Source organism: Zootoca vivipara, chromosome 2 (assembly GCF_965207765.1).
Source record: "Zootoca vivipara chromosome 2, rZooViv2.hap1.1, whole genome shotgun sequence".
NCBI lineage: Eukaryota > Metazoa > Chordata > Lepidosauria > Squamata > Lacertidae > Zootoca > Zootoca vivipara.
This window is the reverse complement of record NC_142584.1, coordinates 49,390,089-49,534,267: the sequence shown is the minus strand read 5'-3', so window position 1 is coordinate 49,534,267 and position 144,179 is coordinate 49,390,089. Positions and strand designations below refer to the sequence as shown.

The 144,179-nt window shown below is 43.3% G+C and overlaps 2 protein-coding genes across 3 annotated transcripts; both read right to left on the bottom strand.

Moving 5' to 3' along the window:
* Window positions 1-60,406: 60,406 nt before the first annotated feature.
* NSG2 (neuronal vesicle trafficking associated 2) lies at window positions 60,407-114,966 on the bottom strand. Its single transcript, XM_035105312.3, has 5 exons — window positions 114,743-114,966; window positions 113,803-113,953; window positions 87,670-87,789; window positions 65,610-65,720; window positions 60,407-63,577 (listed from the first exon to the last, which is right to left on the bottom strand). The coding sequence occupies exons 2-5, from the start codon at window positions 113,929-113,931 to the stop codon at window positions 63,386-63,388; spliced, it is 552 nt and encodes a 183-aa protein (XP_034961203.2). The 5' UTR covers window positions 113,932-113,953; window positions 114,743-114,966; the 3' UTR covers window positions 60,407-63,385.
* Window positions 114,967-121,313: 6,347 nt separating this feature from the next.
* Window positions 121,314-133,800, bottom strand: C2H5orf47 (chromosome 2 C5orf47 homolog). 2 transcript variants are annotated; one of them, XM_088661844.1, is made up of 5 exons: window positions 133,234-133,779; window positions 131,115-131,203; window positions 127,799-127,901; window positions 123,540-123,589; window positions 121,314-121,702 (listed from the first exon to the last, which is right to left on the bottom strand). In XM_088661844.1, the coding sequence occupies exons 1-5, from the start codon at window positions 133,649-133,651 to the stop codon at window positions 121,676-121,678; spliced, it is 687 nt and encodes a 228-aa protein (XP_088517970.1). In that variant the 5' UTR covers window positions 133,652-133,779; the 3' UTR covers window positions 121,314-121,675. The 2 variants fall into 2 exon arrangements, with proteins under 2 accessions (XP_088517970.1, XP_088517971.1); XM_088661845.1 differs by lacking the exon at window positions 131,115-131,203 and having other exon boundaries at window positions 127,799-127,894; window positions 133,234-133,800.
* Between the last annotated feature and the right edge of the window lie 10,379 nt (window positions 133,801-144,179).

Below are 144,179 nucleotides of genomic sequence, written 5' to 3'. Positions count from 1 at the left end.
TTGCATTTTAATGTGCATTTGATCTAATATACATGTTTTTGCAAGCAATTTCTGCCGATGGAGTGCAATTTTTGTATGTTTTTGTCACATGTGTAAATTTTTGTGCACACTTCCCCCTAACGTACACAATTCCTGTACACAAAATTTGGAGAAGGGCAAATTTCAAAGGACAGCTGTGCACTGTTTAGGGAAGTGCAAATCGGGCAGGTTTGGCATAAAAATGCAATCTGAGCCGAATTTCTCCCTGTTCCCTGGTGGCTCTAGCTCTACCATAGTCCTGTTGTCCAACATATAAGAAAGGAGATCTTGTTTTCCATATTCCATCCCTTCAGGCAAAACACTGTTCTCTAGCACTGTCCATCCAGTACGGATGGGTGATATATGAATATATCATCCAAAACCAGTTGGAAGTCCATATCACGATATCAGTTTCATAATTTTTGACCTGGCAATATATCACAAATCATGGTGGGTGGGTGGGTGTGGGTGTGTTATGCAAAAATCTCAGTGTAGGAAAAACTGTGAAGCTAGCCAATGCCTCTACACAGTTCCATCTTTATTTCAGACCTTGTGATATATTGGTATATCACAACATTTAGCTGGTTATACAGTGGTACCTCGGTTCAAGTACACAATTGGTTCCGGAAGTCTGTACTTAATCTGAAGCATACTTAACCTGAAGCGAACTTTCCCATTGAAAGTAATGGAAAGTGGATTAATCCATTCCAGACAGGTCTGCAGAATACTCAACCTGAAGCGTACTTAGCCCGAGGTATGAGTGTAATGGGTTCTGGAAGTCTGTACTTAACCTGAAGCGAACTTTCCCATTGAAAGTAATGGAAAATGGATTAATCCGTTCCAGACGCGGAGTACTTAAACTGAAAGTACTCAAACCGAAACATACTTAAACCGAGGTATGACTGTATATTGCAATGTTGAAAACCAGATATTGATTACTGATTACTGTGTAATCAGCAGGCCTTTTTAGAAGACTTTCTTCTCATTAGTTCTGAAACCATTCATAACTCTAATTTATTAGGCTCTTTTATGCTTATTTCCCTTGAAGAAGCTACCGAGGTAACCAAAATGGTACTCCTGCTGATTAGGGCCCTTTATACACAGTTTCTCACATCAACATGTTTCCCCGCTGAATCTGTAACAAAGTGACTGCTGTTTGGTTTAAGTGTTACCTGAATTATGTTGAACTCCATCAAAAACCAGAAGAAAGCCAAAAGGCAGAACAGTCAAATTGGAAGGCTAAAGGATGAGTCAAAGATCCTGATCCAGATACTGTTGCCCACAACAAAGGGTTGCACCCCTAGTAACACAAGGGAAATTTGTGTGCAGTACCATATTACTTGTGTTTTTTTTAATTAATGTGCCCCCCCCCTGTTTAGCCTAGCCCAATCAAGACGCATATAGTTATCTGTCTACCATATTTTTATGAGGCTCACAACATTGTTTTTTAAGGAAGAATTCATTTAATGCAATAACTCCAATGAAATCTAAATTTAAATCTTCAACCAACAGCAGATCAACAGCAGCAGCAGAATTAATCCTCAATACCTACTGGTAAAGATGGGCCTGTGTTTTGCAGTGTTGCACAACCAGTCCAACTGAACCACATCTCTGCATGTTTTGACTCACTTCCCTGTGCATAGTAGGATTTTGTAAAAGAACAGGACCATTTCCTGGACTCAGACTCTCGTCACTCTCAACCAGTGTGGCCAATAGGCAAGAATGGTGCAGGCCAACAACATTTGGAGGGCCACCACAGGTTCCCCATCTATGATTTACAGGAATTGCTGAACTGGAACGTTATACCCTCCAACATTTCTCCGGTGAATACGGGGATGTCCCATTCCATAATAATAATTTTACTATTCAAACCCATCTTACTGGGTTGCCCCAGCCACTCTGGGCAGCTTCCAACATATATAAAAACATAATAAAACATTAAAAAAAAAACATTCCCTATACAGGATTGTCTTTAGACAGCAAGGGGGTCAGATAACTCCATACCCTCCAACATTTCTCTAATGAAAATAATGATATTCTGAGGAAAATTGGGACATTCTGGGATAAAATCAGAAAGCAGTATGGCTTCTCTAAATCAGGGATGACTCTAAAAAACAGGGACATTTGGAGGGCCTGGAAATTTTGTGCCCCAAGAGGCAGAAGAAAGGTGGGGAGTCTCTTACATCAAGCTTTTGCGTTTGTGTGCATAGTATCATCCAGATATTAAGCCTTCTGGTAACATGAGTGTCCCCACTCCCAATACACAACAATTTTCCATGCCTTTCCTGAACCAATGGATGTAGCCACACTCATGGCTTTATGGCACAAGACTCTTTAGTCAGATACAAAAATTGAGATTGTAAGATACTTGTGGCAGAGGTCTATCGCATGATCCATGTTTCTCTTTTAAGTAGCTTTGTGCATAAACATGTAAGAATAGCCCTGCAGGATCAAGCCAGTGACCCACCTAGTCCAGGATCCTGTTCCCACAGTGGCCAACCAGATGCCCATGGCAGACCCACACACAGGACGTGAGCACAATAGCACTCTCCCCGCCTGTTGTTTCAAGCAACTGGTATTCAGATGTACACTGATGTGGTTTTATAATTAAATAATGTTAATGATGATTTTTAATAAACTACAGCTGACCCTGCAACATGCAGGGTCTGCGATTTACTAGCAACATCCCCTGGAGCACACTAGAGAAATGAATATGTTCTGAAACGAAACTAATAATCTCTTTTCTCTGTCTCTTATCAGAGGCCTAGATTAGCCCATCCATACAGTTCCCTCAGTCAGATAATTCTCGAGGAGTAATAAAAATTTCTCGTCCCTGCTTTGCAGAGGCAAGTTTTATCCAGGATCGGGCTAAAAAAGGCTCACACTTGATGCTAGTGAGCAGTGCTAAGGATTTCATCCACATAAGTACCCCACACATACTCACACACCACCATCTATGGGCAAAAAAATCTCGACACTCAAAATGGAGAATATGTCATCCGCCCGTCTAAAAACACTACAAAATGGGATCTGCAGTTTAATGTTAGGTTACTCTAAACTACAAGGTGGTTTGTGGAAGACAGATTGGTAGCCTAGCAACAGGGTGCAGCTATTTGAAGCCATCCCTGGTGAAAGAAAGAAAGAAAGAAAGAGAAAAGGCAAAGTATTTTTACTAAGGGATATCCATAAAATGTCACCCCTTAAACCAGGGGTCCACAAACTAAGGCCTGGAGGCCGGCTGCGGCCCAATCGCCTTCTAAATCTGGCCTGTGGACCGTCCAGGAATAAGCATGTTTTTACATGAATAGAATGTGTCTTTTTATTTAAAATGCACCTCTGGGTTATTTGTGGGGCATAGGAATTCGTTCATATTTTTTTCCAAAATATAGTCCGGCCCCCCACAAGGTCTGAGGGACAGTGGACCAGCCCCCTGCTGAAAAGGTTTGCTGACCCCTGCCTTAAACCCTCATTTAATATTACCTTCCCAACCCCTTTTGGCACACTTTTCCTTTCACATACCTCACCACCTTCCTAATAAAAGTGTTACTGAAATCAGGTTTCCCACAAGCATATATTTTGCATTGTATAGAGTGAGACCTATTCAGTCTACACTGAATAGGAGAATATTTAGGGGTCTTGCTGACACGCCCTTCCTCCCTCAAAATCAGCTCTAGTCATGGGTGATGGACAGATATTCCCCTCTGTCAAGAGAAATATCTCCTTGCGCAATGGAACATACTTCCACCTCTCCTCCCCTCATGCGCCCTCTAAACCTGTTCCAGGGGTCCCCTTAACCCTCTGAAGCAGATTTGGGGTCCAGAAGGATAGAGCGGGGAAAGTCCCAGTGCACAGGAGGGACTCCTTGCCCTGACAGGATGCAGTAGTTGACACAGGGTGTCACACTTCCGCATACATCTGCGATATTGTTTTTAAGCACTCACAAAAATTAATTGCATTTTAATGTGCATTTGATCTAATATACATGTTTTTGCAAGCAATTTCTGCCGATGGAGTGCAATTTTTGTATGTTTTTGTCACATGTGTAAATTTTTGTGCACACTTCCCCCTAACGTACACAATTCCTGTACACAAAATTTGGAGAAGGGCAAATTTCAAAGGACAGCTGTGCACTGTTTAGGGAAGTGCAAATCGGGCAGGTTTGGCATAAAAATGCAATCTGAGCCGAATTTCTCCCTGTTCCCTGGTGGCTCTAGCTCTACCATAGTCCTGTTGTCCAACATATAAGAAAGGAGATCTTGTTTTCCATATTCCATCCCTTCAGGCAAAACACTGTTCTCTAGCACTGTCCATCCAGTACGGATGGGTGATATATGAATATATCATCCAAAACCAGTTGGAAGTCCATATCACGATATCAGTTTCATAATTTTTGACCTGGCAATATATCACAAATCATGGTGGGTGGGTGGGTGTGGGTGTGTTATGCAAAAATCTCAGTGTAGGAAAAACTGTGAAGCTAGCCAATGCCTCTACACAGTTCCATCTTTATTTCAGACCTTGTGATATATTGGTATATCACAACATTTAGCTGGTTATACAGTGGTACCTCGGTTCAAGTACACAATTGGTTCCGGAAGTCTGTACTTAATCTGAAGCATACTTAACCTGAAGCGAACTTTCCCATTGAAAGTAATGGAAAGTGGATTAATCCATTCCAGACAGGTCTGCAGAATACTCAACCTGAAGCGTACTTAGCCCGAGGTATGAGTGTAATGGGTTCTGGAAGTCTGTACTTAACCTGAAGCGAACTTTCCCATTGAAAGTAATGGAAAATGGATTAATCCGTTCCAGACGCGGAGTACTTAAACTGAAAGTACTCAAACCGAAACATACTTAAACCGAGGTATGACTGTATATTGCAATGTTGAAAACCAGATATTGCCCAGCCCAGCCATCCAGACAACAACATTTGTGGTGAATGCACATATGTGACGGTGAAAGCAGGAAGGCAAGATTGTATGCCTGTTCAGTTGTATGTCACAGATATATCTAGGTGCACACAACCTGCCCACATGTTGGTTCTTATTTGTAGTTGGGGAACTTTGCAAAAAAGTACAATCCCTGCATACAAACCTACACATGTACAGTATGTATGCACACACACACATATGAATAAGATGGATGGGGGACCAGAGCCTGTCACTGCGAACCTGCTTCTCCTACCCTGTACACATTTACTGTACAGATCATCAGATCACCTGAGCAGCCTCATGATACATGGCATGGTGGAGTGCAAAGCAAAACCTTTTCCATGCTGGCAACTGTTGTATGGAATAGCCTCCCCAAGGAAGCCTGCCTAGCTACTTCATTGTCCTTCCTGTGCCACATTTATATACATGTTGTGCACACATTTTTATGTTATACTTTTTTATTGTGGATGCTGCTTTGGGCATATTTTATTAGCAAGGCAGCTTAAAGATATAAGTAATAAATTTAATACAGCAGTTTGCCAGCTAAATGGGGCAGCAGATTGACCAGCATCCTTGGAGCAGCAGAAAACAAACTGGCAGAAAGCTAAGGGCATCACAACATTGGGAGGGTTAGCAAGACAGGTAAGTTATTTATCATGTTAATTGCTAATTCAAACATCCTACCAAAAAGAAGAACAATATTGTCATGATCAATAAATTGCATTTCCCCCATTCTTGGCCTGGCATCTCCGAAACTCATCTAAATGCACCTCTTTTACAATCTCAATTTCAGGCTCTGAAGAAAAGGAGGGGAGGGAGGGCAGCGTGCGGAAAGTATTCCATCCTTGATGCCAAAATGATCAAGAGTGTTCCACCATAATCAGCAGACCTATTGAATGTAGGGCTAGTATGTCGCTGCATTTAAAATAAGCTGCAGGCTATTCACTCAGGGATACCCTTTCATTGATCTTTAGGTAATTCATTCCCATAATTTATTTTCTGCTCAGCTCTCAGAGCCCTGTAAATGTGTTTGTATTCATCCAGCACAAGCCACTGCTTCCATTGTTTTTTTGGCATGGACAGGTGAATTTAAATGGATCTTCTTAAAACTTGTCTAGAATTGTTAAACTTGGGTTGCTCTTATAGGGGGGAATGCCAATAGCTGGATTAATTTCCTCTTTTCAGCAACAGGATGAAATTGTATCCAGCTCAGATTAGTAGCAAATGGGAATACATGGCATGTGTTGGGTTTTTTTTATTTTATTTTAATCATTTCCAGTTCCTCACACCATGAATAATGAAAGCAGCTAATCTGCAAAACTCACAGTGTGTGTGTGCGCGCGTGCGCACACACGCACACACACACACACACACATTGGGAGGGTGGAATCTCTCCTATAACGGTAGAGCCACAAATCTTTTCCATGACAATACCTGCCACCTTATGGAATGGAAGCATCATTTCAACTGCCCCATAGGATGGTTTCACAGATATGTTTTCACGTCCCATAAAATGCCTAGCAGTGACTGGAACTGCCAAAAGCTGTAGGACTTTCCAAGTGCAAATTTAGTGGCTGGAATTTCATTCAGCAAAGCTGTTTTAGCACCACCACCCTCAATAGCAAACAAATAATACTTAACTTTAGGAATAGGTCATACAAATTGCATGTGTATGTTACTATGTGTACACATTGACACAAACACCTGATACTCAGCAAAACAAATATATGCATGATTATCACATGTAGCATCTTACATAGAACTGTCACATCTAATAACCTACATACAATTTGGGCACTTCCTCCCACCACACACACAGCGAGCTATGGTGTAGGGGAAATGCCACATTTAAAGTTAAACACATGCTATAAACCAAGAATTTTCTGTCCATCAAAAGCCCAGATCAATTCTATGCATGTCTTTGCAGAAGTCTTGATGAATTCAGTGAGATTTCCCCTGCAAATCTGCCACAGGATTGCAGCCTTAAATGCCTGTTTGCCCTTCAGTTATGGGAGAAATTGCACTGCCACCAAATGAAACATTGCGTATTAACTAAGTTCAGCACTTTGCTACAAAAGGACTTTGTGGAAGGTGTAATGACTGCCATGCAAATCAAGACACTGCTTAAATCATCCTGTGTTACCCTGCAGTCATTGCATTAGTTCCATCTCCTGCTGTTAACATAGTATTGAATACCTTTGTTAGGTTTTAATTTTTCCATTCATTTAGTATTACACAAAAGAAAGTTATTTTCACATATTACATGGCAATTCAGTCAAGCCAGCTTGTACTGTGCAACCATTTAGGCTACTAGAAATGAAAATTTGTAAGGGTATCACCAAGAGTGACAATATTTTGCTGTAAATCTCAGAGTAGATGCCAGTTCATTTTATTCAAATATTGACTGGTCAATCAAATGTTGGCACCTATATATATTGAAGTTTGCAATAGTATTTTCTAGGAGTGTCCATTGTCTCTGTGTGTATCCTGAATGCATAGATGAATTGTGGCTTTTTAGGACAGACTTTCATGTTCCTCCCTGAGCTGGATTGTGCTCTCAGCAGGGTGTATCAAGAGAGATCATGCTGTGCCACACCTTCCAAGTGGCTCTGTTGCTTCAATTCTTAAAAAAAACATTGAATGCACAACCTTCCCGCCACTACCACCACTTTTCTTACATAAAAGAATGAACCCAAGCTTATCGGACAAATGCACAGAGCTGGAGAAGGGAGTGGGGTGGATGTGTCATGCCGGTGTACAGCTCTAGCTTTTAGTCACAGTGAATTATTTTTGCAGTGCATTCTCATAACAGTAATTTTGGGGATGGATGCAGCCTTGAGGAACAGCTTAGGTCTTAAATGTGAAAATGTGAAAATGCTCAACATGCTGTTGTTGAGCATTGCATTGTTTCAGCCTGTCAGATGGAATGATCCAACACCAACACTCCTCTGAGCCAATTTCCAGGGAGAGGCATGTGGGTTGCCATGGGGAGGAGAGGGGGGTAAACCCTGTTGCGCAAGCAGTAGTCCTTGAGCTGGTGAAACTCATTAATTGAAGTCCACCTATAAGAAAACGTCAGCACTACAAATACATACTGATCTGTAGTTTTTACTCCCACTGCAACCCAAGATTCCCTAAGAAAGGAAACAATCAAATTTAAGTCAGTGGTATGCTCTAAGTGCTACTAACATGAGTTTGACCAAACTGTGGGAGGCAGTGGAAGGCAGGAGTGCCTGGTGTGCTCTGGTCCACGGGGTCATGAAGAGTCAAACATGGCTAAAGGGACCTCTGACCATTAGGTCCAGTCGCAGGCGACTCTGGGGTTGCGGCACTCATCTCACTTTACTGGCCGAGGGAGCCAGCATACAGCTTCCAGCATTACTAAGCCACTTCTGGCAAACCAGAGCAGCACACGAAAACACCGTTTACCTTCCCGCCAGAGTAGTGCCTATTTATCTACTTGCACTTTGATGTAATTTCAAATTGCTAGGTTGGCAAGAGCTGGGACCGAGCAACAGGAGCTCACCCTGTCGCAGGGATTTGAACTGCCGACCAATGGTAGACACCACAGGGCTGCACATTCAGTTCAACTTTTGATTCTGCATTGCCACAAAATCACATGAGAAATGGATGATGCAGGTGATTGCATGCCAAACATAACCTAGTTCAGCTACTTGTACTAGATTGCAACGGTTACAGCTGCAACAGCATGGAAAGGGCTGCATTGGACTGAGTCCAGTGGATAAAAACAGCAATTAACTTATGCATGAGCTTTGGAGCCTGTGGTAGTATAATAAGAAGTCTGCTCACAGATACAAAATCCATGCCTAGCACACGGTCAAATGGTCACATGAACAAGCCCCAGACTGGCAACATGGCGCATGCTTCCAGTTATCTACAAATATCTTCCCAGACCCAGAGAAAATATTTATGAGTTACACTGAAGCAATATTTCACTTTATGGCAGTGCCCCATCTAAATCCCTGTCTCCATCTGGAACACTTGCTGGAGGAGCTCAGAAATACAAGGATTTAACATGAGAGGTTTGAAAGGTCAAACTCTTTTGGTGCCATCTTTCAGGATTTGTTTTCTGTCCTCGTACTCCAGCTCTTGTTCAGCAGCACAGATTCCTGTTCCTTCATCTGCCCAGCAATGCCATCTCTCTCCCCATCCTCAGACATCCAGATTAGTCAATGGCTATAAATAAAAAGGTCGCCTGGCTTTGCTGTTCTGGAAGAGTCCGTCTTTCAAAGGATTTTTAGACCTATAAACTTTCTGCTGCTCAGGCACTTGCATCTCTCACACTCAAGAACAACAGGCGATTGCTTCATTGCATCAGAGTTTTTGTCCTTTTTTCCTGCCTTGGACCTGCCAATTTCTGCAGTTTGGTGCAGCACCAGTACCAAGCTGCTGCAAGTCAGACATTGATAATTATTGGGTAGTTGAGCATGCAGGAGGCATGTGGGGAAGGTGAAGGAGGAGGGAATCAAATTTACACAACTCACTACAATGGCCTTTAAAAGACTTAGCATGAAAAATACATGACCTACCATGCATTATTTATTCTGCAATGAATAGAATTTTATGAAAATCAGGCTCCTGGGTCAGGGCTGACAAATTCGGCTTATTTAAACCTCACATCTGCCTGTCTGCTGGCCGTCATTACAGGGATGAAAAGGCACCATAGCTGTGTGTCTGTATTCCTACATTAAAAGGATGCCCAGGTTCCCCCCCCCCGTCCAGCTCACATGGGTTCGGCAGCTTTGGTGTGGTGCTTTTATGAATACTCGGGCATCTTAAAGATAAAGCCAACTTGCAATTTCTGAAATGAAAAGCCTCTTTTAAATTAAATGTCCACAGAAGGATCTGGCTTGACAGCCCTCCTACACACACACACATACACACACACACACACACACACACCGAGCCCCCTCCTGCTGTCTCTTTTGTTTCAAGATTCCTCATGCTCCTCCTGAATTGCATTAAGAGCTGAGGCACTAGGCACCCTCCCTCAAGCAGCGCCACGGCTGATAAATGCTCTCAAGTTCTCTCTCATTCTCTCTGCCTTTCCCATTGTAATTCTTATTTGAAATTAATTTGGTGCAGTCTGTGGTCCAGCTGTGTTCTGAATGCTAATGAAGCCCATCTCCTGCTTCAGCTGCGGCTGCTCACTCACATGCTGGCCTAATACTGAATGAGGCAGGGTGCTCTGTCTCCAGTGTCATGTACAGCGGCTTCCTCAGTCTTTCTCTCTCTCTCTCTCTCTCTCACACACACACACCTGCACCCCCAAAAACGCATGCTTTGCAAACATGCTGTAAGATTGCTGGCAAAAATGACAATGCTTTCCAAGGTCAGACTTGGATACAAACTGCACAGACTCAATAAAGCCTGCCTTGGGTAAGAGGCGAACATTGAAAGGCTGCCCTCACACACACACACACCAGTGTTCTTCTCTGGCTTGGATAAAAATCTAAGCAAAAGAACAATACCCAGTTCCTACCATCACCCATCTCCATTAGCCCCACTTTCCAGAAAAGCCATGCCTTCCACCTGCCCAAACATTCCCTCCCTTGGGAGATCAACACCAGAGGCTAGCACCAAGGACAGAGGAAGGGAGTGCTTTCTTTTTCCTCTTCCTTTCCCTCTTCCTGCAAAAAAAATGTTTACGTGAATGGAAATAATATACCCCCCAAATGCTTTATATTAGCAGAAATTGCTTTTTAAAACTCTGCATGTTTAACCAAATTGCATAATCAAATGTGGATATCAGGAGAAAAAGCTGGTGGGTTTACGTAAGGAAGCAAGCTGATGCAGAAATGTGGCAAACTGAACTTTGGATTGGAAGAATGAGATACCAGAAAAATTACCAAAACGAGAGAAGATATTTTAAAATGCTTATTTGGAGGAGAAAATATTTCAGATATCTAGATTGAAAAGTAGATGTTCATGTAGATTTTTTTTAAAAAGAAATCCTTCTTTAATGTGGAAACAGGATGGAGCAGATATATGAGTGAACAAATGTAGACTTGGCACAGACCAGAAATTGGCTGATTTATCCATCCCTGTGGAGAAGGTTTGTTGGGGGATCTAAAAATCATAGCTGCCAAGTTATCCCTTTTTTTAAGGGATTTTTCCCTTATGCTGAATAGGCTTCCTCGTGAGAAAAGGGAAAACTTGGCAGCTATGCTAAAAATGGCTAAGCAGTTCTGAGTCAGGCATCCCCAAACTGCGACCCTCCAGATGTTTTGGCCTACAACTCCCATGATCCCTAGCTAACAGGACCAGTGGTTGGGGAAGATGGGAATTGTAGTCCAAAACCTCTGGAGGGGCGAAGTTTGAGGATGCCTGACTTAGGCTATGAAGTGGGACAGAACTGTGAAGACACATAAAGCCTGCCCTTGCATGTCCAAAAGTGATCACAAAGCAGTGCAGTGTGCTAGAGGAGTCTAGGATTCCAGGACTTCATAGCTTGGAAACCTCGTAGCCTGAAGCTTGGTTTGAGCCATGTGGGGTGCCTCTTCCTAGCTCTCAGTCTTCTCCGGGCACTAAAGGGAATAAGAGTGTGCAGCTTCAGCCCCTGTGATTAGCAAGTACAGTAATACGAAGCCATTGGATCGCCCAGGCCGGGTATAAGTAGAAGGAACTGGCCTGCAAGCCTTACCTGTTCAACAGAGCAGGGCCACCTGCTTATGACACTTCAGACTCTGACCCAGTGCTGGATTTAGATATAAGCTAAATAAGCTATAGCTTAGGGCCCCACTCTCTTGGGGCACCCCAAAAAAGTTAAAGGGAAAAAAACTGGATGTACATTTCTAAAATATAAGATAAAAAACAAATAAAATAAAACCTACATACAGCAACAGTGTTGTGTGTTGTGTAAGCTCCTATGATGTAAGTAATGGGCCCCACCTGCTAGCCTGCTCCCTAAAATATCACTGGTTTGCTCATTTCTATATATAGGGTGCCTACATTCTGCATGTTCAAATGGCTTTTCATGAATTACCATATAGCATATAGTCAACACAAAAAAGTTACAATTTGTTGTTGACAAAGGGCAGCTGGACATACGAAGGGTCCCATTACCTTCAGTAGCTTAGGGCCTCATCAGACCTAAATCTGACCCTGCTCTGACCTCTCCATCTCCAGCACAGATACCCAAACTGAACTCCCCAGCAACTGATTTCTGGAACCCTGGGCTGGAGAATACATTATAACCATTTAGATTCAATTAATTAGGCCGAGCCCTGACATTAAGTCTCTGAATAAATTAAGGTTAGGTACAAACATTCGTAACAGAAGCCTCTGTGGTTTGGAAGTGTGCTAACTGGCAAACCAATTCTGCCAGCTTTGTAGTAGGTGTGTCTTACCTAATGCCGATTGGTTAGCATTTGAACATGTGCCATGCGTATTAGCTGCCAGCAAGCCAACTGACTGACAGATGTAGTCTCGCCTGTCTTCACACACACACACACACATCCTGGAGAGGTTTAACAAACATATGGTGTGTGTTTTGAAGGAAGGTGTCAAAGGAATGAATAAACTAATTATTTCATGTAACACCTCAATATCGTAAACCACTGCAGGCAGGTGGGATCATAGCCTCCACAGCCAATCAGCACAATGCACAGCCAGGTGCCAGCCAGTTTAGCACTGTGCACAGCTGATACTGCAACAAAGCCTCCAGAACTAGCTAAGCAAGGAAGAAAACTGTTAGCCTTGATGGTAAAAAAATAATAATGTTAATGATACAGTGCCTACTGCTTTCAGGTTCATCTCTGTACAATGCCAAGTAGACATAGAAAAACTGCATAGGCAATATTCATTCTTGGCAAACTTAATATTTGCCTTTTCTTCTCCTCTCCTTGAATCAGAAAATGACACATGCAAAGCATGAATCATAAAGAAACTCGCAAATGTCTCAGTGCTAAGTGATGCTAGAGGAGCAATCTATTCATACAGGACTTGTTTAGATATTGCCTCTGCCTGCAATGCAACCCATGGAAGGTCTGCATACTAATATTTATTTAAAGTAGGCGAGTTAAAAAGTAGAATCGTGACCTTCGCCACTTAGTACTTGCAGGTAGGGTGCCGCAATAATGGCACATGCAAAATTGATTATATAAACTGGTTCATGGGAAATTGTTACATAGAAGAGCAAGTCTTGCTGAAGTGGAAGCAGTATGCCTTCTGCCAGGGTAAGTCTTGCCTCACTAAGCTTTTAGCATCATTTCAAAATGTCAACAAGCACCTGGATAGACTGTCACAGATCCTTTGATAAAGTAACTCACCAAAGACTTGTGAGTAAGCTTTGCAGTCATGGAATTAGAGGAGAGGTCCTCTTATGGATCAGTAAATGGATAAAGAACAAGAAGCAGAACGTAGCAATAAATGCCTCTGGAAATGGAGAGAGATATTGTCCAATCTGTCCCAGATGCAATGTTTTTCAAAGGAGTCAGTTCACACTTTTTAGTGAGAAATCCACTGTGTGGATTTAAAAAAAATCTATAGAATATTATTCAAATCAGTGAAATTATGTGTTCATTATAAAAGGAAATGGATTCCAGATAGCAACAGAAAATATCAGACAATTTATGGGTATTTTGATTTGGTAAGGAATCAACTTTCTTGGTGGCCAATATTTTTAGTGGGTAGTGTTGAATGCCTTGGAAGTCCACAAAGTTCAGGAAAATTGGAAATGAAAATGAAAAAAAAGTGGGTGTGTTCTGTCTTTGTTGGGAATGTTCCAAAGTGCAAGAGTTTATGAACAATGATAATTAATCCAGTTAAATTAATATTTTAAATTAGTGTCCTGCTAGATTCCTTGATGTGCCTATTGAATTGTGCGAAAGGGAAAACCAAACCAGTATTTTGAACTTGGATATTATATATTTTAACTGTAGCCAGACTTCCATAAGTCAGATCATGAAAATATGCCTACAAGCAGAGTAAGTTTGATATGATTAGGAAAAACTGGGAGCAGCTGAGAACAATAAAACTAACGGTGCCACTTAAAGATAAAGAAAGTATACAGAATTTAAAGACCAGATGGGATTTAGTAACCCAATATGTTACATGATTTTATAGGGTAGTTTTAGGATGAGGAAATCACTGGTTAAGGTAATTTAACAGCCAAGTTCTTCTTTTAGAAAGAAATCTGCTTGGGATGTATTTAATGGTTATTTTAATAATAATAATAATAATTTATTATTTATACCCCGCCCATCTGGCCGGGTTCCCCCAGCCACTCTGGGCGGCTTCCAAAAAACAGAAATTCTAAAATACAGAAATCCATCAAACATTAAAAGCTTCCCTAAACAGGGCTGCCTTGAGATGCCTTCTAAAGGTCTGGTAATTGTTCTCTTTGACCTCTAGTGGGAGGGCATTCCACAGGGTGGGTGCCACTATCGAGAAGGCCCTCTGCCTGGTTCCCTGTAACTTGGCTTCTCGTAATGAGGGAACCGCCAGAAGGCCCTCGGAGCTGGACCTCAGTGTCCGGGCAGAACGATGGGGGTGGAGACGCTCCTTCAGGTATACCGGACCGAGGCCGTTTAGGGCTTTAAAGGTCAACACCAACACTTTGAATTGTGCTCGGAAACGTACTGGGAGCCAATGTAGGTCTTTTAGGACCGGTGTTATGTGATCTCGGCGGCCGCTCCCAGTCACCAGTCTAGCTGCCGCATTCTGGATTAGTTGTAGTTTCCGGGTCACCTTCAAAGGTAGTCCCACGTAGAGCGCATTGCAGTAGTCCAAGCGAGAGATAACTAGAGCATGCACCACTCTGGAGAGACAGTCAGTGGGCAGGTAGGGACTCAGCCTGCGTACCAGATGGAGCTGATAAACAGCTGCCCTGGACACGGAGTTGACCTGTGCCTCCATGGACAGCTGTGAGTCTAAAATGACTCCCAGGCTGCGCACCTGGTCTTTCAGGGGCACAGTTACCCCATTCAGGACCAGGGAGTCCTCCACACCCGCCCGCCTCCTGTCCCCCACAAACAGTACTTCTGTCTTGTCAGGATTCAATCTCAATCTGTTAGCCGCCATCCATCCTCCAACCGCCTCCAAGCACTCACCCAGGACCTTCACCGCCTTCACTGGTTCTGATTTAAAAGAGAGGTAGAGCTGGGTATCATCAGCATACTGATGGACACCCAGCCCAAACCCCCTGATGATCTCTCCCAGTGGCTGCATATAGATGTTAAAAAGCATGGGGGAGAGGACAGAACCCTGAGGCACCCCACAAGTGAGCGCCCAGGGGTCTGAACACTCATCCCCCACCACCACTTTCTGAACACGGCCCAGGAGGAAGGAGCGGAACCACTGCATGACAGTGCCCCCAGCTCCCAAGCCCTCTAGACGGTCCAGAAGGATGTTATGGTCGATGGTGTCAAAAGCCGCTGAGAGATCCAGCAGAACAAGGAAACAGCTCTTACCTTTGTCCCTAGCCCGCCGGAGATCATCGACCAGTGCGACCAAGGCAGTTTCAGTCCCATGATGAGGCCTGAATCCTGACTGGAAGGGATCCAAATGGTCCGCTTCTTCCAGGCGTGCCTGGAGTTGTTCCGCAACCACTCGCTCAATCACCTTGCCCAAGAATGGAAGATTTGAGACTGGGCGATAGTTGGCCATATTGGCCGGATCTAAAGATGGTTTTTTAAGAAGCGGTTTAATAACCGCCTCTTTCAGCGGGTCTGGGAAGGCTCCCTCATGGAGAGAAGCATTTACCAACCCGCGAAGCCCATCGCCCAGCCCTTCCTGGCTAGCTTTTATAAGCCAGGATGGGCAAGGATCAAGGAGACAGGTGGTTGGTTTCATTCGTCTAAGCAGCCTGTCCACATCCTCGGAGGTAACAGATTGAAATTGATCCCACAAAACTTGACTAGACAGGACTCTAGCACTCCCCCGCCCCGGCCCTGCTCCCACGGTGGAGTCTACCTCTTCCCGAATCTGAGCGACTTTATCTGCAAAAAACTTTGCAAAATCATTGCAGGAGATCATGTGGCCCGTACTGGGCCCGGATGGAGCAGGTGGTTCCGCTAAATTGCGAACCACCTGGAAGAGTCTCCTGCTGCTGTTTTCTGCAGATGCGATGGAGACGGTGAAGAAAGTCCTCTTCGCCGTCGCCATTGCCACTTGGTAGGCTCGAAGTTGAGCTCTAGCCCGTGTCCGGTCTGATTCAAAATGAGTTTTCCGCCACCGGCGCTCTAGCCGTCTCAACGACTGTTTCATTGCCCTCAGCGCCGGGGAAAACCACGGGGCTGTCCGGGCTCCATGCAATCTGAGAGGGCGCTTCGGAGCCAGACAGTCAATAGCGCTGGTTAACTCCGCATTCCAGCGGGCCACCAGGGAATCAGCTGAAAGGCCATCGACATGGGATAAAACATCCCCTACCACTCTTTGGAAGCCAATTGGATCCATTAAGTAGCGGGGGCGGACCATCCGAATCGGTCCCACCTCCCTGCAGAGGGAAAGGGTTGCGGAGAAGTCCAGTTGCACCAGAAAGTGATCTGACCATGGCACTTCTTTTGTTTCGCTTTTACTTAATGTCAGATCACCAACATCCATAGAGGTAAACACCAAGTCCAAGGCATGTCCGCGGCTATGAGTTGGGCCAGACTTATTCAGGGACAGCCCCATGGTGGCCATGCTTTCCACGAAGTCCCGAGCGGCTCCTTGTAAGGTCGTGTCGGCATGGATGTTAAAATCCCCTAAGACAACCAAGCTAGGTGTCTCCAGGAGCACATCCGACACGACCTGAAGCAGCTCGGGCAGGGAATCCTTGGTGCAGCGGGGAGGTCGGTACACCAAAAGGAATCCTGTACTGCCTCTATTGCCCAACTTCCAGAACATGCACTCAGAGAACTGGGTCTTCCCAATAGGACGCCTGGTGCAAACTAATGACTTCCTAAAAATCACTGCAACCCCCCCTCCCCGCCCAAATGGCCTGGGTTGCTGTGCATAAGAGAAACCTGGTGGGCAAGCAGCGCCAAGAACGGGCCCATCGGCTTCCTCCAACCAGGTCTCTGTCACACACGCCAGGTCAAATCCTCCATCCACAATCAGGTCGTGAATGGCAGTGGTCTTATTCATCATCGACCTGGCATTGCACAGCAGCACCTTCAGGTCATGTGGGTATCCCTTGCCTATTCCAATATCCGTCCGGTCAGGACCAGACCTGGAGGCAGGGATAGTCCTCAGACAACGACTAAGTCTGCCTCCTCGGTAATGACATGGTCTGGTCTTAGCGTAACTCCTCCTCCTACCCGTGACCACTGAGATCGGTTGTTCCAGTGCACACACTCCTGTGGAATCTGCCCCAGCCATTTTGCTTGCTGGGACCCCCTCCCGGGCAGCCCTGACCCCTCCCCTTAAAAACAAAATAAAACCTCTGTAAAAAACAGCAAAGAACTCAACAAAAGAAGAACCCAAAAAAGACAATAAAACAATAAAACCAAAAACAATAAAAATTACAAATACACTAAAATTTAACAGATTCCCACACCCAACTAAAAATCCCTCCCACCTACCACCCCAAACACAATAAAACAATAAAACCAAAAACAATAAAAATTACAAATACACTAAAATTTAACAGATTCCCACACCCAACTAAAAATCCCTCCCACCTACCACCCCAAAGAAGATAAAAACATTAAAAATTCTTTAAAAAGCATTTTAAAAAGGACTCTGTGCTGTTTCAAGTTCCCCTGGGCAGCACCAGCAGCAGAGCAGCGGCAGCAGTCCTTTATGAGGCCTTCCAGGCCCCGCCCTAAACCAGGTGGAGAGAGGCAGGGACAGGGCCTGTGGGCACTCACAGCAGGAGAGAGTCCTGGGCAGCACCAGCAGCAGAGCAGCGGCAGCAGTCCTTTATGAGGCCTTCCAGGCCCCGCCCTAGACCAGGTGGAAGGAGGCAGGGACAGGGCCTGTGGGCACTCACAGCAGGAGAGAGTCCTGGGCAGCACCAGCAGCAGAGCAGCGGCAGCAGTCCTTTATGAGGCCTTCCAGGCCCCGCCCTAAACCAGGTGGAGAGAGGCAGGGACAGGGCCTGTGGGCACTCACAGCAGGAGAGAGTCCTGGGCAGCACCAGCAGCAGAGCAGCGGCAGCAGTCCTTTATGAGGCCTTCCAGGCCCCGCCCTAAACCAGGTGGAAGGAGGCAGGGACAGGGCCTGTGGGCACTCACAGCAGGAGAGAGTCCTGGGCAGCAGGACTTTAAATTTTATTATTTATTTCATTAAATTTTAGCTATTTAATGAATTATTGGATATATATTGTTTTTGCTTTTAATGCTGGTTTGCACAACTTATAAGAAATAAAATGAAAATCAGTTGATGAGGTCACTGAAAGCCAAAGCACCCATTAATTCTCTTCCCTCATTCAGCCCGACTGACATCTTGTTACAATTTGTTGTGTTTTGTATAACATAGGAATAAAGGAAGCTGCCTTGTGCAGAATGGGTCCATCTACCTCAATACTGTTAGCATTGAATGGCAGCAGTTCGCCAGGATTTCAGACAGGGAAGCTTTCTCAGCCCTACCTGCAAATGCTGCAGGATTGCATCAGAGACCTTCTGCATGCAAAGCAGATGTTCTACCAAGGAACTACAGACCCTTATAGAAATACAGTGGGAGCTCTGTTTAAGTACACAATTGGTTCCGGAAGTCTGTACTTAACCTGAAGCGTACTTAACCTGAAGCGAACTTTCCCATTGAAAGTAATGGAAAGTGGATTAATCCGTTCCAGACAGGTCCGCGGAGTACTTAAACTGAAAGTACTCAAACCGAAGCGTACTTAAACCGAGATATGACTGTAGTATACAGATAGAACAATCCAATCCCTGATCTAGAGGGGGTTTGAATAAGAAAGTATCTCCCACCAGCTGTGCCCAGCTGCACTAGGGTTCTACTGGTGGATGACTCTACTAGTGGGTTTTCTGCCATCACAGAGTTTCTGTCTGCATCTGCCTAAACTAGAGATATTGGAGGATTCTGGTGGAAACATGAGCGGAAATTGCCGGTGTCTGCTTACATGCCCTATGTCCAGAATGAAAATCAACTCATCAAAACATATACTATTAATGTAACTTTTTGGTATCTTTCTGATCCTCCCTCTTTCCATTATTATGTTATATAAGAGACTATTGCCTGCTATTGACAATATGGTAACCTAACTTGTATGGTAACCTAACTTGTATAACCTACTTGTATAAGGCCCAGTCTATACTGAAAGGCTATTATGGGTTTATGCAACTTTCTGATGAGCATATGATATACCTAAAAAGAAAACCTTCCCTACCGCTAACATATTTCTCTACTTTTCATTTCATTTCTGTACGATTATGCCCCAATGGGTCCAAGGTAATATACCATTCGGTTGTAAACAATATCTTAAGATTGCTGTATCTCTTCACACTCCTACAGCAAAGTGTAATACTTCACACTGATCAATCATCAGGCATAGTTCAGAGAATACAGCAAGAGAATTAAGATTATACTCCTTGAAATAGCTGGGGGGGGGGTTGGAATCCTAGCTATTGTTATTTCTATGAAACACTGACACATTCATTCTCAGCAAAATGGTTCCATGAAATATGCATAAATATAGCACTATTTTCCTAATTCATTTCTGATGTGCATCTTGATGGATGCATTCATAGTGAATGTTCATTTCCTGACTTTTATCATGTTGATCATGTATTTCACCTATATGCACACTCTATTTTATCCTCAGCTGTACTTTCTAGTATAATTCACATGGGGAGTTTGGTCCACCCTGTTAAATTTTCACACTACTGCAGGACAAGAGAAGAGCTGTCGAGTGTCAGTAAAACCAAGGCACAAAAGTCCACTATAAATGTAGCAGCCAAGAATCCTGTCGTGGCCGAGATATTTGACAAATGTTCTCTCTGGCACATCTGAACGACTTTTCTTATTTTCCATGGCAACCAGGTGGGTGATTGTCTGATCACATCCTTACACATGTTTACTTGGAACTAAACTTCATAGGAGTAAACCCCACTGAATTGTCTTAATTTAAAACTTAAAAATGGTAAAAGAAATCATAATTAGACTTGTCAAATCTGAGGATTTGGCTGGGAAACACCCGATATTCTTTTACAATATACACTATGCAATAGACTCCCATTGCCACATAGTAAGTATGGGTCTCTATCATTGCTACTGGAATGACTTATTGATCTGGATTTCCAAGCATGTCTCCACTGCCTGATATTGTTAATTAAGCATTCTCTTTCACTCAGGCTCTTTAATTGACCACAGCTGTAGCTAATGAAGCCCCGACTCAAAAGCACATAATAGAGCTAAGGTCAGCTCTCTTGCACCAGAGTTTTTAACACCCAAAGGTTTGAAAAGTTGTTGTTGTTGGTATAATCAACAGGTACCGTACTATCTCACATATATGCTGTAGTCCACTGGGGTAGGGGGGGGAAGGAAAATAAAAAAGTCTCCATTTTACTGACAGAGGAATGGAATCAAGACTGTCTTAAGGGTATCCAGCGCTGTGGTGTAAAAATTCCTCCAGCACCCCCCACGTTTCCTTCCCAGCGGGCAGGCTGGAAGGCGGCTCCAGCGGGGAGGAGGCTCCGGGCATTGCGCGGCATGCCGGAGGCAGGCAAGGGCTCCGTGGAGGGTGCTGCCGGCGGGACTGGAGGAGGCAGGCAGCAGCTGGAGGGCGCTCCGCCGGCGGGGAGGAGGCTCTGGGCACTGCGCAGCATGGCGGAGGGCAGTGAGCTGTTGCCGGGAGGTGCTGCGTCCATCCTCGCCTCTTCCTTGGCGCCCTCCAGAACTTGGCGCCGTGGTTCCCTGCGCCACTGCCCCCTATGGACAAGACGCCCCTCAATGGATTGGATTTCAGGGAGCTTAGCTAGCAAGCTGGAGAACCTGGTAAGGCTAGAATGCTGTTCTAGCCTCCAGGCAATTCTACTCATGTGAGTGGAAGATTGTGGCCATGCTCCCTCGCCCCAACCCTGGCATTATATCCTTGCCAGCCCTGTCCACATATTGGGGCAAAGATATGAAGTGGGGAGCCTGTTCTAGGCAACAGGAGCATAGAAAGCTGCCTTATACTGAGTGAGACCATTGGTTCATCTAGCTCATTATTGTCTACACGGACTGGCAGTGGTTCCCAGCCTCCTGCGTGAACAGTGAGCATGGTCACATTCTCCAGAAGGATTTGTATTGTGTGATTAATGAATGCCCAAAATAGGCCTTGAATTCCCTGCCTATGGGAACTTGCCTTTGAAACTCATCCTTCCTTACTTACGGGACAGGACTTACACAAAGGTCAGCCCTGACTGAACAATGTTGCTCTGGAGGGAAAGAAGAAATGTTGGAATCTGGGTGTAACAAAGATCAAACACAGACATTTATATGCATCCTCTATAATTCAACCCTCCCCCCCCACCCCCCCAAAAAAAATCTTCATTAGGAAGTAGGGATAGAATGAACTATCAATTTCACTTCTTTCCTTTCTTTCAGTCTTAAATCCAGTTCCTAACATGGCTGCGGCAATTTGAATAAATAAATAAAATCCTCATAGAAATTCTTCAGCATTTCTGTGCTATTTTATGCTATCATCACTATCATTATTATATTTATTTATACCTTGCCTTTTCCCCTGCTGGAACTCAAGGCAGCTTACTGATAAAAATAAGAAAAAATAATTTTGTATGCAGCTTTGACAAATGTACACCTTTTTGAAAGCAATTCCTCCTATTATAATGCATTTTTGTATGTTATATTCACTAACATGTTCATTTTTATGCACATTTCCCTGTAATATATGCATTTTTGTAAACACTGGTTGGAGATGCGAATCAGAAATTTCAGGAAAGTGTGAATTTTGAAGGATGGCTGTGCTTTGATTTTCATATTGTTTCAGAAAGTGCTTTAAATGAAAACTGAATCAAATTTTGCTTCAATACAAGGTAGTGCAAATCAAGTTGGTTCACTTGAAAATGCAGGCCAAGCAAATCCCCCTCCCGTACACTCTTGGCAGAATGCTGAAGGGCAGAGCTGTGTGTAAACAAACAGACCTAGAAAGAAATTGTAGCATAGAAATATAAAATCCTTTCCAGAACTCCAAATTAAAATTGTGGGTGGGAAACGATTGTGAAAGTTTGAAACAGAATGGCAGACTATTCATACATACTATTTTATTAACCATGAAAAATTCATTCCATTCTACAATGTTTAATGCAATCCAGAACAGAACATTCCAATGCTTTGGGGAGTATCAATATAATATTTAAAAGAAAAGCCACCAAGCATACTAATTTGCTTCTTAAAGAAACTAAATAAATAAAGGAATGAATAAAACATAGAATGAGTTGAAATCACATTTTATTTAGGAAAGACAATGTCTAACTTTGTGAAGAGGTGTGGTGTTGAATTATATAAGTTGAGTTGTTTGACAAATCAACAGCCTTTCCCCATCAAGGAAGGCAATAATCCTAGGCAACTTTTCAAGGGAATTAATATATATTTAAGCTGCCTAAGTCATCTCTTAAGAACTGTGAGTGAGCAAAGCCAATATTATCAACTACCTATCAATTAAAATTATATGTGGTTTTTCCATCTTCAAAAGATGTTCAAGTTGGCTAATAGCATCAAAATTAAAATACAGATAGCATCAACAAAGATAGGCATAAACATATGTGTGAAGCAGAACTTCTTATAGAAAAAAACACACAGTGATACAAAAGGCCTGATAAAATAGAAATATTTAACTTCCCACTGGAATGCCAAATGAAACTCCAGAGGCAGAATGTTCCATAGTATAGGCACTATTATAAGGAATGCCTTTACCCACATGCACCAACCATACTTCTGAAGGCAGCAGAACAGAAATCAGACTCACCTCTGCCAATCTCAATGGACAGGCAGGCTATATAAGAGAAGAGGGTCCTTTTTAGATGTCCAGATTTCAAGCATTTCAGAGCTATAAAACTGAACTGTGCAAAGAAACAGACCGGAAGCCAAAGATGGTGAAATAATAATGGTGTGGTCCTTTCCCCCCAAACTGGCTCTGGTAAAAATTCATGCTTCTTTTCATACTCTGGGAAAGTGGAAATACACTTAGAGGCCTATGGTTTTATGGGAAAAAGTTGAGGTAGGGAAGGATTAAACATAGCATGGACCAAATAATTTGAAACACAAGTTCTCTAACTGTACTGTTATATTTCAAACAAAACAACTGATTTTAATTTAAGACAATAACAACACATAACTTTGATAGGGAGGGCAGGATATAAAATTTAGTCGATAAACAAAACAATAAAATACCTGTAAGGTGCTGCCCTCACCTGCCAGGTGTCCTATTGAGATGAATGCAGAGACTCCTTTCCCCTTCAGTTGCTACTCACTGATAAGTTCTTCCCACCTCTTCATATTTGCCATACTATTTGATAGCCCAAGACTTGGAAAGCAAAATTCTGTATCCAGAGAGAGAGAGGACTGTCTGTGGGCAGTATTAGAAATCACCCATACAAGGGAGATTCTGCCGCTAAAAAAATTCATACCCAGATGCAAGAATGTGTATATTAATGTTCATTATTTATATTTGTTAGGCTTACAGCCAGCTCAACAACTTGATGCAGATCAATAGTAGAGAAGTTAGGATTATTCCGCCCTTTTGGTTGTTCTTCTAAATTTTAGTTAACATTTTCTAAGTAGTATCACCTTAATGAATTTCAAAATTTAATATTCATGAAAATGATCTGTGTATTATTTTCAATAGTTTATTCAGCTTTGCATGTGTCTGCTCTGATAGACAGAGCAATGTGTGAACAGGGGTTTTCACAGAATTATAGAGTTATCTAACCCATGGGTAGGCACACTAAGGCCCGGGGGCCGTATCCAGCCCAATCGCCTTCTAAATCCAGCCCCCAGATGGTCTGGGAAACAGCATGTTTTTACATGAGTAGAATGTGTCCTTTTATTTAAAATGCATCCCTGGGTTATTTGTGGGGCATTGGAATCGGTTGATTCCCCCCCCCCCACATGGTCTGAGGGACAGTGGACTGGCCCCCTGCTGAAAAAGTTTGCTGACCCCTGATCTAACCGAACCTCCTTTTAGCTGCAGTTACTTAGTTTCCACTGTCAGCAAAACTCCAAAACGTAACTTGGAAATAGCAGAAGTCACTACAGTATAGCAAAATCTGTGTACTCCTTGCTTTCCCTCGGCTCACTAGCTGAATTTTCATATGACATAGAAAAACAGCTGAAAGTGGTCCAAATTTCAGATTCAGGCCTTTTTACTGCCCGTGATGTAAATGTCCACCTGAGCTTGGAACACGCCAATTCAACTCTGCCAAAATACTGACATTATAACTGTGCATATCAAATCCTCGAGGGGAGGGGAGTCAGGAGAGAAAGGTACGTTGGGAGGAAGTGATAGCAACTAAACATGATCCCCATTTAAAGCGAAAAATAGCTGCAGCACAAACCAAGCCCTAGTTATGAGCTAAAAGTCTATGAATAATCCATTATCTCTACTCTGCTGAGGACTGAATAGGAGAGCCATTCTTACATTTCCTTTATGCTTACTGGCATTCAATTTCACTTTGTATTCTTCAGTGACATGAATGTATTGATGTTTACATCACTACTATACATGGATGCCAGTACTAATAACGGAAAGATACTGCGATGCTGCTAACATGAAAATTAGCAAGACAAAAGTCCTTCACCAAGAGATTTATAGTGCCCAATTACTCCCCCGATGCCATACCACATCTGTGGCAGGGAAGTATCGACTCTTGTTTTTAAGCAGATCTGAATGAATGTGGTTTAAAGGGGGCCACCAGACTCTTTGTTGATTTAAACGGCTGAGACAGAGACAGGAATAACCACCATTTTCTGTTCAGTTTTTGGTTCTGATTTCCCATAGTCATTCTTTAGCATTTAGGGCTGGCTGGAGATCAGTGCATACAGTACAGGATATGAAAAGCAGAATCCTTTCATTTCCACATGCAATATTTAAAATAAAAGTTACCGTAAAATGTTGGGGGGGGGGGGTTAGATGGTTGGGGAGGGGACATCTCCATTACAAAAGAGAGGGGTTTTTTAAAAAAGGGGGGGGGGACATCTCATTTAAGGGAGAGAGGCTTCCATTTCTGTCACAAGCTGAAATCAAGATGTCTTGTAACACCCAGGCTGCTCTCCACCCATAATGAAGTGTGATTGTTTCACAGCAGCAGCTCTGCTTCCCTGGTGACAGCGCTCAATCTGCTAGATTCATTATATTTATGACCTCAGGATGAACTACAAGCAAGATCTTGCTGGTATAAAGCCAGCATTTTTTTAATGCATAGCAATGATGAATTCAACCTGGGAATTACATCTCAAGACATACACAGTGGTACCGCGGGTTGCAAACACCTCGGGTTACAAACACTTCGGGTTGCAGACTCCACTAACCTGGAAGTAGTACCTTGGGTTAAGAACTTTACCTCAGGATGAGAACAGCGGCAGCAGGAGGCCCCATTAGCTAAAGTTAAGAATGGTTTCAGGTTAAGAACGGACCTCCGGAATGAATTAAGTTCGTAACCAGAGGTAAAGGTAAAGGTAAAGGGACCCCTGACCATTAGGTTCAGTTGTGACCAACTCTGGGGTTGCGCGCTCATCTCGCATTATTGGCCGAGGGAGCCGGCGTATAGCTTCCAGGTCATGTGGCCAGCATGACAAAGCCGCTCCTGGCAAACCAGAGCAGCACATGGAAACGCCGTTTACCTTCCCGCTGTAGCGGTTCCTATTTATCTACTTGCATTTTGACGTGCTTTCGAACTGCTAGGTTGGCAGAAGCTGGGACCAAGCAACGGGAGCTCACCCCGTCACAGGGATTCAAACCGCCGACCTTCTGATCAGCAAGCCCTAGGCTCAGTAGTTTAACCACAGCGCCACCTGGGTCCATTAACCAGACGTACCACTGTACATTTAATACGTCTCTGCCACCAAGATGACTCACATATTTGCAGGAAGGAAATGCAAAAAAAAGCTACTTAGCAGCTGCAATGCCCTAGACATTTCGGCATCCCAAGTTGTGTCAGAGCTGGCATTGTCAACCAGCTATTCTGGAACACAGTCATGTGGCAAAAGCATTGCACATGCACACAGAAGACCTGTATGTTAGTAGTAGAGCAGAGACTTTGTTTGTAGAAGGTCCCAGGTTCAATCATTTGTTTTGTATACTGTACTGCCTTGTGATCCTCAGGTGAAGGGTGGTGTCAGGGGACCTTCCTACAGGGAACCTCCCCCCATCCTGCTGACCAGCACTTCGCCCAGTGAGAGCAGCAGCAGTGGGTCAGGTGGGAGGAATGAGGAAGTTAGTGGGATGGAGGAGACAAGGCTCAGTGATGTGGGCGAAGAGGTGGAGGGGAACAGGCAGCCCCTTCCAGCGCCCGAATTAAGGCACCGCCACTAAACGTAAGGTCGGGAGGAGGTGTTTCGGGGTGCCCAATCTCTTATGCTGGTCACGCAACAGGAAACGTCCACTCCCGGATTCTGCGAGTGACTAGGAGGTTATGTTTTCTGCTATCTCTGCACTGTAAATACTATGCACAATCAAACCATTAAAGACAAGGACGGACTTGGGCGTCTTTACTCGAGAGTAGCCGCAACACCATTAAAGGTGGTCTAAAAATTGAACCATAATAAAATATGGTTAATCACTGGCATCTCTGGTTAAAAGAATCAGAGAGTAGGTGATATGGAAGATCTTTGCCTGAGACTGCCAGTCAGATGAGTCCATACTGGGCTCCATGGAGCAATGGTCTGGCCTATTGTAAGGCTTGTTAGTGGCAGGTGCTCGGTTTTCATTGCTCAGCAGCACTTTCTGGTATGTGCCGATGCAGCAGCTGCCCAGAGTTGGGCAGAACAGAAAATGATACCTTAAAATTATCCACCCTACTCCTGGAAAATGCTGAGAGGGCATTTCATTAAATATTCTCAAAAAAGGACTAAATTCTCCAGCAGCTTATTTTAGAGGAGGGAACATTGGCACAGCTTTCTCCCCCCCTCCCCCCCCCCCGCCGCCCACTCTTCACCAAAAGCAACTGCAGAGCTTTTCTGTTGTCAGCTCAGCCAATATTTTGTTCCCCAACAGTGCCCCATAGTCTCATTCTGAAGCGTTGTGTATGTGGAGGAGGAGAAAATATGGCCACCAAAGAAATAAATAAATAAATTGGTTGAGAACATTCAGAGGATACTCTTCAAAACTGCAAAATTTCAGAGGGGCTCTGAACAAGAAAATCAGGGCAGTCTTTAAGCTCAGGTTTAGTCCCAAGTGACCATCTGTGTTGCTTGGGTGATGGCTTACTTTGGCTAGATTATTGCTCATGCATCCTTGATTCAGCATAGTCTTTGTGGCTTTCACTCTTTGTTCCCTTTGCTCTTCCCTTTTTCTATATGGGAAAACATTTTACAAGGAAATTAATTATTTAGTGGCTTCTCAGCAGAAGCTCATATTCTGAGGAAGATTTTGCATAAATAATATCTCAAAAGATTTTCAGCCAGCTACCTGGGAAGGAAATTCCAAATTAATCTGGTTAACTGGAAATGAAAATAGAATAGACTGGAACTGTGCTGTCTTATGCTCTAGGTTAATGCTTAATGATTATATTCTCTGCAGCCAAAGATGGAGAAGCTCTATACAGTCAGCAAAAACAAGACCTGGAGCTGACTGTAACTCAGATCATCAGCTTCTTATAGCAAAATTCCAGCTTAAACTGAAGAAAGTAGGAAAAACCACTGGGCCAGTAAGATACAATCTGAATCAAATCCCTTATGAATACACAGTGGAAGTGAGGAACAGGTTTAAGGATTTAGATTTGGTGGACAGAGTGCCTGAAGAACTATGGATGGAGGCTCGTAACATTATACAGGAGGCAGCAACGAAAACCATCCCAAGGAAAAGGAAATGCAAGAAAGCAAAATGGCTGTCCAACGAGGCCTTACAAATAGCGGAGGAGAGGAGGCAAGCAAAATGCAAGGGAGATAGGGAAAGATACAGGAAACTGAATGCAGATTTCCAAAAAACAGCAAGGAGAGACAAGAGGGTCTTCTTAAATGAGCAATGCAAAGAAATAGAGGAAAACAATAGAATGGGGAAAACCAGAGATCTGTTCAAGAAAATTGGAGACATGAAAGGAACATTTCGTACAAAGATTACCATAATCAAGGACAAAAGTGGTAAGGACCTAACAGAAGCAGAAGACATCAAGAAGAGGTGGCAAGAATACACAGAGGAATTATACCAGAAAGATATGGAGGTCTCGTACACCCCAGATAGTGTGGTTGCTGACCTTGAGCCAGACATCTTGGAGAGTGAAGTCAAATGGGCCTTAGAAAGCACTGCTAATAACAAGGCCAGTGGAAGTGATGATATTCCAGCTGAACTATTTAAAATTTTAAAAGATGATGCTGTTAAGGTGCTACACCCAATATGCCAGCAAGTTTGGAAAACTCAGCAATGGCCAGAGGATTGGAGAAGATCAGTCTACATCCCAATTCCAAAGAAGGGCAGTGCCAAAGAATGCTCCAACTACCGCACAATTGCGCTCATTTCACACGCTAGCAAGGTTATGCTTAAAATTCTACAAGGCAGGCTTAGGCAGTATGTGGACCGAGAACTCTCAGAAGTGCAAGCTGGATTTCGAAAAGGCAGAGGAACCAGAGACCAAATAGCAAACATGCGCTGGACTATGGAGAAAGCTAGAGAGTTCCAGAAAAACGTCTACTTCTGCTTCATTGACTATGCAAAAGCCTTTGACTGTGTCGACCACAGCAAACTATGGCAAGTTCTTAAAGAAATGGGAGTGCCTGATCACCTCATCTGTCTCCTGAGAAATCTCTATGTGGGACAAGAAGCTACAGTCAGAACTGGATATGGAACAACTGAGTGGTTCAAAATTGGGAAAGGAGTACGACAAGGTTGTATATTGTCTCCCTGCTTATTTAACTTATATGCAGAATTCATCATGCGAAAGGCTGGACTAGATGAATCCCAAGCCGGAATTAAGATTGCTGGAAGAAATATCAACAACCTCAGATATGCAGATGACACAACCTTGATGGCAGAAAGCGAGGAGGAATTAAAGAACCTTTTAATGAGGGTGAAAGAGGAGAGCGCAAAATATGGTCTGAAGCTCAACATCAAAAAAACCAAGATCATGGCCACTGGTCCCATCACCTCCTGGCAAATAGAAGGGGAAGAAATGGAGGCAGTGAGAGATTTCACCTTCTTGGGCTCCTTGATCACTGCAGATGGTGACAGCAGTCACGAAATTAAAAGACGCCTGCTTCTTGGGAGAAAAGCAATGACAAACCTAGACAGCATCTTAAAAAGCAGAGACATCACCTTGCCGACAAAGGTCCGTATAGTTAAAGCTATGGTTTTCCCAGTAGTGATGTATGGAAGTGAGAGCTGGACCATAAAGAAGGCTGATCGCCGAAGAATTGATGCTTTTGAATTATGGTGCTGGAGGAGACTCTTGAGAGTCCCATGGACTGCAAGAAGATCAAACCTATCCATTCTTCAGGAAATCAGCCCTGAGTGCTCCCTGGAAGGACAGATCATGAAGCTGAGGCTCCAATACTTTGGCCACCTCATGAGAAGAGAAGAATCCTTGGAAAAGACCCTGATGTTGGGAAAGATTGAGGGCACTAGGAGAAGGGGACGACAGAGGACGAGATGGTTGGACAGTGTTCTCGAAGCTATGAACATGAGTTTGACCAAACTGCGGGAGGCAGTGCAAGACAGGAGTGCCTGGCGTGCTATGGTCCATGGGGTCACGAAGAGTCGGACACGACTAAACGACTAAACAACAACAAAGTTAAAGATTCCTTTTTCATCTGTCAAAAAATTCTTGACAGAGCTCCATCAATCTGGTGCTAAATATAGAATGCTACTATAACCCCCCATTCTTTCCAACAGAAGTTTAGGACTGCAGCAATGTACCTATTTTCCCCCCTTCTCTTAAACAACAACAAAGATCCATTTATAATTTGCATATTTTATAATATGGGGAAATTAGGAATGATCTTTTTTGAAGAAGGGATAAAGCACTCTGATAGCAAATCTGCAGTGTTATAATCTGCCTTGGGCTAATTGATTAAAATAAAACACAGGAGAAATTACTGTAAAATGCTAGGGTCCTGAGCTTTTCAGGTTTCACCTTAAGCACAGATTGTGATAATTCAAAACAGCATTTAGCTCATGCATGAAAGCAACTTTAAGAGGTGTCCTGGGAAGAGATATATCCCTTCTCTTCCAGCTAGATGAAATGAAATGAAGGAGACCACTATTTTGTGGATCTGGGCAAAGCTCAAGCTCAGCCATGTGATTGTTATGGAGGGACAAAGTTCTTGGCAAATATAGTGATTCTGAAGGAGAAAGAGTTGAAACGTTGGACACCGTTACACCTGGCCAATAAAAGGTACCTAACTTTGAAAATAGGGGTGCGGGTGGCGCTGTGGTCTAAACCACAGAGCCTAGGGCTTGCCAGTCGGAAGGTCAGTGGTTCGAATCCCCGCGATGGGGTGAGCTCCCATTGCTCGGTCCCAGCTCCTGCCAACCTCGCAGTTCAAAAGCACGTCAAAGTGCAAGTAGATAAATAGGTACCACTCTGGCAGGAAGGTAAACAGTGTTTCCATGCACTGCTCTGGTTTTCCAGAAGCATCTTAGTCACATTGGCCACATGACCCAGAAACTGTATGCCGGCTCCCTCGGCCAATAAAGCGAGATGAGCGCCCCAACCCCAGAGTCGTCCACGACTGGACCAAGCGGTTAGGGGTCCCTTTACCTTTAACTTTGAAAATAAAAGTAGTGGACACAGATGTGGAATTGCTTGGGCAGAGAGAGATTTGGGTGCCTTGGAAGCTGGAAGACAACACTGAACACAAAAGGTGTGGAGTAGAGTGAGGTTGCTGTGTGTTGGGAGTTGCCATGATTTTTGCCTTGAGGGAGGCATTGCCGCTTCCCGCTCATTCTCCTTCAGCTTATTGCTATCTATATGAAGTTCTAACATAAAAATATCCCCAGTGCTTTCTGTCTTTTGAAGTAAAGTGACCTTGGAAATAGTTTCTTAAAACTTTTTGGCATTAGGAAAAGATGGAGAAAATTCATCTATTTCAGGGAAAAGAAAAATTCTATTTTGTTTTGATTTTGCATTTCTTATTTCAGTGAAACTCAGAATCTCCTTGTGCGTCTTTTTTTGTTTGCCTCAGACACAATTCCATGACTTTGCCTGCCTTAGCTCACCAATTGCAAAAGCAAGACTGTTTCAGGCCAAATATCATGGAGTAAATACTGAGCTTTACCAGGTGACAGAAATGATACTTGAGACTTTATCCCTCTGTCTCTTGTACTTAGTTAGGAACTACAAAGCCTACCTTCATTTTCCCTGGTGAGAGCTTTACAGAACTTTCTCCATTTTGTTTTCATTAGAGGCAATGTCAGCTCATCAGACACTAGTGAATCTTGTTTCTGTTTTATCCAAGGCTAAATGTACCATGCCGTTTTGGTGTCTTATGAACAGATATCCTGTCATTTCCCATGCTTCACTGAGAAAAGCTGCAGTTCCCATGCGAAACACACTGCATGTTCCACTAAGGTCATCCAGTTAACTTAAAACCTGAGAAATACTATACTGGCATCTCCAAAACAAGACTGAATATCTATCCTACAGTTACCCATGATGGCAGGCAACAATTCCCAGGGCTCTGCTGTGCTTTTTCTAGCCACTGTTTTTGAAACTGCAGCTAGCCATATCAATGATGGCAATGATTCACACAATGTACCTGGCCATGAGAATGCATAGAAAGGAACACACAATTATACAAAACCTCTCAAGCAAACCAGCTGGTATTGATGCACCTGTTTGAAGAGTCAGATGCAAGTGAAGCTATTATTTTGCTTTATGATCTTATACCCTTCAGTATAGAACCTTTCCAGGATGACTTGCAACGAAAGGGTGAAAAGAACAAGAAGGATGTCATCCTTTGGTCCCTGGAAGAGCACTGTGCAAAGGAAACACCTAAATGCAAAGTATGTATATGGTGCTGTTTAAGAATCTTGGAGATAAATTACAGATTGCAGCTTTAGCTTTAGCACAACAGATGTACCCCAGACATGCTCAGTTTTTCATTTTGCAGACTGCACGGGAACCTTATGATTACTTGGTGGTGGATTTAAATGTCTCCACACCTTAATCTTATGGCTGACTTTTCTCTCCAGACTAGTCTGTGTTAAGCACTATGAAAAAGGCCACACATAGTTACAAAAGGTGCTAATTTGATCGCTTTGTATTCTTTGTCTCACCAAGCAGCATGCCCAGCCACATAAAGAGAAACTTGCCCCTCCTCATCAGAGAAAAGCCATTTTATGTGCGGCATCAGGTGACCTGATTTCTGCAATCTCAGAAACAGCCCTAAACACTTCAAAAGGCAATATGCTGAAGTCCTCCCAACCAGGTGTGTGTAGAAAGAAAGAAAACATAGCCTTATTAAAAGACTGAGCAATGAGAGAGTATCTCTAAGAAGTAGTCATGTCCTAAGTCCAGCAGTCAGGATGTAGTCCAGAGTCAAACCTCAAGCGCAGTCCCATTGAGATCCAGAAGCATCTATGTCAAGGTCCATCAACATGGGCAGTTGAGCAGACAGAGCACCTCAGCTCTGCTTCCCTTGTGTACTTTGCATGTTGATTGCAGCATCTGGGCTTGAAGAGGCAGGTGACCCTCACCTGCTCCCAGCCTGCTCCAGCTGAGGCATCACACACCACTTCCCAGAGCTAGCAAGTCCCACCTGGCTAGGGAGGGGAAAGCTGGGCTGTGGGCCCTTGCCTGCCTCAGCCTCCTGGAAAGCCCCTCCCCCTGATCCCAACACCTGAAAGCCCACCATTTTTTTGTGGAGACAGGGGTCCCTCTGGCTCTGGGGATGGGTCCTACTGCTCTGGCTCTTGTGCACTGACCCCCCCCCATCCCCTCGTCATCCTCAGTCACCTCATGTGTAATTCCTACACTAACCTCTCCTTCCCAATCCCCAGTCTGCCCCAGTGTGTCCCAGTCCCAACTACACCCCTTCCTGGGATCTTCTTCCTTCTCTTCCTGTTCCGCATTGTCCTGCCAGTTCATGACACTCTATAGCAGGGGTGGCCAACTCCTAAGAGACTGTGATCTACTCACAGAGTTAAAAAGTGGCAGTGATCTAACCCCTTTTTTTAGGAAGGAGGAAGGCCCATTTTGGGGGGTTGGGGTCAGAGTTGGTGAGTTTTTTCAGGAAGGAGGTAAAATGTTGAGCTTTCTTTAGGGGAGCCACAGTTGTTCAGCTTCTTGGGGGGGGGAGCCAATGATCTACCAGTGATCTACCGCAGATGTCCAGTGATCTACCGGTAGATCACGATCTACCTGTTGGACATACCTGCTTTATAGGACCAATCGTGCACCCTATTTTGAGTTAAAGAAATAGAACTTTGGCCTTTTGGTCCATTACATGCTCGTAGAGGGGTCACATGACTTCCATTTCCTGGATCCTCCCTTCTAGAGTGGGACTCCCTGGGAGGCAGAACATCCAGTGATATCATCAGAGGTAGGCTTTCCAGGCTTATGAGATGGGACTTCCTGTGATATTGATAAACTCAAAAAGGATGGTGCTTAAAGAATTTGAAAGGAAGTGTGCTACCTATACAACTAGTAAAGGAATTGGGAACTCAGCCTGCTGGATCTAGAGTATTGAACTCTTTCCAATGTGGACTTTCACACAAAGGCATTTACACATTCACTGTCAAAATTCACAGATGTGCACTGCACCCATACTTGATGCAGATTAAACCCAATCGCTAATGAAAAAGCAGCTGACATCCCTGTTTCCGAATCATCTCTATGCAATGGGGGAGGGATAAAATGTGTTCAATCTCAAGATAGGAACATGAAGTTCAGATCTTTCAGAAGTAACTTTTTCTGGAAGTAACTGAAATCATTAATTGATAATGGCTTGGAGATAAGCCAGACACAGTGTTTTTCATTAACTTTTCCTTTTCATAGTTAAATATTTAAAAATTCAAAACTGAATGCGTTGCAAAATTCTACAATTGTATGTATTGTTATTAAACTTACGCTTTATCAAATCCAGACTTTTTTAAAAAAAAATCTGTTGAAAAATGGATTGCTATGGGGGAGGGCTGGTGCTTTACAGAGTATATGAGAAAGGGAAGTAGAAATAGATTTAAATAGGAAAATAATATGGGATTGTTTCAGTTCCACATGTTTTGCAATGTTTTGTTTCGGGCTTGGCCTCAGGCTTATTTCTAATCAATAATTGTTCTCGCATTTTCTCTGTTGTATGATTGATACTAAGCATCTGAATAGTTGCTACTACCCAATTCTCTATATAAGGTATCTAGACTTTAGAGTTTTCTAATTTGGCACAACTGAGCACAGATTGGGGGGGGGGATAATTTGCATTTTGATGTGAACTTGAGAAAGCTCAACTTCCCGAACCAATATCTAAACACAGCTCTCCTTTGAAATACGCATTTCTCTGACTTTGTCCAACCAAACAATGAAAAGAAGTGTATTAGTGAAAAGTGCACACACAAAATTAGTGACAATAAGGTACAACATGCATTTAGTTAAGGGGGGATTGTTTTCAGAAATGGGTTGACTGGGCAAAGTTGCACAAAAAAATGCATAAGATAGGGATAATGCACACAAAAATGCATATGAATGATTTATATACACACACAAATGGATTAACCAAAGTTTGGAAAAATGAGAAATGGAGGGGAAATGGAACTGACATATTAGTGCATCCTTATAACCAGGGCTGTTTTTACAAGACTGTACTTTTTAAGAAACCTCCCCATCTTAAATGAAGTATGCATAGTGATAACTGGTAAAATTGTGTAGGACTTTATTGTTACAATTTCACTGGAGAATTGTCTTGTAGACTCCGTTTCCAAATCCCTAACACAGCTACATCCAAAGAGGCTGAACAAATCTCTGTTAATCCTCCACTATCATTATCATATTCAGACACAGGGCTCGCTGCAAGCTACAGATGAGAGACTGCAGAACTTCCTTCTTCCTGAATGTCTGGAGCACATACTAATATGAAATCTTGCACAGACAGAGGATGCTTTCCCAAGAGATGCTGGAAAGCTATTCCAATTTCCAGTTTCTGTACATATTACACCAACGTAACTTATGCTGCATCAAAAGTTCCATTATTAACACTCCCCATAAAACCATGCCCACCATTTTCTTTATTTAATGAAAACAAGCAGCAGGATACATCACTGTTGAATTCGACCAGCTTCCACTAAAACCTAAGGCATACATTGGTTATCCCACTTGACTACCTACAAAGCAGCAATATCAATGTTCAGCCAAATTGTCATTGAATTACCCATGCTGCACCATGCCAGGTCATTGATCCAGGTAAGACGCTGATATAGCCTTTCCATTCTGTCCTTTGGTTTCAATCTAATAGGACATTGATTATTTATAACAAACAAAGCCGGCTTGAGAATGAATCGATCGGCTCCTTGTTGCCTCTATATTTGAGAGAGACAGAAAGAAAGTGGCACAAAGCTTTTTATCATTTGGCTCCATTATGCAGTGAGAGAGTTGGTTTGTGAGACCAAGCTCCACAACATTATCTCATGATTTACTAAGGCGCCAGCAGGCAGCCAGGTCAGGTCCTGGCAGAGGGGCTCAAAAGAGCGCCCCCCCCCGGCACAATCCTGCTTCACCTGTAGTACTATGAAATCTATAGATTTTTGTCCTGTTAGGACTAGGGGTGTAATATGAGTTCATTTATTTTTAAAATTATTTATGAAACATCTTGTATTTTGCTATCCCTGAAGCAAGTACACATTGTGCAAGAGTCTGCATATGTTCACGGGCTTCTTTCCCCAAATTTTACTTTTAAAATAATAATTTGCCTTTTTTTCTTTTTCTTTTAAAATCCTGCTCTGCTAGGTTCATTATGCAAGTAATCTCCATTTCCTCAGTTCTATTTGTTATTCTTTTTTTTAAAAAAAAATCCTCATATGTTAGCTTCACTTTACATTGGAAAAGAGTGGGTGCTAGGGAAGATAGGACTTTGATTTTATCTAGCAGGGTTGTTCTTCTGTACAAAGAAAGGGGAAATTGCTCACAGCAGTGCTGAAGCCCTCAACCCATCTCTGCTGTTGAGAAGAGAGGAGCAATCAAATGGAGGAAATCACAACTGGGGTTTAATTACAGAAAGCCTGCTCCTGTTTGTAGTTCTTCAACAACTGGTATTCAGAGTCATACTTCATGCAAGTAATCCATTCCCTCAATTCTACATCTCTTCTTTATCAGTTAAAGGTAAAGGTAAAGGGACCCCTGACCGTTAGGTCCAGTCGTGAACGACTCTAGGGTTGCGGCGCTCATCTTGCTTTACTGGCCGAGGGAGCCCACATACAGCTTCCGGGTCACGTGGCCAGCATGACTAAGTCGCTTCTGGCGCAACGGAACACTGTAACCAGAGCAGTGCATGGAAATGCTGTTTACCTTCCCGCCAGAGTGGTACCTATTTATCTACTTGCACTTTGATGTGCTTTCAAACTGCTTAGGTTGGCAGGAGCAGGGATTCGAACCGCCGACCTTCTGATCGGCAAGCCCTAGGCTCTGTGGTTTAGACCACAGCGCCACCCGCGTTCTTCTTTATCAGTTACATAGGTGGAATTCTTTTTACAAAATATACTTCAAAGTCTTATGAAATTTTCACCAGGCAAAGCATGCAGGAAAGAGTGAGCTTCAAAATTATGAAAAACAACAGAACCACAAAGCAGAATGGGCTCGATAGTTCACACAAAACTAAATGGGATAACATCTCAAATCACATCCTTAATTGGGACTGTAGATCTTTACCATCTATAGATAGATATAATGTGTTTTCTAGATCTATGGTACTCTTGCAAATATACATCTATAAAATCTATCAGTATCAAAAACGGAGAACTTCACATTTTGGAATTTGGCAACAGCCATCAGTGTGATCTATTGCAAAGTTTGAGAAGTGATACTACACTTGATCCTGGCCAAAAGGCCAAGATGAACTATCACCCAACTTGCTTATTATTCATCCCCTGTGGAATGCTGGAAAAGTTTGTGCTTCTTGAAAAGAAGAAACAGTTTCTGCAACTAAGAAGACAAAATTCAGCCCCACATTCCACAACAAAGCAGCCATGCTGGTTCCTTAGAACATCACTCTCATGGTCTGGCCACAAAGATTGAACCTGACAATATTCTGCATGTAAGACCGAAAAGTTCCACTTTCATCTTATTTGTTACCTCCCCTATAAATGGGGCCAGATTAGCCAAGATCTGGGAAGCTACACTCACACCACTTTGAAATATTCCCTGCAGAACTGGCTCCTGAGTTTCCTGCTCCTATCACTTTTTATTCAGCTGCATTGTTCTCTTGGGAGGATTTTGTGCCTGTCGATGGTCAAAAAGGGCAATGTGTTTGCTCAGCAGGAGTTGATTAGCATATCCACTTTATTTTCTCTGAACAGGCCTGGGGATAAGATTGTTCTCAGAGGTGGCAGATATTAAAAAGAGCTAAACAACAACAAAACAAAAAAGAGGAGTGTATGCACAACACTGACTGAAGTGGAGTGAGGACAGGGACTTGCTGACTTAGGAGAGCAAGCTAGTTTACCTGCATAAAGGGATTTGCATTGCGTGAGCTTTGAGAGCTGTGAACAGAGTGTGCTTCAGGGAGGCTTCAGGTGAAGGTAATTTGAGGGACTTGGGCCATTGGAAAATATGGGCAGGTGCTATGAAACAGAAACTAAGGGTAGTGTTAGAATGAAGGTCAGGCAATCACAGGTGATGCAACCATGAGAGATTGCTCTCTATATTGGACAAACAGGCCAAACCCTACTCCAAAGGATAAATGGACATAAATGGACATAAATCTGACATCAGGAACCAGAAGACAGAAAAACCAGTAGGAGAACACTTCAATCTCCCAGGACATTCTATACAAGATCTCAAAGTAGCTGTCTTACTACAAAAGAATTTCAGAAATAGACTGGAAAGAGAAGTTGCTGAATTACAACTTATCACCAAGCTCAAAACCATGGAGGGACCTGGTTTGAACAGAGATATCGGATTCTTATCTCATTATACATGATAAGCGATCTTCAGCCATTTCAACCCTTGCTTTTTCATGCAAAACCATTTGCAGTCGTTTTCGGTCATCAACAGCTATCAGTCAGTCAATCACCCACTTCCACCACCCTTCTGAGTGATCCCCCCTCCCCTCCCCATCCCCACCCCTCCCCACCCCTTCTCTACATAAGTGCCTGGGGACTTCTATTTCACTGTATCTGAAGAAGTGTGCATGCACACGAAAGCTCATACCAAAATAAAAACTTAGTTGGTCTTTAAGGTCCTACTGAAGGAATTTTTTTATGAGAGATTGCTGTGATTAATTGCAGACTAGACTGCAGTGCTGCGAAGAACAGAGTATGGGGCGGACACTTGGGCTGGGAGGACATTGTGTATACGGATGGTGATGCACCTTCCTATCAAAGTTATTAGTGAAGTATAAAAACACACTGGAAAAGGAAGAGTTGCACTATCAACAAATGTCCTAATCACAAGAATTCCTATCACAAGTTTGCACATCATGGTAAACCATAAACCATGGCTTACAAAGAATGAGCTGGTTGCACCCACTTTGCTTCTTTCCACTAGTGCTGGGGTAAAACAAACCATAGATCCTGGCTTAGTGTTAAGTCTCATTCTGTCAGGGACTGGGCAGAGGAGGAGTAGTCTCCCCATTCTGACCCTTCCAGGGAGGGGGAGGGGGAAGACAGTATAGATTTACAACAGTAGTTTGTGGGAGAGGCAGATGAGGGGGAAAGTTGGGAAAAAAGTTGGGAGAGAAGGAGCAGGCAAAGCCGGAGGAGCAGCTGGCTGACACGTTGTCACTAGAAAGCATTCCAGACCCACCATCTCTCAGAACCCGGTGAGCCTTAAAAGCAGGAGAGCAAAGAGCTTGAAGACAGAGGGCATTTAGCGGCACCCATAGAGGATGATGATGATGATGAATGAGGAAGTGGGAAAGAAGGGGGGTGGAAATTCACTTGGGACAATGCCATTGTCCAAGAGGCTGGATTCTATAGCCTCTCTCTGTAAAGTTTGAAATAAAAAGGGACTGTAAGAAACTTTTCCCTGTCTTTATACTTTCCTGGGCAACCAGCCAGAGGCCGCTGACAGCATCCTGACACATTCAGGGATCACACTTGGTTCACTCCCAACAAATTCACTTAAACATAATCTGTAGCCATGGCTACAAATTTGCTGACTGTGGTTTGTAGAGTGAAACAACCCAGGAGACGGCTAGAAAGCTGCCTAACTTTGGAAAGGGAGTTGTAACCCTAAAATCCACTATTTCCCTCAAGTCTTCCTATGTTCTGATGCTCACATGCTTTACTGAAGAAAGCCAAGGTCAAGGCACCTTGAGATAGTAACCTAGAGGTAGAAGCCATTTCCTTTCACCCGCACAAGTTGCTAAGTTTCTTGGGCTCTTTCTTGACTCCTATGAAAAGGTTCCACGATCTCTCCTTGCTGCCATTGTTCTGGCTCATCAGCTGTTTAACTTGACCTTCTTTCCTCTCTCCACTTTTTCTCCCGTTACAAAGGATTACAGCTGGGAAAATCAATTAATGGGTCGGAAAGTATCTGGACTAGTTGCTATGATGAAATAGTTACAGGCAGGATGGAAATGGCTGCTGAGATCTGCCGGAAACCACCATAGTTGTTCCACGGTTCACTGCATTGGCATTTCTTGAGTGCTCACCCTTGAGACAGAAGTCTGTCGAGATAGCTATACAGCAGCTTGGCCCCTGTGGATTGACATCTCTTCCATTTGTTAACAACAGGGCATATGCTCCATTAAAAATCATGTACACACAAGCTTACTGCATTCGACTTAAAGAGTTTTATTACCAACCTAGGAATATCCTTGATACAGCACTGTCCGCTAGTCCACCTAGTTGAGTACTGTCTCTACCAGGCACCCCAAAACTTCGGCCCTCCAGATGTTTTGGACTACATTTCCCATCTTCCCCGACCTCTGGTCCTGTTAGCTAGGCATCATGGGAGTTGTAGGCCAAAACATCTGGAGGGCTGCAGTTTGGGGATGCCTGGCCTATACTGACTGACTGCCGCTCTCCAGGGTTTCACACAGGAGACATTCCCAGCCTGGAGATACCAAGAAAATTCAACCAAGGATCTTCTGCATGCAAAGCAGGTTTCCACCACTGAACTACAGCCGTTCCCTGAAGTGCGATAGACGACTCACACTGAATTGGAAACTTGCTACAGATGCTAGAGAACTAACTGGTGACAGGAACCAGACTCCCCAGGATGCTGCAGAGTCTGAAAACATCACACCAAAAAGAAACCCAAGAATTCCAAGAGTGCAGTGGGAAGAAGAAACCAAAGAGCTTGAAGCGAAAGCAGAGGAAAAAGTGGTAGCATTCAGTATTAGCTGTAATGCTCTCCTCTCTAGAAAGCTAAGCATTTGTGGTGTACTGGATATTTAAGAGCATAGAAGTAGGAGCAACAACTTCTGAACCCTTTGACTTAAAGCCTAATTATGGAGCATCACAGGTACTGCTGAAGGTCATGCCCTTTGGCCCTGGCTATGTAGGATCCTTCTTCTTCTTTGGCGATCACTCATAGCTGAGTAAGATTGTCTTCCATAAACATGGTTTTAAAAGTGAGTCTGTAAGTGACTGAGGAGGCCAATTCTGGATCCACACGTCCTTCCACAGTGGGGACATAGGTTTCCGGATGGGAGTTGATCATGGTGAGGGTTTGCCAAGCATGCCTTAGCACATTTCTCCCTTTCGTCCTGAGTTCGAGTGTCTTCAAAACCCATGACACCTTTGGTAAAGGTTGTTCTCCAATTGGAGCACTTGAAGGCCAGTGTTTCCCAGTTGTTGGTGTTGATACTACTTTTTTTAAAAAAGTTTTGCCTTGAGACAGTCTTTGAACCTCTTTTGTTGATCATCCTATGTAGGATCCATAGCAGAGGTGGCACAAAAGAGTTACTGGCCAAATCAAACTGCTTAGATTTCAATCTTTATTAACAGAAAGAATACCAATAAATCCAGTGATGACAATGTGCTATTTTATTTCTAAAGTCCCTGAACAATTAAATCTGTGAAAAGCCATTTCACTATTATGTTAAAGCTATGTTTGATTAATCATATGCTGTTTTATGTATAAACAATCAGTACTCAGTTTTTCCCCCCAAGTTAACAGAGGAACAAGACAGGATTGCCCCATATCAGCATTGTCTTATGCACTGAACAATTAAAAAAATGTGACTGGGATACATGTTGAATCTAAAGTTACAAAATCAGTTTGCATGCTGATGATGCAATGCTGTCCTTATCTACTCCTTTCTTAAATCTGTAAGAAAAGTGTTTGAAATAGTAGAGAAGTTTGGTGAAGTCTCTGGCTACAAATGAACTCATCAAAGTCTGGAAATAAATGTGTTGTGATCAAGTAAAGCAAATTTGATGAAAGTAAGGGAATTAATTGGACAGTTAAGAAAATAAAATATCTAGTAATCTTGTCTTCAAACATAGAATGGTTATTAAAATTAAATGATTAACCAATGATGGTTGCAGTGGCAAAATATGTTTTAAAAATGGCCACCAGATTGGAAGTTGTAGCATTAAAATTGAATATAATTCAAAGGCTTTCTCTGGCAGACGAAAAATGAATATAATTCCTAAGATACTTTTTCTATTTGAAAATGCAGTGATAAAGATCGACAAAATGGTATTATTGAACTGGCAAAAACTACTTACAAACTTTCTATGGAATAATAAAAAAGCTAGAGTTCCCATGGCAACCTTGGAAAAAGGCTACAATGAAGGAGGAATAACATTCCCCCAAATTGTAGGTTGTTATAAAGTTCCACGATTATAAGTAGTAGCCCAATGACTAAATGTCTCAGTGTTAACTTCATGGTATAAATTAGAGCTGTGTAAAAATCAATTATTCCATGGTATAGTAAAAAGAGAGAAAAGAACAACAATTTTTGGTCAATCCTTGTATAGTTATCCTTGTATAAACCTTGTATAGATACAGTACTAGATATTTGGAACAGAACACTAAATATAATATTAAGATATCCGTGTTCACATCTTTTCTTTTTAACGAAGGTTTTTAATTTAGGGGACAAATATCAAAATAGATAGATGATGGTGTAATTAGATATACAGAAATTGTAAATACAGGCAGTGCCCATTTTTGGTGTGTCCGATATGTGTGCAACCACACACTCACACATCGTGCTGAACCTGGAAGTGACCCAAAAACGTCCCAAAAGGGGGCAGAATGGGGCAGGGCAGAATGGGACGGGATGGGCAATTTGGGGGGGGGTGGACACTGAAATCATGATACTATACTGAACCAGTAATCTGTGATTTTACTTTTATGTTAGTAGTATTGTACATATAATTGCTGTAAGCCACTCTGATATTTATAAGATTGTGGTGTATAAGTATTTTTATACATAAATAAATGGACTTATTTTGGGGGGGGATTCTGGGGGGGGGAGCCATGGGCTTTAAATGGGTTTTAAAGGAATTGTGTGAATGTGACCTTAGTTGTCTATCACCCACAAAGTGGAGGCAACGTATGGCCCTCTTTAACAAATAATAATAATTGACAGCCAGGAGAGTATCTTTTTCTGACAGCATCTCATCACCATTTGCACCCCATTCACTGCTGCAAGGTAGTATGATTGAAGTTGATACAACTATTGGAGTGTGTAGATTTGGAGCGGCAGCCTACAATCAGATGCCCCAGAGTGAGTCACAATTCATGCCTCCATCTCATTCTTCACCGGGGTTTCAGCTTTTTGTAATCAATCCCTCTCCCTTCAGAAGCAGTAAGGTGACAAATCATATACAAATGGTTTGAGAATGTGCAAATAACACCTTCATCTGCCACAACAGCTTAGAAGTCCCTGTGTTCAATTTGTTTCCTAACCTCTACGTTATCCTTCAAATTCAGCCAGCACATGAAAAAATAATTGGATAGTTGCTTTGTAAAAAAACAGTTGTACGTAACCAACCATATTGAGTCCTTCACCAAACGTCACAGTTTATCACCATCTAATCAGCAGTGAGCAAAGGGAATTATCATATCGGAATATGCCTGTCTCCATCAATAAGCCAGTGATTATTCAGCCAACGTGAAGGCTTGGTTTCTCTTTGTTTCTTCAGATGTACGATCCTCCATGAGGATTCCCCACAGGAGGGATTATTTATACAGAGGTAGAGAAAGCTCACGGAAGGAGGCGATGGGAATGCTGAGAGAAATATTCCTGAATGTGCAGTATAAAAAGCTAGGCCCCTAATTGGCATTTGCAGAAAAGAAATGCAAAGCTATATTACCTAGCAAATTAAATATGCACCGCTGTATTGGTTTTGAAATGCTGGTATAAAGTGGTACCATGAGAAAACCATATGAGCGGAGACAGAGAAGGGGCAAACAGCATTTTGGGAACAAGTTGTCCCATATGTTAGATTTCTGACGGAAAAAGAATGGTACTATGTTTCACATTAATGCTGCCATCCTATACATATTTGTTTTTGATTTTGAGGGGGTTAACTTTCAAGGAAGCAAGCTTGCAGCCTTATTTTAATTTCACTTCATGATTCAATCATAATTTTTATGTGAAAAGTACTTTCACTTCAATATCCTATCTGGATATTCTTATCTCCTTATCCTCCCTCTGGTGTCACCTGTTCTGCTGTCCTGGCACTGGCAGAACGTAAGCACCAAGATAAACAGGCTTAGGGTGTGTGTGTGTGTGTGTGTGTGTGTGTGTGTGTGTGTGTGTGTGTGTGTGTGTGTGTGTGTGTGTGTGTGTGTGTGTGTGTGTGTTGTAACTTTCTTTTAAAAGCTGAAGCCACTCTTTTTCTCTTCTCTTTCTGCCACATCCTCTGTCTCCCTCTTCCAATTCTCTGCCCAGCTGCCAGGGAAAGAGGCCCGCTGCGGCCCGACGGCGTGCCCAACCCCGCTGGCCCCGACTCCGAGGGCTGCACATGGGCCGCTCCTGGCGGCTGCAACAATAGCCCACGGCGGCGCAGCGCCTCAGCAGCTCCCGGGTCGGCACGCCTTCGGAGCACGCAGCAGACGCTGCCACCGCTTCTGCTTGGGCTGCAGCGGCAGCAGAAGCCGCGGAAAGGGGAGGGGGCTTCGGAGCAGGAGGCGGAGAAGGCGGAGGGGCTCTAAGCCGCAGAGCCAGGCCTTGCCCCCGGGGAGGGAAGGAGGGAAAGGAGGGCGGATCTCAGCTCGCGCCCCCGCCGGGTCTGTGGGAAGCGGAGGCAACTCGAGCATGCAGCTTCTCGGTTGCTCAGCCAGCCCTCTCTCTCCCTCCCTCCTCCTCCTACTCAGGCGGGGCAGCTGTCGGTGGAGGTGGCAGGGGGCGCCGTGCTGCCCCCCACAAAGTGGAGCCCAAGGGCCCCGCCCCCGATTGCAACGCCCCTGGCCGCACACGCATACTCTCCCCCGGGGTGGCGCCCAGGATGAAACTTCTTCCCGGAGTCAGTTTCACCTGGGCTCCGTAGCCCCGCCCACATTCCCACTTTGTGGCCCCTCCCCTCCCATGCCTTGTCCCCACCCCTGAATGACCATGACTTGCCCCCCCCCCTAGTTTTGATCCTGGGTACGCCCCTGGAAAGAGCAGCTTGCTTTTGCCAGAGATCTCCGTTGCAAAGGACTTCCACTCCCTCTTCCTACCACCATTCCACCCATTTTGGCTTTCCCCCTGTGGCTTCCCCCCTCCTGCCCTTGTTTTCTCCCTACAGGATCACCCACAATCACATGGCATTAGAGCATGGGCCACATGTTGCCCTGATGGCCACTGGCTGCCCATTCCTGGGCTAAATCATGCCCTTTTGGCTTCCTCTCTCCATATGCCAGAGAGCCAGCTGCTTATCACTTACTCAGCTGCTGACCTACATCCTGCTGGGTCTGATACCATTTGCCACTGGATCATCCTTGCACCATTTTAGTGGAGCACATTAAATGAAAAAGAGCAGCAGCCTATGAAAAAATGGCCAACACCATTAGAGGGGTGGGGCCAAAGTGTTATCAGCGAGGCAAGGAGTTTGTGGTAATGTGCTTGATATCTCTTTCTATGATTGGCAGAAAGTAGATCGTGTTTGTGCTTACCCTACTGAAATCTGGACAAAAATTCATCCAAGATGACATCAGTTGGCATAGAAGTTCTACCAGCAGCAAGTCGTCTGTGCTGCTTGATTCATGTGCAAGGCATCCGTGATAAATGTGCATGTATGGACCAGCCTTGAGCTATGTACAAACCTCAATTATAATTACAATGCACACATATTTCATGAAGAACATTTATTCTTATATGAACATTTCATTGCCTCAGCAATGAAATATGTATGTCGAGGGAGAAAAATGTCACTTCCTATTGTGATGTTAGAAACATGCAGAGCATTGCAAGTTGCAAACTGTGAATTTACCAGTGCCGTGTGCCTCCTTTCATCTCCATCTCCTCCTTCTCCTGACTTTGGCCAGCCTTATGCTGACTTCCATACATGTGCTGGCTCATAGTTCCGGCACAGAATAATAGAAAAAGAAACAGGCCAGCAACAGAAATAATAGCAGAAAGCAAGAGGTGGAGAACATTGGAAAGAGTAATAACCTTGGGATAGCTGAACTAGATAAACTGCAAAATGATTATTTTAAGTGTGAAATGAAGCATACGTTTTACTCAAAGCTATTAAGAACTGAGATCTGTGAACAGCTGTCCCTCATGATGAAGCATCGTGCTGCAGGTGGCAGTTTCTCAGTGAGTACTCTCAAACCGTGGACTGACTCTGCACACTCCTGGGCAGGAAGGAGTATAAGAGGGTTTTCTGTTCCAGTTGAGCCTTGCTTCAGCAATGAGGTTTGCCTGCATCCCTTATGCAATAATAATAATAATAATAATAACAACAACAACAACAACAACAACAACAACAACAACAATTAATTTATTATTTATACCCCGCCCATCTGGCTGCGTTTCCCCAGCCACTATGGGCGGCTTCCAACAGAAATATTAAAATACAATAATTTATTAAACATTAAAAGCTTCCCTAAATTAGTTCTGAGCTACCCCGATCTTCAATCTGGCCTCCAGATTTGTCCTTAGCTCTTGGCTTCATACCCCTTCGGTGCTGAGAGACCAGGGAGGAGGGGAGCTGCCCATCGCAGGAGGGGGAGACAGCCTGGTTTCCTCACCAGTCTGCCTAATCTCTGCCTCTTGGCTCCCTTACTCTCCAGCCTTTGCTTCTGTCCTTGAGCCTGGACTGCTCTCTGCCACAGCCTCTTCCTGCTCACTGAACCCTGTTACCTCTTCAGCATCCAAGACCTTCTCCTCCCAGTCTGCTCTCTTTTCTCCTTCTCTGAGCCTACTTTCCTTGGGAGCATCTCCTTTGCATCCAGCCAGTCCATGACATGGTCTTAAAGGTAAAGGTAAAGGACAGTTAAGTCCAGTCGCGGATGACTCTGGGGTTGCGGTGCTCATCTCGCTTTACTGGCCAAAGGAGCCGACGTTTGTCTGCAGACAGCTTCCTGGTCATGTGGCCAGCATGACTGAGTTGCTTCTGGCGAAACCAGAGCAGCGCACGGAAATGCCATTTACCTTCCCGCCGGAGCAGTACCTATTTATCTACTTGCACTTTGACGTGCTTTCGAACTGCTGGGTTGCCAGGAGCTGGGACTGAGCAACAGGAGCTCACTCCGTCACGGGGATTCGAACCGCCGACCTTCCGATTGGCAAGCCCAAGGCTCAGTGGTTTACACACCACAGCGCCTTTATACCAAAACAGAGACTATTGGCACATCTAGTGCGGCATTATCCACAGCAACTGGCAATATCTTTTCACTGTTTCAGGGAAAGTCTTTCCCAGTCCTACCTGGAGAATCTAGGAATTGAACATGGAATCTTTTGTATGCAGAACAAGTGCTTTGAAGCTAGAGCCCTCTGCCAACAGTCTACTCACTACATGGCTGGACTCTACAGATCACCAGCAAGCTATGTGGTTAGAGTGGCCAGTGGGGACACATCTACATAGCCACTGTACAGCCATCTATGTCCATCTTCTCATTTAGCAAATGGAGGTTCCCAGCACCTCCCAACGAGCACAAGACAAGGATTTAAGTGCATACACCAATCAAGTACTGAAATGACTAAAGCTCAGATTCACTGACTTATTTAACACTTGGCTAAGCATCACTTAATGTGGTGCGGCCCAAATGATTCCTCTGCAAAGTGGAATGTTTTGTCCCAGAGGAGCTGCAGTCATTACAAACCACAATTATTAGGCTAAATCAGTTATCAGGGAGCCAAGCAGAAAAGAAGCCCATTTCATTAAACCAGAACCTTGTTCTTCATATTACGTTTTATTAAACATGGGGAAATTGAGGAACTATGCACCGCCAGTTGGGCCAACCACTATAGACCAGTTAAACGCCATAGTGACACGAATACATCATCACTGGAAACCAGTGCAGTGCATTAATTTCAAAGACTAGGTTTAGGTTCCTACTTAGCCATGAACTCTGTGGGGAAGAAACTCAACCAAGGCAGTCTCTTGAAAAGCCCCCTTCCATGACCATTATAATTGCAGCAGCCACTCATACTATTGGGTAAGCCACCATTACCAGCAGTGCTAGTAGAATGAGGGGTGTCCCAGGCAGAACTCTCTATGTATTCATGCCCTGGTAATACTCAGATTAGACTACTGCAAGGCACTCTGTGTGGGGCAGCCCTTGAAGATTGTTCAGAAACTAGTACTGGTTTAAAACACAGGTGCCAGACTGCAGGATATTAACTGGCATGCATAATTTGGTGCACAGTTTGTCCTAGTTCCTGTGGCTCATTGGCAGAGTGAGCTAGTGGCTGTTATTAATGGGAAAGACATGTAATGGTTCTCTCAGTCTAACACGAGTACAAAAGCAGACCTTCCCTGTTGTAGCACCTTCCCTCTGGAATACCCTCCCTACCCCCTGTTATTGTGAGGGCCAACCATTGGGTGCTTCTGCCACTGAATAAAAGCATGTTTATTTGCTTGGCTTTTCCGGACCACTAGGACTCTTACCTACAATGCTGGCATCCCTGTTTTAAATTATTTTAACCTGTACAGTATTTTATTCTTATGAAACCCTTTGAGATTTCTTTGAATGTGAGCAGCATAGTAGCATTATCAAAGAAATAAACTGCTTTGTATACTAAGAACTTTAGAAACATTTAGCTGAGAGCCAGTGTGTTGCAGTGGATAGAGTGCCAGGGTACAATCCGGGAGGAAAGGGTTCAAATCCCCACTCAGACATGAAGCTTCCAATTCTACAGTTCTATGATTCTAAGACAACTGCTGATTTTCATCACTGATTCTCACATGAGCAGTACATGTGAAAAGGATCTAGGAGTCTTGGTAGACCATAAACTTGACATGAGTCAACAGTGTGATGCAGCAGCTAAAAAAGCCAATGCAATTCTGGGCTGCATCAATAGGAGTATAGCATCTAGATCAAGGGAAGTAATAGTACCACTGTATTCCGCTCTGGTCAGACCTCACCTGGAGTACTGTGTCAGTTCTGGGCACCACAGTTCAAGAAGGATACTGACAAGCTGGAACGTGTCTAGAAGAGGGCAACCAAAATGGTCAAAGGCCTGGAAACAATGTCTTATGAGGAACGACTTAGGGAGCTGTGTATGTTTAGCCTGGAGAAGAGAAGGTTAAGGGGTGATATGATAGCCATGGTCAAATATATAAAAGGATGTCATATAGAAGAGGGTGAAAGGTTGTTTTCTGCTGCTCCAGAGAAGTGGACACGGAGCAATGGATTCAAGCTACAAGAAAGAAGATTCCACCTAAACATTAGGAAGAACTTCCTGACAGTAAGAGCTGTTCGACAGTGGAATTTGCTGCCAAGGAGTGTGGTGGAGTCTCCTTCTTTGGAGGTCTTTAAGCGGAGGCTTGACAGCCATCTGTCAGGAATGCTTTGATGGTGTTTCCTGCTTGGCAGGGGGTTGGACTGGATGGCCCTTGTGGTCTCTTCCAACTCTTTGATTCTATGATTCTGTGTCATGCCCATTATCCATTAATGAGAGCACTTGCATTACATCCTTATTTGAAACGACTAGAATACCATCAACATTACGCATGCAGGGAGAACCTCTCACCAAGTTCTCAGCTGCAGAGAATATTAAATGTCACAAGCTTGGACTTCAGTGATGAACATGAATCTGTCAAGAGCAAAAGGCTAGAGACTCTCCACATGCTTACCCTGCCCAAAGGGTGGAGCCAAGATGTTGTGGTGTACTAAGGGGAATTAAAGTACTCAAATGTCATTTTTGTCCTTGTCTACCAACCTTGTGGCCTCATTGAAACGCTTTTTTTAAAAAAGGGAATTTTGTCTGGCTCAAAGGCAGAATCAGTGGGAGAGGCTTCTTTTTGCTTTCAAAGGATCAGAATAACATAGCCTGACTGCCTCTTTTCATCCTCTCTTGAGCCAAGGAAACAGCCCCATTTTTAGTGTAATGGGCTGCTTCCATCTAAAGAGCTCATAACCTCTGCATCAGCTGGCCATGCTAGCAGTGAAATATGTACATGGCTCCCATTGACTTTAATTGAGGGAGACAGACAGCCCAAGCACATTTGGAGTCTCCTGTAGTTAGCAACAGTGCAAATGCTCTTTAATATCCTATAAATCGCTTTTGATTAGCAGCTGGGTGACATCCATCACCATGCGGCACATCAAAGAGAACAAGAATGGTTTTCTTGGTTTTCTCGTTTATTTCCATTGCTTTCTTCTTTTACCAAGTTCCCATGGGACTCGCCAGCTGCAGAGGGCAAATGGGCCTAGACTGGAGGTCCACCTTGGGTGGGTGAGGAGTAGCAGTCTTCTTTCCTTCTGTCAAGAAACTAACTACATTACCCATGACTGCCAATGCAATACCAAATACTGGTGAAATTTCAGTGCACTAGCTGCCAAGATGTCCTGGGACATCGTTGCTGGCCACCAATGTATTTGACATCTAGATCTCCAAGAGTTTCAGTAGGAGCAGGCATGGCCCTTTTCTCTCTTCCCATTTTGACAAGAAAGCTTTGCAGTCACTCCTGAATTAGAGTTCTTGGAGTTATTGGAGTATTTAAGGTAACAGTCGGCACATCCCTCATTATATGCATGTTGCTCTTGGGGGCTCTATGCCATTGAATGAATGGAGACCAATCACCTTATCAAGTAAGGTCCTAGAAAATATAGCCCTGTTGGAACCTGTTGGAGATTCAGCAACTCTTCCCCTTCCTTTCCAGGACTGGAAAATCTGCTCCCAAACCTGGACACACTTTCTACCTCCCCAGTGCCCCAAGCATGAGCCATTTGCCTTGTTATCTTTTAATTTATTCTCTGGAATGTGGGCTCAGCATTACTGACGTCTTCCACTGAAAATAAATGAGATCCGAGAATATTTAACTCTGGCTGGTTTGCAGCCTTACTGGGTTTTTTGGTTAGTCATTTTTATATTGGTGTGCAACAAAAGATTAATATTAATTTTTTGTGAAATTAGTTACAGAGTAAACAAGTGACAGCCAGCTACAACTACCATCATCCCTGACCACTGGCCATATTGACTGGGGCTGATGGGAACTGGAGTCTAACAATTTCTGGGGTCACCATGTTGACTAGCATTTGCATGAACTGTTTAATTTTACACTTTTTGATAGCCCCTGTTCACTGTGTAATACTTTCATTACCTGTCTTTTACTGCAAGGTGTTTGCAATCCCAGAACCCTTCCACTCAAGTAGGGAAGGAGGCATAGCTGCCAAGTTTTCCCTTTTCTCGCGAGGAAGCCTATTCAGCATAATGGAAAATCCCTTTAAAAAAGGGATAACTTGGCAGCTATGGAAGGAGGTGATTTCTGGTGAGAGCCTTTTCCATCTGCAGCCCCCATGCATCATATCTCACACCATTTCCAAGGGTACTCCCGCCCCATAGGAGCCCAGGGTGCAGAGCACAAGGGAGGGGCCCAGGAACTGCAGCAGGGAGGAAAGAAACCCCTGTTCTGTGTGAATATGATTAACTCTATTTTATGTAGGGAAGGAACACTAGAAGACAAGCTAATAATCATGCTCAAATTCTGAAGGTTGCCTTGTGCAAATCTGGAAAAAAGCAACTTATTCATGTGAAAAATTAAATACACATAATTAACAAATAAATGGTTGAGTGGACAGAATCTGAAATCTTCTAACTGGTCAGAAGAAGACCCAGGAGAGAATCTGGAAAGGGTATGGTCAATGATCCTTCCAAAGGTCTTTGACAATCATAGACCTTTCTTGTTAGTGGCTGAATTACTAAGCTGCTGAGCCTGGCTCACATGAGCACAAATGAGTGAAGTAAACACAATGGCCAAAAGTTGCAACGTGCATTTATTGCCAACCTGGCTTTTCTTATGAATGCAGAGTCTTTTAGAAATGAATCAAATGTTCCGAATTCTGGAGTGACTGTATGTAATGGAATTCAAAAATAAGCTTCCTGAAGCCTTGGGACATTGGAAAACTGCCTTTTGGTGTTATCTTGAATGATGCCTGCTTGTGTGTTCATTGCAGAAACACTCGTGAAGGCAGCTCTGGTGGAAATAGAATTTTACAGAGTGTGAAATGAAGACAGAACAGAAGTGCAGTGCAGGCTTTTTCTTAAGCGGCTGCCTTTGCTCATTCCACTGAAACGTTGGGCAGCTTCATGAAGCTGTTCTCTTTTAATCTTCACCTCCTGAAACTTGCCAGGCCCTAACAAAATAGCAGAAAAGTGACCCAAAAGCCCCTCATTCAGACAGGCCATTTCATGTCTCACGAACTCTTAGCTCTTTTAGAACTCCATCCTCATCTTGATATTTCACCATTCATTCCCCTTTCTCGCTGCTGATTTACTGCGGCCATGTTGGTTACTATTATGTATTCTGCATTAAGGGAATAAGACAGTCACAGCTTTTTGTATCTTAAATGGCTAAGTGTCAACAACTGTTGACAGCCAGCCATTTAGGCAGCAATCTTAAGACATGGCACAGCCCATCTCTAGATTGACCCAGTGGTGGATTTATGGTCTATGGAACCCTGTGCACAGCTCTTTTGGGGGCCCTATTAATTCACTTGAATAAACATGACTACATCAGAAAATACGACAGAGCTAAATGCATAATAATGTGTTAATTAGTAACATGCGTCACCTTTGTATTTCTATTACATTATTAAACAACACTTTTTGTTTCTAATTAATTTTCTGCTGTTCACTTCATGGCACATAATACTGTTTTGTATTATACTTTCAGTGGAACGGGGTTCATAAATATTCACTAAGACATGTTTTGGGATAACACACAAATAAAGCAAACCAGAGCCCATGTCACAAAACAAAGAAATTAAGAATGGATAGATAGAACACTATCCAACTGCAGTCCTGGCTCAACTCTCATTTCACTACTTCCTTGGTCTGACTTCTCACTTCCTTCAGTACCCTTAGTGACTTCTCTTGCATCTTCCAGACACTTTTGAGAATTACTACAAACAATGGAAAGTTCTGTCAAGTTCAAGAAAAGAACATGGCAGCACTGGGCATCCTGTTGGCTTATATGACATCACAACCGCTACATTTTAATCGCGGAGCAGGAGAAATGAAGAATGGAAACAATGCAATAAACAAGTAATGGAATTGAGCAAGGGCAATTCATTGTTTGTAGTATCATTTCAAAGGTGTGCTCTCAGTTAACAATATACAGTATTCATAACTCAGGGGTGGAGACTCAGCTGCACAGGGTATTACTGCCACTACTACATTTATATCCCATCATTTCATCCAATGAGTTCTAGATAGCATTCAAGGTAAAAATGGTGCTGGTGCTCACCATGAAGTCATTACAGTAGGTGCCACATTTTGAACCAGTGATTTTCTTATAGGAAAAAAATGTGTTTGTACTGTGTACACGTGAGTACCCCCAGAAAAAAAAAAGCACTGCCCACAACAACCAGAGACGCAGCAAGTCCTAGAGTGGCCCTGGGAAGGTCACCCCAATCTGCATCGCGTCAGTAAACACAGGGCGGCCTGGAGTTGAGAAATTTGGGACATCCCAGATTGTGTTCAGAAGCGATGACAGCTTATGCAAAATCTTTAATAAAAAATAATCTTTATTAGTTTAAAATACAGACATAAAATATCATTTACAACAAAAACAAGGGGAAAGGCAGCTTATGTAAATTCAGGACACTCAAGGGGTCTGGAAAAGTCCCCCATAACATCACATCCTGGATGTCAGGATGGTCAAGTTGGGGGGGGGCATATTGTTTCAGCACTATATAATCTACCATATACAGTGGCGCCTCGCTAGACGAATTTAATTCGTTCCACGGGTCTTTTCTTATAACGAAAAATTCGTCTAGCTAATCCCATAGGAATGCATTGAAATTTTTTTGCCCATAGGAACGCATTAATTGAATTTCAATGCATTCCTATGGGAAAATGTGATTCGCTAGACGAATTTTTCATAAAATGAATTCGTCTAGCGAGGCAACCTCCGCTCAAAAAATCCTTTCGTTAAGCGGAAATTTCGTTAAGCAGGGCATTTGTTAAGCGAGGCACCACTGTACACACTTGCAGGACTGTTGCAGTGATTTTGTCTGAAGGTAGCACATTTGTTTACCTCAGTCATCATGCAAGAAGCAGCTTAGAGAGAAGGTTTCACAATTTTCTAGGCCTAGCCATCAGCTTAGCAAACTCAACAGTTTCCATGGAGAGTCACCTGCTAGGAAAGTCTCTTACAGCAAATCATGCAAAGTGAATCTTTAGTAGTGGGGGCTTCCCTCACTGCCCCCCCCCATATCCTAAGCCTTTTGTCTCTCGTTTCTCTATACACCTCAGCATCGAAAAAGGGGGTGACGTCTGTGTGGCTGTTCCATTTGAAGTGGGAAGTGGGGGGAAAGGGTTTCCCTGAAAAGCAAGTAAAATGGCTGCTAGTGAGGAAAATGAAGACATTCCTTCTGAGGGAAAGCACAGGAGCATTTCATCTCAATTATAATGATCTCTTTTTTTAGTACACACTAAATCTAGGGCTTTTTTAAGGAAGTGCACTGAAGAGAATTCAAACTGAATTTTTAGATCATTTGCTGACTCCCAGCTGGTACCAGAGCAGGAAAAAATGCTGTTGTAAATTGAGCCCCCTCAATGGCAGGGGCAAGTTGGCAGCCCTGTGTGCATGTGTGACCCTGGCTCCCTCTTTACATGTCATTTCCACACTCCATGGTATAACACTTGAACAGGGCTACAGTCTACAAAGGAGTTTTTTCTGCTTTAAAGATTTCTAATTAGGTAGAAACTGCTAGCAAAACATATGAAGCTGCCTGTAATCAATTTGATTCTGTGCTGAATCTATATTAAACCAAGGGGTCATTTGTCAGTTGCTTTGACTGATTTCCCAACACATCAGTACAAATCAATTAAAAAACACCATCACCATAAATAAGTTGGTTTAGATTTCCCTTCTGATTTCATTTGTGAAGTAGGAGAAGTAGAGTTTGATGTTTAGGGCAGAGGACCTGCATTTTCACGCAGGTTGCATTGCATTGTCCAAACCAATTCCCTGCAACTCAGAACCAATTAGCAGTCTACTCTATCTGAGCTGCTCCCTGGTTTTTTATTTATTTTCATAAACACAGCCAAATTGTTACAGTTAATTACATTCTGCATACTCTTGACAGAGTTGAGTAATAGTGGAAAGAGGAAGCCACAAGAGTAGACCGAGTTATCTGCTTTCTTATTATCATTTGCCTCCGCTGCTTGAGGTTCCGCTCAGTTGTAACAAGTTCTCATTTTTTTAGGGCTCACATCAGGGTTTGCTCTCTGTACTTGGCAACAGTCTTGTACAGCCTCTTCTTTGCCTTTCTAAATGCAAATGTTTAAGGATTACACATCCGTTGCCTCCAAGGTTCTGCTTGCTACAGAAAAGACAGAGGATTGGGCTTTTCAGTAGAGGAAGGAAATGAATGAATGGATGGATGGATTTGATTTGATTTGATTTGATTTCTCACCCACCCTTTACCAATAAGGTCCCAGCAATTTAAAAATACAAAATCAGTTCACACAGTTCTCTCTCTCTCTACAGAAAGAGAGACGATCACCCTAAAGTCAGGCCCGGTATAGAAGGGGTTAACAGGTAATGACAGAACCCTAGGGGGCGGGGTTAGGAGGACTATATAAACCCACCCCTGGGAGGTAGAAGGGAGTTGAGTTGAGGGAGTTGTGTGGGAGGTGGAGGAGGTGTGGCTTAGAGACTGAGGGTGAGGCATTAGGTGGTAGGTAAACAGAAAGTGATAGAGTGTTTGACAGTTTAGTTATTAAAGGTTAGAGGTAATAGGCCGGTATAGGAACTGTTATATAAGAATTCAGGAACTTCACTATTGAAACCATACGCTTATGTACCATTTCTAAATAAACCTCTTTTGTTCAAACACCATCCTTGTCTGAAGTAGTGGATAGTTACCAGACTTATTACTGGTTGGTGGCAGCGGTATAATAAAGTGGTTTGTGCAGGAATCAATGGACCGTGAAACGTCTGGGGGTCCTGTACAGGTGGAGACAACCGCCACAGAGAGTTATACCAGTTTTATATATATGGAAACCAATGCAGCTGTTTAAAATCAGGTGTTATGTGGGCTCTAAACTGAACCCCATTTTGGATAAGTTGAAGTTTCTGAGTGATCTTCAAGGGCTGTATTTAAACTGTATTGCAAAAATCCAGTCTGAAAGTTACCCTAGCCTAGACTAAAGTGACCAAGTCATCTCTGTCCAAAAGGTGCCAGAGCTGGCAAACCCCCCAGAGCCTGAAATAGGCACTCCTAGTAACCTGTACACCTCCATATTGCATTTTTGCATATGCTGCTTTTTTGGATTTATGTCTCACATTGAGGGGGTGCTTGAATTTATTTTTAATGCCCCAGAAGTCAAGTAGACTGGTTTATCTGCTACACCAGTTCAAAACTGTCCACATGGTGTCTGTGATTGCAAGAGTATGTGGTGCTTTGGTGAAGACATTAACACCACATTAAAATTATATTTATATTTAGAATCATCACTACCACCCACTGGAAGTGATTCCAGGAGGATAAGGAAGAATGTTACGCCCAAAATTTACTGCCAAGGCTCCATCAGTAGCATTGCATTAAAGGGTATGAGGTTGGGTCATAAATCCGATCTCCCCTTTTTACAACATTCATACAATATGCTATATGAGAAGATAGACAGGAAACCTTCAATGGGGTTAGGGTTCACCAGCCAGTTGACCATTTCATTGCATGGCAGCTGCGTGGATAGTGGCATTCTGTAGTTTAGGCACTAGGAAGCACGAAGTCAGAAGTTTCCTGTTGCTGTTCTCTTCTAGCTTAAAAGAGACAACAAAATTCTTGTTCCTGACCAATGATACTAAACCATAGCTGCCAAGTTTTCCCTTTTCTCGCGAGGAAGCCTATTCAGCATAAGGGAAAATCCCTTTAAAAAAGGGATAACTTGGCAGCTATGTACTAAACAATTGTTTCTGGCACCTGCTAAAAACTCCTTTATTCCAGGCAGACATGTAACTTTAACATGTTATCTTGATACATGATATAATAAGCATAGGTGTTTTATAATTGATGGTTGTATTTTATATTTAAACAACTCTTTAAAACATCACTTGTTTTATTGGAATTTTTAATTATTTTGGGGGGTTGTGTATTGTAAACCATGGTTAGATCTCCTATTCTAATAAGTGTTATATAAAACTTATGAAACAAACAAATAAATATTTCCCAGAAGGAGGGAGGAAGATGCAATGTCTTTGGCACTTGGCAATGGGGTGGGTACAAGCATTCCTAATTCCATAAGCCAAATTAGAATTCTTCACATACCTTGGAGACAAAAAAGCTCTTGCTATAATGAGGCATGTAAAAAGGTAAAGGTAAAGGGACCCCTGACCATTAGGTCCAGTCGTGACCGACTCTGGGGTTGCGCGCTCATCTCGCATTATTGGCCGAGGGAGCCGGCGTATAGCTTCCAGGTCATGTGGCCAGCATGACAAAGGCATGTGCTTGGTTCTATTATTTGGGGGAAATAATGACAATGCAAGAAGGCGTGTGTGATGTGTGTGTGTGTGTGATGTGTGTTAAAGGTTCCATCATTCTGCAATATTTATCCAGGACCAACCAATGAAGAACAGGCTGTTCTGGCAGTTTGCTGTTGCAGAGAAATTAGATGCTGAGAAATTCAGCCAGTGCTGCTTTGAGTCAAGGGATCCCAATTATTCTACATTTTAAATGGGCATGACCTATCACAGAAACAGCTCCTGACAGCAATATCAGTTATTTCAAGGGTCTGGGTCCCTCCACGGTCTCAATTTCTTTTTGTCAAGTTATTATGAATACTCAATATGAAAGTCAAAAGTGTGGCACTTATAGAATCCCAAGTGTTGCTGAAAATAGAAAAATGTTCCCTTTTAATAATGTCATAGAGAGACACCACTGAGCCACAGAGACTTTCTGCTGGTGGCTGGGGAAGTGGAGTCCATAAAAATATGAAGCAGAATGAAAATTAGAAGCAGTCCTCCTCCACCTATTTATTCTGCAGTGGGGTTGGGGAGGGGAAAACCTTACAAAACTCCATTTCTAACACACGTTTACATTGTCATCCATGTATTACTTGCAAATCAGAACTATCATTTTGGAAAGTGTTCACATTATACTTTCATCGAGCAACTGGTAAGGTAACTGGGATATTGTATCAATTTTGACAAGATAATCTATTCTCTTACGGTTGGCTATTCTCTTACATTTTAAAAGGAATTTCAAACAGAGAATAACAAATAACGCTTTTAGATGTTGTTTTGTCTGGGATGTGATTTCATTGGGATATGAGAAACTTGGGTTCTTTAGACACAGACTGAACACTTGTTGGGAATCAGGTATAAGTTAGCTGACATCTGAAGCATCCTTATTTGGGAGGTACGTTCAGCTGGTGTAGCCCAGCATCCTCTGAATAGCCACAGGCTCCCCATCCCTGCTTTGCAATAAGGGAAAGGCCTTCTGCACCTCCTTGAGGGCACCTGTTCTTTGTCTTTTGAGGGGCCGGTTTCACATTGCACTTTGCCACTGAGCTGCAGTCCTTCCCCTCATAGTTCTGCCCTAAGCAGCCTTTATAAATGTTGATTCACGCAGAAATTCAGATTCAGAAAGATTACTTCCCACACTAGCTTCCATGACAACCACATTCAAACAGGCAGATTAGTTTCCACACAGGTGATTCACTGTACTTTTCAAAGCAGCTATATTTCTCCTCCATACCTTAAGCATGACACCTATTCCAATCTATTGTCCTTTGCCTGCAAAATCATTAATGGAGCTGCAGCCTCACCTTCTAACTTTCCATAATCAGAAGTGTGCTCAAATACGTTCTTCCACTCATGAAAGGCTCTTTGCTCCAGCAGGGACTTCCGAGAATGGAAGACAAATTCCACCCTTTCTCTGGTATGTCTCCCATAAAGTAGAATAGATTCAGCTGAAATGGCCTCCTTCTGCCTTCCTTTCAGAGACGCCTCCATGGGATTGAGAAGCCTTCTGTGCAGAGTGGCACAGTTGGACAAACACCCCAAACATTTGCACCTGTTGATGGGTTTTTAGAATCATAGAGTTGGAAGAGACCACTAGGGCCATCCAGTCCAAACCCCCTGCCAAGCAGGAAACACCATCAAAGCATTCTTGACATATGCCTGTCAAGCCTCTGCTAAAAGACCTCCAAAGAAGGAGACCCCACCACACTCCTTGGTAGCAAATTCCACTGCCGAACAGCTCTTACTGTCAGGAAGTTCTTCCTAATGTTTAGGTGGAATCTTCTTTCTTGTAGTTTGAATCCATTGCTCCATGTCCGCTTCTCTGGAGCAGCAGAAAACAATCTCTCTCCCTCCTCTATGACATCCTTTTATATATTTGAACATGGCTTACCACCCCTTACCCTTCTTTTCTCCAGGCTAAACATACCCAGCTCCCTAAGCTGTTCCTCATAAGGCATCGTTTCCAGGCCTTTGACCATTTTGGTTTCCCTCTTCTGGACACATCCCAGCTTGTCAGTATCCTTCTTGAACTGTGATGCCCAGAACTGGACACAGTACTCCAGGTGAGGTCTGACCAGAGCAGAATACAGAATATAGTTTCCTTCTTCCATTTTTTGAGTCCTCCATGTCACCAGAGGGCAGACTTTTTTTTAAGCCTGTAGCCACCTTAGGTCAATTCTACTGGGTCTCTAGGAAAATTAAAGCTCTATCATTCTAGAGTTCCGAGGAAGCAATCTCCTCTATGAAAGTTGAAAGAGTTTCGCCACAGACAGTGACCTTTTCACTATGCTTAATTTTGAAACCTAACTTCTTTGGTTTATATAACTCTGTTTTCATGACATGATTCTTCGATTCAAAGGGCCAATTTTATCATCTCTCAATCATTGCCGATGACTCATCAAGAAGAACTGCCTTGTATTGCAGACTTTTTGCTTGGTTCTAAATTTCTGCTAATCATCCTGGAATTAAGCAGCAACACTGATAAGATTGTGGCAAGACTGTGATATCTTTTTGCGGCTGACCTTTTGTGCTAAGGTCCATTCTGGCATTCACTTCTGACGCTATAAAGTAATTGAAGCTTATCAGTTTCACAAGGCAATGATTTCTTATGAATGCAGCCCTTCTTATTTTGCATGTCAGAGGAAAGAAATGTTTCAGGACCAGCAGGCAGCCTGATGCAGTAAATAATCCTAGCTGTCAACTGAAAAGGTCACATCATGGTGTGACAACTCCCCCCCCCTTAATTTGTATACTGCTCTACTTCCAAATATCACAGAGTGGTTCACAACAGATTACTTGACTATGGGCTGGCCTATGGATTCAGAGGAAGCAAATCTCCTGGGCACAAGTGCCAATGGGTTCAGGCTAGGTGAGCAATAATTGTGGACTCAGTTACATTTGGTTACTGCAATGTGCAGTACTACCCTATGCATGTTTGCTCATGAATTCCATAGCTCAGTGGGACAGCACATGTTTTGCATGCAGGACGTCCCAGGTCCAATCTCTGGCATCTCCAGGTAGGGCAAGAAAAGAATCCTACTGAATCTTCAATACAAGGCAGCTTCCTACATCCCTATGCCAGCCCATCATGTTGAGGTTGAGAGAGAGAGATGGCAAATGTGAGCAATCAGTGCTTTGCAGTTCCAAGCATACGAATTCACCCACATTTTATTCGCCTCCCCCATCTTTTAAATGAAGAAAATAAAAATAACCGTACCATAGTAGCTGAGACTCTCAGACACATCTAGCTTTATTTGTCCTGTCAGAAAAGGTCAAGAACTACACCAAAAATACTTCAGTCTCTTCTACCTACTGACATAGAATACACCACAAAATTATAAATTGTCCAGTAGTTGTTCTGGGCATTGTTGTCGGGGGCTTAACCCCCCCTCCCCATGGATTTGTACATTTCAGGTGAGAAATGGATTTACAGGTGAAGTATGAAGCAGGAAGGGGGTAGAGAGATATGGATAAAAAGTCAGACAATGAGATTTGGCACTACAGTTTTGGCTACATTATACAACCATTTATCATAACTCCTTTTGTACTCCAGCTCCAACTCAATGGACTTTTTTTTTTTGCAAACAAAATATACATATTTGACTTAAATAAGACTTCCGAGTTCATTTTTTAGGACTCTCCCTTGCAGTCAGTATAACACTTTGATTGGGTTTGATTCAATTTCACTTTGCTTAGTTTTCCTTTTAATTTGGTTCACTTGAAAGGTTATTCCTGCTGACCACTCCCAAACAAATCCCAGCACATCTAATTTAATGCAGCTAACCGAGAGGGGAGGTGTCAGTGAAGTCGAGTGTGGTTGTGGGTTCAGCAGCAGAGCTGATATGATGTTCCTGCCGCTACATCCACACCATGCCAACCTTCCAGCTGCCTCAACCCTTTCCCTCTCAGTTACCAGCAGCAACCTCCACACTAGGAAGCCAGCAATGCCGCCATGCCCTGCCCTGATGACCACTATCCGCTCCAAACCATGTAAAGCATATTGGGCTTATGGGTCAATTCACACGACTACTTTGTTTTCACAACGAGGTGGTTTTGTGCAGCCAGCTGGTGGCAGAGATTGGCATGGAATCCACTCTTGTTGATGCAGTCAAAATATACTTGTCTCTGTCCCTCCAATCGCAAGCCTAGCGAGACTTGTTTATGGGAAATGAGCACCCTTTCCTGAAGTCTTACCAATTAAAGGTTGGCTTTTAGGCAGGAAAATGGCGGGGCCATAGCTCAGTGGTAGCACACATTATCTGCATGCAAGAGGTCCTGGGTTCAGTCCCTGACATCTCCAAGTACAGGATCAGGTAGCAGATGATGTGAAAGAGGTCTCTTTCTGCCTGAAATATAAACCAGATTTCTAGCCAAGGACTCATGGCAAAATAAACACTTAGACTTCTAGAATTGTAGAGTTGGAAGGGATCCTGAGGGTCATCTGCTCCAACCCCCTGCGATGCAGGAATCTACAGCTGCCCCATGTGGGGATCAAACCTGCAACCTTGGCATTATCAGCACCATGCTCTAACCAACTGAGCTATCCAGGCTCTGCTTTGGTTTTTTCCTTACATAGAGACTATTTCTTTGTGAGTGGGGAATGGTATATGCAAAGTGGACCCATGTCTCTTTGCCATCTGCATGGTAATAGTTGAGTTTTTAGCTTTGGGCTTCATACTCATGGCAAAAATATGAATCTAGAGGGATCAAAACGTATCATCCTAAGAAATCTACATAGCTATGAGCAACGAAAAACATGCATATGCACAAGGGGTTTGTCTGTCTGTTCTTTCCGCAACTGCTCCAAGTAACATGCAGATTACGTGGGGGGGGTGCATGTTATATATAAAATAATCACTTTGTCTGAAAAATAAGATTGGAGGTTGAATGAGGTGAGGAACAGCTGAAGCGGAAAGAGTAAGAAAAAAACCATTTCTGTTTGCAAGACTGAGAGGCGTTCACCTCCGGATTGTGTTCATAGAATCTTTCTTGTAAGCTACTAATTATCTAAAGAATAAGCTAATTTCAGGGGCTTATCTCCCTCAAAATACTTCTCACTGCACTGGAGAATCAATCCTCCTATGGCCTCTGAAGCAGAAAGAGGTCATTTCAGATATTCCTGTTTCAGCTTTTCTGACATCTAATAGGACATGTATTTTAGAAAGCAAAAAGGTTGCCATCAGACTAGCTCAACTGTGGCCTGCCCTTTTGGGGCATTTACCTGCTGGGGGTGGGGGGGTGACTGTTATAGACTCAGTTTGTAGTCAATATAGACATCTGAATTGGCATGAACATAAGGAGTCTCTTTTTACTGAGTCAGACAACTGATCCATCTAGTTCTGGACCGTCTACACTGACTGGCAGTGGCTTTCCATGGTTTCAGGCAGGGGACATTTCCAGCCCTATCTGGAGATGCTGGGGGTTGAACCTGGGACTTTATGCATCCAGAGCAAATGCTTTGCCACTGAGCTATGGCTCTTCCTCAGTATTTCCCTATGAGAGAGAAACCAAAGAAATGGTAGCATGATCCAACAGGTCATTGCACACGCAGGGGACTCCAATGAACGCATGAGTTACCTTGCATCAAGGGCTTCCCCATCCATTTTCATTTTATAGATCAGATCTGTGAAGCACTAAGTTGGGCTAGAGGCTCATGTCCTTTTGCCCAGCCTAGTGTAACACTCTATTGTGTCCCTCCATCAACATGAGTTTCCCTTTTAATCTGACAGACAAATTGCACAGTATTGTGTGCTGTTGCTGTTCTCCCTTTGGGGGCGGGCAAGGAAGGCCTGAGAAACTATGCTTGTGATTTCTTCTACTTCCTGGCAAATGTTCTCTGGATTTGCTTTTGTTTGTGTGTTTTTTCTTCTTTTTTCATTTTTCTAACAAATCTTAAGCAATGGTTTTAAAAATATTTGTACATTGTTAAGATATAGTCAACACCTAACATGCCTTTGTACAGGATTTTGACTTAGTTACAAATCAACGAGAACAATGCACCAAAGGAGGGGGAGAGAGAGAAAGAGTGAAAGAGAGAGAGAGAGAAGAAAGAGAGAGAAATATCCATTAAGATGACACCTGCACTTCGACTTGCTTTATTCTTGCTGCTCTGATTGCCCAGTGCCCTTGCTGAACTAGAGCAATGCTTTAGAGACATGATGTTGTTCTTCCCCGTTCCCCTCCATCCCTAGGCCACCAGCTGGCTTTAATGGCCTTCTGTCTTGGCAGGCTTGGCTTCGTGATTTACCGATCCGGAAGAAAGCCAGGGAGAGACGGACCGTGAGCTGGTTTGCTTGGCCATGCTGTAGTGGCTGATGACGGTGTAGAATCTGCCCCTGGAGTTGGAATCCTGAGCGGAATAGTAAGCATCCAGGGAGGCTGGGATGCACCGCTTATGCTGAAGGGAAGGAAGAGAAGCATGACCAGTAAGTAGCAATCTCATTTACAGCAACACACACACGTTATTCATCCTGCATTGATCCATGAAATTAAGAACATTTCCCTCCCTCCCAATATATTCAGTATCAGGGCAAGGGGCAGAGGCTAGACACACTAACCCGTTTGTAGCACAAAAAGTGAAGTTTTTCATATCCTGAATTGTTCATGCTCATCTTTAACATGATGCTTTCAATTGAGATTGATTCTAGATCCTGCCATCCAAAAGGGTGGGTGGGTGGGTGGTGACCTGTTACATGTCTGAAAACCTCCCCTCAATTAGGTTATCCATGCCTTTTACTCCCTTCGCATGTCCCAAGTGAATAAAGACATGGTGATTGAAATCTTGGTAAAGCCCACCCACAACATCATTGGAAAGGTGTGAATACACCCTCCATTGCCAGAACCACCTACATCTGTTTTCAAATGGACACACTTCGTGGTAATGCAGAATCAATCTGAAATCAATAGAATCAAAGCATTCCTGACAGATGGCTGTCAAGCCTCCGCTTAAAGACCTCCAAAGAAGGAGACTCCACCACACTCCTTGGCAGCAAGTTCCACTGTCGAACAGCTCTTACTGTCAGGAAGTTCTTCCTAATGTTTAGGTGGAATCTTCTTTCTTGTAGCTTGAATCCATTGCTCAGTGTCCGCTTCTCTGGAGCAGCAGAAAACAAGCTTTCATCCTCTTCTATATGACATCCTGTTATATATTTGAACATTGCTATCATATGACCCCTTAACCTTCTCTTCTCCAGGCTAAACATACCCAGCTCCCTAAGCTGTTCCTCATAAGGCATCGTTTTCAGCCCTTTGACCATTTTGGTTGCCCTCCTCTGGACACGTTCCAGCTCGTCAGTATCCTTCTTGAAATGTGGTGCCCAGAACTGGACACAGTACTCCAGGTGAGGTCTGACCAGAGCAGAATACAGTGGTACTATAACTTCCCTTGATCTAGATGCTATACTCCTATTGATGCAGCCCAGAATTGCATTGGCTTTCTTAGCTGCTGCAGCACACTGTTGACTCATGTCAAGATCATAGAGTTGGCCGGGACTCTGAGGATCATCTAGTCCAACCCCCTGCAATGCAGGAATTTGCAGCTGTCCCATATGGGGATCGAACCTGCTACCTTGGCATTATCAACACCATGCTCTAACCAGCCTTTATTTTCACAATGAAACCAGCCTCCCACCCCAAAAAGCAACAGATCTGATTATGTGTGGACTGCATAGAAAAAGCAAGTAGTGTACAGAGTCTCCATTGATTCTAGAATAAAATATAGTGTGTGCCAGAATGTCTTGTTAGGATGTGGAACACAGGTGCAGATCTCCAATCAACCAGAAAACTCACTGGGTGGCAGGTGTTCATTTCACACCTGTCCATACTTAACCTTCCCCAACCTCACTCCCTCAACCCTCTTCCCCCCAACCCCAGTTATGATGAAACTTTGAAATTTGCTCTTTCAGCTTACCTCATCCACAAGCTGATCCAGCAAAATAAACCACCTCTTCCTACTCAACCCCTCTCATTTTAGAGGACTGGCATGGTAACCACCACCTTATGTTTTCCATATCCTATGTTGCATCAACCCTCGAGGTAAATATCCTGCTAGAATAGCATATGTTTCTCCCACTTCTCCCCAAGGGGACACATCCAGCATCTACAGAGAGTTGCCAGAAAACCTCTAAAATGCACTGCACACATCCCAAAATGTTGAGTGGCTAATCTTCATAGTGAGCAAACTCCAAAGGCCAGTTTATGTGAGCTCATTTAGAAATATGTGGGGTTGGCTTCATGCAGATTTAAAACTGTCAAGTTCAAAATAACTCTGCTACCAAACCCTATTTCCTAAATCACTAACTGCTTTTCAGCATGTTGCTGACAAATGATGTCTTTGATCCTGATCCGAAAATGCAGGACTAAATTGTAGCCGTGCGGTGAATTAGATTCTGTCATTAGCAGAGACAGTTCATCCATCTCAGACTTCTTACCTTATAAACAAATCCATCTGGGCAACTGTGGTCGTAGGTAAAAGCTTTGTATACCACAAGAAATACTATGCAGGCGAGGAACGCAAGAGCCAAACTGATGAGAATAGTGACCTGCAAAAGAGGGCTAATATTAGTCTACTGACATATGCAGCATCTCACAGTTAAATGACTTATATTAACAATCAGCCTAATAGACTGCAGTCTTTATCACACTTTGCAGTGCTTAACTAAGCATGGCAATTAAATGAATACCACATCCAATATCCCCAGGTTTTTATGTCCATTTCCCCTCTAAATTAAGGCCCTGATGATGTGCATTTTTCTCTATGCATCGTCTATAAAACCTGGGCTTGTCCCTCTCCCACCTTGCTTTCTTATTATAAACCAAAATCTCTGCTGCTGCTGCTGCTGCTGCTGCTGCTGCTGCTGCTGCTGCTGCTGCTGCTGCTGCATCTCCTTTGACTTCTGCTGGTTTCACACTGGAAAAGTATGTTGACGATTTTGCCTTGTTTGGCACTTGATGGTAAGAACCTGTGTGCTACCAAGCGTGTAACTATTAGTGGCATTGTGGGGAGGAAGAAACAATGCACTGTTCATTCAAAAGCAGCCAAGTGCATCTTGTAAGCCTTCACCACCTCCTTTTATGTCTTCTGTTGCAGACCAAGTACAATTATGATGTGTTTTTTGATTTAGCCAAAGGCGACTTTCCCTGGAATTCGGTGAGGGTGTTTTTCTTTTCTTTTCCTCCCTCTCAAAATGTTTGCACTCCACCTTCCTGTTTTATTTGTGTGTTGTGTGTTTATTTGTGGCGGCTTGCAGCATTTAAAAGAGTAAAACATTACAGCATTTAAAAAAGACATGGTCAGCCTTTTTGATTATGGAAGATCATTGGGAGTGGGAGCAAAGCACCCGTCCCTTGGAAGGGAGTTCATCTCCAATGTCAAAGATGCTGAAGGGATATGGGGGGAAACGTCTCCAGGTGATCTTAATGACTGATCACATTTGTGTGTCCTTTAAATACCCTGGTCCTAAACCATTAGGGCTTTAAATGTTATAAACACTGCTCCGAATTGTGCAGCAAGTTTGCAGCAAGTGACTGTTGATGGACAGATGGGTTTGTGGTGAGCTTGACTATCGGCAGACACAAAAAGGTAATTTGTTGTTGTTTAGTCGTTTAGTCGTGTCCGACTCTTTGTGACCCCATGGACCTTAGCACGCCAGGCACTCCTGTTTTCTACTGCCTCCCGCAGTTTGGTCATAGTTATTCAGAACTAAACACTTTGATTTTGTGCTGTATTATTTAGCACACAATCCCAGGCCACTGTTAGTAGCTACAGAACCAGATTTTTTTTAATAAAAAAATATATCTTGTTGTTATGGAGCCCTCTCACATAAGCAGGAGCATCTCATGCAGACCTTGCTTTGGCTGAATGTATTTTTGTGCTACGAACAGGGAGTTGAGATGAGTAAAGGGTCAGTATGTTCCTTCCACCTACAACAATCTAAGAATAGTGAAACCTTTCGCTCTGCACCTGTCTAGAGCTATTGCCGGGAAAGGTTGAACAAGTCTGAGGAATATAAATATCAAAGCAGCTGCCTTGGGTCTTTGCAACTCGCTGCATGCCTTTGAGACCAATTTTGGACCATGTGGTGCTTCCTGAGGGGCGCCCACTTGGTCAATGTGACCCGATTCGATCACAATCCAATGCAGTAACTGACACTAGGACTGACCAGCTGTGAAAGATGATGTAATCCAAGAATAGCCAATGAGCAACCCTCCGGATCTTGTTGGACTACAACTCCCATCACCCCCAGTCAGCGTGGCCACTGGTCAGGGATGATAGGAGTTGTAGTCCAACAACGTCTAGGCAGCAGCACTTCTGATTACCCAGGGACAGCCAAACCCTAACACAGAGAAATGTGGTCATGAGCTTGTTGGCTTGCGCGTTTGCACCATCCCTCCTTCACCATAAATCAAGGTCTCAGTTGCTCAAATGTGCATTCACAAGAGCACAAAAAGAATAGGAACTCTCAGAGAATTGGCTAAGTCTAACCCACCCAAGACCTTTCAAATTTAGGGAGTTGAATGACAGTCAATGAAAATAATACACCAAAAGCATATTCAAATGTATAAAAGCATATTTACAAGATGCTTACAGTTCACTCCGGAGGTTATTTTCTGAGAGTAATTTGTAAAAAGCCCCCCTACACAATGCTAACTAATAGCATCTCAGAAGAAGAGGCAGGCTGGCATTTTGACAGAAAGGGGGGGATATTATTCGTATTAGGGAAGACTCTTAACTCATGTGATTCCTCCATTTCCATTCCAAAGTGGTGCACCCTCAGCAGGACTGCACGACATGCTTTTTCTGAATGTATAAATCTGCCATAAAAATGCAGATTAGCAATGAAATACAGAGGAGTTGTTGCTGGGACAGAAAGCTGAATTGGAAAGGGTTACAATAACAGGCAAATATTCAAGGAGAAATGTCAGAGTTATTAACATTTTGAAGTTATGAACTCCTTGAATCTTTAGCGCATATAAAATGAGCAAGCTGACATCTAGTATGTAGGCAGATAATGTGCAATTCAGCACTTGAAATATTACTGGGTTGTGCTAAACATGACCAGGTTGTATCTGGGGCACTACAGCACCTGGAAAGAAGAAAAGTGATCCCTGAAAGAGCGTCAAAGGAATTGTTCTGGGAACTGATGAAGGAGAATGCATGACCTTGTGGGACAGTCAATGTGGCAGAAGGATGAAGTGTCATGGGATGCAGTACAATCCAAACATAAGGAATGTTAGGTTGCATTGCCTAGAGTGCGGGCAACAGATCCCATGGCCAAAGCTGCGAACAGCTGAGGACCACAGTTCCTGCCCCTATCAATCCATTCCCAAAACCTGCCCCACCAACAATATTGCTTTTCCCCCTCCCTAAGAGTCCTGAACACACCCTCCAAAACTGAGCCACGTTTTTCTTCCCTCCCAACCTGTCTGCTATTCCTCCCTCCTTCACTAGCGCATCCCCAACCTCCAGCCTCTGTTTCTGTGTCCCACCAGGCTCCATCTTCCTCCAACATTCATCTTCCTGCAAACCAGCTTTTGATCATTGATAAAAGTGCCACGGCTACCAGCATAGAACGCTTGCCATAACTATGGCATTAAACTTTCTCTTTAGGGACGCTAGCACCATTGTTTCTGTCTGTGAACCTCCAGTTTTATCTCCCAAATTCAAACCCTCCCTCTTCCCTCCTGTTCTTAGCCTCCCCTCCCTCCGGGCATCCTTGGTTACTCTCTTCTCTCTTCTACACACCCACATAAATATTCTGTGCCATTGCATTATACCTGAAAAATGCACAACACACAATTGATCTGGGTTAAAACGTCAGCAGCCATTTAAAACCAGAAAGGAAAAAAAATTGGGAGGGGGGAACTATCTATGCCACGGACTGGAAGGTGACAAGGGTGAGTTACAGCTCTCTGAGTACTCAAGAAAATACAGGACTTCATTAGCATTCATATTCTGCCCAATCAGGCAGCTGAACTACCTAATAAAACTCAGGGTTGGGGTGTGTGTTTTTAAAGAAGAGCATGAACCTTGGCAAGTCTCAAAGCAATATAAATCCCCGCAAAAGAGAAATAAAAAATTAGGGAGGGAGATAAAACTCACAGACATTATAATCAGGAATCCTTTGCAGGCAGACACTGCCCTTACCCTATCAGCAAAGATTTATCAAAGATGGTACTTAATTGCTGCGCTGGATTGCTATGGAAACTAATGCCCTCATTCCATGTCTCTTAATTTGGGGTGGGGAAGTGCTCAGCCTTAATTCTATCACTCTCTTTGCCAAAACAGTTGTCGTGGGCTTGCATCTACATATAAATCCTTGATTGCTGTGACACACGGTTCTAGCTTGCATATTGTATAATGCTGCTCTCTGGGGATATGGGCTGTATTTTACCAGATTTGTTTTTGCTATATTTCATTCCCGTCAACCATCCTGGGAGTTTAAATGAATCTCCTAAATAAACAAATATGAATACATGGTGTAGATTTATGAGACCTGTACATTTATTAAACTAAGTAGCCCTGGTAATGTTGCTAACCAAGATACTTCCCCTTCATGCCATTGTCTAATTCCTATTGTTTTACATGAGATCAAAGCATTGTTCCATACCAACTTTAGTGGAATTCTAGCTCAAAAGAAACCTCCCTTACAAGTTTCTTGATTCATACAACAAGTAGGTGCCTTTTAAAACAACCAATTACCATATTTTCCAGTTTGATAATATCCAATCTATGTTCCTTTGCAAGATGACTTTTATCTCGTTCCATGAAATCCTGCTTTAGCACTTGAATATGAAACCATCAGAAATGGATGGGCTTCCTTTCGGGCACTTGTCTTAACCAGAATACACCCATGATTTCTGTGAGATGATCCAGCCTGGCTGCTCCTGTCTTTCAGTGTTTTTAGTCAATAAATGAAATCAGGGTTGTGATTGACGGCTGAGCTATTTGGACCTCCCACCTTCAATGCTTTTCTGTCTAGTGCAGGCATAGGCAACCTTGGCTCTCCAGATGTTTTGGAACTACAACTCCCATGATCCCTGAACACTGGCCCTGTTAGCTAGGGATCATGGGAGTTGTAGTTCCAAAACATCTGGAGAGCCAAGGTTGCCTATGCCTGGTCTAGTGGCTTCTGTCTCCTTGTACAGGCAACCCCCAATATGGGGGGGGGTTGCATTCCAGGCATATCTGCCAAGTCCCGGACTGCAGAATCCGGGACCGGCAGCCATGTGACACCGGACGTTGCGTAGACGCAACTTCCGGTGCCACTTTGCCCATCTATGGGCACAAAAAATGGCTGCCGCCGACACCGGAAGTCGCATCTATGCACTTCCGGACATGCGTAGACGCGACTTTCGAAGCCGGCGCCGGCCATTTTCAGTGCCCATAGATGGGCAAATCAGGGGGGGGGAATGGCTGCCGGCAGGAGAATATAAGGGAGAATAACGGGAGACGAAGTGATACGGGGGACCGCCGGGAAAAGGTAAGAAAAAACGGGGTTTCCCAGGGAAAACGGGGTACTTGGCAGCTATGATTCCCGGTCATTGCACACAACAGCAGAGCACACATAAGCCAGCTCTGCCCATTATGCCCCGCCCCCATTCCTCCCCCTTTTCCACCCACTTCTGGGTGTGCAATGTGTGCATGTGAGTGTTGCACGTCAATTGGCCGTGCAATAATTGGTTGTTGTATGTAATCTCCATTTGAGATCAGCGGTTACCTATAAATTATTTTCCGCAGATTCTCCTAGACAGGGCACGTGTCTACTCAGAAGTAAGTTTCCTTGTGCTTCATAGGGCTTATTCCAAGGTAAGTGGGTACAGGATTGCAGCAGCCTAGGCTTTCTTGTGAGGAAGGGGCAGAAAGTGTCTCATGCATCAGCACAGTTCAATACAATTGGGACTTACACATTTAAACACACAATAATCAGGCCAGATTGGTTGAAGCCCCGGAGGTGTACTAATTTGGCAAGGTGTCAGGGAGAAAGAGAGAACAAAATATGTCCTTTTACAAAGATGCATCATTCTGGTTAAGTAAAGCAAAAATTAATGCTTGTAATACAAACACTAAGTTCCCTTTCACAGCCATTTTATACCTCCCTCTATAGATTCACAACGGCAATGTAAGCTAGGTTTTGCTGGTGGTTGTGAGCAGGAAGTGAGCAAAACAATAATGAGCTAAATCAATTTATACTGCGAAACTGTATGTATTTAGAGTTCTTTTTATATCAGGGTTGACAAACTGTCTTCTGTTTTGTTTTTTGCTGCAAGAAACATCAGAGTTGGATGGTAGCAACCAAAGCAAGGAGGATAGGGAGGGAGGCATGCCTGTTTTCATGGCTTTGGCTAGGCTAGGATAGGCTAAGAGACACTGATTGGCTCAGGGGCACCAAGTGAGCTTCTTGGCTGAGTGGGGATTTCAAATCATTTTAGCTCAAAAAAGAAAAAGAAGAAAAATGTGTTTTATGAGGTTTTAATAAATAGCCACAACAAATGACTACACAGCTTGCTTTTTGACCAATTAAATCTTGAATTTATCCAAGCATGAACAACTGAACAGAACTGCTGTAAATCTTAGATCACTTTTGAGCCCCTCTACACCTAATGTTGCACTGAGTGTAGTAATGCACTGGAAGAAACAAAGATCACCAGTGTTGAAGCAATGATTCTTCAACATCAACTTCGTTGGACTGGTCATGTTGTGCAGATGCCTGATGATCGTCCTCCAAAGCAACTACCTTATTCCGAACTTAAAAATGGAAAGCGTAATGCTGGTGGTCAACAAAAGAGGTTTAAAGACTATCTCAAGGCAAATCTTTAAAATGTAGTATAAACACTGACAACTGGGAAACACTGGCCTGCGAGCGCTCCAGTTGGAGAACAGCCTTTACCAAAGGGGTCATGGGCTTTGAAGAAACTCGATCTCAGGACGCAAGGGAGAAACGTGCTAAGAGGAAGGCACCATTGGCAAATCCACACCGTGATCAACTCCCGCCTGGAAACCAATGTCCCCACTGTGGAAAGACGTGTGGATCCAGAATTGGCCTCCACAGTCACTTATGGACTCGTTAAAATCATGTTTATGGAAGGCAAACTTACTCGGCTACGAGTGATTGCCGAAGAAGAAGAAGAAGAAATGCAGCCTAAAATCAGTAGGTAAAAGACCTACAGTAATGTAACACATCTACAGCTCATGAAGCTTGAGTTCTTTACATGGTTTAGGGTTGACATGGGTAGAGAGCAGGGCAAATACTAAACACAATGATCCTTTGTAGTATGAAACTACAATGATGGGGAATTTCCCACCTTTTGATATTCTGTCTCATTACTCTGATATTTTTGTGAGTGTTTCATCCCACCTGTGAAAGAAGGTTCGATTCTGCAAGTGACATAAAATGGATGCTAATTTTTGTCTCTTTTGGCAAGTGCAGCAGGGTGCCCAATCTAAATACAGCATACTGGGTGCAGAAAATCCCTTTGGCACTTTTGTTGACGGCTACTGGTAGGGGTTCCAATTAGGAATCGAGGAGACGTTCTATTCAGTACATATTTAAGGTCAAAACTGTTGAATTTGCACTTTTGGAAACCATGTGTGAACCAACACACAGCTTTCCTTCAAAATTCACAGTTATCTGAATTTTGTAATGCAGTTCTCCGGCCCAATAACATTTACAAAAATGCATGTATTAAGGGAAAGTGTGCATAAAAATGAAGATATTAGTGAAAACATACAGAAATGCAATTTATTGGACAAGATTGCTTGCAAAATGTATGTATTAAAACAGCATATAAGAAAATTTTTATTAGGAGAAATTTGTACTAAAATGCTGGTGAATCTTCATGAATCAGCTATTTTGGAACGGCTGTTTTTAATTCTTAGAAATTCAAAAATGGCTTCTTAAATACCTTTTTGAAATAACTCTCTATACCTAATGATCTTATTTCCCTCCATATAGCCATGTATCTGTCCCAGTCCTTTCTGTTTCCTGACTCCTGACAATACAATTATTCAGAGTGGGGAAATTATGCATAGCCTGTACTAAAAGATTTCATACTTTGAGATGATCTGGAAAGGGTGGACTGCAAAACAATATTATCTGGAACAATGTGATGAATTCATTCTGTACTGGAAGCTTAAAATAAGTATCAAAATATAATAAAAGGTGTGCTAGAAGTTATATGGCAATTTATTATTCACACCAATAAAAATGTAAAAAAAGAAAGAAAGAGAAATTTATAAAGCATAATCCATGTATAGTGGACTGGAAGAATTATGATACATTATTTATGTAATATTGGACATTTGGCAACTCTCTAGAACAGGCATCCCCAAACTTCGGCCCTCCAGATGTGCTCCATGTGTTTTAATCTGTTTTTAGCTTTCTTGTAATTATTATTTGAATGTTTTGAGTAGCTGTTATCCACCGACAATTTTATTGTTGTTTTTCTTTTTGTAAACCGCTTTTGTAAACTACTATCAAGCGGTATATACATTTATGAAATAAATAAAAATAGGCAACTCTGTAGTAGATGGAGCTGTGGTCTGACTCAGTGTAAGGGAGCTTCCTAAGTCCCTCTGTTCTTCCGATCTCACAGCAGGTGCCCATCCAGAGACAGAGCCCAATGGTTAGGCAATAATGTTGTATGTGCTCACGCTATTGATTCCCTTTAGATCAGGCATCCCCAAACTTCAGCCCTCCAGATGTTTTGAACTACAATTCCCATCTTCCCCAAGCACTGGTCCTGTTAGCTAAGGATTATGGGAGTTGTAGGCCAAAACATCTGGAGGGCCACAGTTTGGGGATGCCTGCTCTAGAACTTCTCTGGTATTTCGTTTTCTTTGTATCATATTTTTAAAAATTAAATTGAGAAATTCTGACGCTATGCTACCACGTTAAGAACGTAAGAAGGTCTCTGAAGGATCAGACCAAAGGGCTCTCTAGGGCAACATTCTGTTCTCACAGAGGATTATGGGAAGCCCAAAAGCAGGAGCTGAGTACAATAGCGCTCTTCCTACTCATGTTTCCCAGGCATACCACCTCTGCTACTGGAGGTTAGATATAGCCATTATGACTAGTAGCCATTGCTAGCCTTATCTTCCATGGTTTTTCCCAATCCCAGCAAAGATGGTAGCCTACCTCTTATGACGATTTCTAAACTGGTCATCGGTAGGATTCAAAGGCTTAACGTTAGGGACAGACTTGAAATATGTTGCAAGCCAAGAACTCAATATGTAAAATAAAACTCTTACTCTCTGAAACATTTCCCTCCCACTTTTACAAAAACTTTTCTCCCTCCCATGTAGCTATCTCCCACGACACCCTTGCCCTACTTCTTCCGCACATTTTGTAATTAAGAAAGAGCTTATCAGCTGAGGTGACATCCCCGCCACTAATTCCCCTGCCCCGCTGTCCCGTGGGCGCAGTGAGAGCACAAAACAAACAAGTACACCATGTTTCCAAGCAATTTGTCAAATCATTAAATTGCCTGGGCAATAAGTAGCTGGCTCAATTAGACTGGCCAATCTCCATCACATAATATGATTTCTAGAGGCTGTTTTAGTCCTAATGGATTTGACTAATCCATTAGGGCACTAGGAGAAGGGGACGACAGAGGACAAAATGGTTGGACAGTGTTCTCGAAGCTATGAACTTGAGTTTGACCAAACTGCGGGAGGCAGTGGAAGACAGGAGTGCCTGGTGTGCTCTGGTCCATGGGGTTACGAAGAGTCAGAAACAACAACAACAACAACAACACCTACACAGAATATTTTTGTAATGCAACCTAGCTGGCTAGATGTAAAGTATGGACCACTTGGGGGCAGGGAGAAACCAGTAGTTCGCTTAAGAAAATAATGTGCCCAGCAAAGAATATTTGCAGCCATACTGACACTGTCAACCTTCTCCTTCAAGCCCACAATACGAGAACAGATTGCAGGAAAGCAAATCCCATTCCATTTTTTTTAAAAAAATGTGCTAAAACTCAAAATATTTTAGACTGCTTCCCTGCTTGAATGATGGGGAGCAATATTCCAGGCTGTTCAGTGACAAAGGGGTGGGTGGGGAAATCAAGCTGTTAACATTAAGGACTTTAAAGCATCTACCTAGAAATCACATTTTAGGACTTCTTTGGTGCTTGCACAGTGAAATGGTAGTTTTTATTTGTGCCTAGGACTTGACAGTGCTGTACATCACATGGCTGCAGCTTGGCATTGCAAACATTTTGACGTCTCAAAATGTTTGCAATGCCAAGCTGCAGCCATGTGATGTACAGCACTGTCAAGTCCTAGGCACAAATAAAAACTACCATTTCACTGTGCAAGCACCAAAGAAGTCCTAAAATGTGATTTCTAGGTAGATGCTTTAAAGTCCTTAATGTTAACAGCTTGATTTCCCCACCCACCCCTTTGTCACTGAACAGCCTGGAATATTGCTCCCCATCATTCAAGCAGGGAAGCAGTCTAAAATATTTTGAGTTTTAGCACATTTTTTTAAAAAAAATGGAATGGGATTTGCTTTCCTGCAATCTGTTCTCGTATTGTGGGCTTGAAGGAGAAGGTTGACAGTGTCAGTATGGCTGCAAATATTCTTTGCTGGGCACATTATTTTCTTAAGCGAACTACTGGTTTCTCCCTGCCCCCAAGTGGTCCATACTTTACATCTAGCCAGCTAGGTTGCATTACAAAAATATTCTGTGTAGGTGTTGTTGTTGTTGTTGTTGTTTCTGACTCTTCGTAACCCCATGGACCAGAGCACACCAGGCACTCCTGTCTTCCACTGCCTCCCGCAGTTTGGTCAAACTCAAGTTCATAGCTTCGAGAACACTGTCCAACCATTTTGTCCTCTGTCGTCCCCTTCTCCTAGTGCCCTCAATCTTTCCCAACATCAGGGTCTTTTCCAGGGAGTCTTCTCTTCTCATGAGGTGGCCAAAGTATTGGAGCACTGTGTAGGTACAGTTTCACATTTTAAACTTACTTAGCAAATTTGATTTCTTAGTGTAGAAATGGGTTTGATTTTCCTATTCCTGAGCTATTCCTATTCCACCCATACTGTGGTAGGAGGGTGGAGAGAGAGAAGTCAACATTTATTTTGGGTGATGGTGAATTAGAAGCCCTGGAGTCTGTTCAGATCTAAGAGATCATTTGCTCCAACAATACTCCATCTTTTATGGATGTTTCAGCTGAGATTCCTGCATTGCAGGGGTTTGGACTAGATAACCCTTGGGGTCCCTTCCAACTCTACGATTCTGTAAGACTGCTATCCTATGCCTCCTGGGCAGGCAACAGGTAGACCATTAGGCCTGGTGCAGTGGCCATGCTTTTATCATCATAGTATTACAGACTAGGAAGAGGCAAGGAACATATATACAAAGCAGCAGCATCTCATAGTTGCTTCCTGCAGGGTCTCACCTCCTACTCCCACAATGCAGCTGGACACTTGGATACTGCAGTGAAAAGCAGAGAGTGGCTTGCAGGCTGGATGAAGCAGCATTGCTGGCAAAGTCAAAAAGGCAGCTATAAGAACATGCAAACCAAAGAAGAGCCTGCTGGCTAGTCCAGCATCCTGGCCTCACAGTGGCCTGTGGGAAACCAGCAAGCAGCGTCTGAGCACAAGAGTCAGGCAGCCTGATGAGGATAGGACCGGCCCTGTCATTAGGCAGAGGGAGGCAAATGGCCAAAGAGGAACTATTGGATCAGGGATGGTGGGTTCTGTTTCACCACCTGAGGCAAAACTGGAAGGTGTTACACCCCCACCCCAAACAACCTACCATCACCGCTCCCCCGAAGCCTCCCTTACCCAGATCACATGGTGGTTCCCACAAAGTAGCAGCAGCAGCGACAACAGGCTCTGGCAAGATCCCACAAGATCTTGTGGAGCTCTTGACATTTATCTCAGCAGCTGGAACAATCGGATGAAAGTGGAAAACATCTAGGTGACTGTAAGGGGAAGATTTGGAATATTATGAGCTTGGAGGACGATTTGAACTTTAGAAATAAGACGGCAGTGGACAGTTGCGAGGAATTCCCAATTTCTTGAAGCATGGGAACCCAAAAATAAATTATTTAGATGATTTGGCATAACATTCGGTTTGATTGATATATATATGTGTATAATTTGAAATATTGAATGTGATATAATTGGTTTTAATTGGAAAATTAATAAAAATATTTTTTTTAAAAAAAAAAAGATCTTGTGGAGCTCTTGCGAGCTCTGGGTGCGATTTCACTGGAAATGGCCCCCACTACTGGTGCTGCTTCTCTGCTGGTGGCAGAGGTGGGCAGGGCCTCTATGGGGGCACCCCCTCTTGGGTTTCTGTGCCTGAGGCAGCTGCCTCAGCATGGTGTGAATGTGGTGTGGTTGGTGTGACGGATACCAGAGCTGGACCCTGTCCATCTGACATGTGACTTTTGCTGTGAAATATGCAAATATGCCGGATCTCTGTGAAGCTGACTTGTCGTCATGCATCAAAGGGTTATTTCTGCCACTCACAGTAATGTCTGTGGCAGTGTTGGTAACTATTAACAGGAGAAAAATTAATAACTGTTAGGAGGAGATAATATCAGAGAGTCTTTTTGTTGTCATTATTACAAGCTGCTTTCCTCCAAGACCACTTTTGCGGCTCTGGAAAGTGTCTACAATGCATGTAGCTGACAAGAATATTACATATCCTTTAGATTTAATACAAGCGGATGAGTAGTTTGAACTCAATATGTGAACAATGCAGTTTGCTCCCTAACGTCAGGGTCTCTGGTCTTTGGGATCTGCAAAAGCATCTGTTGTTTTTCCTGCGGAGAATTTCCTGCCACTGTTCCCAATTAATGCCCAGGTGCAGAAAAGCTTTATCTTTTTTTTAAAACAAAGTGGATCATTAGGAAAAAGGGAAGGGGAAGCGTGTTGAGAAAAATTGGAGCTGACTTGCCTTTCAAATCACTAATTTGAGCAGGTGATTCAATTAATGGGATTACTGCACAGGGGCATATCATCCTGCTGCTGACCTTTCATGAGCGACATCTCATCACTTCCCATCCGCTTGTGCAATGTGGCCCTTTGCCACCCTCGCTACATCTGGGATTTTGCATTAACAGAAGCCTCAGAGCTGCAAGGAGCCTTTTGAGATGCAACAGTGACTACAGCTCAACAAAGAAACGTCTAGGGAAGTTAGAATCCTCTGTGGCCACGAGGGAAGCTCATGAGTTGCAACATCTGGCTGCTGGTGCATTGCTGTTCAATCTCCCAGAATCTCAGATTTAATTACTGAAAGGAGTCCATTTTAAGCTTTTGCTGCTGCAAAATAATAGTAATAAAATGAAGGGGAAATAATCGGCAGTCACCACAATCCAGTCAGCAAGGGTGATCTATAGCAAAGTGTCTGGTGGCACCTTTTAAAGACCAACACATTAATCATGGCATAAACTTTCAAAGGCCAGTGCCTTCTTCCTCGCGCAAATGAAATACAATTAAGTATGCTATGCAAAAATCAAACAGAGTAGCTTTCAAACATACTGTTCGCAACTCTCACAAGTAGGAGGCCTGAGCAGAGCACGCTCAACTTGAAGACTGAACTTTTGCCTCAGCACAGATCAGCTGCCACAGATGTAGTAGCAAGTATGCACCCTTCAGTGGCATCTTGAAAATAGGGGCATTGCCCATGAATGCCTCAGAAACCTTACAGCAGGGGTGGGGAACCTGTGGCCTTCTAGGTGTTGCTAGACTACAACTTCCATCAACTCTGACCATTGGCCATGAAAGGGGTTCACATTCAACAAGGTTAAATCTGCAGGTTGTGTGTGTGTGCGTGCGTGCAACTGATAACACAAGTTCCTTGTGTGCATTACAAGACAAATCAGCTGAGGTAGGGTGAGAATAAACATGACACCAATAAAACAATAAAGTGCAGCTATGAAATCAAAAGATCCATTTAGAACACAGTTGGGTGGGAGTGCATCTTCACAGCACTGAATCAGCTAAAACAGGAACACAAAAATGAATGACTGCTAATTTACAAATGTTTGACTTGATTTGTGGCATCGAGCCACACTGACCAAGTGCTAGGCTTGACCAAAGCAACTATACGAATCCAAGATGAATTTTCCGAGGTTGAGGGGTTTTTGTCCTCAGATCACATTTTAACATTTCAGTTGTTCATGTGCCTCTGACATTTAGTACAACATCCGTCAGAAGTGGGGCCTCGATATCAAGAGCCCTGGAAAAGCCTGAAACTTGTACACAGATCAAAAATGCAGAGGAATCATTCCTCCATCCCAAAGCCAGTGATCTTTTCACTTGAAATGAAATCAAAGGCAGTACTCTGAAGTATGTTTTAGATTTGTTTGTTTGTTTTAAAAAAGCTGATGTAATCAAATGCACTTTGCTCTATGTATCTCATCATGGGTCATGAAGCAGAACTTTTTAAAAAGCTGAATTCACAGACAGTACACCAATTTCCCTTCTACTGAACACATTATTATAGGCCAGTGTTTCTCAACCAGTGTGCCTCCAGATGTTTTGGGACTACAACTCCCATCATCCCTAGCTAGCAAGACCAGTGGTCAGGAATGATGGGAGTTGTAGTCCCAAAACATCTGGAGGCACACTGGTTGAGAAACACTGTTATAGGCGCATGGAGGGCATCTGAAGGCCACCCAGTCTAAGCCATGGAAACTGTGGCAACAGCCTCTGCTTTATGGATGGGGCAGAAATTCGATTCACCTCACTTTTAAATGTGAATCTACCTAATTCACACTTTCCGAAGCAATAGACAAACCAACATGCAGCCCTCCTGCAAAATTTGCACTTCTCCAAATATTGTTGTACAGTTCACCAGCCAAGCAGTGCGTACAAAAACATATTTACTATTGAAAATAACATACAATAACACATTATATTAGGAGCATTGCTTTGCAAAAAAAAAAAAAAAGTGCACGGAATGTGACCCATCAAAGCCAGCATTCCGTTTCCCACAGTGGCCACCCAGGTGCTCCTGGGAACTCCATGGGTAGGGCATGAAAGTCATAGCCCCCAGCAATGGGTATTCAGTGGATTATTGCCTCTAAACATGGAAAATTTATATTTAGTTATCGTGACTGGTAGCCATTGGCTGATCTATCCATCATATCTATTCCCCTTTTAAAGCCAGTGGCTCACACCTCGCGGCAACAAATGTCACCCACAAATGTGTTGGATGAGGAAGTAAAAAGAACAGGAAAAGTATTACTGGATCAGGTTTTGTTTTTGTTTTTTTACTGTTCAGTAGCCTCGCTGCCCTTTCTGTGCCGTTCACCACCCTTCCCTTTGCCCCTAACTTTCCTAGAATAATTTTGGAAAAACTGGAACACATTACACAACCCCTGTGCTTAAGTGACCCAACTGAGCTTGACAATTCACCTAAGTGGGAAGGGACCGTCTATGCTTGTTTGATTATGCCCTCTTCCGGAAGCAACAGGATTTTTCACCGATATGTATCTCTGTACCTCAAATACATTGGGCACGAGGCTTGGCGTCAACTTATTTTCCTACCATGAACCAGTTGTCGCCTGAGCCTGTAACTATTTGCTTAAATGAGCTGCACTGAATAGACAGAATGAAAACACACAAGCCTGCACTTCAGGGGTATTTTCCTTATATAATTGACTCATCCATTTTGTTCGCCCTTGAAGGATGCCTGAATGGGGTACTGTACCAGCATTGTTCAACATCCTAACAAATGAGATGGGAGGGCAGAAACATACACCAGAATGAAAGAGATGCCTGCTTATTATCATGCTGCTCAGGACACCCCCTGAAACCTGGTTTGAAGCAAAAGACTCTGGAAAATTCACTCATACCGGGCTATTTCTATTTCTGCTTCTCTCCAGTCAGAACAGCAAACACTAAAGAGGGAAGGGCTTTTTAACCCTTCAGTGATGGAGCATCTGCTTTGCTTGCAATCTCAGTCTCTGGCATCTCCAGCTAGAGTTGGGAGAGAACCCTGTCTGAAATCCTGACAAATCTGAGATAGATGCACCAGTGGTCTGATTCAAGGCAAGGGAGTTTTCTTTGTCCCCAAATTCTGTCTCAGTCCATTGCTCCCATCTGTCCCAACTCTGTGGCTTTTGTTTACATCAAGTTCAGAGGACTGACTGACTATTTGGCTTCTATGAAAGAAAGATCCAGAACAGGAAAAGGCCAGAATAGGTACTTTTGAAGGCTGGAATCTGCAGGCTGTCACCTCAAATGATTCAAGAAACCATGGAGCTGGGCAGACCAAGGCTGACAGAACAGCTCTGACAGGGTGTAGTGATTAGTAAAGGTGATGCTTAACAGCACAGTTAAATTGCCTGTGTGTTCAGCTCATAGAATCATCGAATTTTAGAGTTGGAAGGGACCCTGAGGGTCATCTTGTCCAACCCCTTGCAATGCAAAGGGTCAAGGGAATCAAAGGCTTCTGTTGGCTTCTGTTTAAACCCTGGAGTGTTGGTCAGGGAACCATAGGAAACTGCTTTCAAAAGACTCAAAACACCTTCAAGCACCCCAAACCAAACCAAGTAACTCCAAAGTGATTCAAGTAAGATGAACAACTGCAGAGTATCCAATGTATGTTCACTGCATGTTCAGCCTGGCTTGTTCAATGGGTTCCTTGTAAAGTAGACCATTTTTGAGGGGAAAAACCTTGTTCAGCACAGATGGGGAAGCTATGGCCTTCTAGATGGTGCTGGACTACAATTCTGAGCACCCTGACCATTGGCCATGTGGCTAAGGCAGGTGGGATTTAGAGACCAACATACTAAGAGCCCTGAAAGGCTCATTCATCCAGAATCACACTAGTCAACCAGATGCCTGTGGGAAATATAGAAGCAGAATCTGACACAACAGCACTCTACCTACTTGTGATTCCCAGCAATTGGTTTTCAGAAGCATTATCGCTCTGACAGTGGAGGTAGAACATAGCCACCATAGGTCTTTGTCTTCCATGAATTTTCTAAGCCTCTTTTAAAGCCATCCAAGTTGACAGCCATCTCTACATCTTACGGGAGTGAATTCATTTAACTATGCTCTGCGTGAAGAAGGGAGATTCAGGACAGTCAAAATGATACTTGTCCAACGTTCAGATTCATCAGATGGCCCTGGATTTAAGTATTATGAGAGAGGGAGAAAAACTTCTCTTTATTCACTTCCCCATCTCTGTTCTAGACGGCCTTTTCAAGTGCATTCTTGCAGCGCGCAGGAGTAAAGAATTCTAAATTAAGAACATTTTGACATGCCTTTCTGCAGGGCAAACTCAGCAATGAAAGAAATTACTTTGGGGCATTGGTGGCTGGGCCTTAATGTCATTTTAACATCATTTTCTTGTACTCCACCTACGCAGAGTAGCAATGATGTTTGTCATAATGTATGTACAAGATGAGTCATGCCATTGCAGTGTAATTGGTCAAAGTTCCGGGATGCTCTATAATTGAGCTGAGCTACAAGAAAAATATAGTATCATATTTCAAAAGTGACAAGCAGCAGAAATTACACAAGATTTCAGCAAGAGGAAGAGTGAGCGAACAGCAGTTGCCTAGGGACAACAGCTCCTGTCAGATGCTACCACAATTAAAGAGATCATATCAGTGCCATCCTAGATGGATGACAGATGCAGTTGCGCAAGCTTCCCTTCTACGGAAAACTCCAGTCTCTTCATGATAGAAGGATGTCTAATCATTCATTAGCTTCCAGTCATACCTCGATTTAAGTACGCCTCGGTTGTTCTTGGTGTTGTTGTTTTTTCAGTTTAAGTACTCCGCGGACCTGTCTGGGACGGATGAATCCACTTTCCATTACTTTCAATGGGAAAGTTCGCTTCAGGTTAAGTACAGACTTCCGGAACCAATTGTGTTTGTAAACTGAGGTACCACTGTATTCAATAAATGATTGCCACTGGGCACAGAATAGAGGTCATCCCAGTAGTGATGTATGGAAGTGAGAGCTGGACCATAAAGAAGGCTGATCGCCGAAGAATTGATGCTTTTGAATTATGGTGCTGGAGGAGACTCTTGAGAGTCCCATGGACTGCAAGAAGATCAAACCTATCCATTCTGAAGGAAATCAGCCCTGAGTGCTCACTGGAAGGACAGATCGTGAAGCTGAGGCTCCAATACTTTGGCCACCTCATGAGAAGAGAAGAATCCTTGGAAAAGACCTTGATGTTGGGAAAGATTGAGGGCACTAGGAGAAGGGGACGACAGAGGACGAGATGGTTGGACGGTGTTCTCGAAGCTATGAACATGGGTTTGACCAAACTGCGGGAGACGGTGCAGGACAGGAGTGCCTGGCATACTGTGGTCCATGGGGTCACGAAGAGTCGGACACGACTAAATGACTAAACAACAACAACCAAGCACATACAGTTCTGAAATTTCCTGCAGCAACCCTCCCAGGAAAAGCAAAACTTCCTTCTTGCCGTTTTACCTTTCTAGTCCTGGAACAGGAGTCAGGGGTGAGAGAGGGATGCTACTGAAAACAGCCTTTTGCTAGTTTCTCCTCTCCCTCTTTGTAATTTCTACTGCAATTTAGCCCATGTCCTTGCGTGGTGACACTGCTTATTTCCTTGCCCCCAGTAGGGGCAGCCAATGATGTGAAGGGGAGACGAGAAAGCACATAGCGTAATGACATCGAGGCAAGTTGCACTAGGTGCTGTGGAGCAGGGAGTAAAGAATTTGACACAGAGCTTCCTGTTTCAGCAGCGGTCTCGCGCTTCTTGTAATGTTTTGTTCTGCCTCTGTACATCCAGACTAGACCATTGCAGGGCTGCCTTTAAAGACAGTGGTATAAAAGGGAGCCTCCAGAATGCTGGCAGGAAAAAGGCAGTTGAAGCACGTGGCATCAATCTTGCACTAACTCCATTGGTTATCAGTTTGTTTCCAGGGTCAATGGGAATGTTGGTCTTAAATTTTAACAACCAGAGGCCTGAATAGCCTGGGATCAGGTTAGCTTAAGGACCAGCTTAAGATTAGGGTCACAGGCCCTTTTCTCTGGCCCATCTTTAGCAGAGATTCAAGGAGAGGAGACACCGGTGGCAGGGCCTTCTCAGTGGTAGCACCACAGCTATGGAATTCTCTCTTTCTGGACAATCAGCTTTATGTTGGTTTTAAAAGCTGCTAAGTTCTTAATACAAATAAGTGTGTTTTTATTGTTGGCGTTCTTTTTATCTAAACCATATAAACTAATTTCAAACGAATTTTAAAAGCTGTACACAAAATATTTGGAAGAAAGCAAAATGGAAAGCAAACACCCTCTCACTTTGCCTCCCTAGCTTCCACAAGCTCTTCTTCCAGCAGAGTCAATAGACCGAGATATAACGAAAGTGCCAATTTGCATCATGGGTAGGCAGAAAACCTACTTCCTCTTCTACAACTGCCGTTCTTAGCCATGAAAGGCTCTCGGAGACGCTTGGTTATCACATTATTGCTTTGGGAGCTTTTCTTGAGGTTCCTGTCTTTGCTTTTGAGAAGGCTAGAGTTTTCTAAATAAAAGATATAGCCATTCTTGTATGTCAGGCTGTTTGGAGGCAATGGTTAAGGGAGCCATGTTTTGGGACTACAACTCCCATCATCCCTACCTAACAGGGCCAGTGGTCAGGGATGATGGGAGTTGTAGTCCCAAAACACCTGAGGGAGCGAGTTTGGGGGTGCCTGGTCTATGCCATGGAATGTGCACATGAAGCACACCCTGTAATAGTGAGTGCAAAGCCTCAGGTTTGGTGAAGGAAGGAAGGAAGGAAGGAAGGAAGGAAGGAAGGAAGGAAGGAAGGAAGGAAGGAAGGAAGGAAGGAAGGAATGCTTCTGAAAGCAGAGATATGCTTGACAATGCATGCATACCATCAGCTGAAATTTCTGAATGCACAGGGAGCTTGAAAAAGATCTCCAGAAGTCAGGGGAGCATGAATACCCTCCAGAGTTCCTGCCCTTCCGACCTGAACACTGCAGTACATTATGCAAAATAAGCAAATTTGAACATTTGTCTTGATTTGCATATTTCAGACAGGCTTGAATGCAGCTTTTCTTGGTGCAGAATATTTTGCAGAGTGCAGAGAACCCTGGGAACCATTTTCTCAAAAGAGGGAGGGGGAAAGGCTTCAGCAGCTCATCAGGAAGAGGTGAAGCATAATATGTCAGCTGTTCCTTTCCCCTCATGGTAACAGAGAAGAGGCAGTATTCCTACATCACTGATCCCGTGAAGTGGTATTGCTCACTTGGCAGTGGCATGGCAGGAAAAGCCAGAAGCAAGTCCCTTCCTTTCTTATCTTCTACTAACACAGTCTTTCAGGATTCTCTTACAAGACCCGGAAATGATTTGGAGCTGCACGTAAGCATAACTTAAGGATGGAATTCCATAAACTCCTAATTTTAACTCCCATTGAGCATAGGACTCTGTGTGTGTATAAGCGTTTCATATTTTACTGTAATATTACAGGAAGGTGAAAATGACATTTCTAGTACATTGCTCACTGGAGGGCCATTGAGAGAGCATCCACCCAGCAACAGAAAATATGATGATCACATTTGTAATGCCTCTACCACTATATCTATCTATCTATCGCCAAAAGCTGAGTTAATAAAGCTTAAGCATTTTACTCTTTTCCTTCCCGCTACAAAAACACAAATGCAAGATGATTTCATCAGCTCTCGATAATAGATATGCACATAACCAGAGGGAAGTATATTTAATAACTTGCCTAAAATATGCACTGGATTCAGTACAGGAGAAGTACAGAAGGCAATAAAATATAATCTATTATCTCAGCTCATTTTGGTCAGGAAATAATACCGCAAAGTTAATATGGTGCATGTGAGCCTTATGAAAAACAGGCAGGAGAAGCTTACAACCTTATCTGCTGGCAGTTGCTCTGATGGGCGATTAATAAGTGACGCTGAGAGGCATGGAATAGAAATCATATGGACTATGGAGAAAGGAAAGGGCTTGGAAATGAAACTGTCAGGTTGAGGAGGGGAAAGAGTTGATTCCACCACTGCACTCATAAAAAAGCAAAGGGAGAACTCCTTTCTGTATTCAATCTGATGCTTCATTGATCTCAGCAGCAGTGCAGGGGAGGTGGAATGCAGGGAAGTGCAATTCCAGGGTGTGTGTTTTTCCAGAGCAGGAATTATGACATCATCTGCAGGAGCACCAGGGGAACTGGGGAACCTTCCTTGCTCTGGCAGTTTTACTATCGATTATGGGATAAAGGAAGTCAGAGAAGTCTGCTTACCTCTTTAAAGCTACCAACAGCATTGCAGGCTGCCACTGGCTGCCCCAAACACTGGCCCAGCAGAGGAAGGTTGCGAGAGGCTTCTCTTGGTTGGCAGGGGTCAAAAACAGGCTTCTTTGCAAGCCAGGAGAATTGATCCTAACCACCTGCCAAATTGGCCAATGGCAGGCAGCTTCTGGGGCAGGCGCTCCTCAGGGGGCGGGGCCAACTGAGCTTGCAGGCTTCAATTGGTTTTGCTCCCTGGCCATTTAAAAAGGCCCACCCCGACTTTCACACACAGTTTCCGCATTGGATCACCCACCCACCTGCTCTGAAAAGCATCTGTAAGATCGACATTAGAGCTAATGTCTGGCTCTTTCACGAAACAATTACATTCTGGAAGTGTGTTGTGAAAGCCAAGAACCTTTCGCTTTCCATGTTTGGGAAGGGCTGCAAAATCAAACACCTTGGACCACCTCACTGAGGGCCACATGTCATATTATGTTGGAGTTCTGGGACTGGATCTTGCAATGTATCTGTTAACGCTAGTTGTGGTCCACAAAGACTTATGTCATCACCAATGTGCTACAAGATCCTTGCTTGCTTCCATTGTCAGTTTGGTCTTCAAAAAGCAGCCAAAGGGAGGGGCAATCTGGATCAGGGTTGCAGGGCAGGGGGAGAAGGGTCAATTCTCCTCTCCCCTGCCACACACAATACATTTTTGTACTCATATTCTCCCCATAGCTGTCAACTTTTCCCTTTTCTTGCGAGGAATCCTATTTGGAATAAGGAATTTCCCTTTAAAAAAGGGAAAAATTGACAGCTATGATTCTCCCCCTTCTGTGACTAGCAGCAGCTGGAGGGAGCTAGTAGCTGGGGCCACAGTATGTGGGGGGGAGGGTTGAACCACTTTCCCCCATGTGATGACTGATCCAATCTCCTCTCCACTTTGCGCAGCGGTAGTATGGGCTGAAGGCTGATAACTTGAAGCTGAAGCTAAGGAAGAACAGGTCTGACCGGTGCCTGGAAGAGTGGCCACCTGAGAACCCTTTATGTGCACTACCTTGGGTTCCACAATGGAAGTAAAGTGGGATATAAATGTAAGAAAATGAAAATCAATCCAAAGAACCAAATCACGTTGAGAACTCTAATCCCGTGACCCCAACATAATGCACTATGGGACCAAGTTGTGCTATTTTAAAACCAGAATCAAGGCAGCTGTCGTCTATTAATTATTCCATGGTAATTAGCACTGAATATAGCCAGTTAGCAATTAGCATTTCTTACCTTTAATCTTTCTGTTACACCATCAGTGAAACTGACTGTGAATTCAGCAATTTTGGGCACTCTGAGTTTTCCTTTGTTCTTCTGGTCTGGTTGATATTCTGTTCTCGTTTTCACAATCACCTAGGAGCAAATGTTGACACCTTAAGCTTTCAGAACAAAGCAAGCATGGTTTTGTTGGCATAAATGTTACTTTCCCACAAACCCTCTCCTCAGATAACCTCATGCATACTGCAATCATCATAATTTTTATTTCTAAAAAGGAAGGAGGAGGAGGTCAACTGAGTGCATCATTAAAACCTTACAATTCTGAAAGATGGAGTGTTTGTGTTTCTGTCTTTCAGAATTGTGAGGTTTTAATGATGTTTTAAGTGCATGAGCATCCTGCATGTGGTAGGATCTGCTTAGGCAGGCTTCCTCAACCTTGGCCCTCCAGATGTTTTTGGCCTACAATTCCCATGATCCCTAACAAGCAGGACCAGTGGTCAGGGATGATGGGAATTGTAGTCTCAAAACATCTGGAGGGCCGAGGTTGAGGAAGCCTGTTGCTTAGGACTCAACAGAAGCCTGCTTCTCCTCTCCCCCAGATAGCTATGCAGAAACAGCATGCCAGGGCAATTTGGGGCATGGGAGATCTCGGTGCCCCACACTCTTGATGCTGTTCAAGTTACTTGTGACCCAGATTGTGGCGCTAGCCTTGCAACCACTTGGCAATGCTAACAAGCATCATTCCAACTGACTCTTTCCATCTACCTGCTCTCAAAAACCTATCTCCCTGAAGCTCACTGGGTGACCATGGAACAGTTACTGTATCTCATTGAGCATCCAACCTCACAAGGTTGTTATGAAGACAAAGTGAAGAGGGGCGAATCATCTATGCCACCTTCTGCTCTTTAGAAAAAAAGGTGGGGTGCAAATGTAGTAATAATCTGTCATCTCCAGCTTTGCCCTCCTAATAAACTGCATCCTATTGTATATTTTTCATTTACTGCTCTGCCCTCTGTGGATATTTTAGCAATCTGAATCCAGAACAGCACTGATAATTTGCAGTCTGATTAAGGTTGGAACCAAACGTTACAAGGAGCTACTGATGGAGATGGTGGCCTCTTTGCTGAGTCCCCTTCTTCCCCTCCATAACATGTAGTGCAACTAAACCATATCCTGGCCTCTTTGCACTGTGCCTTTCCTGCCTCCATAGAGACCAGAGGTGCAGAAATTCATAGATGAAAGATGTCAGAGAACAGAGATCTTCCATTTTAAGCCTTAAGGCTCCATATAGATCAGAGGTGGGGAACCGCAGGCTTGGGGAGCAGGTGCGGCCCTCCATACCTTTCTGTCCGGCCCTCAGAATACTTCCGAGGCTGCACCTCCTCTCCACAAGCAACAGCCTTCCCTGTTTCATACCCAAAGTATTTTTGCCTGGTTGGAGCATGTCACTGAACTTGCTTGTCTAGATGGAAGATAGAGATGGGTTTATGAGAGTGTGGCGAAACTAGCTTAATGTTCAAAGGTAAGGTTGCATGTTTGGCTCATCTCGCTTTTGCCTCTAGCCCTGCCTATCACTGGCATGTGACTTTGGAAAGTCTGTCCAGAAGGGAATGTGGTCCTCAGGTCCAAAAAGCTTCCCCATCCCTGATATAGATCCTTCTTCCTCTGCTCTTGTTTAAAACTAATTTGGGTCCTGTCTGCCATATTCCTTGACTCCTCACCCCAAAGAGCAGCCAGCCTTAATGGGTCATTTTGGTTCACTTGTACAATACACACATGCTTCCCAGGTCTTCATTGTGTTTTGTATTGCATTTTGATTTCAGTGGGTCACCTTGGGAGCCCATTTTTAGCTGAAAGGGAAAATAATATTAAATATATTTGAGAGGATAAAGTCTTTTTCTGCAGCAGCAGCAGCAGCAGCAGCAGCAATGAACACCACTGTGTGAATAACTAAGCAAGTATTTAGATTTCCATGCAGGATTTGTGTTCTAGATTTACATAGTGTTGTTCATAAGAACCTCCCTCAGCAGCATGGCTGGCTACTTGCTTTCACCTTGTTCCAAACACTTGAATCATTTTAAAACCCACCTGCCGGAAAATCTCTTATTGTCAGTAGCCCACCCTTCTCACCTACAACTGAGAACTCACAGGAGTGACTGCTGATCCTTTTTCGTTTTTTTCTGAAAAAGGAGCTCTTAAAGTGAGCACTGATAAGGAGTGAACCACTAGGACTTATCAACAAGGAAGTCATTTTCAATGTTTCACCTTGCCAAGAGAGAGATAGCAAGAGAAAGAGGGAGGGGGGGAGAGAGAGAAGTAAGTATGCTGAGAGATTTAAGTAGGATGAACTGACAGGAATCTCCTCTCATACTTTGTAACTTGCCCTGTGATTCTTTGATGAAAGGTGGTGTAAGAGAGAGGGCTTGCAGAGAGCAGCCCACTCTGCTTACTTCCATCAGATGGGAGAGCAGCAGCAAGTCTGGGAGTTTAAATCAGGAACAGGAAGGGTTAAGACGGGTCCAGGGCTCTGCAGAGTCCTGGTGGCTCAGCTCCAGGTTGGTGGCAGGGAAGCAGGGGAGGAGCTAGCTTCAGCAGGGGTTGGAAAGGAGGGAGTAAGTAGAAGGGCACCTCAGGAGCCTGTTTTGGGACCACGGAGGACCCATAGAGCAAGGAGGAGGGGCGTTTGGATGCCCAGTCTTAAAAGGGGGGTCAGAGCCCAAGAGACGCCATTGTGGGCTTCTGCCCCATGCAGAGCAGACATGATTTGAGACATCTCACCACTGTATATAGCATGCACAATAAAACTCTGAAAATCCAGAGGATGTGTGGAGTGCTTACTCGGGAGTAGCCAACACCCCATCTGTGACAGGTGGCCTATAATTAAAAATCATCGATCAATCATTCTCCCCTTGCCCTGCCCTAGTCTCCCTCCTGCCACTCTGAAGTGATTTGCCTTTTAATTGACAGTGCAATCCTAGATGTAGGCCCCATTCTGTTTTGATCCATGAAATGCTAACAGTAACACTTGGAACTTGGTCTAGTAGCAAGTGGGCACACCTCTGAGCAGAGCTCAGGATCTCACTCGTTCTGCACTAACGGCAGCATGCAGATCAGATGTCAGAAGGCATGTAAAATGACAATGAAAAGCGTCAAGCAAAGGTTTGCACATTCATCTGTTGGTTTTGTCAGGGGCTAGGAGTCAAGATTCCTCTTTGGGTGATGGAGCTGGGGACTCTGAACCAAAAGCAGAAAGCCATGCAGGGCCAGCCCTGGAAGCACGGCAACATCACGAGAGGCTGTGACGCTGCCATTCGTAGATGCAGAGAACTTCACTGAAGACGCAGTGAGACCAGAGGGTCAACCATACTAGGAGACTACTGTGCCTTTAAGCAAAGCAGCATATTCCAGTATTTGGGGGTGGGTGGGGGGTGGCTAACAATCAGGATATTGCTGCTACTGTTGCTGCTACTATATAGGGCTGCTACTATTTAGGGCTGCTACTATTTAGGGCTGAGTCTCATTTTCGTCCTTGCTGAAGCAACATTGGAGTTCTGTGTTTCCTGGGCAAAGCCTGACCCCTTCCCTACTTTGTGTTGCCTTAGTTTCCCTGGTATCCAGCCAGAATCTCACCCTGTTCACAGCCTGATTTTTGCCTTGCATTGCCACAAAGCAGGCCTGATCTGCTGCTTTGTTGTTATTTTTTTAAGAAACGTTTTTTAGAAGTAAAAAAAAAGAACATTAAAAAAATGTCCCAGAGACTGGGGGAGGTTTTTATTAAGTTCTGTGTCCTTTGGGAGAGCAAATCCAAAGCATATATTTTTTCCTCCAAGAGCTGGGCTGGAGGTAGGGGAGCAGAAAGTCCCCCAAGCAGTTAGACAAACCAGACGGTGGGGCTGGATGTTTATCCTGTCTGGTGGCAGCCTACTGACATTCTATTAAAAGGGCCCTCTTCTTCACAAAGAGAGTCGGCCAGTAAAAAAAAAAGCCTCTACCACCACCATCCATCACAGACTCCAAGCCTTCATATACTGAGCAGGTACTCATGTGGATCCTGACAACTTGCATCACTTCAGTAGTATCCAGTACTGCCTGATTCTCATTTGTCTAGTCAACTCCCGGCTTTTGACTTTAGCATTCTGATTTAGCATGGTAATCCTGACTCCAGCATGCATCAGATTGACCCTGAATACACAGGTTGCCTTATATGTGTTGCTGACATGCTTTCGACTTCATTTCCCCTAGCTTACATGAAGCTGTTCCCAGTACTGTAGATCAGACAGCCGTATACTTGAAACCAGCTGCAACATAGTTAAGTGTCTTCCGTATGAACCACAGGCCCTAAAATACTGCTGCAGAAATGTAATTGGCATGTTGCCACTTGCCAACAAACATAACGAAGGAACAACCCTGTCTTGCTTTTAACATCAGCAGGGAATACCTTGTCGAGAGCACCACCACGCTCTGTGGTTTGACGGGTAGCGTAGCATGAGAGGACCTTTATCCTTGATTAAGAACAATTTGACAAAACAAGAGAATTTCACACTGCTCGTTGCATGTGGAGATTATTTGTGCAGAATCTGCGCCCGGAAAAAAAACCCAACAAAAAGCCACAGATGGCCAAAATATAGAGAGAGCTTTTGAAATACCATTAAGATCTCTGAGCTCTGCAGTCATGCCTGCTGGTTAGGCCAGCCGTAAAGGCACCAAGCAGTGTTCACATCCCCCTCTCGCGCTTTGTTCCTTGCTGCAGCGTCTTCTGTTCCTAGCTGGACCCTAATGCAATGTTCCATTTGTTTTCTCCGTGCCCTTTGTGAAGCCCGGACCATTAATTATAGAAGTGTCCCATTAGCACCTGCTAAGTAATGTTCTTCAGAAAATGCATCTGTGTTCTATTTATAAACCAATCAGGCATATCACCCAGGCCCTTGCAGCTCTGCAGCAGGTGGATGTACATTTCCCACTATCTCATCATGAAATGAAATGTAGAAGCTCTGCCAGAGCATCCATTTTCCTTCTGCAGTGCCTGACTTCTTTCCATGTTTAATCCTTTTGTCTGCCTTTAAATCTTTTATTCCCTTGTTTAATTTATATCTGGTTTGTAGATGACCTATTGGAATCGATACAGGAGGACTTCCCTCCCATACTCAAGGACATCGAGCATAGGGTTGCCAGACTCAATAGAGGACAGGACTTCTGTGCCTTTAATTGCCCTGCTCTCTTTTGAGTCTGGAAACCTTCAAGAGAAACCAGCAGACCCTTTGCTTGGAAATTAAACAAAGGGTCTGCTGGTTTCTCTTGAAGGTTTCCAGACTCAAAAGAGAGCAGGGCAATTAAAGGCACAGAAGTCCTGTCCACTATTGAGTCTGGCAACCCTAATCAAGCATCTATTAATGTACTTTGGAAATCAAGGAGATACCAGCTTGAAAGCTTGCCTTTGACTTGGAAAGGCAGACCCCATGTGTAGATTGTTGAATAGCAAGGGGAATGCATTTGCACATGTTTAGATGAACTTTTGTTTTATAGACTGCCCTTGAACTCAGGGCCTTTAATTAATGCTTCAACTTCCTGCATGAAGAAACTGCCTAATTACAGCAGAAACTGAACTGCATAAATGTGGTTGGCAAAGGGTCTGCTTCATCAAATGCATTCATAAGGAGGAGTTATGCCTTGACCCTCCCCCCAAAATGTTTCATTACCATTTGCACACATTCTGCCATTTAGCACACTGGTGTGGACCTCCAACTCGTGGGTCATTTGGCCTGCCAGGCTGACATCATATATTATGTTAAGTGTGAGAAATGTCAAGAAGTAGCTATGGAGATTAATACTTCCTTTGCATCAAGAAGTCACATTTTTATCAAACTGAAAAATCAACATCTTTTTCTGAATTCAACCTAGTGTTAAAAAGGGTCTTCTGACAGTGTGTCATCTGATATCAGATGACTAATAACCACTATAATGTCAGATGCCCTGCCCACCAGTCAAAAGGGTCACGCAGGATCCCGCCTGCCAGCCAGATCCGTTCCACAACCCAGATTCACTGTAATTTACATGAGAGCACAAGGAACTTACCTCACCCTGGACCCGTAGGTGTGCTGCATGCTCATATAATCCTTATAATTAAAGTGCCTAAACAGAATTTAATTATAACTCTCCTTCCATTCAGTTACATTTGGTCTCCATTAAAATCCCTCCATAGTATTGTATATTGGTATTTAGCATGCCATCCTTGCTACCATTATAACCCACAATGTTTTCTGTTGTGAGCAGGTTTATATACATTCAACTTCCAGCAGCTGCCAGCTTACCTATATCCAATTCCCATCAATGAACAGACATGGCGGTCCATCTCACACAGTTAATTTTCCTGCAACATGCAAACAGTTTGGAGCCTTCCTCAAGTATACACTCCTATTGGGGGGGGGGGGAAGCAATATAAACCAGAAGCATGTGCATGGAGTTGTAGCTGATCTTAAAGATGGTCTCGCGATGGGAAATAAATGCTGCCAGCTGAATCCAGTTCTTGAGGGATTATGACAGGCATCCCCAAACTGCGGCCCTCCAGATGTTTTGGCCTACAACTCCCATGGTCCCTAGCTAACAGGGCCAGTGGTCAGGGAAGATGAGAAGTGTAGTCCAAAACACCTGGAGGGCCGAAGTTTGGGGAAGCCTGGATTATGAGCTATCATCAGCCTTTTGAACCTTCCAAAACAATTTTCATGAACCTCATATTCATCAGTACTGAAAGATCATGTAAGAACATGTAATAATATGCTGCTACCACTATTAAACCATCGTTTAATAAAATAATTAATTAATTATTGCCTTTAAGCCATAAATTATTTGGGAGCAGGACATCAAAAATACCACCTTTAATGAGAACCTGTCTGAAACCTAAGATTTGCTTCAGAAGTCCTCCTCATTGCACTTGCACCAAGTGAGATGAGGAGTGCATGGAAACTGGGAAGAGGGACTTCTCTGTGGTGGCACCTTGCCTACAGAATACCATTCCCCTAACCAATTGTGGAAGCCCCGATACTTTTAGCTTATTGCCTCCATAAAAACCTTTTTGTTCTCCAAGGCTCTTAGCAGACTCATTGTTTTTTACAAATTATTTTACTGCTGCTTCTACAGATTTTACTGCTCTCTGCTCCTCTGCTTTTTAAGATCTTAATGAGTTTTATTCACCGTACGTAGTTTATTTTTTCTGTCTGCTGTTTGTATCATACTGTGTTAATGTACTGCTTTTGAAAGACACACTGTGAATATATTTTTTATAGAAAATGGACTAGCAAAGTTTTAAGTTAAATAAATAAATGCGGCTACTGTTCTCTCTTATTAGACTTGATTTCTCAAAGCCCATATATCATGTACACACATACATTTTCAGAATCAAATTATTTTCACATCTTTCACTCACAACCTAATTAAGCATTCCAGAAGAATTCCCTTTAAGGAAACCAAATGTAATAAATCTCAGAGAGTTGTATCCCCCCCCCTTCATTCAAACTGTTCATCATCCCACCGATAGTCCTGGGGGCGGGAGAGGTGCTAATATGACACTTGATGACGCCTGATGGATTCCAATGGCTCCGTTCCTGACATTCAGTAGCTCATCTGTAACCAGCATGAGCATGCCAAATTGCAACCTGGAGATCCTCTTATGTCTCACTCCGTTCATCCACCACCCATTTTGTCTTCCCACTTCCCAAACTTGATCCAGCAGGCAATACTTCAATTTCTCCTCCCTAGGGAAAGGCCGTAGCTCAGCGTTAAAACATCTGCTATGCCTGCAGGAGGGACCCAGTTTAGTCTCCAGGTATGGCTGCCTGAAACCTTGGAGAGCCACTGCTAGCCAGTGCGGGCATGTGCTCCATGTGTTATAATCTGTTTTTAGCTTTCTTGTAATTATTGTTTGAATGTTTTGAGTAGCTGTTATCACCGACAATTTTATTGTTGTTTTTCTTTTTGTAAACCGCTTTTGTAAACTACAGTACTATCAAGCAGTATATACAATTATGAAATAAATAAAAATAGGCAACTCTGTAGTAGATGGAGCTGTGGTCTGACTCAGTGTAAGGCAGCTTTTAAGTCCCTCTGTTCTTCCGATCTCACAGCAGATGCCCATCCAGAGACGGAGCCCAATGGTTAGGCAATAATGTTGTAGGTGCTCACGCTATTGATTCCCTTTAGATCAGGCATCCCCAAACTTCGGCCCTCCAGATGTTTTGAACTACAATTCCCATCTTCCCCGACCAATGGTCCTGTTAGGGATCATGGGAGTTGTAGGCCAAAACATCTGGAGGGCCGCAGTTTGGGGATGCCTGCTTTATATACTGCCCAGGCTATTCGAACAAGGCAAAACAATTAACACCTGCCCAACACCCTTGAAGCAGAAGGGTAGAACTTAAAACGCTCCCTGAAAGAACCTAATAAAAATGAAGTTATGAATAGCCAGGTAGAAACTGAAGCTAACATGCACACAAGGAGCCAAAAAACATAAGGAATTGTTTCAGCATGAGACTTGAAGGAGAGAACCTCACCTATGATTGAAGTGTTTTATTATGAACTTAGGCTACGGAGTACTCCAGCTCACAGGAGGAGAAGTCGTAGGTGTTACAACAGAAGCAGGATCAGGGTAGGACAAATGTGCTGGGCTTCCTCTTCGTATGTTCCTAGTGTGAGACATCTGAAGCTAGGCAGGAGATCCCACGAGACACATTGCATCAGATGCTCAAGAACAGGCGTGGGTCCCTGCTGCTGAGTAACACTTCAAATGTTTGCTAAACCCCCTTTACAGAACCATGGGGTAGGTAAAAAGAACAAGGACATGCCATTAACAAAAATAAACTTGGGTTGACCTAGATTTAAAAACAGACCAGGCTAAATTAAGGACTATTATCTAAGAGGTTTTCTGCTCCTCTTTGAAGGTAAGATCATGAATGACTTCTGCTATAACCTCTCCAAGAAGGTTCAACGGTGACTAACATGACTCGCAGAATGAGACAGGAATACTTCATATCAAAGCAGATCGTTGTTTCCTTTTTACCTGCAAGGAATGGAGACTGAGATAGTGCCTTGCCTATAGTCACCAAGAGGTCTGCAGCTCAGTCTGATTTCAATAGTCACGGAGCCAAACTAGTGCCATTTCAAGATCATGGTCGTTACTAAGGCTTAAATGGCACATTCGCATCACTTGACTCCAACGCTAGATCTTACTTCCCTGTTGACTCAGTTAAAGGTCTCAGTACTGTGTGATGTTCAAAAAGGAGCCCCGCATTCTCCCATGTCTCCCATATACTTTGCAGGATTCCCCCAGAGCTAGTTTGTGTCCTACCTGCAGGCCAATCTCCACTAACACCTGAGCCCCTGCTAACTAGCTTATGGTGATGAGGTCCAAAGGCATGTACATCAATCTCATTCTGAACCTGCACTCCTCTGCCCTCCCCACCAACAATCCCAGAAGGGCTGGCAAGTCTCACTCCACTCTGGATCCTTCACAGGCAACCTCTCCTTTCTCCTTTTCACAACTTGCTAAATTATACCTACTTCATGGTCTCAGAACTATGGGTTGTATGCAACGTGGTGCTCTAAGAACGTTCCACCATGCAAGGATTTCTCCTTTGTGTTTTTGATTACATTAAGGGCCCCTCCAGATGTTCTTTTTATTGTGCATTATCATTTGTGCTCATGATGCTACCAGGGTGGCTGTATGATCACACTTTCAATGCCATTTGTACCTGAAAAAACTTCAGGGTGGTTATATGGCTTCAGCTTCCATTGAGGTGTGCCCCTTCGTTTCCTGCTAAAATCCCACAACTGTTTATGCTACAACTGTTCCAGCATGCTTTAAAGTCCCACTTTTACTGCACCACAGCATAAGAGCACCTGTGCAAGCCAGAATGTATGATCTAACCCATTCCAACATGCTTTCTGATGATGCCAGGTATGGGCATCCCTGGAGAGGGGGATATTTTTGTGGAAATGAGCAATGCTTTAGCACAGGCAAATGCAGCCTGGCCATAAAAGCATAAAAAGTATACAAATGACAGTAAGGTGGCTTAAAGTGGGGGAGTTGCAGGGAGGGAACACAGAGAATGAAATGGGCAAAGTTAAAGTGTTGTTGCAATAATGCAGGAACACTGGGGGAGCATCGCAGAACAACTGATAAGTGGGGTGACGTCTGGACAATCCAGCATAAATCCACTTCAAATGAACTATTAATGCATCAACAATGGCCGCTCAACATATCTACAGGGGGAAACAGTTTCGGCCTCCTCACACTCTGCCTTCGTCCCCGGCAACTAGAGCTTGCTCGCTTGACTGGCCGGTCGTAGCAAGGAGCGGTTTCCTCACCAAAGAGGGCAAATGTGAATGGGCCAAAAGGAAGCCCCAGTAGAGGGTGGTGCCTTGCTGGCTGGACAAGCATCAGCTGTTGCCCTGCCCAGTCTGGCAGCAAGGCTTAAAAGGCTTGCAGCACATGGTTTCCACACCTCACAAAGAAGTAGGGGAGGCACTGCAACTAGGACCACAACGTATTTCGTACACCCACAACAGGGGGTGGTTAAGAGTGTTTGGCTCAGATTTGGGCTCAGAATAAAATATGCTATTTTCCAGCTTTATGGAGGGGAGATATTTGAGTTTTCTGATCTCAGTTCTGACTGGGGGGCAGTTTGCCCCACAACTAGCAACAGATCACCAGCTTTGTAGCTCAATTGTGTGGCAAGGCCCTATGTTGGAATAAAGACACTTGACACCAATTATTTTAGGTTAATGGGCTAAAAAGTGCCACAAGTCTCAGAAGGGTTAACCACCAGTAGGGGGAGCCCCGTCGATGGATACCAACTCAAACCAGAAAAAGGGGGTGAGTTCCTGCCTGCGGGCTGCTTTAAATGCTGCGCACCACGCCCCCTGGCCGACTGTATTGGTTGGCCTAGGACATGGCACGGGGGGGAGGACTACCTATGATGCAGGGGCTAGCCACACCCCAGCGTACGGGGCAGGATCGTGTCCAGCCCGCAACTCCATTTCCCCTGGGAAGGGAAATGGCTTTCCCGTATTCTCCACTTGAAAGCTCTCAGCTAGCAGGGCTGAGAAAGAGCTCTGAGGCCTTGGAGAAGGCTCCTGATTAGAAAGCAACAGTACTAATCTAGGACCAATGAACTAGGTCAAAACAAGGATGCTCCTTTGATAACCCTTTGATGGAAACCCAAACGAGTGAAAGAAGAAAGAAGATGTTGAAGAATAAGAAGACCCAGCACTCTGATTTGCAATTATTCAGAATCCTTCCATCACTTGAGGAAATCCAGGATCATTTATGCTTGCACTTAAAACTCTTCCTTTCCTTCTTTGGATAGAGTGATAACATTTAACAGAGCTGGGCATCGTGAATGCCCCTAAATTATTCATTTCAGGAAAGGATATGTAGCCCTGATGTAATTCTCGCTTTGCTGCCAAGGAGTATATAATATGTTGTAGGTCAGGTGGTGCAAAAAAAAAAAAAGTGCAGATCATGAAATTTTAAAATACTGCTCCTCGGGATTATTAATAATAGAAAGTCTCGCTCGCTGCAGGAGTCCCGGGGATTGGCAAGACTGATAAATAAAACACATTGTTCCTGCCAAGGAGATTGATTGCTTCCAGGTTCAGGACTGGCCTGTGCACTCTTCCAAAGCTCACGGTCAGGGCATTCCCTGAGCAGGGACAAGAAAAGCAAACTAAGGGTTTTCATACATTTTGTTGGCGAATTCTGACTCATCTAACTCTACATTCAAAGCTCATGTTGCTTTCGCAAAGGGTTGCGCGTTTCTGTTGTTCTCCAGGTGCAATCCCTGTGGCAAGGACAGTCATTGTGGCCAAACTGGACTCTAGGTTTTAATGTGCCTAGCCTGGGGGTGGTGAGGGAGAGGTCACCTGAATTTCACCTTCAGAACCCCACAGAAGGATGTCAAGAGACAGCCTACATAACTTTTCTCTCAAGGTTGCAATCCTACACACAAACTTTCCTGAAGGAAAGCTCTGCTGAGCACAGGGGGAATTACTTCTGAGAAAGCATGTATAGGATTGCACCAGTCTTTTAGATACATAGTTAAGTTTCGCCCTGAAGCTTGCATTTATTATTTATTCATTTGTAGCATTTATATAAGTCATTCAACAGCATTGTTCTCTGGGCAGCTCAGAAGCATAAAATAGTAAAATGCTGTATTAAAATGCAATGTCCTTTTCCTTTGCCTCCATCTCCACCCCCCACCCCCATCTCGCCCTCATCTTTACTCTCCTCCTGCTTCCTGGCTCTTTCCCCTCTGCTTTCCTCATTCTGGAATAAAGAAACAACAGACTCTCTCTGCTGCTGCCATACTGTCGCCATCTTTACCACTTTGGGTTGAAAACAAATACATAAACAAACCAACGTCATCTTTCATTTCACCTTTAAATTCTTCATACATCCTATCCACAACCATGACCCTCATATATTATCTTCCAACACACACCTTGACCCTCTTCTGTCCAGTTTTTGCCATTCTCACTTGCTTGTTGTTTCCAGTGACTTTCCTCTAACCAAACTGAGTGGCTTCTCCTTATGTGCTCAAATGGCTCAGTCTTCCTCTTCATATGTTCCTAGTGTGACATCTGAAGGTGAAACTCCTGCATCTCCTATCCGATGTGAGTGCAACTCATACCACATGGGAGACGCATGAGGTCCCCTGCACCAGAAGCTCAAGGAGAAGGAAATATGGATCCCTGATTCTGAGTAACATTTCGAAGTTCTGAGAATATTTCCCATGGTATGCAAAGAAATTTCTAGAGATTTCTTTTTAGATATTCCATCAATGTCACCAGTTGAATAAGGTCAAGACAGGACTTATGGTTTTCCTCAATCAATCCCTCCATTCTCTATGAATAAGACAGTCATCTATCTACCATTTGAGTCAAACAACCTGAGATTCATCAACGAATGACCTCCCACTTTCCTTCTCCCATGTCCACTCAGTCACCAAATTTGTAGTTTCAAGCATCTCCAATAGTTACACTTCTCTTTCACTGTTGGTCAATAAAGCCTGTGTCCAAGCTGTGGTTGCCTACCAAACCTCCTGGGGTATCTTCCTAACTGTCCTTCCCTCCTGCCAAATATCTCTACTCCAGTTTGGTTCAGAAAGTCACTATTAGGCTTTCCTTCCTCCAGTTGCTATGACCATGTCATTCAGCTCCTTAAGTCTTTTCACTGTCTTTTTGTAACACTTGATATGAAAGTTTGAGTCCTATAGCATTCCCCTTCTCAAGCCCTTGCTATGGGCGGAACTATACATTCAAGAGTGTCACACAGTACTGCCCCTCCGGAGACTATATCACTTCACACAGCGTGTTTGAAATGCTTTCCTACACCAAGCTGTTCTTGCCTGTAGAAAGACTTGACCCTTGGCATGTGAGCTTTTCACAGGCAGTATGTTTTTGTAAGAAGAGAGCATTCAAATTCATAGTAATAGGCTATCTGCAGTCTGAATCAGCATTGTGGGTCAACTCTGCATCCCTTTTCCCACTTCTCTTTACACCCTTTCTCTATCAGCCCTATCATTAGACAGAGTGAGACAGACATCCCAAGCAACCAATCTAGGGCATCATGAAAGAGCAGCAAATAATATTGTTGTTGCTGCTGTTTTATTTTTATTGTCAGGATGCCAGAATATCTTGGCTGGCATTGGGTACTAGGTATCTAAACTTGAGGGAGTGGGGCATTTCCACTTCAGGCAACAAAATATATTGGGGTGGCCCTGCCTTTCTCAGTCACCCCTCTGCTCTCAATGTCATTTCTCTGATCCCCTCCATGCCATCTGCCAGGCTGCACTTCCTCTGCCTAGAACAGCCTCTTCTTCTCTCTCCATCAGGCTTGATCTCTTTTGCTTACTCTCCTTTTTCTCCTCCATGTTCCTTCTCTAGAAACCCACTTCTCTAACAACAAATCCATGCCTGGATTATCCTAGCCTCATCCTGCCTGCCTTCTCTTTGCCATGTGATGCTCCCTGACCTTGATCTCTCCTTCAGTCTTCTCCATCCAATGCAGATGTGCTTACTAGGCAGAGGCATTGGCCATTTCCATGTTATGAAGAGCCCATCAATGTTTGGTGCTATGTTGACATCTAGAATATCTAGATGACACTACTTTATAAATCTCTGCAGAGAAGCTGCCACTCCCGAGCTTTCATCAATTCCATTTCTCATACTGAAGTAATTCTCGTTCCCACCCCCCAAAATAAAATAATTCAAAGCCCTTTTATTAACGCATTTCCTCGGCAGCAGGAAGCAACGGGAGTTTCTTAGCCCTCTGATAATGCATGATGTCTGGAAAAACTGAGTGTATGCTGAAGTCTTCACAACGCCCAGTCCCACATGGAACTCATGAAGGGGTGGTTACAGGGGGGGGAAGCCTTATGATGGGAGAAAAGTGAGTCCATGAATCAATCCTCCATCTGAGCCAGAGCCAGATTTATTGAGGCACACAGCACAAACATCCCCTGACCAACATGCCCTCATGGATTCATGTACATACTCAGCTTACACAGGAAGCAGCATTCTAGTGACTCGGTCTGTTGGTCCATCCAGATCTGAACAGCTGACTGGCAGCAACTCTCTGAAGTTGCAGAAAAGGCTTTTTCCCAGCCCTACCCAGAGATGCTGAGGATTGAACCAAGGCAAGTGCTCCACCACCGAGCTACAACTCTTCCCAAGAACGGCTGTCATTATATGTAAATTTAAAAGGCAATCTATTTACCTGCACAGCTCATCTTTATGAACAACATACGTTTTTAAAAGCCACAGAAAGTAAACCCATCAGGACTGCTGATGGAAAGATGGACTGACGTTTTAAACAACAGTGGAACGGTCTCCCTTGGGAGGTTGTGGACTCTCCTTCCTTGGAGGTTTTTAAGCAGAGGCTGGACAGTCCTCTGTCATGGATGCTTCAGTCGAGATCCCTGCATTGCAGGGGGCTGGACTGGATGACCCTCAGGGTCCCTTCCAACTCTACAACACTATGATTCTATGAAGGCAAACTGGAAACTTAGGCTCCAAACGATATATAAAAATCAGCAAAAACAAATGCAAACACAGACTGTGAGAGAACCGGTGTGGATGGGTAAGGGTGAATTAAGCTTTCCACCACAAACCAAAGGGATAACACAACAAAATAGCTTTTCGTGTTATTTGGGGGGGGGAGATTCTATTGGACAACAAACTGAACTGTTGCTGCCAGTAAGAAAAATACTGTTATCAGAACACATTATCAGAAATGCACCCGCTCCGAGATAGGGGAAGTAATACTATTTCATGGTGTTACATGTTTGCTATATCTTAAGTCAAGCATCGACAATCCGCGAACACTGAAAAGCTCCTAGAATAAACAACTTTGATCTAACCATGAGGTAAAAGGGTATTTTGACACATGACTAATTGCACCTGAATATGTACTGGGGGACTATGGTTTCAAAATGCACATCCCACTGAAAGCTATGCCATGTGAGGAGTAAGCACCCATGCCCAATGCACAATCAGATGTATATTATGATGCACAGCTTGTTCACACCCACAGATCATAACGCAAGATGTGACAGTCAGTCAGATGCTTGCTCCACACATGGATCTCCTTGGCACAATGGAGGCATCATTTTGTCCTCTCTGTTGCCAGAGACAAGATGCAATGGGTTTAAACTGCAGGGAAGTGTCTTCCTAACTATAAGCATGATCCAGCAAAGTTTCAGCAGGAGAAACTTAAACACACACTCATGTACCCGTTGCTCATGGCCCATGACTGCAGTGTGCAACTGAGATACACACCAACAAGTTCAGTTTAAAATGAAAGTAGTGAATTGACAGAGACTGAACTGCACACAAGACTACAACCGATAACAGCAATTGGCTAGTGCCTACAGTAGCTGCAGTCGTAACTGCTGGAGGAGACTTATTTCAGAAAAAGACAACTCATTATTTTCCAGACACTGCATCTTCAGCTCTAGCAGGGTTTGCCTCATTGCAGGGGATGGGACAAGCCACGTGTCCCTGAATTATCGTGAATTGCAGAAGCCTCAGAATAATACAACCCTTTGGGCATGGGACACGAATTATATTACAGCAGCACTAGAAAGAGCCCATGGACATATAGAAACTCCTTATAAGCAGCTTAGTATTGCAGCAAATAGAAGTGAGACCTAATATGTGACTTCAGATACTGTGGTCTTCTTTGGACTTAATTCCATGCTGCTTTTTTAAACTATTAAGTAGAATGCTGTGTGACTGCTGCATCTGGTTTTTGATGAAGAAGCAAAGAATCATAGAGTTGGAAGGGACCCATGGGTCATCTGGTCCAACCCCCTCCAATGTGAGAACCTCAGCTGAAGCAAGTCCGTTCCACTGTCAGAGAGCTCTTATTGTCAGAAGGTTCCTCCTGATGTTTAGTCGGAATCTCCTTTCTTGTAACTTGAAGCCATTGGTTTGGGTCCTACCAGGGGCGTAGGAAGATAGGGGCGGTTGGGGTGGTGCGCCCCGAGCGATGCGATCCCAGGGGTGCCATTGCCACTGCCCGCCCCGCCCCTGCGCACGGCACGGCCCACCCCAAAAATGCACGCCATGTCACTGTGCACGCCGCGCCCCGCCCCCAAAACGCACATCACATCATTGCGCATGGCGCACCCCGCCCCCAGAATGCATGCCATGTCACTGGGGGCAGCGCACCTTCTCTCCCCCCCCCCCGGTGGTGGAACATGAACCTCTGTCGCTGGATCCTACCCTCTGGAGCAGGAGAAAACAAGCTTGCTCCATCTTACATGAGACGGCCCTTAAGCTATTTGAATATGGCTACCATATCTCCCCTCAGCCTCCTCTTTTACAGGCTAAACATGAGCCCATCAGCAAAAGCCCTGCACCAGGACCTCCACCTGCACAATGGGGCTCCCCTACACTGCACCCCTCCTGCACCCCTGGAATTGGCTCTGAGGGGATTGGGAGAACCTCTAGCACAGCCGAAAGCTGAAAGGCTTGCATGGGTGGAACATCTCCTTAGTGGAATGCTGAATTATTCCCTTCTGGTTTTACTGAAAGACATTTGTCCTTCAAGGAAAGGGAGACTAATACAACAGCAGTCCTACCTACATCATTAGCCCCAAAATAGCTTCATAGCCCCTGCTTTGCATGCAGAAGATCCCCAGTTCAATCCTTGACATCTCCAGATAGGGGTGGGAGATGTCATTGTCTGAAAGCCTGTCAGTCAGCATAGACAATACTGAGCTGAATGGACCAATAGTCTGATTCAGTACAAGGCAACTTCCTATATTCTTATGTAGGTCTGAGTGACAGAGCATATGAGTTGTTTTCAAAATGGCTCTGTTACTATTCCTAGAGAGCCTCAGGCCTGATCTAAATGTGCAAGAAGAAGAGGTGGTGGAGTCCTGAGAGGATGGACCATATTCCTTTCAGACTGCTAGTGGAGTTGAAATCAAGGCTTTGAATCCTGTAAGTAAGTAAACACAGAAAGGAGAAGGCTATGCTAGACTCTTTCTCCCTGATATGCTATGTGCAGGGAGGAGGATGGGTGCATGTGTTTGATGTCAGGGAAGTATTACAAAATTGCACTGCCCTTTTGCAGCCAGAAGTGGTACAGTCCACTCTGTCATCTCAGCATCCCACCAAGTCCTTCTGCTTGGCTAGCCGCAGACAACCCCATCACCTCTAGTTTGAAGTTCTTGGTATGAAAAGGCATTGCCTCATGCAATACTTCAATTTCTAAATCCACAGTTCCATATTATGAAACATGACTCCATGCTTTGTATGCTGCGGGGAGGATCTCCATTTTTAAAAAAGAAAATGTTTTCTGCCTGCATAACAATGTACAGACAGCACCGCAGAGTCAGGTGAAGCACCTATTGGTCCATCAATTCCCTAACACAGTGTCAGGGAACTGGATACAGCCAGTGGGCTGGTTCCTTGTCTCCCCCACACACCATAGGGCCACCCACTTGTCATTCACCTGCCATCACTATAACATCAAGCGAGCCATTTTTGCCTGTGCCCACAATCGGCTGTTAAGAGTCTAACAGGAAGTGCTGACAGACATTAGAAAGCAGGGATAGAGGAACCACAGGAGGACACTCTGATAGAATTTTCTAACATGCAGAGATATTTTAAGCACAAGAATGTCCACCCCTGCTAACTATTCCTCTTTCCTATGGATTTATTCAGACTTATTCCCCACCCCCACCCCCGCGCTCCAGTTTGCTATGGGCTGCACCCTGGGGGAATGAGCTATACATGCTATGCATGCTGTTAACTTGTGTGGGAGCATTTTTGTTGTGTGTTATTAGCACTGGCCCTCTAACGCTTGTACTGTGAAAGAGGAAACTGCTGGTTTCTACTCACTTTTATCCCCCAGTATGTCAGTATTTCTCATTTTTATTATCTCCTCTTTAAACTGGATGGCTCTAGGTCAGGGATGAGGAAGCTCTGTCCCTCCGGATGCTGTTGGACTCCAACTCCCATTAGCCTCAGCCAGCAGGGCCAATGGTCAGAGATGATGGGAGTTGTAGTCCAGTATCTGTAGCACACCAGGGTCCCCCATTCCTACATCAGGGTAACTTAGCAGTTTATAGCAGAAGCACCTTTTGATTATTTGTATGTCATTTTTCCCCCAGTTGTTCCTAACAGCTTGATCAGGTCTCAGGTGACTGCAACACATTGAGCTATCACATTCAGTGAGTTATTCAAGGTTTATTATTGAGGGGTAGCAGCTCATGTATAAGCAGTCATCATTGATATGTAACTAGGATACCAGTTTTCTTTTTATTTTTTTCACAAGTTACGTCACTGTGTACTTTTTAGCACTGGCATTATTGGCCATTTTGAGGCCTGCTCTTCCATTAACTGTAATCCTGAAGTACCCATACTATCAGGAGCATGTGCTAGGGCTGGGGCAGGGGATAGAATGAAGCCGTCTTTAGTTGGAATGAATCCAACCTAGTTAACATCTCTCCTGTCCCTAAGAGAAAGCAATTTCTTATTTTCAAGGGAATCAAGCACACATCCATTTCTCATAATAAGTATGTATGTGCCTCTGGCTGCTATTATGAATAGGTTTGCCAACTCAGTATCTCAAGCTGAATGCTTCTGGGCACAAACAAAATATTTCCCCCATAGGGAATAAAGTTGTTTTTTTAAAACACACACACACACACACACATACATACACACACACACACACACACCATGAGAGCAAAGTTCCTCTGAACGTGAACAAAATGTTGCTCCATTGTGAAGGAACACCAGAAGGAATTCAGCAGAGCACTGAGGAGATTGTTCCATCAATGCAAGCATTTCATTTTCCCAGATGGAATTATCTCTCCTCTCTTCCTCCCATGCACTCTTCTGAGGGTCCCCTTGATACACACCCCGCAAAGCCAATTGAGGGGCAAGGGGACATGTGAGACAAAGAGAAGAGGCGAAAAGCCCTAGTGCACTAGCAGAAGATTTATGCTGGTGGATCTCATCAGATGAATCCATCCCCAGGTTCTATTAAAAATGAAATGAAGCGCTCAATACCTCCAGGCATATGCAGAGAGCCTTCCTAATCTGACAGAGAGCAACATAAAACCTAAAGTCTATATGGGGTGTAGTGCATTTGAACCTGTAGAGAACACCACCGGAATGGTACTATCCTTTTGAATAATAATAATAATAATTAATAATAATGCTCCTATATCTTAAACAAACTGGGGACATAAAAAGCAATACTTTGAAGTCAAAGTGCAGATTCCTTGTCTCCTAGGAGGACATCACAAGAGGAACTGGTGCCATGTGCTGCATGTTCCATCAGTCACAGAGCCACACTGAGTACACTGTGCACCTTCTCCTCCAGACCAACTCCAGTTGAATGGAAATATCTGAGCACATATGCTGTCTTGAAAGTGGTCATTTGCTGTTGGCTAGTTCATCTGGCTCTCTGAGGGAAGCGAGGGAAAGGAGCCCTTGCTCCCCTCCTTGCCCCTTGCTCTTTCCCTCCGGGAGGTGGTATAGATCGGGCCCAGAGGAGGCAGGAAAGTGAATGGGTGCCACCGCAGCAGCTTGGGTGAAGATGAGGAGCTGGGGCCACTCAGGGAATGGGGCCCAATGAGTAAGAGCACATTGTATATCCATCAAAACCTGAAACTGAACACTGGTAGGTCTACAAAGCTTTTGAGGGCAGGCCCAGTTGTTCTGTTCTCCAATCTGTCATGCATTTACCCATGCTCCACATGTGACCCACCGGTGTCAGAAAACTGCTTGCACAGGCCTCCCTGTGTATGTTGCAAATCAGCTGAGAACTGGTCATGTGTCATCACAATGTATTGGCATTTAATGCCACCAAAGTAAAGGACACACAACTGGAACACAAAATTCATGGAGCACTGCTCTCATTAATTCTCCATTAAAAACAAAGCTCTGGAGGACTGAGTTGTTGGCAACTTTCCCTATGATTTACTTATTTCATTTCAATCCCAACTTTTCCTCTAATGAATTTTGAGTGGCATACACCCTTCCACTTTATCCTGCCAATGGCCACAATGGCTAAGAGATGACAGGCCTAAGATCACCCAGGAAGTTTCACGATTGAGTTGGGATTTGAACTCTGGTCCTCCAGGTCCCAACACTTGAACCACTAGACCAGTGTTTCCCAAACTTGGGTCTCCAGCTGTTTTGGGACTACCAACTCCCAACATCTCTAACTAGCAAGACCAGTGGTCAGAGATGATGGGAATTGTAGTCCATAAACAGCTGGAAACCCAAGTTTGAGAAACCCTTCACTAGACTGATACTTAGTACTTCCTACAGGGTTGGCAAAGCTGCTTTCTGGTTGGATCAGCTGGAGGAAACTCAGTCATGCAGACAAGCCAGTAGGTTTGAACTCATAACCCAGATGCTTATGGGTGGTGACTTCAACCCTGCGTTCTGATGAGATCAGTTGGGTTTCTAACACCTGCCCTTCACCTGACAATCATATATGACACCAGGTGTGGGGCAAGTGGGCATGGTTTGGGTTAATCAGCCTCACAATCTGAACTGGGAACTGTGTCAAGCCAAATTTGGTCCACAGAGTGGAGGTTTCCCACACCTGCATTAACCCATAAATAAACCTAGCAGAAAAATCCATAAACAAACCCACTAGATAACAGCCTCTAACAAACAGTATCAACTGGCTCTGGCTCTGCAACAAAATCCTTGAAGTTGTTTAAATGCCTTTTGGACTGTCACAATTTCACTGGGAGAGCTAAAGAAGGCTGCAGTAAAAAAATCCCCATTAAGACAAGATGAAAAATGGATTCATCAGCTAAAATCCACATTCAGAAATGCCATGGGGATAATGCTCAACCCAATTTATTGCACACATTTACAATAGGCTAGTAGCCTGGGAGAACACTGGGTTTCTAAGAAAGAAAGGCTTACAAAGCACATTGTCAGGATAGATAGCGAGATTATGAAACCTCAACAAGTGCTCTAACAGCACATTCTAAGAGCACAAGTCTTCTGAGTACAGAAGTAAACCCCATTGATTTCAAAGGTGCTTACACCCAGGAATGCGGATATAGCACTGCAACCTTAAAGTACCATTTTAAGGAGGCTGTTTGGGAAAATTAAAAAGAGGAAACACTTATCACTGGGAAAACAAAAGCAAAAATCCTGCAACCCAAACAAACCACTGTCTTTCTCTCTTTTACCACCACCCCCTTTTCTTTTCTCACATTCCTGCACACATTTTTTCTTCTCTACTCCTTCTGTGGCTGCCACATTTTTGTTCACACATTCATGTGCAAATGCTCACAAAATGTCCACCGAAGGCTGCTGCTCAGTGACACACGTACGGTAGGAGAAAGAAGTGCTCAGCACACAGCTTAGAAATGGGAGGCCTTGGTGAGAGAGGCCCCGCCCCACCTTGGCTTGCACACAGAGCTCCTTCAAAAATACAAACATTTTGCATCAGCCACTACTATCCTTTGTGCAAATTAAGCAAATATGCACATCTCTGCTTTACTACTACTATTATTATTAAACATATTCTGTCCTTGAAACCCAGGTTACCTAAAAAGTACAGAATGATGTGTCAGAACAAGAGAGATGAATTTTGGAAAACAGATGAAAACAGATGAATTATGAGTTCTGCAGAACAGGAGCAGGAACAAAGACAAGATAAGACTATGATCAGGTCCAAGAATTAGCCCATCTGGTCCTGCTGGGACTAGGAATGGCTCTTCAGGGTCTTGGGAGAAAGGTTTTCCCACCACTGGATAACTGGTCCTCAGAGATGGCACACACTGAACTTGGGACCTTCTGCATCCCAAGCAGATGTGCTCTACCCCTCCCCTGAGCAAAATTTCTTGTAAGAGTTTTCTGGGGAAAATATGCCCCCAACCACATGCATACAATTTTGCCACACAAAATAGCATGGAAAATTTGGAAAGGCCATTGTAGTTCAGCTGCAGGAAAACCCTCATGGGCATCAACATGCTGATTTTCTAGTTGGGGGAAATTTCCTTCCTTACTTAACCTCTTCTCAAACAAAGCCTCATTTAATTAATAGGAACTTCTTAAGGGTCTGTCTCCTGGGCAACTGATGCCAATCCACACTCAATATAAAACAAACCAATGTGCTTCCAATCAGCTCCAGAGTTCCCATAGATAAGAGCTACACTTAGCTAAGGCTGTCTCACCTACTAACATGTCTCCAACACTGACCAATTTCAGATCTATCAAAAGCAAAGGAAACAATTAGAATGTACAGTGGTGATTCCAGCATCATTTTATTCAGTTACTATTCTTTGCCTAGTCACCATTCAAGTACCTATGATCAATGTAATCGATTTTAAGTAAGTTATAGTGTGGGCTAGAGAAATGCATCCCACAACCTACTTTGAAATGCTCAGTATTTTTAGGAGCTAACCTCTTACATATAACTCCTACATATGAAAGCTCTGTCAACTGGCTGTAAGAAATATTTACTTATTAACTGCACATCCATGGAGGGTTTGGCATGAGAACAGCACATTTATTCTCAGAAGTCACATTGAGTGGGGAACCAGACAACAGATCCATACTGTTCAAATGATTTTTTGGTAGTATTCTTCTTCAGTACTTCAGTACAATAGTATTCTTTTTCAGTATAAAAAAATTCAGTGGCCTGGCTACACATAATGGGAAGTTTTCTCGCATTTTCAAGCAGAAACACCTGCTAATTTCTTTAAAATAATAAAATGGGATGCATCGAACACCTTGTTTTGCCTTGTGCTGTCACTAAAGGAGAGAGAGTTTTTTTCATTAAAAGCTTCTTAGTTGTTTGATATGAAAATTTAAAGTATAACAACAACGTAATGCTGGTTGTTATTAGCATCATCATCATGACTGTTCATTATTATTCAGTCCTTGGTCAAAAGCTCCACGTGTGCTCAAAGATGCATGTGGAGCTCCAAGGTAATTTAAGTTCTTTTTTCATCCTAGTAGGTGGGCCAGCTTCAAGTATGATCTTTTTTCTTTTTTTTTTCTGTCCACCTTGCCAATTGAATAGAAGGTGGGCTGCCCTTACATGAGTTGATGCGTTCAGGCCCGGAAGAAATTGTTGGAACGAGACAAAAGGGTTTTGGAAAGTAATGATAAAACAATTGCCTTTTTCTGAGAAATTAGTTGGGTTTCCAAAACAGCCCTCTGCACTATTTACCTTGCTGGTTTCTCAACAGATACTGAGTCCTCACACCATGAGGATTTAGTTGCACTGTGGTGTGTGTCTCCCTCAAACAGCATCTCCCACCCCCACCCCAAACCTCCTGGTTCTGCATCACAAAACCATGAGATCCCTTAAGTGCTCCTCCAAAACGCATCACCACCACAACAGCAACAACCAGGATGTTATGCCTTACACGCCCTGGAGGCCAAATTAATCTGACCCACCCATGAGGCAGCAAATGTTAAATGAAGACTCTGATTCAGCTCTCGACTCACACTGTCATCAATCACCAGTGAGAAAAGCACAGCACACAGCTGAGCTGCAGCATTATGAAGGTGGTCAATGTGAACCCAGCAGTTGCTTGTGCAACAACTTATTTAAGCCTAGCTCCCTAGACTCTACTTAAGCTGCTGTTGTCCATGCTGACCTTGCAGCTTTCCGTCCCCCTGTGTATACCTGCTTAAGTGCTTGCCTGCCAGATCTTGGGGCTGCACAACCTACAACAGGCTGCAGTTCTGAGATCTGGTTCATCCACTTGTTCCAAGAGCTTTTGCCTAAATAGAGCCAGGCCAGCAGTAGTTGCCTCCTCTTCCCATTTTGAGATTTGGAGTGATGAGGGTGATAAAATGATTTGCTAATGCTACTCACTGGACCTTGAAGTCCCAGGCAAAACATGCTTTTTGGTGAACCAACCATTTAGGTTCATGCAAAACTATAGCAAATTGATTTCATAGGCAAGGGCTTTATTCATATCATATATCCGAAGAGGACAGGGAGATGGTCCACTTCATGCCTCTGATGAAGCAGACAGGCTCTTGCCTACATGCTACAACTGATGTGTCAGTCACTAGGCTACTCCTGTGGAATTCAGAGGAACAGTTTTCATTTAGAAAAGGAAAGAATGGGGGGGCAGATTTCCATTTCCACATTTTTATTTTATTTTTGTTGAAATGTTTAATCTACTTGGCAAAATGTATGCCTTGGTTTATGCGATTTGGGAGGTAGAGAACGGGGAAAGAATTGTAGTCTTATTTTGCAGCAACAACAGGAAAGGAACAACTCCCCAAAACTAGCACTTAGGAAGCAACCCTCTTCCTTATTTTTTTAAAATATATACCGGTATATATAAAAAAGAAAAGAAATATTCATTTCTAAACCCCAATGTCAGACCTACTTCCAGAAGTTTAACACCACACTACAAACACTCATCTTGCAAACTGTGTGTTCTTTGCTTCTGAGAAATCAGTTTGGATTATACCTTCTTGCAAACAAAATTGTGGGTGCTCAGCTTGTCTTCATCTCTCCTTGTTTATACCAAACTCAATCCTCCCTCAGTTACCATAGCATAGTCCCAGGTTGCATGAATGGAGTTCCTCTATATTGTTATAATGATTCACTAGGCATATTACAGTCTTTTGCCACAAGTCTGATTTTACTGAAGTAATCGAGCCCAGTCGCTTGCATCTTTCCCCCTTTCTATTTGCCAACAGATATATTCGCATTACATCACCCATATCAACATGTTTTTCTGAACATTTATGACGTGCAATTTGAGAATCAAATGTATTTACTCTGTCATTACTCCATGAGGGCAACACCTTCTTTGTATTGTATATACTTCATTAAAATACAAAGATGCAGCACCGCAGTGGCTCTCTTTTTCCAATAAGGATTAATGCTACATAGATGCTCTGGGCACATAGTATTATGGTGAGATGTGTTCATGGCATTGCATTATCTCTCCAAATACAGTACAGTTGGGAGTTAATGTGTATGGAATATAAAACAGGCTATATAAAGATAACAGGTCGATGCAAAGCTAATCAATGATGCCCACTTTTCAGCATGCCAGTCGAAAGCTACGAGGTTTGATTATGAGTTTCACAAAAGCGATCACTTCCCAGAAGCCCATTTATGGGGGAGGGAGGAGATGAGGGCACGGAATGACCCTCTGTATTATTCTACCTGATCATCTATAGAAGGTTAGTGTAATATTGAATAACCAGTATGGATTACAGATATTAACCACACTCCTGAGAATTGTAAAATAAAACACCCCAAATCATCACAATCTCAGAGCAGGCACAGAACACAATGATTCATAAAATTATTTTAGTGGATCAGACGCAGCTTTATTTCTTCCCCCACTAAATTTGAGTGAATAATCTGTTGAACAAACTCTGCCATTTTGCAGACCTCAGTCATGAACCATTTCCCAGGTTTAGGTGGTGTGTCTGCTGGGCTTTAAATCTCTCTCACACACACAAACACACAGGAAAAAGTCAATCCCTTTTTATAAGGTAGCATTTAATTGGAACCATAGCTGTGCTTTAAAAAAAATGCTTCCAAGGGACAAGAGAACGAACTAGTGGGAAGACATTGTTGCCTGCTCCTGTTTTGTTTTGTTCTGTTCCATTTACCTTTTCCGGAGCTGGAAACTGCAAATGATTTACTTCCAAGGGTGTTATCAATGGAACCGTCTGAAAGCCATCCTCATTGGACGGCTGCTGCTTGTTCTTGTCATTCAAATTGCTCCCAAGTTTCACCATCCTTAGACCTCACTTTCCAGACCTAAAAACATATAGAGACGACTAGTGTTAAGAGGGAGGGAGAAAACTGGAAATTAAGGAAGAGAGATGTTGCTTTGCCATGCTTCCATCAATCTCGGCGATCACCCCTTCCTTTCCATTTGAATGTCTCTGCTAGATCACTGGAGGAAGTTACTGGTGGGTGCGGAGGAAGCATCTCACATTTGGTAGCAATCTCTGGGCACCATTTAAAACAATAGAACATCATTACCAAGCATGCTTCTTGAGCCACCTTCCAAGAGAGTTCAGATCAACTCTCTTTGCTTAGATCCAAACATAATAAGCAAAGCCATGAATCACAATCATGTCAGATGAGGGAACCCCGCCTTGCTGCTTTGTTAGAAATCCAAGGAAACAAGGAGATTTGCACAAGGAAAGGGTGGTTCCGGCCTGGGGCTTTTGTGTGTGCGTGTGTGTGTGTTGCGCTGTGCGTTGTTGTTTTAATCACGACTGCTGCATTAACCCCTTGGGGTGGGGTGTTTAATCAGAATCATTATTTTAGCCACCCCCTGTTCTGAGCCTGCCGTTCAAGGATGGATAAGGTGCTGGACACGCTTGCGTTTGGGGCTGCATTTTTAACAGGAAGGGAATCGGAAAGCCCTTGTTTTCTCCAGAGAGATGATAAATCTGCGCCAGGAGTGCTGGGCGGGAGAGGCACAAGCGAATGGCGCTTCACCAGCAGAAGGACCGAGCCAAACGCCCACGCAAGACCCCCAGCCCAGCCCAGCCCACCCACCTCGGAGCCCGCCATTCTCCCGCGCTGGCTACTTACTGCAGGGCACACCGCGCTCTCAGGAGGTTCTGCCCGGATTGCGCAAAAGGGCTGGCTCTGCTCTCCCCCCGCACTCTCGCCTAGGTGGTGCTGAACGGACAGCGCTTCGCTCCTCAGCCCGGCTGCTTGCAAATGCTACTGAAGGAGAAGCTGGGACCGAGTGCGCAAGAGAAAGGAGCTCGAGCCTGCGGGAACGCAAACGCTCGCAAGTTGGGGCGGCGGCTTCTAGGCGGGATCTGGCGCCACCTGCCGCCCGCAGAGTGGAGCCGCAAGAGCTCGCCCAGAGAGCGAGGCATTTACCCACCACGACACCTACAGGCAGCTCGCAGAAACGCGCGGCTGGATTTCTTGCCCGGCATCGCATGCGCGTTTCCAACAAGTGGGCGTGCATCGTCCTCTGCCTGGTATGATGCCGTTTGCAAACGGGCACGGCTCCGGCGTTAGACAGGGCGACGTGCAATATCTATGGCTGTAGCAGGACGAGCCTTGCCGCCAAAGAACCTTAGACAGGAAGAGAGCATTGTCCTTGGCGAATTAATGGAACGGGAAGAGGGGGGATGGTTTGTGATTTTGCTGATCATGAGCAATAGGCGAACTAGAGGCAAACCTCGAGATATGAAAAGCAATAGCCACTAGGAAACAGTGGGTAAATCTGAAGAAATATAACGTTAGGCTTCGAAGAGTACAGTATGCTGACGGGAGGGGGGCAAGGGACTAGTTGCAACACAATGCAGAATGTACGTGCTGATTCAAACCGGGTTTTCAGATTCCTGCATTGCAGAGGGTTGGACTTGATGACCCTTGGAGTCCCTTCCAATTCTATGAATTCTGAGGACTTGCTTCCAAGTGAACGTGCTCAGACCATCAGATGAGGAAGAAGATAAGGGCTTCTTTTCAGCCTCCCAGTGGAAAAGTCAATAATATATCCAGTACCGCAGACATGACTTTAATTGCTCTAGCCGGCTGTTCATCTATCTTACTGCCAGGCATTTCAGCCTAACTCCAAGTACAGCTATGTTTAATCACTAAACAACATGGTGACTAGTACAGTGACTTTCAGCCACTGGTCTGGACCCGTGTGTTGATTCCCAAATTCATTTCATTGAAGAGGAAAATGTGACAAAGGAGCCAATCCACTTTCCCACTTCTGGTGGGAAGTAATTTTAAATAAAAGAGAATTCCACAGTGCTGACAAAACTGATGCTGTTTTCACATTAAACACCAAACATCTTCGTACCTCTGCCGTGCTACTTGTACCATGAGTGAATGTTCTTGATGCAAGATAGAACAAAAAGAAGCATGTACATTTTTGTCAGTGCATGCTTCATAATTGCATTTGAGTGTTGTAAAGGAAAAAAGGCAATTAAAGCTTGATGTAAAAAATATAGTTTACTATTCCCTACTTAGAGCCTCTTCAGTTGCACATTGTGTTTTTAATAGCAAGGCTAAGTGTGTGTGTGTGTGTGTGTGTGTGTGTGTGTGTGTGTTTTAATTAAAGTGCACGCCTAACAATGCAAAGTGTGAATGTGGCAGGCAGGTGTTTTAAATGCATGTATATCCTCCTGGTACCATCATCCAAAGCTTGGATTAGTAATGGTTCTCTGATGATCATAAACTTGATGGGAAAGCTGGATGGGAAAACTGGGTTGTTACATAAGAGCATGAAACACAAACATACATACCTCCATCCAGGCAAGCAAGCAGTGTTTTCATAGTATAAACACATTCTAGCTGGGTAAAAGTAATTGGGAGGGTGCAGAGCAGGACCAATGAGTATGGTGCAAGCCACAGGGGTTAGACAGAGATGCCTGGATGGTTACATTCAGCCCCTAGGTCTAAGGTTCCTGGAGAGGAATAGAGGGGGTAAACTGAACGTAGCTTAAGGTGAGCTGGTTTATGTATACTGATGGAAAATATCTTCAGCTATTATGCTGAAGGTACAAGATCCAGATATTTCATAGAATCATAAAATCATAGAGTTGGAAGAGACCACAAGGGCCATCCAGTCCAACCCCCTGCCAAGCAGGAAACACCATCAAAGCATTCCTGACAGATGGCTGTCAAGCCTCTGCTTAAAGACCCCCAAAGAAGGAGACTCCACCACACTCCTTGGTAGCAAATTCCACTGCCGAACAGCTCTTACTGTCAGGAAGTTCTTCCTAATGTTCAGGTGGAATCTTCTTTCTTGTAGTTTGAATCCATTGCTCCGTGTCCACTTCTCTGGAGCAGCAGAAAACAATCTCTCTCCCTCCTCTATATGACATCCTTTTATATATTTGAACATGGCTATCAAATCACCCCTTAACCTTCTCTTCTCCAGACTAAACATACCCAGCTCCCTAAGCCGTTCCTCATAAGGCATCATTTCCAGGCCTTTGACCATTTTGGTTGCCCTCTTCTGGACACGTTCCAGCTTGTCTGTATCCTTCTTGAACTGTGGTGCCCAGAACTGGACACAGTACTCCAGGTGAGGTCTGACCAGATTTCAGACTGGATCCCACATCCAGAAACACACTGGAAGAGACATGGCTCCCCAGTGGTCCTACCTTTGGTTCCCTGCCTGTTATGGACATTTGGAAATTAAGAAGCAATGAAGTGAGCAATGAGAGAAAGGAATGAGCAAATCAAGAGGTGACAAAAGGACATGAGCCAGGCTCTTTCTCTTATTTTCGTGATATCTGAAAGCATGTAAGAGGTAACAATGAGCGAAGATGAGACCAAGATTGAATTTAACTATTTGTTGGACATCAAAGGAAGCATCTCTTGACTACTTATTGCAGGACAAAACCACCATTCCAACCAGCATGATGCCTGAATGCATCTCATGAGTTAAAAACATAACAAAAAAAAGACTTCTGTTTCAGTGTATCTGAAGAAGTGTGCATGCACACGAAAGCTCATACCAATTACAAACTTAGTTGGTTCTAAGGTGCTACTGGAAGGGATTTTTTTATTTTGCTTCGACATCAGACCAACACGGCTACCTACCTGTAAAAAAAAAAAGAAGACTGGCATTATTACTTGGAGGCCAGAGCCACACATGTAGCAGCAACATCTAATTTCAGAGGTTGTGGAAGGCAAGAAGAAGAAGAAATAGTTCGGGCTTTTCTTATTAAGGCTGCAGAAACCCCTATAGCAATTTTAGAAGTTTTAAAGGTTGATTTTAGGGTTGAAAACCCTTCTCTTTGAAACTTGCCAAATCAATTATTTGCACATTTATGTGACGTAGCACTAATGAGTTGGTATAAACTGGATGCTTCATGCTTAAAGCTGTCAGCCCTGCCCAAAGACTTAGAATGAATTAAATCTCAGTGGAAACACTATTAAGGCAGCAGAAGGCAAAGCAAGTTGGAAACAACAAAGCAAAGCAAAACTTGAAGATGTTATTGCATATTAGATGTAATCTGACATATCCACCCACACAGGGACAAGACTTATTCTGCTAACAGAAAAACATGCCTGTGTTTTTAGTCTTTTAATAAGAGTTTCACAGTGCATTTTTTTTATCAGGCTAAACAAGTCATAGGAGAATTGCTATTTTCACTATCACTTCTGATGATCCCATATGCTTAAGGGTCTGGGCCACCCATTTCAGCTGCCCTTAGCCTTGGATCTCCAGTTATCTCTAATATTTCTGAGTAAATAGGCAGAAAAACCAACAAAGTCATCTCTTCTGCCTGCTTTTTAAAGTCTGGAAATAGTGCTGGTGACACATATATTACCTTGCTAATATTTATTTCCTTAACTTTCCCAGCCATGTTTGAAACATGAATAAGCAAGCATATTCTCTCTCGTCTTGGACTCCAAATAACTCTTTTCCTTATCACGCACATCACAGAAAATAAAACATTATTTAAATTACATATACTGTAGATATACACAGTATATCTACAATGGCTACACATGTACCAGTACATATGCCAGCAAAATCAGTAGGTCAGCTGTGCTATACCTTGACAGAATTCTGAGGCTCTCTGTCCTCTCAGGAACTACTAATTATTGCATATTTTTTCTGGTACACCACTATTCTAGCACTATGAGGACAGGGACACTTTGGCCTACAAGCTGGTGATTCCACATCCTTGTTCTACAAGATGGCTCAGTCTTGCTGCGGCTATAATGAGTTCCCATGCCAGCACTACTGCTTCAAAAAGGCATGGGATACTGGAAGGTAACTCTCCATGACAGGCTGGGGATGCATGTAGTCACCAAAGCCATAAGTTAACCTAGATGTTATACTCACCACAGGCTTTGGCATGCACACAGTGTCCACCCACAGACCTATATTCACTGTATCAACTAGTACTAGTCAAACCATCGATCCATCTTGCTCAATATTGTCTACACCCAAGTGCCTGGGGGTTGAATACAGCTCTCAAGGTTTCCCTATCTGGCCCTTGGGACTGCCACTCAACAGCAGAGCAAGCCAATCAGACGCCTGGGGCGGCACATGCGCAGGGCCCAGGGGCGGGGCCAGCCGGGTAAGGACGCTCCGTGGGGCCTCTGAGGAGTCTGCCTACCTCCTCCCACTCAGCCACCCTACAGCTGAGGAGGAGGTGCCGGGCAGACCATTTGGGACAGTGCAAAGCCAGTGGGTGCCCAAGCCACTGCATCACTCAGGTGCGTTGCAGGCCCCACGTTGAGTGCCGCCCAGCATTCTGTCAGCCCCCTCAGTGGTAATACCCGGGGTGGCCCACCCCCACCACACACCCCTTCCTCCGCCCCTGCTGCCACTGTCCCCCTAGCCTCCCGAGGCCACACCCCTCACTGGCCATACTCTAAGTCCTCCTCAAGTGCTTTTGTCTGTCTGGAATGTGCCCTTGCAACGAGACAAGGCTTCTTTCTTGGCTGGAGAATGGAGAGATGGGGGAGGGAGCAGAAACCTCTGAGTTATGCAGGGGTGGAATGCAGCCCATTGTACAAAAATAAGAGTCACACCTATTGCTTTACTGACTTCTGACTCCAGCCCCATTCACCTCAGGCACGTGGCCTCTGGAAGGTTCCACAGGAGGGAATGGAAAAAGAGAGAAAGCACAAGGAACGGAGCCAGAAATTTTTCAATAGGCAAAATAAACCTAAGATTTTAAAACACTATTCATTGTTACCATTTTAAATAAATCCATCTATTTATTTCTGTATTAATCTCAAAGGTTGTTTTGCTCATTTGAGTACACTGAAGTATGACCCTTGGATTCTATTCATTTGTACTTTAGTGCTGTTCATACACCAGTCAACATTTTAAATCAAAATTTCACATAACTGACTTACTAACCCAGTTTCTACAATATATTTATCTTTTCTAAGGAATGGTTGGTACAGTAATTATTCCTGCTGGAAGATTGATTATTTATTTGTTCATTCCACCTATCCAACTGTGTTCCCTAGGCAGTTCAGAGCATGTTAAAAACAATAAATCCCCATCATGAAAAACCAACCATACAGAACATTTAAAACAGTATGAAAACACCAGCTGGAAGTTTTGCACCAGCATAAACCAATGTACAAGAACAATTCTAATTCAAGATCCAAAATTTGAGGGGGGGGTACAGTTAAAAGTCTATTAAAAGGCCTGTGAGAGTTAACCTAGCACCCAAAAGTAAATAACATAGGCACCAGGTGAACCCCTCTGGGAAGGGCATTCTGTAGACAGGATATCACCAACAAAAAAAGCCAAATTCCTAGTAATCACTCAAAATAGTTGGGGAAATTTGAAGCCTCCTATGCGAATATTAAGACTTGGTGGGAACATTTGGTGGAAGATGGTCAATAAAGTAACCAGGCCTCAAGTCACTTAGGGAGAAAACACACACACACACACACACACACAGTAAAGCACATGGGGGAAGAAGACAGGGAATCGTTTCATCCAGCAAGCTGAGATGCTTCTGCCTATGGAATGATCACCAGAGAGCTACAATGAATTCCCCCTTTCATTTCTTTTTAATTTGTCATTTAAAAATTTAAAGATGACACAGTCTCTCCTCATACCCTTGCAGAGGACAGGCTGTAAGGAGCTGAGAAATGTATCAAAGTCTGACAGGGGAGAATGAGATGTCTTGGAGATAATTAATGAGTGGGCAATATAAATAAAAGAAGACCCCTGCTGGATCAGACCAAAAGGGTTGTTGTTGTTGTTGTTGTTGTTGTTGTTCGTGTTGTTGTTATGGCCTCAGAAACTGTATGACTCTTGAACTATGCTCCTGTGCTATGAGTCTTGGGACTTTCAGGCAATTCCACTTAGAAGGAAATGAGTTGGTATGTACCAGGAGAATGAAAGCTGGAAGGAAGTGAAACCTTCCTCTAACTCCCAGTAGACTTCATTAAGCTGAATAGTTCTTGGACTCCTGCTTGTGCTAATGAGACACTGACACTGCATCCCAACAGCTACACACCATTAATTGATAATGTGTTGTTCTTATGACCCACAGTCCACTGTCCTTGAGGATGACTACCCTGTATAATTTTGAAATACATTATGAGATTCAGGTAAGATTCAGGTGCACCATTACAGTGTTATGGAAACAGGAATTAAACTCAGGTTTGAGATACAAACTCCTAGACTTGTACATTTACTTCATAGATCCATACTTTATTCTGAGAAGCTGATTAGTAAAGTACACATAAAATCAACCTTAAAAATATTGTATTGCATTGTAATCATACTGCATTGTATTCCTTTATGAGCACCTAAACCCAAGTGCAAAGCTGATTTGCTTAATTACATTTAATCACACTTAAACAAAATTAAACTTAGATTACAATTAACCTGTTACATGAAAAACACATAAATTGTTCCACATAACATGTATAGTATTTGTATTCCAGTACCTCTGACGCGAAGAATCTGTTTCTCATGTATAGTTAAAAGATTACTGGAAAACAGCTAAAATGCAAAACCTGAACTAAATCTTCATTTCCTTGTTGCTTTGTTTCCTACACCCATCCAAAAATGGCTTCATCCTAATGGAAAAGGGAGATTAAAAAAACCTTTGGTTATGAATCTCGTTTACAATAAATAGGCTTATGGAATAGTTATCTTTGGAAGAAGTCTGCTTTGCAAAGCAGCTGCTTAATTGCTCAATGTCTAGGCAACTTCAGGAGTTTCTGTACTGCCGTTTCAAGTTAAGTTTGCCTTACCAGATAAGATGGGCAAATAGACAAAAGGCTCCTTTGTTCTGTCAACCATTAGCTCTTAGCATGGTTCCTGATGAAATTACAATAGTATAGAGCAAATTAAGGAAGAACTTCAGCATAGTCAAACCATGGTGCATCCGTAGCCGAGGTGTGGAAAATATCATATCTAATATTTCCTACATGTTGAGAGTTGGATCCTACCAGAAACATTTCCCTTCCACAGAATTCTATGAGCAGGGGCTATTCTCCTGGTTTGGGCTAGATTCAAATACCTCATTCTATTAGCAGAAGCCAACAAAAGATGCCCCTAGTGCAATGCGGGTTTCCCCCATCTCCTCCCCACACCTGCTGTTGAGGGTTACAAGATTCCCCAGAAGAGCATTCCTCCGGGCAAGTACAAATCCTTGTTCTGAAAGAACAATCACCTTAGCAATGTGTTGAATTCCACCCAATATTTCTTGGGGTGGTATTCAACTAGGATCTAACTTACTCATGCTCATTAGTTTACATGGGTCTACTCTGAGTAAAACATAGCTGAATACTGCCCTTAGACTTGATTCTATTGTTTTTAAATCATGTTGATACCACAGCTTACAACATTTGAAAATATTTAGCTCCAAAATCTGCAAGGTATCTAGGTGGAAAAAAATTTGTCTTGGCAGTAGACCAAAGAAATACAGTGGTACCTCGACTTACGAATGACTCAACTTACAAATGTTTTGACTTACGAACGGAGCTCCGTCCGCCATCTTGGATGTGGGGTTTTTTGGACAGGATTTTTTTGACTTACCAATTTTTAGATAGGGTTGCTTTGACTAACGATTTTTTTCTCCCAATGCATTCCTATGGGATTCGACTTACGAATTTTTTTTACTTACGAATGTGTGTTCGGAACGCATTAAATTCGTAAGTAGAGGTACCACTGTATAGTAAACAATGTAAATTCTGTATGGCTTTTGCCATTGCACAGTAAGATATATCCACGACTAAGATAGCTTACAAAACATAAAAATGCCCTTCCTACCAATAAGCAAAGCTTCTCATGGGCCACCTCTAAACAATTCACCATTAGAATGCCTCTCATATACCTGAGATAAGTTGATGATATGCATGTCAGTTGGAATGATAAATTAACTCTCATAGAATTTTACCACAGTTAACTGAAGCATTCCAAAAAGAGCATCAACATTTGCAATGCTAAATATATGAAGTGTACGGTCCATTGTCATCCCTGATTCTACAACTTTTGCTTATCTCTCTGTGAAAATGTAAAGGTAAAGGGACCCCTGACCATTAGGTCCAGTCGTGACCGACTCTGGGGTTGCGGCGCTCATCTCGCGTTATTGGCCGAGGGAGCCGGTGTACAGCTTCCAGGTCATGTGGCCAGCATGACTAAGCTGCTTCTGGTGAACCAGAGCAGCACACGGAAACGCCGTTTACCTTCCCGCTGTAGCAGTACCTATTTATCTACTTGCACTTTGACGTGCTTTCGAACTGCTAGTTTGGTAGCAGCAACGGGAGAGCACCCCGTTGCAGGGATTCGAACCGCCGACCATCTGATTGGCAAGCCCTAGGCGCCACCTGTGTCCCTCTCTGTGAAAGTGTAGCTCTTATTAAATAATTTTCTGTCACCATTATGTAATTGAAGCAGAGTTTTACTTACAGTGTCAATGCAGGAAGTCTCGTTTTGTACATTCCCATTTACACCTCTGCCTGTGGAAGAATTTCATGAGAACAAATATATCACTTTCATTTGTACTGGAACGCTCAATAAATTTCATCTGAAGCAATCTATGGTATTAAAATTGCAATAATCACCTTTAAAGAAAACAATTTACAGAAATAACAAAATGTGGCATTAATAATCTTGTTTTCAGCGTATAAACAAAAGTGCAAAACAATAACTGTTTGGTGCAAAACAGAGGCTTCTTGATTCGGACATGTTGTTCTGCATTTGCAGTCCTACTGTGATTATTCCAATGTATTTTTACTACTTATCTGATAAAGAATTCAGATCAATAGGAGACTTATCTCCTTAGTGCAATATTGTGCAAAATCTGCTAATTAGAAAGAAGGCAGTCGAATCAAGTGCTTTCAGCTAAATAGAGTTTAATAAGTGAGCCACTATTAAAGCTCTGGAAAAATGAACTACAATTAGCACTGACGGTAACATAATGGTGCCTTTCAAAAAGAAGCAAATTATAGCCAAAGATTATTGCCACTATGTAATTCCTAATGGATAACAGCAATGGGCATCAGAAAACACAAGTAAGGGGGGGGGATCCCATTCCTTCCTCCATTCCTTCCTCCTGGTGTACAATCAAAGCTCTCAACTAGGCCATGCTTACTATTGTCAAAGCCAGTGGAAAAGGGATGCATTTTTAAGTGATTCATATCTGTCAAGACAGAATGTTAGCTTTGGGCTTTGTTTTGTTTTTAAATAAAACACAAATGCTCTGGAAAACCCTATAACTCTTTTTGTAATTTAGTGAGAAAGCAAGGCAGAAAAAGGCTGTAGGGGAACCTCAAGTATTATGAATCACAGCTGCAGCAGATGTAAACTGGGCAAACAGAACCTTAGTCACAAAGACCACAAATTAGTTCCTCTGCTTGCATACAGGTATTGCAGTGGTTTGGGAATACAGGAACAAAGAGGGGACATATAAATAATACCGGTACTACATTCAGAGAGTGAAATCCACCAAAAAGCCCCACTGGACATAGTTTAATTTGATTCACACTTACCTGGAGTAAATTCCACTGGGTGGTATTCAACTTAGTTTTACTTTGAATAGACCCACTGTTAAGTAATGAACATGATTACGTTGGATCCATTCATTTCAACAGGCCTACTCTGAGTAAAAATGGTTGATTACTTAGAAGCGAACTCTGTGGAGCTCAGTGAGTTGTAAACACGCATAGGAATTGGAAGTGCCACTCAAAACCATGGGATTTGCTTTCACTCTAGGAGTGGGGCACAAGTACCCATTACTAATATTCTAAACGGCTTGTTGAATTTTGACTACTTACCTGAACTCATGGAAGTTAGATACTGGTTTAATACCCTAATCCTATAGCGAAGCGGCAATCCTATACACACTTATCTGGAGAAAGCCCCATTGAACACAGAGTGACTTACTTCCAAGTAAAAATACATAAGATTTTACTGTAAGTGTCTGCACTGGCACAAAATCACTGCCATGGTACTGTCAATGTTTATGCTACTGTAATTGAAACCATGCTATTATAGCTGAAACCAGTCTACAATATTGGACTTTCCTGATAGATAATTAGAAATTCTAGCTAATTTAAGTTTGGCTATTTGGAGTTATATGGAATGTGAACAACAAAAAGAAATACAAAATATTGCTAACAGAATCTACCAATGGTTATTGCGTGTCCAGGTCACAAGACATCCCCCCCCCCTCCAATAGCTCACACAACACACAGCAATTTAAGTTTAAGGTTTTGGGCATTAATTTGGCCACAACTGTATTTAAATACAACCAAATGTGAGTGGTTGCTTAGGCATTGGTTAATCCATCTGTCCCCCGCACTGACTTCCGCTAGCCATCTAGGGAAGCCAGTAGGTAAACACCCCGAGGGAGAGGATGTAGCTGTGAGTCAGGCACTCTCCCCTCCCCGAAATGCTCCCTGAGGTTCTTGCTCTTGTAAGGCCCTAGCCCCTTGCGGGGGGTACAGACGAGAGCCCGTCAAGCCCCAGGATTCCTTTAACGGAATACCTCTATAAGCAGCAGCAATTTTTGAGGCGTAGGCCAACCAATTTTTTAACCAATGCCTAACCGCCAACCTTACAAGTTGTGACGATTTGCTACGCAGTAGGCAAAAACCAAATGGCCACAACCAATCAGCCAAATGGACAAAATTCCTACCGGGCCCCTGCCCCAAAGCAGACGACCCCATGACAGGCATAGCAATGTCAATAGCAAAAGACCCTTTAAAAAGAGGTGGGTGGGCGGGAGATCCATTGCACTTGGCAAAAGTGAAACCATAAGCTGCACACACGGGTTTTTATTGGCTAAGGCTGTCAATCAAAACTTGCAACATACAGTACTTTTTACCCCAGCAACATGAATGCCCCAATCACCAGACCCTTTAGACTAATCTGCCCAACAACCCAGGGGATGTCTTGTTAACCCTTCCGCAACTCGTGCTCTCCATGATTGGAGAACCCGTTTTTCCAAATACCAATGTGTATTCTATACTCACATAGTTTGCAGACCTCTATTGACATTAATGTAAGCTCAGCAGACAAACTGAAAATATGTCACTTTAAATTTAACACGTAACACTTAATGGATTGGTAAATCTGTTTCCTAAAACTAATTAAACTGTGAAGCCAGAAATTCCAATTATGATTGTAAGCATAATATTGTTACTTTGAATTGTGCAGCAGCTACAAAGCTCTAATGGAAACTGCATCAATAGAATGTCAGTTTTAATTCATGCTTCATTTCCATCCATCCATTCATCATTCATTTGCATCCAAGCCTCAATTAGGCCGCAAATATTCTAATATTATATTAGTGTAAGTCGTAGCCAGCATTCATTGGAAGCTCGCTTATTTATGTAATACTCATATATTATAGGAAGTCATCTTCTAATTTTACAGAAGAAACTCATTTTCTTGATAGATTTTGTATCAAACGAGTATGGCAGCATCCTTGTACATCCTTGTACAAAAAAAAATATTTTTATTTGATTTTACAAGTGAAAGGTTATAACAATGCCAAATACATAACCATATATAGAGATTTCTCTGAATCTCCAGACTTCCCACCCTCCCCTCCACGGGTCCTATTGTCAATATTTTCAACTGCATAATATTTCATAATCCATATTTTGTATCTCTCCATATTGTCCATAGTATTTGCTACATTACAAGTGTTGTTAAAATCCTGCTAATGTTTTCATCTGCTTACAGTGGTCTCCTAAATAAAATTTTCCCATTCTTTCTTGAAGTTTCAAAAAGACTTTGTGCATCTCTCATTCATAGCATTGTAAAATGAAAGTATGGAAAGGAGAGGTAGATGGTGTCAGCTGTGATAGCTAGTTTAATCCTGGAAAAGTAGCAAGTATCTCTTTTGCTAGGGAAGTTTAACTGTAAATTCTGCCCTCAACACCATCCCAGAGGCTCCAGAGAAAAGCAGTGACATTGTTATTTAAAGCAATATAAAATGAATACAGAAGGTAAACCTCAGTCACCACATGTCAGAACACATGTAAAATACTACTTCCAGACAATTATTCTGATAAATATCCAGAAGTGTTTTATAAATGTGGAAAAGGTACCGAGAACAAGTGGTATCTATCCTTTATATTCAAATACAATTTATGGGTGGTATTGGGGCACTAGTGCCTATGCAAGCCTGAGGCAGTTAGGGCTTTCTCTGTCCCAACTGATAGTTAGAGTTCTGCCTGCAAGATTAGAGGAAGCCTGGAAATATTCTGAAGCATGTGTGCAATCTGCTCCCAAAGTACTTCATTGTGAGCTCTCCTTCCTAGAAGAAAGCCATTGTGTCCTGTATTAGCTCACTGCAGCATCAGTGCAGTTTTCATAGGGAGCCCCTCATGAAACAATTCAAATTAGAACCCAATCCAACTAAACTTATCTCTGCTTCAAGTCTCATTCAAATCAGTGAAGACTCAATCATTCATGACCACCTTCTCCTTTTTATTTCAGGGGCATTAAGACAAACTAACTTTAGTTAGATTAGCGACACATTTTTCAGATCCCAAGGAAACAAAGGAGTGGATGTTATTTAGCATGACAAAATGTAAAGTCAATCTTACCAGATGATACTGGTGTAATGTATGTCTGGATATAGCCCAAACTTTTCACTGTGGGCATAGTAATGGAGTCAAGAGTACCACAAGAAGCTTACCGTACTTCTTACCTACCTTCACTTGGAAGTTCGCTACAGGACAGCAATCTGCTTCTAAAGTGTCCATTTTCTTCTATCATTTTAGAAATTACTTTACACACTCCAAGCCAAACTGTGGACTAGAAATAAAGATATGTGAGGTATGTCAACAGAACAACATTGCCTAATCTATTGATAAGAGTTTTTAAAATGTGAGAAGAGATAACACAAGTGCCTGTTTATCTACAGCTTGTTAAATGACTGACCTTAAACATTATTGTCTTTGATTTTAAAAGGTCGAACCCTAAAAATGCATTATTTCACTTTTTGGTGTTACTTATGAACTAGCACCTCCAAATCTGGTTTCCCCCCCCCAGTAGGTATAGTCAAAGCTAGATGCTGATCACTAAGGAATGTATCTTCTGGCGTGGTGTTGTTATAAGTCTAGTATATGAGTGATAAGATTCATCTTTGTCCCTCCGTGAAGCAAACCTCTTTCCTAACAGTATTTTCCAGAGCTATTTAGAACCAGCTTTTACATCATGGATTAGAAGTAACACAGACAGTATTGACATTTCAATATTGACTGTATCTGTGTTGTCTGCTAACCTTCCAGGTCAGTATTCTTGCTTGCATTTCACTCCCACTTCCTTTTTGTTTCAGTACCAATCTTTGCATATTTCCTATTTATATTTGCTTCCTCTTTCAGAATTTCAACAGAAAGATTTTTCCTCTTAGTACATGTTGGGGTTGTTCAATTGCACCCCTTGCATGCATGTACATGTGATGCTGTTTGCAAAAAAAAAAAAAAAAAAGGAGGAAAGGGAACCATGAAACAGTATTCTTGAATAGCAGGGCTCCAGGACTGTAAAAAGAGAGTGTAATATTGGGCTGTAAGTTTTGACTAGGGGGGTGAGATTCAAGTTCAGCTCCCAATGAGGAAAAAAGCTTGGGCTAGTCACTCTCTCATTAACCAAGTCTACCAGGCTGTAGCAAAGACAAAGAGAGAATCCCATTTACACCACCTTGAACTCTCTGGAGGCAGCAGATACACAGACCGATTGACATAGCATAGTTTGGCTTATACTAAAATGTCACACAAAATTATCTGTGTCAAGTTGCAGAGCAGCAAAGGAATAAGAGAGAAAGGATCCATAATCAATGGTATGTGCCATACCAATGGGAAGCAGTCAACAAAATATTGTATCTATTCTAGACAAATCATGCCAGAACTTGTATTTATTTAACAGTGGGGGTTTTTGGAATTTAATGAGATGGAAGATTTTGCATGAAAAAAGTTTGTGCATACAGATCACAGAAGGTGGTGTGGATTGTGCAGCACCTTCTCACATGAAGATTGTTTAACAAGCAGCAACAACCATAGACAGATATACTGTATATTCCTGTGTATAAGACTACTTTTTAACCCAGGAAAATCTTCTCAAAAGTCGGGAGTCATCTTATACGTATTTCTTATACGGCGAGTATATCCCAAACTCTATATTTTAACTGGAAAAGTTGGGGATCGTCTTATACGCCCAGTCGTCTTATACGCCGGAATATACATATATATTCTCAACGTCACACACATAATTGCACACATATGTGTATATTTCACAAAGAGCCCCCGGTGCTTCTAGGCACATGGGTATATGTTCCAAATGAAATGTGTTTGCCTCCTTCACAGTTTAACATGTGCATTGTGTGTACATGTTAAGAATAAAACTCATAAATCAGCCCGTAGTGGTAAAATACAACACTTCTTATAACCAATACAACTGAAGTAGAAACTGGCACTGACATTAAGCTGAAAATGTAATTCATATACATTCAAAAACATGATGCTAACACAGTCAAAATCACTACTCTGTGATACATTCAATTACATGATTTGAATCACATCAATGAAAGTGGCAGAAGCCTAATGATAGTAAGAGAGACTACGAGTTAGCCTTACTTCTAATGCTGAGTTATAAGGCAAATTCATTGTCCTTCTTGCAAAATACTGACTAGATAAACCATATAACAAGATGTTAAAATATTCCTTTGAAGGAAGTAGTTTTCCTCATTATTTTAAATCATGGATCAGTGACATTTGAATAAATTAAATTTGAGTTGATTACTTTACACATAATAAAACTATTAATCAGTTGGCAATTTAACAAACACGTCTGGTTTTACCCTCAGGCACTAGGTGAACTTTTCAGAAAGCACAGAATCACATTTATGATGCAGAATGAAATGTGACTTTCTACTAATATAGACTCTAGTCTCTTTTCCAATCAGTATATCCTTATATATTGCTTCCCATCCTTTGGGAGGAAAGGTGGGATATAAATTTATAATTAAAAAATTGGATGACCATTGTATTTTCCAAACTTTTAAAGCTGATCCTTCTTTTCTAAACATACTTGCCCTTCTAGAATCTTGCCCTCCTCAGCAAAACCGCACCAACTATTACCATATCAGATGATCATGTGGAGATTATCATGCATAATGACAGGCATCCCACTGCTACATGTGAGAATCTGTGGGTCAGGGTGAATGGATATAAAACTGATTGTGTAATCAGCCGTTACAGCTGCTGTGAATAGTCACTGTGCTTATTTGGTATACAGTTACCGGTAGACTCAACCAAAATGTCAGACTTTAATCCAACTCTCACATTCCACCCCCCACCCCTTTATTCCAGAAGTCGGGAACATTTTTCAACCCAAGAGTTACATTCCCTCATGACCAGCCTTCAAGGGGCTACATGGTAGTGGTAGACAGGTATATAAAATCATGACTGTTTCTCCCCGACCCCACCCGCTTCATTTCACCCCACAATCAAAGAAATCTGCTACTAGGACAAGAAAAACATGTGCTTAATTTGAGCCTGATCTTAGTCCCACCCACCCAACTGTTCTTAGTGCCTGGATGTAATTCTGCAACATGAGAAATGGGACGTGAGTGCTGTTGAGCATGGGCAGAGGACTTTCCCTTCACTGCTAATTAATCACATCTGGGAAACACATTAGAGAAAGACACTTCCAATTCACCAAAATGCCTTCTAGGCAAGCTTAAACCCTGACATCTTATCACCCTCTTCTTCATATCTGGCAATATTTTAAATTCACCCACAACTGAGAACATAATCTGCTTTCTTAACATATTATCTTCTTCTGAAGTAACACACAGTGTAGAGAACAATAAAGCCTCATCCTCCATAGAGAACCACTCTCATATTACACCTTAGCAGGGCCCAATTTGGTAGGGGACAGCTTCAAAGAATGCTGCAATGGCTAACCAGTTTTGGAACAGACTCCAAAGCACCTTTTTTTATTTCTAGTGCCATTGTGCTGGTGTTCTACCTCTTTCTTCTGATGCCTGATCTCACTGTTATCAACTTCCCAGGAAGAAGGAAATTCAAACGCATCTCCTTGAGTTTCCTTGCAGCCACCTATTAAAACAGTTGAATTTTATTTGCCACTGTGTTTGTTTCTGCTACTAATATCAAACTGCTACTATGTGGCTGTGAGACATCACAGATTTAAATCAGATCATGTAGCTCTAATTAAAATCTTATTCCCCCCCTTTCCCTTGCAATCATGGTGCAAGTTTAGGAGCCAATCTCTCACAAACCACTTTGAAAGATCAATATTTCATATCACTTCAAAGCATGAATGTCAGCCTTGCAGAGGGTACAGCATAATGCTGCATTATGAAGCTCATCTCATTCTTCAGATAGTAGCTGGAAATGAAGGCAAGATGGCAATCAGAATTGGGGGCAGGGGGAAGAATTCAATGTCTCCTGCTGCTGCTGCTGCTGCTGCTGCTGCTGCTGCTGCTGCTGCTGCTGTGAGAAAGACTTATTACTGCAGTACAAGTTTGGGGGGGGGCGTTTCTAATGCATCTAGATTTGCCCAAAATATCTTTAGAGCTACCATTAAGGTTCTTTTTCTTCAGGGGACAGAGGGGATCTTTGGATGGGTTTGCACTCCGACCTGCAGGACTATGCAAATAAAGTTGCTACAATCCTATATCCACTTGCTTGGGAGCAAGCCCCAATGAACTTACTGGGAACTATTTCTGAGGGGACATATATATGTCCAAACAATTAAATTTTTATAAGTGAATGATTTTCCAGCATTCATAGACATTGTATTACGTTCTGAAAAATATTTAATTTAAATCATTATATACTCCTTAATAGTGAAATGGCTGACTAAGACTACTAGCCTAGTACATCATGCCTTCCCCAAATCTGTTCTGGAGGGTTGGGGAAAACCCTTAGAACAATGCATGGGCAAAGAGATGGGAGATTGTTCCATCTGGCAGGCAGACACGCTTGCAGTGACGTCATAGCTTGATGCTGAATGCCATCCATGATTTTAGAAATAAATTCAAACCAAATTGAATTGGAGTGTGTAGAGTCAGTAAGACTGAATACAGTACTGTACATGTATTTCTCAGGGAGAATATCAGCTGGTGCAGGTTCTCCTGCTAGTGTTACAGTGACAAGAGAAACATATTAAATGCACCAGATGGAGACAAAAGTCCTGTTGAAAAAAATTGTGTAAACAAGAAAAACCGTACTAGCTTCTGGCCCCTGTGTGTTTGTTTGTTTGTTTTTGTTTGTTAATAAAAAATTTACCCCCTTCATTCACCTTAAGGTCCAAAGGCAGGCTATAATAATATAATATAGTTATAAAAGCAGATAAAACCATTAAAATTACATTTATGTAAAGCCATTCCAAATGGAAATCTATAAAATCAGCCAGAGCCAGATCCACACACACACACACACACACACACACCAAAATATATGTCAAAGGCCAGAGTAAGGGATGGATCTTCAACATGCAGAGAACGCTTCATAGCTGTAAAATGAAGATGTTGGAGAAAAACCTCTGCAGTGAGTTCCACAAGTTAGGGAATCTCACAGAGAAAGCTCGTTACCCTCTTAACAACCCAGAAGGTTGGCAGGAATGGGGAGTTCTTTTGGCTATTTGGGGCCTAAGTGAAGTCGTTTAGACACTAATGTGTTTAAATGCATCTTGAATCGGGCATGGCAACAAAATGGCAACCAGTCTTGCACTTACACATCATGAAACTTTTTTAAAAAAATCCTGAAGGCCAGCAGGTTGCTGTCTGTCTATTTATTTAACGGGGCGAGACTTGGTATTGGAAGCTGTTAGAAATAATCCTCTAAAATGAAAAGGCAGGCCCAACTGCTTAGCCAGCAGAACTATTTCCCACTCCTCAAGGGAGCGCAATCCTATGCAAGGGGAAATCCCACATTCAAAATGGGCAAGCAACGATTCCGCCCACCAGTTCCTTCATCCGAATTATTGCGAGACCCTCACCACCCCAAGGCAGAACCCCCGTGGGAGAGAGAGGATATGCAAGGATTGCCAATCCTCTCTATTAACACCACAAGACGATTATCGACAAGGACACGCGGCCTTTTGTCCTGCGCTCTGCTCGTACCCGCTTCTTCCTGGCCGTCGGAGCCTGTGGAGTTGGCAGCCGCGGCCGCCTTGCTGTTCCGCCCTTCGCGTGGCGACGGCGGTGGCACGACCCCAACCAGCCTCTTGACTCTGGGCCTCTTCGCCTCGCCTCCTTCCTCCCCGCCTCTCCCGACCCCTTTCGCTCTCGCCTCGCCAGGGGCTTTAAGCCCGAAGCAGGGGCTCCCTCGTTCCTCGGAGGGAGGACCGGCTGCACCCCGAGAGCCTCTTCTGCCCGAGAGCGCGGCAGCGGGAGACGCGCCCGAGAGGCAGGAGGCCTGCGGGTCCCTCAGGTGGCCGCCGCCATAACGAATCACGTTGCCGCAGCGGTGGCTGCCGAAACTGTTCACATAAACCACCCGCCGCAAATTGCCCCTTCCCAGACCAGAGCTGGCCTTCATCCCGAGGGAAGCGGAGCCTTGGATAAGAGGCTTCCTTTCTCCTGTCAGGAATACAAACGGGGAGGAGTTGTGGGGGTGAGACAATGAGGCGCCCGCACTGTCCCCTTAGTGAGAATTCTGGGCCCTGTGGTTTGTGCAAGGTTGTTGGGAAGAGTAACTCTGTGAAGGGAAAACTACATTGCCCAGAATTCTTTGAGGGTGGGGGGAATGTGCCTGGAATGGTGTGGGCTGTGTTTCCTGAAAAAATGCACAGCCTTAAGCGTTGGGGTGGAGGAGCACAAAATGAGAACACACTTATTCATATTAAAGACAGCTTTTCCCAAGCTGGCCTCCAAGCATTTTTGGACTACAACTCCCATCATGCCTTGCCACCGGACAGGCTAGCTGGCGTGGATGGTTGTCTGTTGGGACCCCATTGTCATCTGGCTGTGCTAAGAATATTCCTGAGTGACTCATACTGCAGCAGCAGCAGTGAGTAAGCAACTTGTTTCCAAGGAGGGGATTGAACGTCAAAATATTCCAGCTTCTTGCAGTGAAGAAAGTGTGTATTTATATTTAGCTCATCATCATCTGACAGCCAGGGTGTCAAGAAGAAGCTATCTGAGCGAGCAACACAGAGGCCCTGCGCCAAGTCCATTAGAATAGAAGCATCCAGACTGCAGTAAAGGTGTTTCTTTTTTGCTTTTCTTACCAGTCCAGCATGGTAAACACAATTTGCAAACAACAGCGTAAGAATCACCTTAGCACCTCTGTAGGTGCTCAGGGGGCTGAGATTTATTACAGGAAAGGGGAGACAGGTTGACACTGAGAATCATGGCTTCCTTCGGGTGTCTTCTAAAAGTCAGATAGTTGTTTATTTCCTTGACATCTGATGGGAGGGCGTTCCACAGGGCAGGCACCACCACTGAGAAGGTCATCTGCCTGGTTGCCCATAACCTCACATCTCGCAGTGAGGGAACTGCTAGAAGACCCTTGAAGATGGACCTCAGTAATGGACCTGTGATGGCTGCTGCAGAAGCAGGAGAGGCCTGACACAAATGGGATCTCATTCTCCAGAGATTACAGTACATAATTGACCAAACCTACAGAAACCCATACGTCACATACATGTCAGATACACCAAACCCACAGAAACCCACATGACACATACACTGCTTCAAACAAACTTTCTATATAGAACATCCCACTATTATTTTTTTAAAACCCACATCTTCCTTGCAGAAACATAACTGCAGTCTTCTCATTCACACCCACTCTACCAACTAACAGGCTTGCGCTAGCACATTAGTTTTCCTACTAATGAAGCTGCTGCCTGTGAGCTTTAGAATCAGCCAGGGTGCTGGGACCATATGATTTGTGAAGGGACCTGAACTGCAGAGGGTTATATGCAGCTAACTGTCTAGTTTGCCCTTCAAGCCCATGATTATTGAGGATTACCAGGAATGGAATGATCATTTCACTGAGCCACAGAGGAATCACAACATGACTATCAAGTTGCCACAAAAGACTGGCAGGAGGAGACTGGTTAATAATCACACGGAAAACATTCTTGCTTGAGTACATTGCAGTTTGCTGCCTTCTACAAATTGTGTGCTTGTAATGCACAAATTGTCAGACATCTCTTTAATACTCACTATGCCAGAAATAAAATGAAATAGTATGCAGTATTTCATCTGGATTTTGTGTCAGTCTTGCACTGGCTACAGAAAGGTAGTCCAAGAAAGACAGTAAAAGAGGAGCAAGGTGGGGCAATGTGTTAGTTGGATAATAGGTAGTGTTTTACAGCAGTGAATTCAGCTAACCAAATTTGACTACGTATTTGTAAAGCCATATTTCTTGCTTTTCACATGGAGCATTTCATGAGGTGATAATGGGCTCTATCACAACATTTCCTAGAACTAGGGGTATGGTTTATTTATTTAACTGTTTTTAAAATGACAGCATCTGCATATATTTGTGTGTGGTTTTCTTCAGGTTAAAGACTTTTAAATACAGTGGAGTTTTCATTATAACAAAATGCAACTCCATTAAAGGATGCAAACTGTTGTTCAGAGACAAACCATAAGATGGCAGGCTTAGCTATCAAAACACACACACAGAGAGAGAGAGAGAGAGAGAGAGAGAGAGAGAGAGAGAGAGAGAGAGAGAGAGAGAGAGAGAGATCACAGTAAGAATCTGGTGAGAGGGTGGGGGGTTATTGTAACAAACCCATCCCTTAGGTATTCCAGAATAGTAGTGTATTTTTATGTTGCAGGTAAAATGCCATGCTGGCATAAGCACAACTTGCAGACACAAAGCAAAATGGTTTGCCACGAGTGATAGATAATTTGCTTCCCCACAGAGCAAGTGAGGCCTATCACAATCTCAAGATACTTATTCAACAAAAATGAGATCCCATAAAAAGAGCATAATGACCAATGAATGAATGAGAATAAAATTAATTCTCAGCATTTTAAAATATATTCAGAACAGCCCTTCCAAGGAAAGTGTGTGTGATACAAAACAGGTAGGACGTGCAAACTGGCCTGCACGTTAACAAAATAAAAATTCAGCTCAAGTGAGAGAAGAAACCAGTTGCCCATATTTTCTCTTATGAAATACAATACAAACTTAGCACTCTGGTGAGAAGACGCCAGTGAGTCTGATTACAGGATGTTCTTTTATTGACCATTATACTGAATGAATGGGAAAGGTACCACAATCCTAGAAACTATAGTCCTGGTTGACTTCTGCATTCCAGGTGCTCTTGCCTCCAGTAACTGGCCATTGAATCAACTTTCACATTAGCCACACCCTTTTAGCCCCCTCAGAGGAAAAGAGAGTTACCTAACAGTTTACATTTTACAAGACTGATACAGCTTGGCCACTACAGTGCTTAATGCCAAGCGTACAGTATGCACTAAGAACTGTGCTGACAACAGCATCTTGGAGGGTTCAAAGTGTACGTTGGGTAGGCAAAATATGTGGGACAAGAAACAAATCAGCTGGAAAATGAGCATTGGGCTGGGTGTGGCATAAAGTCAGATAGGAGTAGACTTTGTAAAGCCTTTCTTAAAGAGCTTGGAAATGATTTACAGAGAGATTGTGCCTTGACAATTAATGGCAGACAGAAGGTTTCTGTCAAGCTGCTCCCTACAACTGGAACCAATAGAATGAGAAAAGGGGGTTCTATCAGATGAGATTGTGTAGAATGGGAAGGGTGAAAAGCACTGCAAATGTTTGCATCTGCTTGCAGAACAAAGAAATGCTTTTAAAACAAGGATGGGGAACCTGTGTGACCCTTCAGATATTCCCCATCAGCCCCGCCCCCTCCCTCAGCCAGCACAGCCAATGATCAGGGATGATGGGAGCTGTAGTCCAGAAACATCTGGAGGGCCACAATTTCCCCATCCCTGCTTTAGAATAAAGACTGCAGCTTAAGGTTGATGCAGAGTGTGGCAAGAAGCCAACGCAGGTTTTCAAGGAGGTGGGTGATGCATTCATAGCAATGGGAAGGAACAATGAAATGTGTGTTTTAGTTTACGTGCTGTGCCCAAAGCAACTCACAGCAAACACCATCTTGCTACCAAAAGATGCAAGTACTATTATATAGGTACCAAACAGTATGGAAATACTATCACTTACAAATTTACTGATTAATTTGCAAGCCCTCAAGTGATGCTATTGTCCTGTGAGATTCTCCTAAGAATCCAACAGATTCTCCTAAGAATCCAACAAGCACACTTGCCTTGTCTGCTTTGAGAGAATTCTGGCAACATCCAGTATTTAATAAGCATGCAGGAGCCAAGTTGTGATTTCAGCCTGCATAACCACCATGGAACTTTTATATTCCCTTAGTGAAGGTTATTGGGTTGTTGTTTTTAAGCATGGCTCAAACCCAGTTACAAGCGAAGCTCTCAAGTTTATATTTGTGACGCGTAGGAAGGAAAATCTGCTGTTGAGTCATAGCAGAATTACTTCAGTCAGCTATAATACAAAGACAGAACAGATTATCCACCTTCAGAGCTAGTATCTGGAGGCACCTTGATGGCAACTGAGGCTACCCTTTGCAGTGACAAAACTCTTGCACATCTTTGAGAGATGCCAGTTAAGAATAAAGTACCACAACAGGAGTGCCTACTTCTCCGGGAAACTTTCAGAGCCCCTGTTGCTCTCACTGTGGCCCCCACCTTGTTCAACAAGCTGTTCCCAAAATGTAGGGTATATATGGGAGTAGCGTTTAATGTGGTGTGAGATGCTGAAACCAGAGCAGGAAATCAAGATTGTAGTCATGCACACATGAACATGTGAGCGGTCATCCCAAAAGGCTCCTTGGATCCAGACTGCAGAGGACTTTTGGAGAAGGTGATTCTCCAGCTTGTGAAAGACTAACTTCCCATTTAATGGCCATCTGGATATGCCCCAGGCATGGCATCAAGGTATATTTTATTTCCAACAAAGGTTATGTGTGTCACTCTCAAAGAGAATATATATCCTTGCAAAGCAAGATTCATGATGTCCAGAAGGGACATAATGCTTACATCTGCAGCTGGAATTTATCCAGCACATTGCTGCTCCAGAAGCATTTGTAATTAGGGCTTGGGACTAAGGGCCGGTTCACAAGTACTTGATTTAAAAAGGATGAGTGTTAACTTATCAGAATGTGCATGCAAGGTTCTGGGCAACCGTTTCTGCAATCACAGATTTTGGAGGAAATGCAACCACAATTATCAGCATGTACAACCGAGTTCACACTGACCACATGTAGTCATGCGGAAGAATTTGATGTGTAAACTTGCCCTCCACAGAATTGTTTCTCTTCCCTGGTTATGCTTGCTTGCTTATAGCTCTCATATATAATATGGACCTGATCATCAGGACACAAATAGCTTGTGAAACTTCATTGTACAACAGTCCTGTGAACCAGATGACCCACCAGATGACCCACCGGGACCCACAAGTACTGTTATGTAAATGACAAGGATGATGGGGGAGTCCTGCTTTTTGCTTTTTGAAACTGCATTCCTTTCCCCCCAAATATGATAGATTTCAAAAGAGCATGGGAATGTCCAGAACTAAAATGCATTGGTTATTAAGAAGCCCCTCACCCTCCTTCCAGGGCCACTAAATCTTTCTAAAAGCTTACTATACAGACATTGCCTATGAACAGCAGAGAGCCCTGCAGGGCTCAGTCCATTCATCACCTGGGAGCTTCAGTTAAAAAGGATTGAGCAAAAGTGATGAGAAAAGCACCGCAAATCAGTGCAGACAATCATTGGCTAGATGTACAAGAGTCACCTGGTGTAAGGCAGCTGCACGTACCTCTGGTACGGGAAAAAGCAGTAACAGAATTATGCAGAAGGCCCAGCAGAGGGAGTGCAACATTGTTAATTTCATGCACAGAGATGGTGGGTGGTTTCCTTTGAGTACTAAAAGCCAGAGAACACAACACACTTATGTGATAAGTAAAAGACAGAACCTGCTTAACATAAAATAAATTTTAATACTACCTTGGTTACCCACAGATGATAATTCTATCACATTGTGGTAGTATAAGATGGAAGGTGTTTACAACTAAGCCACTTGTGTGTGTGTGTGTGTGTGTGTGTGTGTGTGTGTGTAAATATATATATATCCTGCAAAAGGCAGCTGCATACAGAGCTTCATTGCAGACGTTTTTCATGCTGACGGGCTGAATTGGCTTATTTTACTGAGAAGAAGAGATGTCAATGTTTTCTGCTCTGCTCTCCCTTCTGAGGCCATTATTTGTCTCCCAATTTCCTGTAGGCAGGCAATGGGCCTTTTGGACTGTTGTCTGAGCCGGCTTTCATGACACTGAATAAAGAACAGCTGAGGAATCGCCTCATAGGCATTTGCTGGGCAGCCAATTTTCTATCGACCAATCCGTTTTGAAGCAATGGGGAGATCTATTCTGCTTCCATTCCCAAAACGAGAGCAGGCACGCACAATCAGGAATAAAATGGGCATTTTGTCACCTAAAAATCACAAGAGGATGGTTTTCTTGCATTCTAACAGTTTGTAAGGGATGGAAAATTTTCGGCATGGGATGTGCTACGCAGAGAAATGTACCCAGTGTTCTAACCTATTACGCTGCACATGCCTCCTCGCTATCTAAGCTGTAGCTTTAGGAAGGCAGTCTAAACAAATTCAGTTTTCAGCTTCCATTCCAAAGCTGACGAAAAGGACAAGCTTTAACCTGCAGGAAACACAGCTCCTGCTGAAAGCATTTGCACATATTCAACCCAGTCCTGATACTTCACAGGGTAACAAGAGCCATCCGATGCACTTTCTATCTGATATATTTTCCTTTCCCCCAAAGTTACCTTAGGATGGGATATAAACAGAATTAGTTGGCTGGCTGGGGTAGAGCCGCTGTGCTAGGTTCCTGGCAGGTGAGTTTCTGTTGCTTACCAAGAGGGAAAGGGGCAGGGATGTTAAAGCAGTCCAAGCACACCAACAGGGGCTCTACCCCACCTGGTAATCAGCTTTGGAGACCAAATAAAAGCAAATGCAGTATTAGTACAAAAATAAAAGTAGGAACAACCTTTCTTATTATCCTTAATTATATTCCCCGAATTTGCGAACAGTCTCCCCTCAAAGTGTTGACCATATCCAGATTTGCTTAGCTTCAGCAAAGTGGCTGCATAATGTGTCTTTGGATCATACTCTGGAGTCTTGCCACACTTGACCACTTCCAGCATCCTTGTTTCCAGGTGTCACCAAGGAGTCACCAGGCTACTTAATAGTACACTTAGAAATACAGTGGTACCTTGGGTTACAGATGCTTCAGGTTACAGACTCGCTAACCCAGAAATAGTACCTTGGGTTAAGAACTGCTTCAGGATGAGAACAGAAATTGTGCGGCGGCAGCAGCGGGAGGCCCATTAGCTAAAGTGGTACCTCAGGTTAAGAACAGTTTCAGGTTAAGAACGGACCTCCAGAACAAATTAAGTTCTTAACACGAGGTACCACTGTAGTTCAAAAAAAGGGGACTCATCAGATGACTTCAGAAAGCAAGTAGATTCATACCTCACATTTAACTTGGGAGACAGTTCCCATCTCTCAACCAGGGCATGTAGCTCTAAACTCCCCTGATGCAGCCGAAAACAGTGGCCCATTCTATTCCTTCCCTCCCTCATCCTGTCATCCTGCCCCCTCCCTCACTAGCAGTGCAGTACATCCAGAACCCTGATCCCCACAACCAGGAGGAGTGGGCCAGGGTCGTAGCATTGCCTGCTACATCAGGGGGACTGTGGCCAAGATGAGAGATGGCAACCGTATCTTCTGAATTAAATCTGGAATGTGGGCAAGGTGCATATTTATAACAGGTTGTGAGGTGAGAACCCTGTTGGGAGATGGCTAGTACAGTATGTTGCAATCAGCAATTCCATGTGTTTCAGTAAATGGCTGAGCAATTTCTGCTGCCAATAAAGTTGCAAAAACCTCAATAACCTACTAAAAGGGTGTGGCCCTTTCCAGGACTGGTCCTCATCCTCATTGTGAAGGGACAGAGTTGGGGACAGCTCAGAAGAGATATATTCACTATACACTAGAAGTAGGTATGCAGAAAATAGATGCATTTAAAATAACAAATGACTGCTTCCTGCTGTGACAGGATAAAGGCTGTTTCACCATGTTTCAAATGTGTACACCTACAATTCTTTTAAATGTATGGCGAAATATGTAAAGTGTGGATTTGACACCCACCGACACTAACATGTTTATTATACTTAATTCAGCTATTTGGGGAAACATTTTTTAATTGCAGAAAATGAAAGGCTGGTCTTGTGTCAACCAGTTTACATTATTTCAACTTCAGAATCCAAAATGCTGTGTCTCAGTAATATCTTCCAAAACTTCAGGAAATGGAGGTTGCAAAAATAAGAGACCTTGGTAGATTGATTGTTTCTTATACTCTATTCTAATGATGGGAAAACTTGAACTGGTTTTATGGGCTATCTGCCAATGTTTCTATCAAGAGAGTAAAGCAAGGTTGTATTTTAACACCTGTTGTTTAAACTAGTTTGCACAAATGATACAATTGGTGATCAAAAAATCCCAGTGCTTCTTTTTGCAGCTGATACAGCTAATTATCTCAAGTATGGCAATGCTACTTTCCAAATTTGGAAACTTAAATCAATTTTAGTAAGGCCAAAGTGATGCACAGTTTGCCAAAAGGCATAAGCACCATAAATGTTTATTGGTCATATAATCAAACATTATTAAGATTTTAGGGCTACTTTTGGCACAATTAAAAGTTTCATCTGCCCATTCATTGGGGGCTATAAAGTCACTTTATTTCAGCAAGGGTCACTGTTTGCTATACAACCAAGTTTTTGTTGATAAAATGGTATCTCGTCTGGGCAGCAAACTATGGTAGTCCTAAAAGGGATAAATTTGCACACATAATCATTAATCCTAAACTGGGGGCGGGGGGGGGACTTCCAGTAGTATCATGTCAATGCCTATTTTAAAAATACAATTTTTAGATCTGCAGCATTAAGAAGGCTGGGCATAATTTTGGAACTGTTTGATGCTATTTAAATTCTCTTGTAAAATAATCTCAGGATGTGTCTGCTCACAAGATCTATGAAGATGCTCAAATAGATTGTGAATACATGAAGAATTCAAAGTCTGCAGTTTCATATGCCTCTTGCAGATACCATAAGGAGGCACCTTCCACATGATGTAACAGTCAGGCACTTATTGTAATGACACCTACCCTTTGCAACTTTCTGTATTAGACAAGCACCATTTTGGTTGTCTTTTTGGAATACATTCAAGGCTTTCCGTTTTAAACAAGTCTTTTAAGGGGAGATTATTTGTCCTAGTCTGTATCCATACTGGATTTGAAATGGTTTTTATATTTTGCTTTGGGATGTTTCATAAATGAAAAGAAATTGTGAGGGGGGATGTACTCACTTCACATTTCAAACAATGGCCAAATAATATCTGACTGGCCTTTTTAAAAAAACAACCAGGCAAAGAATAATCTTTGTATATGGACACCAGGTCGACACTATCACTGTATTTTGTATTGCTATTTCTGCAACTCACATAACAAAACATAGGGTTTTAGTTTTCCTTTTTAGTTTTCTAGAAGGTAAATCAGATTATTTTAGAATTAATATGTTGCTGTAAACATGCTGATTACCTGTAAGGGTAGCTCTATTACAAGCTAGCAGCAAGAAAATTGGGAGCCATTTCTCTAATTCAAAACAGTGGTTGATTTTGTTTTCAACGCCTTGGCAAACAAGTGACATTAGCAACATTAGCTTTAGTGATCTGAATTTTGAAATTTTGGGTTGCTTTGTTTACATGTATCATGTATGGGATTTAGATTGTAAAGGGGCATTGGCTATAAAAACACAGATGGCTTGGCATTGTAATATAGAATACCACGTAGCTCAAAGCCTCAGCTGTGAACATTCCATAAAAGCTTTCCACTTTCTCCCAAGAGCAGCTTCCAAGTGTGCTTGAGGGATGAAGGAGAAAACCACAAGAACCCAGGCCTGCCTCACCCAGACTTGGCAAAGCTGGCCAAGCTTTTTTCTGCCCCGTCTGCCAAGTCACTCCAGTTTCTGATGCTTTGCATTCTTCTCCTCCGACACGTTGCCACCCCAATTATCTCACCGCTCATCCAACATTCCATTATTTCGGCATCACACACTGGGCTTCCCTTTGTCCTGATGATTAAGTAGCAGAAGACTAGTAAGTGGAAGCAGGTGACTGAACACTTGGCTGTTTGTTTCTGGCCTAGCTGACATACCAAAGGCTGGATGTTTAAAAATAGATGCTAAGATGCTGAGTTTGCTGAAGATTCATGCCAAAGTCACATGAGACTCCTGCCAGAGACAGCAGATCTTCCCCAAGTACCAAATTTACAAAATATAAATAGTCAGTATTTGGCTCTACCCCCAGGGTGACATTTGAGCAGCAGCTGAAGGCTTATCCTAACAGCACACTCTCTGCGATTAGTGATGTCTGAAAACAAAGTTCTTTAGGACTATCCCCTATTGTTGGGCTTGAATATGCCTAGGAATGAGACACCAAAGCTTGACACCACGGGGAGGCCAAACTCTCAAAACCATCTCAGGACAACATGACAAAATACTAGAAGGGTTCTGATCTGACTGAAGATGGCAGAATTGCTTATTAAATATATCAATATCAGCGCCATGGAAGGTGCATCTCAAGTATCCAAGAAAAATGGCCAATTACATTATGGAATTCAAGAATAATTCAGAAAATTCACAGATGATAATAATGATAATCACCACATGTTAAGCATGTTAATCTAAGGTAGTACAGAAGACTGTTCTGGTTAACTAGGGCTCCTTCAGGAGCTGTAAGGATAAATGTGTGCATTTTAGCTTATTTCTTATTTAGCAGGTTTGACCCAAGCAAGAAGCAGGGCTAGATGCCAGAGAGAGAAAGTAGCAAAAGGAGAGAAGATCTGTTGTAGATAGTTCTTTACTAGAACTATTTCCTGGCTTATGATTATACGGAGAACATTACAGGAGTCATA

Coding starts and splice junctions, on each gene's coding strand:
- NSG2 (XM_035105312.3), bottom strand. CDS start 113,931: ATGGTGAAACTTGGGAGCAATTTGAATGACAAGAACAAGCAGCAGCCG. Junction 87,790..113,802: donor AGTTTCCAGCTCCGGAAAAG/GTAAATGGAACA, acceptor ATTTGCTCCTAG/GTGATTGTGAAAACGAGAAC. Junction 65,721..87,669: donor GTGTAACAGAAAGATTAAAG/GTAAGAAATGCT, acceptor CCTCTTTTGCAG/GTCACTATTCTCATCAGTTT.
- C2H5orf47 (XM_088661844.1), bottom strand. CDS start 133,651: ATGAAGGCCAGCTCTGGTCTGGGAAGGGGCAATTTGCGGCGGGTGGTT. Junction 123,590..127,798: donor TAGCGAACTTCCAAGTGAAG/GTAGGTAAGAAG, acceptor ATTCTTCCACAG/GCAGAGGTGTAAATGGGAAT. Junction 121,703..123,539: donor AGACTTCCTGCATTGACACT/GTAAGTAAAACT, acceptor CTTTTCCATTAG/GATGAAGCCATTTTTGGATG.